General features: G+C 37.6%; 7 protein-coding genes across 9 annotated transcripts; 3 read left to right on the top strand and 4 right to left on the bottom strand.

Annotated features, from left to right (window-relative positions):
- Window positions 1-31077: 31077 nt before the first annotated feature.
- Window positions 31078-34596, top strand: LOC145771635 (transcription initiation factor TFIID subunit 2-like). Its single transcript, XM_082583356.1, has one exon. It carries the CDS (start codon window positions 31117-31119, stop codon window positions 34594-34596), a length of 3480 nt encoding a protein of 1159 aa, XP_082439482.1. The 5' UTR covers window positions 31078-31116.
- Window positions 34597-36244: 1648 nt separating this feature from the next.
- LOC145771638 (leucine-rich repeat-containing protein 61-like) lies at window positions 36245-42206 on the top strand. Of its 3 annotated transcripts, none has more exons than XM_082583359.1 (6): window positions 36245-36706; window positions 37110-37346; window positions 37917-38129; window positions 39558-39626; window positions 39920-39979; window positions 41092-42206. In XM_082583359.1, exons 1-6 carry the CDS (start codon window positions 36688-36690, stop codon window positions 41277-41279), a joined length of 786 nt encoding a protein of 261 aa, XP_082439485.1. In that variant the 5' UTR covers window positions 36245-36687; the 3' UTR covers window positions 41280-42206. The 3 variants fall into 3 exon arrangements, with proteins under 3 accessions (XP_082439485.1, XP_082439484.1, XP_082439486.1); XM_082583358.1 differs by having other exon boundaries at window positions 37107-37346; XM_082583360.1 differs by lacking the exon at window positions 39920-39979 and having other exon boundaries at window positions 37107-37346.
- A 51-nt stretch (window positions 42207-42257) lies between these two features.
- LOC145771636 (solute carrier family 22 member 21-like) lies at window positions 42258-57894 on the bottom strand. Its single transcript, XM_082583357.1, has 12 exons — window positions 57709-57894; window positions 56768-56891; window positions 55718-55821; window positions 52884-52984; window positions 50272-50426; window positions 49165-49333; window positions 48608-48743; window positions 47460-47593; window positions 45621-45835; window positions 44190-44372; window positions 42961-43102; window positions 42258-42395 (listed from the first exon to the last, which is right to left on the bottom strand). The coding sequence occupies exons 1-12, from the start codon at window positions 57889-57891 to the stop codon at window positions 42302-42304; spliced, it is 1740 nt and encodes a 579-aa protein (XP_082439483.1). The 5' UTR covers window positions 57892-57894; the 3' UTR covers window positions 42258-42301.
- An 8945-nt stretch (window positions 57895-66839) lies between these two features.
- LOC145772806 (uncharacterized) lies at window positions 66840-79423 on the bottom strand. Its single transcript, XM_082584687.1, has 10 exons — window positions 79342-79423; window positions 73974-74066; window positions 72538-72720; window positions 70635-70757; window positions 70075-70321; window positions 69562-69587; window positions 68663-68860; window positions 68100-68213; window positions 67329-67554; window positions 66840-67162 (listed from the first exon to the last, which is right to left on the bottom strand). Exons 2-10 carry the CDS (start codon window positions 74028-74030, stop codon window positions 67116-67118), a joined length of 1221 nt encoding a protein of 406 aa, XP_082440813.1. The 5' UTR covers window positions 74031-74066; window positions 79342-79423; the 3' UTR covers window positions 66840-67115.
- A 345-nt stretch (window positions 79424-79768) lies between these two features.
- On the bottom strand, window positions 79769-110366 carry LOC145772074 (uncharacterized). Its single transcript, XM_082583889.1, has 32 exons — window positions 110256-110366; window positions 109279-109407; window positions 107292-107450; window positions 105641-105787; window positions 101994-102117; window positions 100823-100974; window positions 100134-100286; window positions 99551-99697; window positions 98453-98605; window positions 98093-98245; window positions 96993-97133; window positions 96636-96785; window positions 95941-96084; window positions 95347-95493; window positions 94589-94735; window positions 93334-93480; window positions 92898-93044; window positions 92475-92621; window positions 91775-91921; window positions 90347-90493; window positions 89372-89531; window positions 88562-88710; window positions 87645-87791; window positions 87191-87349; window positions 86433-86576; window positions 85992-86108; window positions 84332-84486; window positions 83019-83104; window positions 82662-82806; window positions 81963-82071; window positions 81496-81674; window positions 79769-80747 (listed from the first exon to the last, which is right to left on the bottom strand). Exons 1-32 carry the CDS (start codon window positions 110314-110316, stop codon window positions 80496-80498), a joined length of 4644 nt encoding a protein of 1547 aa, XP_082440015.1. The 5' UTR covers window positions 110317-110366; the 3' UTR covers window positions 79769-80495.
- A 6551-nt stretch (window positions 110367-116917) lies between these two features.
- Window positions 116918-128770, top strand: LOC145772772 (brain-specific serine protease 4-like). Its single transcript, XM_082584649.1, has 10 exons — window positions 116918-117026; window positions 117873-118004; window positions 118871-118981; window positions 120173-120328; window positions 120638-120792; window positions 122542-122639; window positions 122932-123061; window positions 123455-123560; window positions 124313-124473; window positions 127930-128770. The coding sequence occupies exons 1-10, from the start codon at window positions 116957-116959 to the stop codon at window positions 128140-128142; spliced, it is 1332 nt and encodes a 443-aa protein (XP_082440775.1). The 5' UTR covers window positions 116918-116956; the 3' UTR covers window positions 128143-128770.
- A 2847-nt stretch (window positions 128771-131617) lies between these two features.
- Window positions 131618-136567, bottom strand: LOC145772492 (uncharacterized). The gene is made up of 2 exons (XM_082584367.1): window positions 133102-136567; window positions 131618-132840 (listed from the first exon to the last, which is right to left on the bottom strand). The coding sequence occupies exons 1-2, from the start codon at window positions 136565-136567 to the stop codon at window positions 131618-131620; spliced, it is 4689 nt and encodes a 1562-aa protein (XP_082440493.1).
- Between the last annotated feature and the right edge of the window lie 4727 nt (window positions 136568-141294).

Raw genomic sequence — 141294 nt, 5'->3', positions numbered from 1 at the left:
GTGGTACATACATGTCGATGAACAAAAATTGTGATATGGAAAATTTGCAGTCTATTAAGTAGAGTTAATTGAAAAGAGAAGGAGATATTTTTAGACATCACATCAACATAGATAATAAAATCTTTCTTGTAATGACAGAGTGTGATGATAAAAACTGATAAAACGTGAATACAATTGGGAAGTTTTTGAAAGTTCAGTTTATTTGTTTTTGTTGGTGAGAAAGAAAAAACTGTACAAACACAAGTCATAAATAGAAAATAGTTTGCACAATAAAAATGGCAGCAAAAACCCAAAAGTTCACCAAAGTCAGCTGCCACCCAAATTGGCTCCAGGAAAATTTAATTATAAGCATCCAGCAATATTGAAGTTTCAAGCAATGGTAAAGTTTAACGTACAGTTTGAAACAAAGGTTACAGTTTTGTTCTAGTTTATTCATGATTACGTTAGTCAAATTGAAGTTCTTTGAAACTGAGCAAAATTCTCTTGCAACATAAACATGTCCTCTTTGTTTTGTACCAACAGTTGGGTCATTTCATTATAATTTTAAGAGAGAAAATACAGGGTACCCAAAAATTGCTCTTTTTTATATATGTTAATCATTGTAAAAAATGATTAACAATAAAAAAAAATTTTTTGAAATTTGTTGAGCGGTTCTTGAGATACAGCCGTTGAAAAATTTCACCACTAGGTGGCGATTTTATGCCCGAGCGAGATGGTCCAGCAAGTCTTTTTGTTAATATAAGATCTGTTAGTGACATTTTGAACTGTAAATATATGTATCCTCCTATTTTTGGGGTCAAGGAATCCAATTCTGAGGTCTAAAATGTGTTTAAATCAACCCAAGTGGGTATAAATAGCATTTCAAAATCAATTTCCAGACTTTGCATAAGCTGAACTTCTGGAGCCCTTTTTGGCATGTTTAAAAAAGTTTGGATATTTTTTTTTTTTTTAATCATGATCTATTAATCCTATATTACTAGGAAATACATGATTTATAATTTAGTACAGTATTGACCATAGAGAAAGTTATAAGTCTTACAAGTAATCTTGTAAATTTTATGTAAAATATATAGAAGCAGGCCTCGAAATTCACGGCGGACACGGCGGACATGTCCGCCGTCACAGCATGTGATGTCCGCGGGAAGTACCCTCTAGATCGGTCATATTTGTCCGCCGAGAAATATCGCAGAAACTGGCGATACAAATCGTCATTGCATAGCACGAACAACTGTTGCAAGAATATAATTTGCGCTCGGAATGCGAAATTATCGCATTCCAAGCGCGCATCTAGAAAAAGTTAATACTGTATCTCTTAGCTTCCATTCAAGCAGAAAAACTTTTGAATTTTACGTTGCTTCAACGATTGATGACATTGAATCAGCGTAACAGAGGTGAATTTTTAGCTAAGAATTGATGGGAGTACCGGTACTTCTACACTAATCACGCGCAACTTAGTTCAAGTCTTATGTCACAATGTCTGGCTTTGATCTCCGAGTAATATTGATAAGGCAAGGTTGGTTACAAAGTTAGATTATAAGAGTATAGGCTACTACAGCAAGATGCCGCAAAACTTAAGTTTTGGTATTACAGTAAGAATGAAGAGGCCCAGGGAAATTTCTGAAAGTGAGAATGAGGGCGATGAACCTACTACTAGGAATTTTAGTGGTGATAGACGCATATATTAAAGGAACAACGAATCTAAGGATTAGCTCTGTCAAAGATCACAACACATCGTTTACCCCAAGCCATCAATTTCCGGTCATCAAGGCCATCGACAATATGAGTGACAAAAAAAACATCAAAATTAAGAGGTTGTTTGAAATCGCATATTTTATCGCTAAAGAAGAGCTCGCATTTACGCTTTTCCCTCAACTAGCCGGTCTGGAGAAAAGACACGGAATAGATCTCGGTATCACGTATCTTAACGACAAGCAGTGATCTCGTGGAGATTGGCGCACGTCTTTGAAGGTCGATGTTATTGAAGCTCTCATCATGCGCATATGTTTGAATGGCCTTGACTGCGCTGATTATAACTCCGAGCCTGCCGTGGTCTCGTGGAATACTGATACTATTTTGGAGCGGCGACCGCATCACGGAGAGGGGAAAATAATTGTGCTTTTTCTAATGTTTTGTTTATTCTTTTCGTCACTTTCGCTCACATGTCACGCAAAAATAAACCTAAGGAAAAAAGCCTAGTGAAACTTTGCACATTAGAAAATAGTAGCGTTACGCGTTAGTGTAGAAGTTTTCCGACTCGTGCCCAGAGCATTGTGACGCAAGAAGCCACACGACCTCGTTCGGTGGAAGTTAATCAGTTATGCGGCGGATTATTTTTTTATTATTTATTTGCATCAGACACAAAAAGTCCATAGAATTTAAGTTTTTAACAATCATCATATTATCATCATCATCATATTTAGTAGCTACACGGCGTCAAGCGCACGTCGTTGGTCTGATAAAAGTCTTTCAGAGTGACTTTGCTGAAATTTTAAAAAGCCTAAACTGTAGCTATGGTTCTCAAATGGCGAAGACTTATCAAGATAAAGAGATTAAGTATGACGATCGACGTTAAAACTGGTGTGTCCGCCGTAAGACTTAATTTGTCCGCCGAGATAGCTGCTCAGACCGGACACGTTTGTCCGCCGTCAACAAAAACGAATTTCGAGGCCTGTAGAAGTATAATCAACAGATGGATTACTTTTAAACATTGTCAAAAAATAAATTTTATTTTTATTAAATCATCAAATTTATATATATTGCATGAATGATGTACATGATGCCTTATTCACTATTTTGATCATTAATTACAATTATTGTGATAGTGCCAAGGTTTTGTGTAGATGTTCAATTGTTCATCAGCAATACAAACCAAAAATACAAACAATGTCTTATTTTCATTTCTGCTATCATAAAAAGCACACAGCTAAAATTGCTGGATAAGAAAACATGTTTAAAACATTTTACTATTGTCGAGATGAGTTTCATATGTGTACCTGAAGGCCACTGCAAATCAATGATCTTAAAACAAACAACTAATACAAGGTACCGGTTTAAGCAGAGAAATTAAGAAACGGTTATTATGACAAGTGAAAATTAATTAAAATTAGCAACAATGTTACTCCGGTCACTGTCACTGATTCGAAAGGTACGTCCTGTTGAAGTTGCAGCAAATGGCATTGAAATTATGCAGATAATTTTTGTAAATGGAACCTAACATTGGTCTTCATCAGTCGGCCATTTGAAATCTAAACTTGGTCCAGGTGTATGCATGATTGCATGAACATAACGTGTGTAATGTGCATCCATTTCTTTTTGATTGATTTCATCAACAAGACCTATCCACCATTGACCATCAAACTTACAAGCAACATAATCATTGACATTTGCATCCAACATATTAATAACATTCGGATCAGCATTGAATGTGTGCACTCCAGCAAAATGTTCATCCTCACTTGTTCTCTTGTATCCAATAGAATTACAAGAAAGTTGTTGAAAATGATGAAAGGAACGGGTACCAGGAATTGTTGATCCAAGCTCAAAACGCTTGGCCATTATGACAGGTCTCGAAATTCACAGCGGACATGTCCGCCGTCACAGCATGTGATGTCCGCGGGAAGTACCCTCTAGATCGGTCATATTTGTCCGCTGAGAAATATCGCAGAAACCGGCAATACAAATCGTCATTGCATAGCACGAACAACTGTTGCAAGAATATAATTTGCGCTGGGAATGCAAAATTATCGCATTCCAAGCGCGCATCTAGAAAAAGTTAACTGTATCTCTTACCTTCCATTCAAGCAGAAAAACTTTCGAATTTTACGTTGCTTCAACGATTGATGACATTGAATCAGCGTAACAGAGGTGAGTTCTTAGCTAAGAATTGATGGGAGTACCCGTACTTCTACACTAATCACGCGCAACTTAGTTCAAGTCTTATGTCACAATGTCTGGCTTTGATCTCCGAGTAATATTGATAATGCAAGGTTGGTTACAAAGTTAGATTATAAGAGTATAGGCTACTACAGCAAGATGCCGCAAAACTTAAGTTTTGGTATTACAGTAAGAAAGAAGAGGCCCAGGGAAATTTCTGAAAGTGAGAATGAGGGCGATGAACCTACTACTAGGAATTTTAGTGGTGATAGACGCATATATTAAAGGAACAACAAATGTAAGGATTAGCTCTGTCAAAGATCACAACACATCGTTTACCCCAAGCCATCAATTTCCGGTCATCAAGGCCATCGACAATATGAGTGACAAAAAAAAAATCAAAATTAAGAGGTTGTTTGAAATCGTATATTTTATCGCTAAAGAAGAGCTCGCATTTACGCTTTTCCCTCAACTAGCCGGTCTGGAGAAAAGACACGAAATAGATCTCGGTATCACGTATCTTAACGACAAGCAGTGATCTCGTGGAGATTGGCGCACGTCTTTGAAGATCGGTGTTATTGAAGCTCTAATCATGCGCATATGTTTGAATGGCCTTGACTGCGCTGATTATAACTCCGAGCCTGCCGTGGTCTCGTGGAATACTGATACTATTTTGGAGAGGCGACCGCATCACGGAGAGGGGAAAAAATAATTGTGCTTTTTCTAATGTTTTGTTTATTCTTTTCGTCACTTTCGCTCAAATGACACGCAAAAATAAACCTAAAGAAAAAAGCCTAGTGAAACTTTGCACATCAGAAAATAGTAGCGTTACGCGTTCGTGTAGAAGTTTTCCGACTCGTGCCCAGAGCATTGTGACGCAAGAAGCCATACGACCTCGTTCGGTGGAAGTTAATCAGTTATGCGGCGGATTATTTTTTTATTATATATTTGCATCAAACACAAAAAGTCCATAGAATTTAAATTTTTAACAATCATCATATTATCATCATCATCATATTTAGTAGCTACACGGCGTCAAGCGCATGTCGTTGGTCTGATGAAAGCCTTTCAGAGTGACTTTGCTGAAATTTTAAAAAGCCTAAACCGTAGCTATGGTTCTCAAATGGTGAAAACTTATCAAGATAAAGGGATTAAGTATGACGATCGACGTTAAAACTGGTGTGTCCGCCGTAAGACTTAATTTGTCCGCCGAGATAGCTGCTCAGACCGGACACGTTTGTCCGCCGTCAACAAAAACGAATTTCAAGGCCTGTTATGACATGTCGTTTTTTCAAAGTATAATGTTCAAAGAAAAAGAAAGTTATTTCTGCCATACGTGATTTGCAATATTTAAACAAAACAATGATTCTGCAGTTAAAATTTGGTTATGACATGGACGTTGTAAACTTGCTCTGGCGGCCATACGCTTAACAGTACCTAGTTCCATCACAAATAGAATTGCCGTGACTTGTGGCAAAAAAGCTTCAAGTTGCCTCAACTTTGAAGTCTGATTTGTGAAAACAGAAATTCATCATATTTTTACAGTTTTTGTACTGCCCACTACATCCACCAGAGAAATATTTCAAAACTTTGACCTTGTTATGAAATTACGTGGCAACATAAGTTAACAATTTCTCCATTAATTGATACACAGTTCAGTTTATTGTTTTGCTGGCGATAAACAAACCAAAGGTACACACAAATTGAGTGTCTATCAGCACAAAAGGATGGCAACGAAAGACCTGTAAGGTCATCTATGTCAGCTGCACAAATACGACATCATGATCCAAATCATCAGATATAATACACAGGGACTGTTGTTTAATCTCACCATTTTCCTAATAACACATAGCCACCGGATGTAGTGTACACTGACTCTGATTCTAGTGATACGATTGTATTTCATCTTGTATCACAAATTGGAAATTTTCAGGAAATTTAACAAAAGAATTATATACAGATTTGTCATCAAGTTCCTCCTTCTGTTGTTTTAGAAATCTTGCTTGGCATTTTGCCAGAAACGAATGGAAAGTTAAGTCATCTATTGCAGTCACCAATGAATCAAGGAAGTTAGAACGAGGCAGAATTAGTGTATCAAGGCTACATCTATCTGTTGATTGCCACCTTTGGAACTTAATCTCTTGTTCTTCATCAGAATCTTTGTCAAGTGGTGTGACCTGTTCCAAATATACTCGAAGACCTTCCTTTCCAGGGCAGTTGTCACACCGATGCACCATGCAAACTCTATTATCAACATTACACACTATCTTTGCCATTAAGGACTTGTAGTCATCGTTACCTGATGTGTGTGCAGCATTAGCTAATAGCAAAGCATTCTGATGATGTACACATACACATACTGAATGCGTTCCACAGGACGAAACATTAACAAACCACTTTGGTCTCAGAAAAAAAAATTGGTAATTCCTATTTGTTTGAAGGGATACTTTTCCAAAAATTTGGCATGCAGTTCCTTCACATTGCAAAGAAGCAAACGTTTTTGTTTATAGATATTTAAAAAAATGCTAGCACAATCATTTTTTTCAGGCATACAATACTGTCATACAGGCATACAATACTGTCACTGTCACAATAATTGCAATTATTGATCAAATAGTGAATAAGGCGTCATGTACATCATTCATGCAATTCAAATTTGATGATTTACCAAACAAAAAAAATTATTTCTTGACAAAGTAATCCATCTGTTAATTATACTTCTATATATTTTGCATGAAATTTACAAGTATATTTGTAAGACTTTTAACTTTCTCTATGGTCAATACTAAATTACAAATCATGTACCATTTCCTAGTAATATAGGATTAATAGATCATGATTAAAAAATAAATAAATTCCCAAAGTTTTCCAAACATGCCAAAAAGGGCTCCAGAAGTTCAGCATATGCAAAGTCTGGAAATTGATTTTGAAATGCTATTTAGACCCACTTGGGTTGATTTAAATGCATTTTAGACCTCAGAATTGGATTCCTTGACCCCAAAAATAGGGGGGTCATTTCATTATAATTTTAAGAGAGAAAATACAGGGTCCCCAAAAATTTCTCTTTTTTATATATGCTAATCAGTGTGAAAAATGATGAACAATAAAAAAAAAAATTTTGAAATTTGTTGAGTGGTTTTCACCACTAGGTGGCGATTTTATGACCGAGCGAGGTGGTCCAGCAAGTCTTTTTGTTAATATATGATATGTTAGTGACATTTTGAAGTGTAAATATATGTATCTCCCTATTTTTGGGGTCAAGGAATCCAATTCTGAGGTCTAAAATGCATTTAGATCAACCTAAGTGGGTCTAAATAGCATTTCAAAATCAATTTCCAGACTTTGCATATGCCAAACTTCTGGAGCCCTTTTTGGCATGTTTGGAAAAGTTTGGGAATTTATTATTTTTTTTAATCATGATCTATTAATCCTATTCTACTAGGAAATACATGATTTATAATTTAGTATTGACCATAGAGAAAGTTAAGAGTCTTACAAGTAATCTTGTAAATTTCATGCAAAATTTATACAAGTATCATATAATTAACAGATGGATTACTTTTTAACATTGTTAAGAAATAATTTTTTTTTTTATTAACTCATCAAATTTATAGGCTATTGCATGAATGATGTACGGTACCTGATGCCTTATTCACTATTTAATCATTAATTAAATTATTGTGACAGTATATATTCACTATTTAATGCCTTATATGCCTTATGTATGCACTATATGCCTTATTCACTATTTAATCATTAATTAAATTATTGTGATAATACCAAGGTTTTGTGTAAATAGCGGTCATCAAATACTAACCGAAAATACAAATAATGTCTTATTTTCATTTCTGCTATCTTAAAAAGCACACAGCTGAATATGAAATGTTAAAACATTTTACTATTGTCATAATGAGTTTCATACCTGTAGCTGTAAGCCACTGTAAATCAATGATCTTGAAACAAATAACTAATACAAGGTCCCGGTTCAAGCAGACAAATGAAGAAATTGTTATTATTTTGACAAGGTGCAAATTAATCAAAATTAGCAACAATGTTACTCCGGTCACTGTCACTGATTCGAAAGGTACGTCCTGTTGAAGTTGCTGCAAATGGTATTGAAATTATGCAGATAATTTCTGTAAATGGAACCCAACATTGGTCTTTATCAGTCGGCCATTTGAAATCTAAACTTGGTCCAGGTGGATGCATGAACATAACGTGTGCATCCATTTCTTCTTGATTAATTTCGTCAACAAGACCTATCCACCATTGACCATCAAACTTACAAGCAACATAATCATTGACATTTGTATCCAATATATTAATAACATTTGGTACAGCATTAAATGTGTGCACTCCAGCAAAATGTTCATCCTCACTTGTTCTCTTGTATCCAATAGAAGAACAAGAAAGGGGTTGAAAATGATGAAAGGAACGGGTACCAGGAATTGTTGATCCAAGTTCAAAACGCTTGGCCATTACAATACGTTGTTTTTTCAAAGTAAAATGCTCAAAGAAAAAGAAAGTTATTCCTGTCATGTGTGATTTGCAGTATTTAAACAATGATTCTGCAGTTAAAATTTGGTTATGACATGGACGTTGTAAACTTGTTCTGGCGGCCGTACGCTTAACAGTACCTCCTATCCCATCACAAGGAGATTTGCCGTGACTTGTGGCAAAAAAGCTTCAAGTTGCCTCAACTTTGAAATCTGATTTGTGAAAACAGAGATTCATCATATTTTTATAGTTTTTGTACTGCCCACCACATCCATCAGAGAAATATTTCAGAACTTTGACCTTGTTATGAAATTGCGTGGCAACATAAGTTGACAATTTCTCCATCAATTGATACACAAATACGACATCATGATCCAAATCATCAGATATAATACACAGGGATTGTTGTTTAATCTCACCATTTTCCAAATAATACATAGCCACCGGATGTAGTGTACACTGACTTTGATTCCAGTGATACGATTGTATTTCATCTTGTATCACAAATTGATAATTTTCAGCAAAATCTAACAAAAGAATTACAGATTTGTCATCAAGTTCCTCCTTCTGTTTTTTGAGAAATCTTGCTTGGCATTTTGCCAGAAACGAATGGGAAGTTAAGTCATCTATTGCAGTCACTAATGAATCAAGAAAGTTAGAACGAGGCAGAATTAGTGTATCAAGGCTACATCTGTCTGTTGATTGCCACCTTTGGAACTTAATCTCTTGTTCTTCATCAGAATCTTTGGCAAGTGGTGTGACCTGTTCCAAATATTCTCGAAGACATTCCTTTCCAGGGCAGTTGTCACACCGATGCATCATGCAAACTCTATTATCAACATTACACACTATCTTTGCCATTAAGGACTTGTAGTCATCGTTACCTGATGTGTGTGCAGCATTAGCTAATAGCAAAGCATTCTGATGATGTACACATACTGAATGCGTTCCACTGGACGAAACATTAACACACCACTTTGGTCTCAGGGAAAAAAATTTGGTAATTCCTATTTGTTTGAAGGGATGCTTTTCCAAAAATTTGGCATGCAGTTCCTTCACATTGCAAAGAAGCAAACGTTTTTGTTCATAAATATTTTTACCAATGCTAACACAGTCTTTTTTTCCAGGCATTATCCTGCTATTCTCATCATCTTGGTAAAACTTCAATACAGCTTTCACCGTTTCATCATCAATTCCAAACCTTGTTTTGCGTGTTGGATGTCCCAGTATGCCATGCTCTTTTCGTAATAAATTTGCTTCTCTGATTAGATATTCAGAAACTTTAAAATAAATTGCAGCTTCAGAAATTGTCCAGTTTTCCGGTATTAATGTGAGAATGTGTTTTTGCTCATTGTAAGATTTGGTGGCTTGTATTTTATCTCTTATCAGTTCATTTAATCTATCATGTGCAGCAGCCTTTTTCTTCAACAGGGCAAGTTCTTTCATGTTAATGACACTATCTTCCTCCATTGAAATCTTTTCTACCTCAAGCAATCCACTGTACAAATCCCCTAGCTTCTTCTTAACTGTGTTTATTTTTTCTATCCCTTGATCTGTTCTACGGCGTTTTGAGAGACCATGTGAGCTATGCATTGGTGATAAGTCAAGTGCATCCAACGTATTGTTAACCTTAGCCTTACTGACTATCTTTTTCAATTCACTGGAGTATTCAGCATCCACTGAATCGTCTGAGGTTATGCTCTTGTCATCATCTGATGAAGCTACACATGGTATTTCCAGTGCTGAAATGGTCTTGTAACAAGACGCACACATTCTCCATCCTGGTATGACAAATAAGTTTTTCTGTTCCATTTTTTCAGCAATTTTTATTGATATTTTATGGGTTCCTTTTGCTTTGTTTTTGTGTGCATTAAGTATATTACAACATTTAGAAAACTTTCTTTCGAAGACAATTCCAAGAAATAATTTTTCATGATGGAGACAAATTGTTGATAGGTCTGACTCTTTGTGAGTGTATCTGAGTTCAGATCTCCACAAAATTAATTTTTTGTCACTATCCCCATACTCGGCAAGTGCTTTTAATTTCATTTTCCTCACATAGCTCATTTTGTGACAATTTTCATCGTCCAATATAACTCCAAGACTGCAGGGTTCCATCTTCCTCAAACTGCCGTTTGCAACACAATTTAATACAGAATATATATTATATATAAATTAATTCATGTATCATGTAAGACTTAAATTCTAGAAAAATACAATATTATATATACTGTCACAATAATTTAATTAATGATTAAATAGTGAATAAGGCATCAGGTACATCATTCATGCAATAGCCTATAAATTTGATAAATTAATAAAAAAAAATTATTTCTTAATGTTAAAAAGTAATCCATCTGTTAATTATATGATACTTGTATAAATTTTGCATGAAATTTACAAGATTACTTGTAAGACTCTTAACTTTCTCTATGGTCAATACTAAATTATAAATCATGTATTTCCTAGTAGAATAGGATTAATAGATCATGATTAAAAAAAAAAAAAATTCCCAAACTTTTCCAAACATGCCAAAAAGGGCTCCAGAAGTTCGGCATATGCAAAGTCTGGAAATTGATTTTGAAATGCTATTTAGACCCACTTGGGTTGATCTAAATGCATTTTAGACCTCAGAATTGGATTCCTTGACCCCAAAAATAGGGGGATACATATATTTACAGTTCAAAATGTCACTAACAGATCATATATTAACAAAAAGACTTGCTGGACCACCTCGCTCGGTCATAAAATCGCCACCTAGTGGTGAAAACTTCCAACGACTATATCTCGAAAACCACTCAACAAATTTCAAAATTTTTTTTTTATTGTTTATCATTTTTTACAATGATTAACATATAAAAAAATGATGAATATTAAAGAACCCTGTGGAAAAAATCATGAATTCTCTTAAAATTATAATGAAATGGCCCAGGGGGATACCTATATTTACACTTCAAAATGTCACTAACACATCATATATTAACAAAAAGACTTGCTGGACCATCTCGCTCGGGCATAAAACCGCCACCTAGTAGTGAAAATTTCCAACGGCTGTATCTCGAGAACCGCTCAACAAATTTCAAAAATTTTTTTTTATTGTTCATCATTTTTCACAATAATTAACATATAAAAAATTGATGAATATTAAAGAACCCTGTGGAAAAAATCATGATTTCTCTTAAAATTATAATGAAATGACCCAGTTTTTAAAAATTTTAGTTTAAAAATTTTTATGTTGCCTCACAGCTGCAAACACTTTCTGAGGTGTAGACTTTAACAGGGAAACAACATGAAGTTATCAACACGATTCTCGATTGTATGCCTAATTACATTCGAGATTCTGGTTCTACTCTCGGGGTGTGCGCTTGAGCAACGCACGTTAAGGACTGCTCTCCATTCAGCGGCATCTAATGGATGGAATAGTTCCCCGGCAACAAGACTTCAACAATCGGAAACTTCACTCTGTCAATCTCGGTGACCGGGCCTGCGTCAGTGATGCGAAGCCTCTACAAGTATGCGAAACTGCCAGGATTAAGCTCTGCAAGAAGCTTTCCCAGTCCGAGGATAAAGATTCAATCAATCAATCAATCAATCAAAAAAGTGGAATAGACTGAACATGCAAAACCATGCACCTATTTGGCTATAGCATTGAATTGAGTGTTACATAGCCAATGACTACAGCATCGGCCTCGCAGATACAGTAGCAACAATCACACTGAAAACGATATTTTTTCTTAAAACTTACTGAAAAATAATGAATAAAACGATATAGCCTAACTATGAGCATAATGGTTAAGTTTTGTTTACGAAGTGCTATGTTAAGGGTAATATTCCATAATCGCTTATCGCTACGTTTATTTGGGTAACGGCTCGAAAATGCTTGGGAAACACTGGGTCAACCCGCAGGATTGTTTGGTGCTGCCAGACTTATCTATTGCTATGTTTTGATTTTTATGTAATATTGTGCTACTTTTCTAGACTCGTATTAGAAAGGCAAATAAAAAAAACATCTTTCCCAAAAACACCTCTTTGTTGCCTAATTTTTTTTTAATTTAAATTTTTCTTAAGGTGTTGCGAAAGGGAAAGAGAAAGAAATCTTTTATTTGGTCTGTTGCCGAGACCGTACCAATTTGTTTTTAATTTAGTTCGGTTTCCAGCACGATATAATGATCTCGTTTTGTCGCTTTTACGTTTTTCTAGATCTTTTCTAGTTTAACGTGTATTGTTATTTGTTTTCGCTGTGTCAGAAATGAAAACACAACTTAAAAAAAATAAATTGAATTGAAAACTGAACTAAACTAGTGTGCTGAAGCTCGTAAGACAACTTGGCAACGCTGGAGCAAGAAGTGATTTTTGTTTAAGGTTGCCAGATTGGGCGCTTTTACGCCCAATTGGGCTACCTTTGATTTCTCCAAGCGCCAAATATTCGCGTTGGGCGCGCTTTTTCGGATGGCGCCCGATTGGGCTACTTTTTTTATAAAGTATAATATAACTTTTTATGTAAAAATTGTATCATGTGTAAGACTTTTACCTAATTCGTAGTTATTTCATTGAGGAGGAGCATTTTTGGAGGCCTCGGTCAGGCAGGGTTACCAATTTGGTTACAACATTTCCAACATTTCTCTGATTGTAAAAATATTTTATGTATACGTTATCAGAACATTCTAGAATCCCTTATAACTTATTTTGATGCACATTGTTGCTTCCCTATTCGTATTTTCATATATATGCTCGTTTGTACGGTGTCCGAAGTTAGGTCATACAAGCCTAACTTCGGACACCCATTAATTAAGATGTATGTCTGAAGTTGGAAGAGTGTTGCCTAACTTCGGACATAGCTGACGTTGCTTGTGCGTGCGTAGAATACGTAACGTCGTATTGAACCTTGCGGAGCCTCCCTCTAGGACTCCCTACATAGGGTTAGGGGGCAGATATAGCTCATTATTCGTAGCGACAAAAATGCAATAAAAAAAAAGCATAAGGAGTGGGGGAATTGCTGAAGAAGCGCCAAAAAAACTTCCTAAATAGTAAATACATTAATATTGATGTCCGCCTCGATAGCTCAGTTGGTTAGCGCGTGACTTCGTGAACGAAGAAGATTCAAGATCAAACCGCGCTGGTTCGACTCTCCGGGTGTGCGCTTGAGCAACGCATTCTAAGGACTGCTGTCCATTCAGCGGCAACACATGGATGAAATAATTCCCCGGCAACAAGACTTCAACAATCGGAAAACTTCACTCTGCCAATCTCGGTAACCGGCCCTGCGTCAAGAACCTCTATAAGTAGGCTATGCGAAACTACCAGGAATATCCTATCAAGGCGTTGTCAGTCCGAGGATAAAGATTCAAAAACCAAACCAAAACCTATTGCTTACTGATAACATACTAATGAGTTAAATCTCTCTGTTCATCACGTTTATTTTAGATTTCAGTGAAGAACGAAAAACAAGTGAAGACGGTTTTATTTAGATACTATTACACAGTACAGGTCACAAATGGGAATTCCAGAGTCACAGCAAGTAACGTGATACCATTTATCGCACTGACACGCCACCCATTCATCATCTTCTTCGTCGTTTCCATTTGGTGCATTCCATTCTCTGCAAATCTCACAGACGTCTGTCGAAGACGAAGCGGATGAGGACGAATGAGACGATGCAACGCGGCGACTTCTCTGTGTTGAACAATAGACCTTTTGCACATTCAAAATCACCAGAGCGTGACGTTTGAGTTACGCGGTGTCCGAGAGTTAAGAATCGCTTGTTTTCTACGGTTTATGAAGGCGTTTCTTGTTATTGCAAGCAAGCGTGAGGTCGCTGGCAGGTGAAAGTAAATTTTTTGTGTTTATGAATTGTTGTAGGTTATCGGTACACTTCAGTTCTTGTTCGTTTTAATCATAGTGTTGGCTAACAGACTAGGAAAGGCAATTTAGGACGGCCGTGTGGAGCGTGTGTATTTTGACCGGGAATTATGGATCACGTTAGTGGTACCTACTACCTTGTCTTGCAACATTTTATTTTCATTCTGCATAACATATGCAACAAACCAACCACACTTCATTGGTGATGCCAAGCATAGTCACTGGTATTTTCCTGTCGAAGATGTGAAATTGACGAATTTTTTTATGGCCCACTCTCTACATCAGTGGTTCTCAAACTTTTTCAGCTTGTGGCACATTAGAAAAAATATAAAACACACGCGGCACACTTACAAAAGAAGAAAAGTTGCTTTAAAAAAAATTATTTTCACGTGTCAATGCGATGGATGTGCTTGTTTATACCAATATAAGCTTCGACTGAAACGAGGTTGCATAGTTGACAAACATATAGGCCTACCCGAATTTCATCGTCAATTTCAAGCAGTCTCTCTCGTTTACAGCTTTTAATTTCAGTCAAAACAGAAAAGCTATGTTCACATAGCCATGAAGATGCAAATGGCAATATAATTTTGATTGCTTTTGCCCGGATCATGAAACAGAATTTGGAAGCAGACAGCCAAAACGCATCCAAGTTTTTTTGTGGAAACAGCGTTTGAAAAAATGGGTTGTTTCGTAAATCAATGAGTTCTGCTTCTGCAGAAAGATTGCTTGATTCATTGCTTCCAAATGGTGGGAAGTAATGTTAGCAATAGCAATAGCTAACATAGCACTAGCAGCCCAATAGTGACGTGGCAATTACCCTGCTGTATCGGCAATGCCATAATTGGTTTCATTGTCACATGTGCTTATTTATCATCTATTGAAGGAGTTAAAGCGCTTTTATGTCGCATGCTTGTCTGAATGGCTTATTTTAAATATTTATACAGTTCTTTTCCAAAATTTCAAAACGATTCGCGCACACTTGAGAATCTGTGGCGGCACACAGTTTGAGAATCACTGCTCTACATGAATGCGATGGCGTGCAATACTTCGTGTATTCAACACTTCGCCTTCACTCATTTGAGGCCTACCTAGAAACGGGGAAATATTTCAATGTAGACCAATACCATGTAGCCTAAATCTTTTTCTATAAGAAACCCTTTTTCGGCCATAACAGCATCATTGGAGTGCAGTTCATTAGCAGCTATTTTATGTTTCAAAAGGTGAAAAATCCACTCCTCTGACATATTTCTTTGTCACTCACATTACCAATGTACAACTGAGATACAAACATACTGTAATACTCCCATTTCTTGGATCAACTCCCACTAATCTAATGCCTTTGCAGTGTTCGTACTTTTATAGTTTGAGTACGTTTGCGACTGACGGTGAAGTGAGGATGGTGCTTCGAGACGGACTTCAGTGCAGTCGATGATGATCATGGTGCTTGAGTAGTCCTTTTTGAAGTCTGGCTTCATGGCTGCTATGATAACATCACGATGACGGAATAAGTTCAAACTAATCAACCTTAAATACATGAGATGCATTCATGAATGAAAAACACGGTGTACAGTACGAATGCAGAACTAACACCAAACCTTGTGCATAAGTCTGTATAAAACAAACCCAGGCGAAGCTTCATCAACACCAAAAAAAATTCATCTTCCACCGCTAGTCTATGTAGCCAAGGTGCAGTGCTCCTGTATCATTATGAGGTATTTTGAAAGTAGCATCGTCATCAAGTTCTACATCAACATTTTGATTTGCATGCTTAGCTTTTGAAGCTGTATAGGCTAATACAGAAAATTCTTCCTATCTTTGCCGGGAAAGATCGCTTCCAATACAGTAAAGAACTGGTCGAAGGTTAACACTTCTGTACCCCAAGTTTACAACTTAAAAGAGTTTTATTTTCTGGAAAATTATACTGATACACTGATACACACCTGTAAAGACCACAAAACAACAGCTCAAGCAAACGTTAAACAATTTATTCGCCTGCAAACTACATCACTAACCCTATCGCACAGCATTACATACAACGGCTAGTCGTTCACGACTCCAACGTCACGCTCTGTTGGTTTGTTATGCAAAAGGTCTATTGTCTGGGGTCGGTTGGCTGGGGAACAGTACTTCACTTTGAACAGGGTGGGTTTCAACTTCGACCACCACAACTGCTGACCGGAAGGGACTCTTGCTCCACGACTTCTCCTCTCTGTCCGCGTAGAACGGTTTTGCGTTAGCAAATCAATAAGAGCCTCGTTCAAAATACGGACGGAACTAGTAGTGTCGGGCTGAGTGTCTGAAACAGGGCCGGATTAAGGGTTTATGGGGCCCTGGGCTGAGCTGAAAGTGGGGGCCCTTATCAAGTGACCTTTTTCGCTAAAAATTAATGGTGGAGTGGGGCTACGCCACGGGCCCAGTTGCATGTAGGCTATCTGTGGCACCGAGCCCCAAACAGCGGACCAGTGGCGTAGCCAGAAAAAAATTTTGGGCGGGCCAATATTTGATGAATTGAAGAGAACAACAAAGTGTTTGATTTAAAGCCATCGCCACTTGATGTGCAGTGGCGTATCCTGGTGAGTTGAAGCAATAAAAGTGGTAGGGGGGTTAAAGCGTGCCGAAGGTACGCGTATTGTAGGGGGGTCCGGGGGCATGCTCCCCCGGAAAATTTTTGAAAAATTACACTCAAATACTGGATTATAGCGCTTTCTGAAAACACTTTTAGGGTAATATTTGTATGAAATTTACTAGCAGATAAACAGCTATCAACTTATTAAAGATAGCTCTTAGCCTACACACGAACGGGCAAAAACTGCGGCTAAAATTAAAGAACACTAAAAACCCAGATACACAAAAACTCAATAGCTACACAAAAACCCAACAGAGTAAGTCATTTTGAAATTGCTTCCACAAATTAGTTCAAAGAAACGTAAATCGCGTAAATTTTGCGCGATTTACGATTTGCAAAATTTATTGGTGTCTTTCTGTGTGTTTAAAACAAGTCCTTGGCGGTGTTAATAGCCAGATGTCTTGGAAAACGATATAAATTTCTACAAACTTTATTATATTTTCAACAAAGGGCTCAACTTCGGAATCCAAACTTGGAAAATTGGAGGGGGGCATGGCCCCTTTCGCCCCCCCTGGCTACGCCTATGCAGCGGATCACCTTCTTGTTTGCCCTCGGCTTGCCACCCGGTGCAGTAGGTGGGACCTGTCAGTGTATAACTCCGTTGCGGAAGAATGTGTCAATCTGTGATGTATCAACGAACTTTAGAAGACTCGATAGAAGAAGACGAACTGCATCATATCTAACTGACCATCTTGTATCAGATAATGTCTTCAAAACAGGCAAACCATCTAGGAATTTTCGATGAACTTGCCAACGATGAGTAGACGAGACGAGCCATGAATAAAGGCTTTGCAACAATTCAAAAAGCTCAGCGGCAGAACGGCATGTTTCTACAGGACATTTAGGCTACCGATTAAATTAAGTGAATGTGCTGTGCAAGGGACATAATGAGCTACACTACATTTCTCGCGCAGAAGAGCTTGAAGACCGTTATACTTGCCACTCATATTGGCAGCATTATCATAACTTTGCCCCGTAATTCGTACCATTTTCGGATATGAAAGTATTAAATAAATATGCTTTTTGTTAAAAAAAAAAACGAAGAAAAATTGAATAACTGGGGCTGGGCAGTGGGCAAGGGTGCTGCAGCACCGTAGCACACATGGGTGAGCCGCCCTTGCTTGTTTGAGATACGAATTAAAGCAGTAATCTCCAGCTGTGAAACTAAAAAAATTAGTAGATTTTTTTCTTTGAGGTGGAGGCCCCCAAAAGTGGGGGCCCTGGGCTTCAGCCCAGTCCGCCCCCCCCCTTAATCCGGCACTGGTCTGAAAGATGCACAATTAATACCAGTTACTACATTTAATTATTCTCTCTCTACAGTAGGTAGGCTACCAGCCAGCTACTAGGCTTACTCGGGCTTACTCCGGAGCTTTCGCAGCACTTCATTTCTATCCACAGGAAAGAGACCGCACGTTCGGAAGCCAGCCTTCACATTCTTAGGCAGGGTTGGCTGCATTTGATTGGAAAGACGGAGGAGTAGCCCAGGAAAATATTCTTTGGGTAAGCACCCCTTCCTCCTTGACTCCGTCCTCCACGCCGCCAGAACCTTTTGCCAAGTCCTCTTCATTGGACCGAAGACTGCAACATCGAGCAGTTGCATAAAATGTGTGGCATTAGGCGGCAAGCAGGCGAAGTTTTGTTTATTTATGACCATCACAACGAAAAAATAACAATATATGACAAACATAGTAGAAGTCCAGAAAAAAGTAGAAGCGACAAAACGCGGACGTTATAGCGTGCTTGATACCAAAGCAGGACAATCAGTTTAAAATATCGCACGGTCGCAACACCAAATCAAAAACATTTATTTTGCATGAAGCAAAATACGGTACGGTATCGGGAGTGTTGAATAGGTCCCACATCTTCCGTAATCCTTTTTGCAGCACTTTGCACCGCATGCGAGCTGGCAACACTACTCTTCTACTGAGAACAAATATTTTTGGAAGTCTTCAAATTGATAGAACCGATATAAATTGGCTTTCATGTATAATAGTATAATATAGATAACATTGCTTAACTTCGGACAGCCAAGTCCGAAGTTTGGACATGGTGTCGGAAGTTTGGACTAAGTCCGAAGTTAGGACAGTTGACGGCAGTATAAAGATGCCAATTTTCAAAAATGTGCATGTTTAGGCTTTAATATCTGGCAATTTTGGCAACTTAAGTGATTCAGGTTTTCATGAAAATGCAGTGGACATCAGTTCAGATTTGTTTTTATTTCTGAGCATCGCAACGAAAAACAATGTATGTCAAACATAGCAGGGGTCTAGAAAAAAGGTAGAAACGACAAAACACGGACGCCATAACGTGCATGATGCCAAAGCAGCACAATCAGTTATGGCATGGTCGCAACACCTTAATAAAGTTTTGACAAATGTAGAAAGATGAGAAAAAAAAAGGCTAGTTAAAGCACTTTTTGTGTTAAGGTACCGGTACCTGTTTGTAGTTATTTTAACAAACAGTTGATTGAATCTTTATCCTTGGACTGGGAAAGCTTCTTGAATAGCTTAATTCTGGCAGTTTCGCATACTTGTAGAACAGTGGTTCTCAAACTGGGGTCCGCGGTCCTTTTAGGGTCCGCGAGACAATTTTCTGGGACCGCAAAGCACCTTCCAAAAAAATTACGGTAACACAATCCCGAAAAAAAAATTCGTGGAAAGTAAAAATTTTTAGGCAACTTATTTTCCAAAACAAAGTTAAAAGATATAGCTTACTGTATTTTAGTAGGCTGGATTGCCATTGTGACATCAAGAAGTGCATAGTGGTGACGTACTCCTACCAGATTGGAAAGTTTGAACATTGCGCGGGGGAGAAGAGTTTCAGCTGCTGCATTTGCGCGGCTGTCAACATCAAAGGCTGGAAATTGCGCGGTTGTCAATATCAAACGCTGGAAATTGTGCGTTTGAAAATTATTCACAAAAACGTAAGGAAAACGCTTACTGAAACCTTAACTTTGCAATTGCAATGCTGTCCTGCCTCGCTGAGCTTCTTTTGGAAATAGCATAACAGCTCAATAACTGCGCTAATCTTGACCACAGTATCTATGATTCCACGGTAGGCACTTTAACCCTGCTTTAACATAATCCACTGGTCGACGCAATCATGCGTGACATATGACATCACTGATGTTGGTAGCGCTATCATGCGTGACATCACTGATTTGTGCGGAGGTTACTGTGACAACTTGTTGTGTAGGTGCATTTTTTGGTTTTCTCATAGGTTACTACGACATTTTTTGATATCTGAATAAGGCTAAAAAAGCTAAAAGTTCGGAAAAGCATTCAATTCAAACCTTAAATCAATAAAAATAACCAGCCTTAATCAACTTCGCCTACCGTACTTCCTTTTAGTCAAGTATATTTCGTAATTCTGTTCTTGATCTGGTAAACACGAGTGTTGTAGGAGCACGTCACTACTTTGCACTCCTTGATGTCACAAAGGCGATGGATAGAAACGAAACAAAGGCTATCACAAGCAAACAAAAGGCCAGGCTTAAAAAACTGTGTGAGGGATGCCAAGCCAGCTTAGGCTACTAAAATATATCTTTTAAGTTTGGTTTGGAAAACAAGTTGCCTGAAAATTTTTACTTTCCACAAAATTTTTTTCTTTGGGATTGTGTTATTTTTTTGGAAGGTGCTTTGCGGTCCTAGAAAATTGTCTCGCGGACCCCAAAAGGATCGCGGACCCCAGTTTGAGAACCACTGGTATAACATAAGCTGTGACTTGATTTAACGTGCCATAGGAGCAAGGCATGGGATGGGAGGCATATTTTGGGATGGAAGATCCAAGGATGGAATGGAAGATTTGGATGATGGGATGGAAGAAGGTCTTCCATCATCATTCCATCATTTATTTTTAATCTAGGCTACTTATCATGGCACAAAACAATTTTTAACTTAAATGCGTAAAATTTTGATATGATGGTGGTCAGAAATAAAAACAACTGAACTGAACTTTCTATCCAAAACTAAATTTTGTTTCTTGAAAACAATGAAATTTTTCCTGTTTTTTTTAACAACGCGACCGACGACCGTTAGGCATTGCAGTAGAAAACATTATTTCGCACGTAATTTCATTGCGGTTCGGTAATTTAAATGTGCTGCAGCGCTCTTGCATGATTCGACCAGTGCGCAAGACATGGGGCTACATAAAAATATTAAGAATGGTGTGCACAGTAACTTACAGTTTTTTTAAATATTGAGCAGTGTGTAAGGGCATAGCTAGGGGGCCCGCCCCCAATCCAACAACTTTATGAGCGATATATTGCAACTTTTGTACATTTTGGACAATTTTTTCAATAAATTGCGGCTAATTGAATTCACTTTAACAATAATTCAGCTGATTACGAAGTAAAACCAATATTATTTAACATCATGCCCAGTGGCGTACGCAGGATTTTCTCAAGGGGGGGCGGGGGGGCCATTGAGAGTAGCGTAGCCAAGAATTTTGAAAGGGGGGGGTTTCGACGACCGGCGGGCGAAGCTCAACAGCATTTTCTCTTAAGACGACACCCAGCGGCAGGGGGTCTGGGGGGCCTCCCCCAGAAAATTTTGAAAAATTACTTTGAATTTTGTGCATTCTGATAGCATTTTCAACAAAAATGTGGGTATGAATATTTCTGTAAAATGGTGCTGTCAGGTGGCATAGCAAAAGGATAAGATCATGTTTTCTTCGGCATTTTTCGGAAATAAAGCTAAGTCTCTATGTTTTCTTGTTGTTAATTCCTGGCTGAGATGTTTGGTATTGGCAAAGCTTGCTCTTTTAATGCAGTTTTGTTTAAAATTAGGCAAGTCTTTTTTAGACTGAAACCATCATTCCCAAGCATAAAGAGACTGAAAGCATCATTCTCAATATCGTGACGTCACACGCGTGCCAAAGTGGGGTTGTAACCCCCAAGGCCCAACCCCCCCCCCCTTGGCTATGCCACTTGCCATTGATATCCCTAGTTTAGACTTTATCCATTTCTCTCTCACTAATCAAGTTATAGTAGGCTTACAGAACACTATGCTACATTGGCATACCTGGGGTGGGGTAGGTGGATTGGGCTATGTATTTCGTATTGGCTTAGTCTATAAAACAACATTGTTACAGTAATTGCTTTGACAGAGCAATGCAAAACATATTAAATGCCTTAATCTACGTCGTTAACTACTAAAACATTTTTAACGGGGGGGGGGGAGGGCATGGCCCCCACCCCTGCGTACGCCACTGATCATGCCAATTTTGAGGAAAAATTTTGACATTGTTGGTTCAAAAATGACTACCAAAAAGGGCTATTTTTGGTCAAAAATAGTCAAAATGTTCGGGGGAGACAAATTTTGCTTGGCATCTGTACTTCAAACTTTGGCATTATAACTTGCAAATTTATGTTTACATAAATGCACTGTTAAATATCATCTTCATCATATTATAACTTACTGCGTCTGGTTACACTGTAATTGTAGGCTAACTGGTAGAGTATAGTACGGTAATGAAATTAGTAGCCTACAGTCTGTACACAGGGAGACCACAATAATAGCAAAAAATTTATGTCTAATGTTATTTAAACACTCAAGAGCCAGATATGAAGGCGGCAGGGTAGGCTATTCATGTTTTGCATCGATAAATCCTGGTAGGCATCATCCACGTTGTTTGAATCAGGCGGTGGTAACTTCTTTAGTGGTTTCGTTGGTGATTTCGATAAATCAATGAATGCCGGATTGGATTTGGATGTTGCATGTTGTTGTTTTCGGGTTTGTTACTTTCCTAAAAAGTGGAAGTAGACACGAAATCATTAACCGAATCAGCCGCGACATGTAATCAATCTCCTAAAAAGTTGTTATCATTATAGCCTACTATTATACAAGATACATTCTATAAATCTATAAGTTACAGTTATACGTTAAGTTATTTTGGCAGCCGATTGTAGCATCGAATAGACAGCGATAGACACAGATAGCGATAGATACAGTTATACGTTGGTCGTCGAGTTATTATATTACTGTAAAATTTGTGAATGTTACATAAATTGTCTTGTTTCTCTGAGTTTGTCCTGTTCAAAAAAAACAGTTTGCGCTTCGGGGCAGAAAATGATTGTTCGGCACAGACTAAAAAATATTTGTTAGCAACAAGGCTAAGCTTAAACAAAGTTGAAATCAGAAACATAGTTTGACCACACTTCAGCAGAAAAACGTATGGCATTTTACCAGACTTAGGCTAGGCCTACTTGGAAGTGAGGGTACGTTGATAAGCCTTCAACGCCTCTTTTGCTAGCGGGCTGTGTTCTGAGACAATTTTGCCCGTTGAGACATTGCAATTCTTGTGAACAGAACCAATGTGTGCTTTTGATGTTGAAGTATTGAATCTTCCAAACCAAAATTTACTTTTGTTTTGCTCAAAGCAAACTAAGCAAAAGGACATCAACGTTTTTTCATGTCCGCTTTTCGTTCTTTTTTTACTTACTCCTCCACAAATATCCTGTTTTGATCGCCGTTTAAGAATAAGTATTAAGTACGTCTGAAAAATATGAAAATCATTAAATAACGACACCAGTTTGTCAATGGGTAGCCATCATAGGCGTAAATCCCGGAGAGAGGAGAATTATTCCCCCTAAAAGTTTGGCGGGGGTATGCAAATATTCCCCAAAATTTTCTCTTTGTCAGCAACGTCTTCACAATGATCTGAGACTGGTGAAAAACTTCAAGATACTAGGCCTATTCATGATACTGACTCAGTCTGTGTAGGCCTACAGTATCTATGCTGTACGGTAGGCCTAGGCTATAGGCCTACACATACACAGCCTAGCTAGCTCTATTATTATGACAGCATAATAGGTTAGCATAGGCTAGGCTATAACTAACTTTTCTAAACCGGAAGGATACCACTAGCCTAAGCTTATCATGCCTAACTGTAGCCTACGTCGAAGCTCAGTGAACTTTGTCATTGCTACTCAAGTTCAACTGTAAATCAACGGATTACCTGATTTTAACTAAAAGAATTGAGAACTAACTCACTCACTGCACTCACGTCCAATTCCCAAAATGGAGAGAATAGAAATCAAGCGACGGAAAGGCGAGAATGGGAAAGACAGTAAGAGGGGTTCCGGATGGCGAGTGGCGACGGAAACTAGCTGATCAGCGTTATTCCAATCATTTTTAGAACTTTTGAAAGGGAGTGTTTATAATATTTTCTTTAAAAGTGCTAAAAACAACAATTCCCTTTTTAAGACAAAATTTCCTTGTAAAATTGTTAAAAATCCTTCCGATCTTCATTTCCTTTTTTTATCCTTCGAAGCGTTGAAAAATCCCAATTTCGGGATAAAATCCTTCAAAGTGGAAGCACTGCGAGGGTGGGCAATTTTCGTTGTTACGTCACATAAGGTGAAACAATGGAACATAAATTGTTGATTTTCTCGATTCAACAAAAACTCACGAGTGGTTTTTGCATAAAACGATAAAATTGTTGCGATTATTTAGTTGCATTCTCGCGGCTGGCCGAAGCGATTTTGCGCGGCTGAGGTTGTGATTTTTAGTGAATTGCGCAGCTGCGCTTGTGATTTTTCGTGAATTGCGCGGCTGACACCGCGGCTGGAAATTGAAGTGCGCGGGGATTTATCCCCCGCGCAGGCCAAACTTTCCAATGTGGTACTCCTACAACACTCGTGTTTACCAGATCAACAACAGAATTACGAAATATACTTGACTAAAAAGGAGTTAGGCGAAGCTAAAAGTTCGGAATGGAATTTAATTCTAATTGAGTTATTAAGTTAAATTTGAGTACAAAAAGGGAAAATGGCTCAGCCTCGAAAAAAATTAAGATTCAATGTTTAACTTGGTTTCACTGTGATACATTCTGGAAGAGAAGAAAAGCCGCAGCGCGTGCTATGCTGTAAAGTGTTAGCAAGTTCTGCTCTAACACTTAGCAAGCTGAAAAGACATTTGGCAACATATCATCCAGATTATCAAAATAAAGAAGCAGATTTTTTTAAACAGCAAGCTAATAGTTTAGTTAGGTTAAGATTTGATAGCACTAGTGATCAATGGAAGGAAATGCTACAGGGTTAAGGGCCTCCTACGAAGTTGCAAGAAAAATAGCTATCACTAAGAAGCCTCACACCATCAGAGAACAACTAATCTTGCCTTGTTGCCAAGTTATTGTATCAAACGTTTTGGGAGAATCTGAAGCTCAAAAGCTGAAGCAAGTGTCTCTGTCAAACGACACTTTGAGTAGGAGAATATCTGAGCTATCGGAAAATATTTTGTTGCAGGTGGTGTCAAAGATACAGAAGTCAATATTACATTGATACCTAGCTCAAAACATGTTGGATGTAATGCATAATATCAAGATGATATTGAACCAAATGAAGCCTCACATACTGCAGAACTGATAACACCCAAGCAGGTGCACCCATTGACGTGTGCATTTTTAATTGCATGTAACAAATAAATTATTAATTACCGTTTTTGCGCTTATTTGCCTTAAGTTTTTGGTGGACCGTGAGTCGTTGAAAAATTGCAAGGGGACCGTTCAACAAATTCTTTGAAAAAGTTTGAGAATCATTGTTGTAGAGGCTTTAAATTACTGACGCAGGCCCAGTCACCGAGATTGACAGAGTGAAGTTGTCGATTGTTGAAGTGTTGTCGTCGGGGAATTATTCCATCCATTAGGTGCCACTAAATGGAGAGCAGTCCTGAAAATGAGTTGCTCAAGCGCACACCCCGAGAGTCGAACCAGTGCCGCTTGATCTTGAAGCTTCTTCATTCTTGAAGTCACGCGCTATGCGCTAACCAACTGAGCTATCGGGTGAATGCATGGTTGCCAATCTGTTTGAAAGATGTGAAGAACTGGAAAAACACTTAAAATTTGGGACTGATGATCAAGCGCTCCGGAATAATTTTGTATATTACAGGCCTCGAAACTGAAGGCGGCCATCGCGGCCATGGCCGCAATTAACCTACAAAAACCAACATTTTGTCCGCCGGGTCTCGCCCTTCCGTCGGCCGCATTTGTCCGCCATGAAGTTCCGATAAATTTTTACGCAAATGGCCTTGTGAATAAAGTACTTTGCCACTTATAATCACAAAGGATTAGAAAGCACCCGATAAATCACAATACACCCTGTCTATGCTTGAATTGTTATTATTGATTGACCCAGCAGGACGGTGATGTCTGACATAAGCAGGATGCAAGTGACATCACAATATACTTTATTCACTCTTCGAAATTAGCGTCGGCAATGCGTGAATGGATCATTCAACGTTGTTACATGTCAAATTAATGTAAAACATACATAAATTTCTTATTGGGCATTGTTGTTACGCAATATAACACGCCGAAAAATTAAATCGATTTGTGCTGACTCGAACGTTGAATCAACCTAAAATTAACTTACTTTTCTCCCCGTGATTTATTTAACTTGAATTACTGTAACAGTGTGTGATGTGCGTATCTTGTTGCTCGCTTCATCACTACTTTTGGTATTATTACATCACAACAAATCAAACAGTGCGGTCGTGATAGACTACTCTAGTATATTTTTTGCTTCTCGTTTTACATGTTTTAGTACAATTGTTTCGTAATAAACGTTTACAGCAATTGCCGAGGCAATTTCAACTTTTATCGTTTGGCCTCGGCAACGTTTCTGCCGAAGTAAAAATGTGCTAATTTTGAAGACTGTACGTTGATGCGTGTCGAAGTTCCGATGGCCGCCATGTGCTTGTGATTGGCCGCCGAACAGCTTGCTTCAGTCGGACATGTTTGGCCGCCGGAAAAAAAAAGTTGTTTCGAGGCCTGTATTAGCCTACTATCTCTTTGCTTGGGCTCCATTTTAGAACTCCCCAAAAATTGAGCTACTTTTGGGCTACTTTTTGCATAAGCTTGGGCTCTTTTTTATATTAACCTCTGGCAACCCTAATTTTGTTTTAATTTAATGGAAGGTAGAACTGGAGGTAGATATAGCCTAAATTCGATCTATTTGCCTATCATCGCGTGCAAAGACAAGACTACTTGTTAGGGTGGTTCAAAAAAAGTGAATTTTTTAAATTGTAAAGTCTCACCCTTTCAAAAGTTTCCATTTACTACAAAAACACCTTGTGTAAAATATTTTTGAAAAATATTAATGTTTAGGGGTAGCTCAAGGCTTTCGAAATTTGGGGGTATCATATTTGACAAAATGGGTCAAACTTTAAATACCTGTATTTCGTAAACCCTTGAAGCAAACATACATCTGTTTGGGTTCATTTTCATCAGGTTGGAGAGTACTATAACTTGGTAAAGTCAAACAATCGTAAATATGTACTTTTGGAAAATTGCGATTTTAAAATTTTTACAAAATGACTGCAAAAACACTTAATACATTTTTTTAAACATTTAGTGGTAGCTGAAACATGTTGAAACTTCAGTAAAATCTGAAAATTGTTGCAATTGATGTATGTGATGCACAGCACAATGCACATTTGCACATACAAAGTCAAGTGCCAGACAATTGATAGCCATGAACCATTTAGACTTTCTCAGGGAGTGTCTTTTTGTTGCTGTCAAGCTAAGCTTTTCTGTGTTCGTGCACACTGCACAACCTGTGACAGATACTGAAGTTGTTCCTCATCACATGTCAGTAGGCCACTCAACTCCTGAATTAGAGGTACTCCTTGTTCTGCGTGGTCGTTGACAACTTTTATGGCCTGCACAATGTCACACGCTGCTTGAAAATCTTCTCGCCCTTTTTATGTCTCTGGATCTGCTTTGAGAAAACCATCAGGAAGGTTCTTTCTCTCAAAAACCATTTGGGATCTTTGTGTGACAAAGTCGACCAAACAGCAAACAACTTCCTTGAATTTTTTTAGATTTGCATGAATTGGCTTCGGAGGATCTGCATGTCTATCGTTAGCCAATGCGAGAGCCATTTTTCATTTCAGTGCTGCAGGCACATTCTTGTCAAACAAGGCTAGTCCAATCAACTTTTCTGATAGATACTACAGGTGGCCAACAAGCTTCACTGCTGCTGCCTTAGAAATGGCTAGGTTAATGTGTTTGTACTGTACCAGTGACTGCAAGAGCAGGAATTCATTGTTGGGAACACAGGCTGAGAGAGGAGCTGTCATCCAGGCTTTGAGATAAACCTGAATGGTAAAGAAGGTTATATCTCATAACCCTTTCTGTTCTTTGGTAATGAGCTTAAACTGGCTTCTGAACAGCCACACCTTTAACTGGGCAAGCACAAGCAGATATCGTGATCAATGCCTTAAAGGAATGGGGTATTGATAAGAGTGTTCGAGCATTGTGTTTTGACACAAGTGCTAACACAGGTAGACTTGGGGGGACATGTTCTAATTGAACAAGAACTTGGTACCGATCTTCTGTTTCTTACGTGTCATCACCACATTATGGAAATTGTGACTGGAGCAGTGTTCATGACCTGCATGGGATCCTCTTCTGGACCAGATATGGGGACCCTCTTACTTTTCAAACAATACCAGGCTGATTGGGAATTTCTAGATCTAGAAAACTTTGAAGATCCATCCACGAATGAATATTGAATATGTCAGTGAATCCCTTTCTGACATCAAGGATGATATCCTGAGTTTAATTGAGAGTCAGCTAGCCGAAAACCACCCAAGAAATGATTACCTAGAAATGCTGAAATTGTCTATGATCTTTTTGGTGGAGTTACTGCCAACGAAGTTAAGTTTAGGGCTCCGGGACCGGTGTACTAAGCCCATTGGATGTCGAAAGGTATCTACAGCATAAAGGTGTGGCTGTTCAGAAGCCAGTTTAAGCCCATTACCAAAGAACAGAAAGGATTACGAGATATAACCTTCTTTACCATTCCGGTTTATCTCAAAGCCTGGATGACAGCTCCTCTCGCAGCCTGTGTTCCCAACAATGACCTCCTGATTTTGCAGTCCCTGGTACACTGTGGTACAGTACAAACACATTAACCCAACCATTTCTAAAGCAGCAGCAGTGAAGCTCGTTGGCCATGTGTAGTTTTTATCAGAAAAGTTGATTGAACTGCCCTTGTTTGACGAGATTGCGCCTGCAGCACTGAAACGAAAAATGGTTCTTCTCGCATTGCAAAAACAAGGAACATGCAGAATGCAGATCCCCGAAGCCAATTCACGTGAATCTAAAAAAATTCAAGGAAGTTGTTTACTGTTTGGTCGACTTTGTCACACAAAGATCCCAAATGGTTTTTGAGGGAAAAAACCTTTCTGATGGTTTTCTCAAAGCAGATCCAGAGACATGGAAAGGACGAGAAGTTTTTCAAGCAGCGTGTAAGAAGTACAAGTACATTGTGCAGGCCATAAAAGTTCTCAACGACCACGCAGAACAAGGTCTAATTCAGGAGTTGAGTGGCCTACTGGCATGTGATGAGGAACAACTTCAGTATCTGTCACAGAGTTGTGCACTGTGCACGAACACAGAAAAGCTTAGCTTGACAGCAACAAAAAGACACTCCCTGAGAAAGTCTAAATGGTTCATGGCTATCAATTGTCTGGCACTTGACTTTGTATGTGAAAATGTGCATACTGCTGTGCATCACATACATCAATTGCAACACTTTTCAGATTTTACTGAAATTTCAACATGTTTCAGCTACCACTAAATGTTTAAAAAAATGTATTAAATGTTTTTGCAGTCCTTTTGCAAAAATTTTAAAATTGCAATTTTCCAAAAGTACATATTTACCATTGTTTGACTTCACCAAGTTATCGTACTCTCCAACCTGATGAAAATGAACCCAAACAGATGTATGTTTGCTTTAAGGGTTTACGAAATACAGGTATTTAAAGTTTGACCCATTTCGTCAAATACCCCCAAATTTCGAAAGCCTTGAGCTACCCCTAAACATTAATATTTTTCAAAATTATTTTACACAAAATGTTTTTGTAGTAAATGGAAACTTTTGAAAGGGTGAGACTTCACAATTTAAAAATTTCACTTTTTTTGAACCACCCTACTAGGCTACTTATCGATAAAGTATGAAACCATAACTCATTTAAATTTCTAAGGTTCTTTAAAAAAATAGTTCTTAATGCTTATAGTCAGTTAGTTAGTTACCTTCATGAAGTAGGCTATAAATTTATTGCAATTTATAAATATTTTCAGATTCCTGATAAGGGCTGAAAGCCGAAAACGTTTAACTGTTAAATTATTTGTAAATATGTAAAATATATTGTTGTAATGCTCAACCCTGTGGTATTGTTGTGTCTTGCCTGTCTTTGAAAAAATATATTTGTAAAATTTTTTAATTTCTCCACATAGCATTTCCTTTTGTTGTTTTCTGTGACTGTACGGTACTTCTTCTCCACAATATCATTTCATCTGCATTCTGGCAAAGAAAAATAAATTAAATAGCCAATAATTTTATCAATTGTAGTTTTAGCCTCACTATATTTGTTATGTGCGACGTTCGAAAGGACGTGGGTTCGACACTGCTCTAGAGCATGCGGCTGTGTCTCGGCAAAAGACACTTAATGGCAAGCCAAATTAAGGGGAGCAGCTGACTCGAAGACTATATATCAATTCGCTGCTTCCTGTAGTCTGTTGTATCGCATCTGTGATCGCAGTGTACTGTATGTTATCGCAATGGGCGCAAATAAAAAAGCACGATTATTGTGCTTGCACGTTGGCATAGCCTGTGGCAAAACCAACCAACACACAAGATTTAAAACCAACCAACAATATTTTTTCTCAGAACTGGCAAAACCTTCTGGGTTATTTCTGTTAGTTTTGCACATGCTACTTGCAGGGCCGGTTACCGAGATTGGAAAAGTGAAGTTTCCGATTGTTGAAGTGTTGTTACTGGGGAAATACGGTATTGTATCTATTAGGTGCCGCTAAATGGAGAGCAGTCCTTGAGCGTTGCTCAAACGCAGACCCGAGAGCCGAACCACAGTTGGCAAACACTGAGTTAATGGGACAGATCACAAATACATCTGTTAAAACGTTTTTAAATATACGCCGTATCGGCGTATATCTTTAATTTTGAGGTCCTAAGCTTCAGCCTTTCCTGTCTGGTGATAAATCCAGAACTTGGTCTAGCTCAATCGCAACAAGTTTGGATCAAGTTTGTGACTATTTCACAGATAGAACAAGAAACTGTTAAAGCTAATATCAGAAATGCGTAAAATGAAAATTGACATTTGTTATGCACTTTTTTCATTCTCTTTAATCATTTGTTTTGTGGTGATGTTATTGCAGATTAAAATTAGGTTACTCTGCATCAGTACAGCAATAAAAATTCATGTTTGATTGAGAAAAAATAATATTGAATCGTAAATATGGACAAGAAAGGAAAAAAGTCTGACTATCAGCGTCCTTTCAAGCTTAGCCACCAGCTTTTATGCATAACAGCAGTTAACTTTGAACGTAAAAGTTTAGTTGGCTATGTGGAGATGATGATACAGCCAAGACGTTTTGATATTCAAGTAATAAAAGTAAACTGTAAACAAGCCCGGATACATAGGGTTGGTGTAAGTGGATTTGAAGCTCAGTTTCAATATGAAGACCCTTCATTAGACCTGACGCAACGAGACCCAAAATCGAGAAATCTTGATTTTTTAAGCAGCCGTCATCTTGCTGCTATGGATAGTGTGGATGCAGATCATGGTTATCTTGGAGAGTTGACTATTCGATTGCCACAAGACGCTTTGAAGCTGTTGAAAGATCATAAGCCTCTTTCTGTCAGTATTGATTTTACTCTTGAAAATCCTAAAGGAGGAGTTCATTTTGTTGTTCCTGACTCAGAAGAAAAAGGTGACCAAGCTGGTGTACATATGTTTACTCATGGTCATGAAAACAGTTCAAGATTGTGGTTTCCATGTATTGACACATATTCGGAACCATGTACTTGGAAGATGGAATACACAGTGGACCAATCCATGACTGCAGTATCATGCGGAGATCTTGTTGAAACTGTGTACACCCCTGATAAAAAACGAAAAACTTTTCACTACATATTAGGTATTCCCACCGCTGCACCAAATATTTGCTTAGCAGTTGGTGCTTTTGAGATATTAGTTGATCCTCATATGCATGAAGTTACTCATTTTTGCCTTCCACAACTCATGCCACTGTTGCAACATACAACAGAGACATGTCATGAAATTATTGAATTTTTTGAAGAAATACTCAGTTTCCGATTTCCTTATTCTTGTTACAAGCAAGTTTTTGTTGACGAAGCATATCAAGATTCCCAACCCTATGCTTCTGTTGGAATTTTTAGCACGAATTTGTTGTACAGCAAAATTGTGCTCGATCAAACTCCAATGAGTAGAAAGCACATGGGAAGAGCTTTAGCAGAGCAATTTTTTGGCTGCTTTATGTGTCGAGAATCGTGGAATGACAACTGGGTCCCTGCTGGTATATCTGGTTATTTGTATGGCTTATGGTTAAGAAGTACATTTGGAAACAGTGAGTATCGTCATTGGATTGCTACTGAGACAGAACAATTGTGCAGGTATGAAACCACTGAAAGTATTGTAGTTTTGCATTTTGACAGCAAAGACACCTCTTTCAATACACATTTTCCACATCAACATCCGCAAACTATGTCACTGCGTCATTACAAGATGATGCGATGTAAAGCACATCTAGTCATGAGGCAAATAGAAAACCGTATTGGACCCCAACTTTTGTTGCAAGCTTTCAATAAATTACTCTCTTTGGCAAGCACATCAGCACAGCAGAAAGTGCCAAGTTCTACATGGTCTACAATGCTGCTGTCTCAAGCAGGTTTTCTGAAGTCAACATACTCTGTTTCAGGCAAGGATATTTCCAACTTAATTGGTCAATGGGTTAATAAGGGTGGAATTGTGAATTTCACGAGCAGTTTTACGTTTAACCGAAAGAGAAACACTGTCGAACTAGATGTTAGACAAGATATTTCCAACAAAGGCACCCAGAAGTATGTTGGTCCATTGACAGTCAGAGTACAAGAGCTAGATGGATCGTTTAATCATACAATTCAGATTGAAGAAAACACCACAAGGCATGACCTACCTTGTCATTCCAAAAGCAGAAGAAACAAGCGAAAGAAAATTCCCTTGCTCAATGGAGAAGAGGTAGACATTGACTTGAATGTCATGGACCCTGATTCTCCTGTTCTTTGGATTCGTATTGATCCGGATGTCAACATACCTCGAATGGTTAAGTTTGAACAACCAGACTATATGTGGCAATACCAAGTTAGGTTTGAGAGAGATGTCATTGGACAGTCTGAGTCAATTCAAGCTTTGATAGCTTTTCCTACACCTGCAACAAGGACTGCTTTAAATGACATCATTGAAAACGAGCAGTATTATTACAAAATTCGCATTCAGGCGTGCATGCGTTTGTCTGGAATTGCTAACTTGATGCTGAGTAGTTGGACTGGACCACCTGCAATGCTGAGCATTTTCACAAGGTTTTTCTGTTGTGCTACTGCTCCTCCAATAGTGAGAATGAACAATTTTGCCAATTTACAGCAATATTTTTTGCAAAAACATCTTCCTGTTGCTATGTCATTTCTGCGCAATTCACACAACATCTGTCCAAAAGAGGTCTTGCATTTTTTGCTGGATTTGGTGAAGTTCAATGACAATTCAAAGAACAAGTATTCAGATAATTACTATCGAGCTTCACTTATTGACTGCCTGAGCAACACGGTTGCTCCTGCCATCACTGTTTCTTCTGAACAGAAAATTACAGCTGAATTAATGTCCATTGATGTAAGGGCAATTGTTGATGAAGTTACAAGATGCTTAAACCTTGAAAAGCGCATTCCTTCGTACCGTTATTGCGTCACAGTGAGCTGTTTAAGAGCAATCCGGAACCTTCAAAGAAACAGTCACCTTCCTGTTGATGCAGAGCTTTTTAAAAGCTATGCTGAATATGGCTTTTTTAGAGATGTCAGACTTGGTGCAATTGAATGCTTAGTTGATCTGGTAAAGGCCTCAGGAAACGTTGACGACCTCAACTGGCTACTTGATATGGCTTTATCTGATCCTATTGCTGAAATTAAGCATGGCGTGTTGAGTGCTCTTGTTCGAAACCCCCCCTTTATCAAGGGCGCCAAGTCACCTTTGAACAATGCTAATTTAGTGGAGTACTTGTGGAGTTATATCACACAAGAAACTTACTATGATTCCAAGTTGAGGTGTGAAGCCGTTGATCTTTACTATAAACTATTTGGTAATGGCCGGCCATCTTGTTTACCTGCTCCTCAGTATGGTGTTGTTGTCAAGTTGAAAGAAAAGAAAACACAAATCAATCCTACTGCGATGAAGCATGGCCGTTCTTATCCAGAAGGAGACTCTTTGCATTCATCAAAACTAAAACGACCTGTATCCGTGCCTGTCGTATCTTCTCACTCAGATGATCATGCAAACAAGTTGAAAATGAAAATCAAATTCGGTGCACCGTCAAGAAACAGCAGTGAGCTTAACACAGCTGATGTTTTAGCAGCAGAAAGTTTGCTCTCGCTCTCACACAGTGACATTCCTTCTCGTCCTTCTACTCCTGGTGAGACAGCAGATGCTTTGTCCTGGCAATCACCCATGAATACTACGCCTGATGATCCCAATGCTGTGCCTGCTTCTAAACAAGGGTACACACAAATGCCACAACCATTGGTGTCAACCAAAGATAAAAAGAAAAAACGAAAGCATAAGCATAAACACAAGCACAGACACCGTGCTGACAGCGACTGGTCGTCTCCTGCTACCCCAGCAAGCTCAGTGAACTCTCCATTTGTTTCCGCTGGTTCGCCAATGGACTTTTAATAAGTTTTTCTTGGTTTTGATTTACATACAATACATTATGTCTTGTAGTTTTACTTGTTTAATCGTTTAGCAGCTTTATGCCACCTACCTTAACTTTGTTGCCAACTCAAAAGATATCAAGTTTATAGAGTCCTTAAATCTATGTTTGTCGATTGCCATTACCCACAATAACGTGGTTTTGGTGAATTTTTCATCAGTTGTTTATTGCTAACTATGATATGAGCGATCATTATTTTTGATTTATGGCCATAACAATCAGTTTTAAGTAACACAATTAAAATGTGTACATTGTTCTCCAAATGCACACTTCGTTCCACTGAAACCTTTTGGAAATGTTTAATGCTGTATACACTGGCGTAGAGTAAGGGGGTGCAGGGGTGCGGCGCACCCCCTGCTCTTATCGCTATTGACATACGGTGAGGAAATTTTAAAGTAGAGCGTAGAGTAACTTACGCTGCTGGAATAATCACGTAACAATATTCACGGCAAAAATAAGTAAACCAGCTAAATTAGACTCGCTATTTTCAACAAGGTCTTCCCGCTGTGAGATCAATTATGATTAAACAGGACGCATTGTTTTGTTATCAGACGCACGAGAATCGAAATCCGTTCATTAACATATGAATATTCAACACTGGCAGACATTAAATTAATGTAAAAAATGGGCTAATGTCCTCCAGCGCCAGCAATTATTTATCTCGGCGAAAAAGCTTATTCAGTAGTGCAAAAGGAAAACTGCAACTTCTGACCTGAGTGGTTGAACTCAAACAAAAGTAGGCCAGCAAAATGTGCTATTATGACTCCCCACGATGTTCTTGAAGCAAAGATAGTTCGCAATGTGTGAGAATTAAATCGAAAACCGAAAAAAGAAAAGTGTTTAATGGTCTTGGTCGCAGATATTGCCTGCAGTAACGACGTCTCTTACCGCTATTATCACCTAACCAACCTGACATCATTGTTTTATGCGGCCGCTAAGGTTTGACATCGACTTTAACGATCATAGAATGTTACGTAATAAGAACGATTGTATCCTACACGCAAAAATTAAAAAAATGATCTGTTACTGTTAACAAGTGTATAAAGTTTAGAATTGACAAGAAATCATTAAGTTTGAATCACTGCAAATAAACGTATTCAAAACTTTTACTTCGGACGACGTCATTTCACAATCCGTAATCTACGTCGGCAACAATTGCAAAAATGCGTTAATTTTGAAGGCTGCAGAGCTGGAGACAACAGCTTGTCCCGTGTATAAGTCGAACCTGTTTTTTTAAGGTGAAAATCACTTGCGAAAATCTCGAGTATATACAATACATACACATACGGTATTTGTTGTTTATGCGTGTGATATTCTGGTATAACTGCACCCCCGGTAATTTCTAAAACTCTACGCCTATGGCTGTATAATGTATATGTGTTATCGTGATCCTCGACATTATGACGCGGTTCGAATAAGTTTAACTCAAATGTTGTAAAGCCGTAATGGCTTCTCACTCGAATATCGCGGTAATGTAACGACTGTATTATCTTATTATATGAGAGAACAACCGAGGTTGTAGATTGTAGAAGTGGCCCAAACTTAGCAACTTTTTTAAGGACCTACTCCAGAAAGGCAGAAACGCATCAAGATATGGTGAAGATGGCCACTGAAGTTTAATGTAATTATGCATAACTTTTGTTGTTTATTGGTTAAACTTTCTTTATGTGCGCCAGCTTTCTCACTACTCTTTTTTCATCAATTTGTTTCAATCAAGTTGGTTCAACCACTTTCATGAACATTTTTTATGGTCACAAATGCAGCAATTAGCTTATACTGCGATACACTGCAATTGTGCCATGTGTGAGTAATTGTCAAAATGTAACAGTACGGTATGTCGAATTGATAAGAATCATAAGAGACTTAAGCATGTTATATCCATTATCCAACGTCATTTTTATGTGAAATAATATTTACAACTTGCTTTTCTTTGGTATTTTCGTAGCATGATTATCACACGAAACCTAGCGTCACTTCTCGATAGACATATTTAATGTATATATAGGAAAAATCCATGTCTGTATTTTGAAGTCTAGATATCAGTACTGGATGAAATGGCCTCCGATGAAGCAGGTATAAAATTTTAGCTTGCTTTTACTGTATATTTCAAAATATATCTACCAAAAGCGTTGACCATTAAACCGTGCCTGGAATGGTTTCTGAAACAAACTGATAGATTTTACCATATTTAAAAGTAATTGATAGCATAGTAAGTGTTACTGATTTGGTACATGATGCGCTGTACAGTGAAGCACTGTGAGTAGCCTAGTGTATTTTATATTTCTTGGTCAAGTTTATTGACTTTCTTGCGGCTGTTTACAATATTATTGTATGAATCTTTCAGTACTTCCACAGTAGAGCATTAGTTATTGCAGTACCGTATCTATATGCCTTAGTACAGTAGGTTGCATTGTTTTTTCTTTACAATGACTCCACAAGTAACAAAGCATTAATCATAGCGTTTTTCAATCAGCAGATAATGGTGTTATCACCAGAAAGATGCTGCTTCACTTCACTGGAGAGTTTGATATTGAAAGCATTCACAATTTGAATCTTGACCATAGTAAAATCACCAGCATTGATGTTCTGGAGGAATGCACGAATCTTAATCGTTTGAATCTCTCTTTTAACAAGATTACATTTGTAAACTCATTGAAGGCGCTTAAGTCAATTACTTTCCTTAATTTGTCTTCCAACACCATTACTAACATAGGTAAGGTTGGCTTCACAATTCTAAAGTTTTATCTGGAATGCAATTTTGTGCGAAAGTTTAACATTGTATAATTATTTTTTGATAAAGCGATGTAGTTAGACATTTCTGTACTTTTTACCTTACACTATAATACGAATTTAGTGCGAAAATTCAGAGATACGCAAATCGATGTATATATATATAGTTCATGATCTTATTTTCCTGTACAATAACTACCGCATTGCACTTCAACGCTAACATAAAATGATTTCTGACGTTGGTGTTCAAACCACATCTTTCATCGTATCTGTTGTTTTTTTTTTTGGTGCTTTCCCATTTTAAAATTTTGTGGCCATTCTATGGACAGATATGACATGTTCTTTTTGACTCGAACAGCTATTCATGCACGTTTTAACTGTTCGAGGTTTTGCCATATTTTTCCATTTATTAACGTGCTGGCTTATCACTTGTTTTTAGAAGTTTTAATGACGTGAAATAAAATAGCATAATATTTCGTGCAGGACCCTAGAATATGTAGAGCGTTTGCAGTAAACAACTCTTAAATTTCATTGCACTCTTTTTATTTATTAGATCCTTTGACGAACCTTGAAGCTTTGGAAGCACTGAATCTTGCTGGAAATCGACTATCCAGTACTGATAGACTGAAGTGCCTTTGTGGTATTTCCACCTTACAGAAGCTTCGACTGGAAAATAAAACGGAAAATCTCACCAACCCAATGTGTCAAAAAGAAGGCTACAAAACCACTGTTTTGAACATGCTATCTGAATTATTGACTCTAAACGGTAATTCGCGATCTAATCTAACTTCTGTTGAGAGCTTATTGTGACAACTGATAGAAATAATTCGATAGATCAACTTAACTTTTTTGCGATGAATATGGGTAAGAATCGCGGAACACTTATTTGTCACGTCTTTCTTAAATCAGTAAAGTTTTATTGAGAAGTTATCAACGTAGTTTTAAGATCAGTGTTTGTCAATGCATGGATTTTAGAAAAAGTTTTTTTTTTGTCGTATCCAGGCTTACGCCCGATATTGAAGATTTAGATTAAGTAGACGGGATAGTAAGGAAGCCAATCTTGGTGACCACTTTCAGGCATGCCTTTAGGTGTCCTGCCAAAGACACAGCCATAATTCTCTTGAGCGGTGTCGAACCGGCGTCCTTTCGAACGTCGTTCCAGGGCTCTCACCGCTTGGCAATGCAGCCGACGAGAAAAAAGGGTTAAAGCATGAGCATTAACAATGATGCTTTTTGAGTAATTTTGCAACATTCCTTCTAAGGCTTGCTGTTGGAAAGTTTTGAATTTAGAAAACTTCAACTGCAGAACAGTAAACGATGGTTAGGGGCAGGGTTAAGTGCTATCTCTCTGAAGAAAGTGATACAATATTATGCATATTTTAATAGGCTACAGTCACAGTTGAGTTTAATAAGACATTTATTACACGACTAAACAACAATACAATTAGTTGTATGTGGTGTCAATAGCATTAAATTTTTGTTATTTTTTCTTTTTTGTTCCCAGTGACTTCATAGTTTGTACTCCTAAAGTCCTACCTGCCTATATACATATATACTGTGTATATATATTAAATTAAATATAGTTATTACTATCTGAATCCGTAACAGCCTGTTTCACCTTTAACGGATCATCAGAAGGGTCTTATTCAAATAGAATGCTACAAAAACTAGGGTACTGTATATTATATAAGCTTCCGCATGATGCCGAGTTTGGGTCAATTTTGGTCTAGCAACTCATCTGTAGTCAAATCAAGTATGATAGTTTTATGACCTTACTTGCCTGACAGATTCCGCGGTGCTTGCATGCCTCTACACGGCAACTGTCGACCCAGGTCGTAGAGGACATTACAGAACATAATCCAACAAAAACTTAACACCCGTCGACTAAAATCACGTCATCCCTTTAACAACCAAGAACTATGATCTATATCACAAATGAAAAGAATATTGGACAAAAAATTTAACATGGTGGAGAGACTGGAGACCTTACCAACGATTCAACGCTACCCCTACCAGGTTTCTCGGCATACAACAGAAAGGAATGGATCAGTTACAATAGAATTTTATACCAATGCAAAATTGTATTTAAAGACTGGATAAAAGACAACGGACTACAAGAGTCAAAACGCCAAACGAAACTACTACTACCTACCAAGAACTGAATTTGGTTTTTAACTTAATTTTTTATTTTCAGGTGACCGAGTGAGGGGCCGTGGCAATGAACTGTACAGAATGTGCTGTGAATTGGACAAGCAATTAGAAAGTAAATACCTGATAAATTAAATGATCTATTCTAGTTTATTACAGTAGATAACTATTTTTTGTATTTCAAGCATTTGAAATTTACAAGAGGCAGAATATAACGTTTTTGTTAATTTATATTCCTATGAAAGATGAAATTGTTAGGTTGAGTGCCTTCACAACTTTTAGTTTTTAATACTTTTCACGATATTAGTTTCTATCATTAGGTCTTATAAAATTTAAAATATTCTTCCGGTCTCAATCGTGTGGCCGGTCAACAAACCTATTGCTTAAATTCCTTTCTTCGTTTTAAAGTTTTTGAGCAAGAACACGGGCAATCTTGTCCCTGTGACTCTTGTTTGAATGAGGACAGCGGTGAGTCGTTTGCTGTGACCAGGATTGTGTTGCGGTGATGGTAGATGCTGTTGGAGTGAATTTATTTCTATGCCTTTGATTTGCATTCTCTATATTACCCAATACGTTTAACAAAACAGCCGCGCAAGCGTACAGTACCGAATTTAATAAGTACACATGCTGAGGATGAAGCCTTGCATCGGAGTTGAAGCTAGACAATATGGGTCACATACACGAAGGTTATGGCTTTTACTCCGCAGCATTGTTATATGAAGAAGAAAGTTTGCTTTAACACGAGTTGTTACTCGGTTTTACATGCTTCTGACTGCTTTATTCATTACCAACAAATTGTGTTCTCGTATATAGCAGCAGCTGGTGCTTCGGGATGAACACCAGGCTTCTTTTGAAGCAAAATGGAAAGAATAACCAGCAGAGTTGCCTCACGTGTGAAATAGCGTGTAAAGAATCGCCTTGTAGTTCATTGAATTTGTGTGCTCTGAGGTGGAACGAAATCATTGGATTAATATTGTGCCTTTCATTGAGAATTCACTGTCTTGTTTCATTTAATCTTGCAAACTAACGGCAACTTCTTCAGTTAAATTCGTTGCTCCAAAACAACTCAGTTTCCCCTTCATTATTTGATTAATTTGAAATATTACGGGAAGTCACCGAGACAGCCAATCAGTCGTTTTTCAGATTAATTCGACGTCTGCAGACGTTGAATCAATGTGAAACATGACCGATTTGCTGTCTGGATAGTTGCTGTTCTGAAGTGACGGACTTTTTGTCTGAGTGCCCGAATGTGACGCTCCAAAGAATTCCGTTTTGATATCTGTTGGAAGCACACCGCTGTGTTTTTGGCTAAACATGCCTGAATCTCTTCCTTGCTTTCGCTTAGTCTCAATCTTCAACCACTAGGCATTAGCCTAGTTACAACTTAAAACTTTTCAACTGCTCTTTGTTTAGGATCCGATGAGTTTAACCACACGAGTTTATTTAAAATACTGCCGAAAAATTTTGTTCAAAAATGACACCGACCAGCTGGGCATGGTGCCGTAGTTCGCTTGTATTATGTACTACGTCCAATGATTATATAAATTCCTTCTATGTAACTAATGTTTCTATTATTTCAGCTGGCCGATCCTTTGGCCCCGTCCCGGAGAGACCATTGCCTGGGCCCTGGTTGAAACCAGATTTTTTCACTCATCACGAGGAGTCTACTCAAAGCAGGGCTACTGCTGAATTTGAAAGGGTACTGCAAGAATGTAAAGACTTGGATCAAACAGTTGGCAGCAAAATTGAATCATACCGTCGAAAGTGACGCATTTTCCCCTTGTGCCAATCTGCTTTTTAACACAGCAAGGAATACGTAGCCTAAGCACAAGTGGGCTAGTTGCCTTTTGGAAAGCTAAATATTAAACCACCCTAATTCGCAGCTACTTACACCGAGTCTAGTACTATCTTGAGTTAAATATACGCCGTTTGGGTCATAAATGTGAGCAACATGCTACTTTTAGTTACATTTTCCCTTCTTCTCTTTGCTGACACAAACTTCTAGTTCTACTTAGCACTTTGAACTTTGCTTGATCTAACTCTCATTCTCCTCGTCATTTTTGCAACTCATTACATTGTAATGCTTTTTTATATACCTTTTTTGTACTTGTGTTTTTCTACGCATTGTGCCTTGTTGTTTTACGGAAGCCTATTTTATTTGCTTTTCTAGTTCTCAGATATATATCCTACTTTACTTTTTTGATCTGAATAGTTTTTAATCTGTAATAATTTCCTTGCAACACCCATGCTGAAGGCTTTAACTAGCATGTTACGTGTTTGGCCCATCGTCTTGAGAGTATATTTTTGTTACGTCTACTTTTCACTGAAGTCTTTTTCAATACCATAGCGAATTTGTTTGCTTAATGTTTGAATTAGCTTATTTCATATTTCAGAATTGCATTGACCCTATTCTTTTTTAGTTCTGTAGCCTAAGTGATTTTACCACTGTACATCTTAGGCCAACTAGAAAGTTTGTTGTACCACAATAAACCGAACTGGTGCACTTGCGTCTGCCATAGACGCTTGGTAGGAGCTATGGTACGACTCTTGAAAGGGCGCCGGTTCGATACCGTTCAAGAACACGCGGTTTTGTCTTTGGCGGGGCACTAAATCTTTATCCACCTGTTGAAAGCCTGGGTACGACAAAAAGGCAAACGAAAAATTCAATTTAATCGTATTATTTAATTTCCGCACATTCGAAGCGTTAGTGAAGTTACAATGTCGATGACAAATATCAGTGGTGGCTGATGTGTGTTCTGTTTGGGAAGTACATTTCCAGGAATGGTCAAATTATGTCAACACCTCGGTAACACCTTCCTTCTTGCAAATGACCTCAACGTATTTGTTTTCATCTTTTTTGCTGCGGCAGCAAGTTCTATACAAACTGCAACAAAAACATACGTATACGGTAACTGCAAAGTTACATAATTTGAAATATGAAATTGTTCGTTTACAGCTAAACTACATTTAGTGCTCTCGCTACTACTACATCGAAAATAAAGTCTATGAGTCAATATTATGGTAATTTTGTTCAAGGGCGTCATTCAAAGCGCCTAATATCAGTCGTAGAGGTATTTTTATCAAAAGAATATATGCTCGAGTCCGTCACAAAACCAAAAATAGAAATCTGATTGACTTGACCTGCGAAGACCTATCAATAGAAAATGAAGCGCTGACTACCGTACTTATTATGACTGCATAGCTGTCAATCAGCACTGGCAGCTATCAACTGCCAACGTGACTATTTGTTGGAGGGTCGTAGTAACGCTGAGGGAATAATTTGGAAAGCCTTGCACCAGGGCCGTAGCCAGACCGCAGAGCAAGGGGGGCCGAAAAAATTAAATCATTGTAATTGTAGCTGTTGCTCGAGAATGTTGGGATTTTGCCAGGGTGGGCGAGGCCCCCCCTGGCCCCCGGCTGGCTACGGGCCTGCCTTGCACAAATATTACCTTTTCAGCTTCAACGTATCTTTTACTGTTTCTGGCAATTCCTTGTTGTTAGTATCAGGTAAGACAAAGAGAGTTAGTAGACCTGAAGCTATGGTCAGTAGACTCATCATTATATAAGGAGAGTACATTCCGCGCAGTTCAACTGTAAGTTTAAAGAATGATAAACCGATTGTTTTATGCTTCTTTTCAAAACGTCACCAGCATAAAGACCACTTTTGTTTACACTACAGCATTGTTGAGCCCAAAACAAAATTTCGTGCCCATTAGCATGAAGTTTGTTTCGAATACAACCATATGTATTTATTGTCTGAGGCACTAAGTTGATTGGTATGTGCCGTAGCCTACTATGGCGACCAATATTTACAGGCCATGCTCAGAGATACCTTAAGGCTTAAGCAGTGCTTCTCAACCTTTTTCAGTTTGCGACCCACTTTTAATGCAAGTTTTATTGTGCAACCCACAATGAGATTTGACATCTTTATTATGGCATATTTACTATTGGCGTACGTACTGAAATAGTTAATGCGTCACAACACATCTAATTGTTACATATTTTTTATATTGTTGCATAATTGTTACGTAATCATAATGCAATAATTTCCCGATCTAATAGAAAACAGGGTGCACAATACATGAAAATGGAAAGTCAACAAATGAAGTGATTGTGAAGAAAGGGGCGTTCTTCCCGGCTATCAGCACAAGGCTGAGCACTCACTAGTACAGCGAGCAGCTGCGATTCGCCAACCATAACGGTGTAGCTTCCACGCTAAGCCAAACACGTGTCTATCGCTGTCAATTCTTGCTACAAATCGGCTGCCGAGAAACATAATGAAGTGAAGATAAGAGTAGCGAAGGCGCAGTACTGTTCAATATTCAAGACCAAACTGCGGCTTGTGAAATCCATAGTTATGTCGGTAATTTTTAGAAAATTTTAACATTCAGTAACATTTAGAAATGCTTTGCGATTCACCGGTTGGGAAGCACTGGCTTAAAGGGTATCTAGCATCTCGGGAATGGTTACCATAATTTGGATGTTGACCGAGAGTTGGGCTGTGATTGTTATCTAGAATCTAGATCATGCCTTTTTTTTTTTCATTGATAGGGACGCAGTGCGAAAAACGAGTTCTCTACTTTTACATAATTAAAAGGTCTCAATATTTTCCAGCCTTTTTTTCCATATAGCTTGGTTAAAACTCGTTTGATTTTGTTTTCACGTTTTACTAACTTACCCATATAGACAATGTAGGGAGACACTATTGCCCCCAACCGACCAGCCAATGATCCAACACTCATACTGCTGTTGCGTAATATAGTAGGAAAGATTTCAGCAGTGTGAATGTAGACCAAATAAAACGCACCAGCGTTCAGACCTCTTCCCATCAATCCGACCACAGTGGAAGCTTGAGGACTAACTGTAAAACGAACTATACATGAGACCAATCTACCACATAAAATTTTTTTATTTTGAACTAATGTACAGTGATAAATAAATTCAATCGTTTCTAGCACTAGTTGCTACGTTCATCTGATGAAATTGAAAGTGAAATTAACAACAAACAAGATGGTTTATTGCTTCACTGACGTTTCGGGCACCATGACAATGCGCATCCTCAGAGCGAATAACATACAAAATAAAATTTCACCAGGTTATATACTGCAGTGCGATTGAAGGCAAGAAAAAATAAAACACGCAATATTTTAAAAATTGGCCAATGATGTGTGAGCGGTTACTTTCCACGTTAAATTACGTAAAAACTTCCAACAATAAACATAAATTTGAAGCACTGAAGACCACTAGAAATTCTAGACAAAATTAGATTGCAATAACGTTTCCAACTGTGTTTAAGTAGGCTTGAAGCCTGCATGTCGAGACAGTAATGATTTATAAGGTTTTGGTAAAAGGTGCGTAATCGCACATCATTAGCCAATCTTTAAAACATTGTGTTCTATTTCTCTTGCCTTCAATCGCACTTTTTCTGTTGTAGTCACCGCTTCGAATTTTTATGTCTATTGTTGGAAGTTTTTACGTAATTTAACGTGGAAAGTAACCGCTCACACATCATTGGCCAATTTTTAAAATATTGCGTGTTTTATTTTTTCTTGCCTTCAATCGCTGCAGTATATAACCTGGTGAAATTTTATTTTGTATGTTATTCGCTCTGATGATGCGCATTGTCATGGTGCCCGAAACGTCAGTGAAGCAATAAACCATCTTGTTTGTTGTTAATTTCACTTTCAATTTCATCAGATGAACGTAGCAACTAGTGCTAGAAACGATAATTATCCTGATGAACACCCAAACTTTTCAGTTTTCAAAATAAATTCAATGTTAACGAATATATTAAATTAGCTTTCAGTTTTGAAAGTTGTCGCCTGCCGCTTTTGTGCGGCCCGCGATAACATTCAAAACTAGTCTACTCCATGTAGGCTATATGGCCGGTGACCACATTGAGAGTTAATGTTATTTCTTGGTCGGCTGGATGTAATTCACGCTGTAATCTATTCGCAAATTGCACACTCCTGATCTCAGTTACTCACAGATTTCTGTCAGCCTAACAAAAGTTTATACGTGATCAATATCATAGCTACTAGGATATAAATTTAATGCACTATGGCTGTAGCAACTTAAGGTAGTCAATGGTCGGTTATAATTTAGTTACCTGCGTTCAATAGGGCAGCTCCCATGCAACAAAGTCCACTCCCTATCATCAGTGTTCCGTGACTTAATGATCTACTGATGTATTTAACACCAAGATAGGCCACAAAATATCCTGGAAGTTCCATCAAACCCAACAAAGTGTTGTTAACGAAGATGTTTCCGCTAAGAGCTTGCACGTTGAGCGATATTCCATTGTATACCAAACTAACACAAAACCTACAAGACAGATTTCAAGTAGGTTGTTGTTGTGGTAGCTTAGCATAGTGTAGCAAAAGCAGGTTTGAGTAGGCCTAAAACCCGGGCAAAAAGCCCGGGTGCTTTTGGGTTTTTTGTGTTTTTTAAAAACTATTTGAAAAAGGTAGTTTTGCCGTTATTTCACTTCAAAATGAATTTCGGAGTTGGAGCCGGAGAACACTTTCGGAGCAGGAACGGAGCCGGAGTAAAAAGGGTGACTTCTATCCTTCACTTCTGCTGAGCATGTGGTGAATGCAAAAGTTAATGAAGAAAGGTTATTGGTCAGTTGATTAATTTGATTATGTTTCAACAAGATGTTATGTTTGAGCCTTGGTAGAGAGCTTGACTTGTACCAGATAGGCTACAGGTAACACGAGTGTTCAGTAACAACTGATTTAACATTTTTTATTAAATACACAAAAAAACAAGAAAAAAACTACTAAATCCAACGTTTTCGACACCACACAGTGTCCTCATCAGGAATAATTATAGACTACCGGTACATCTAAAAGAAATAAATAAATCAATTTGAGAATTTTACATTGAAGCTGTACAAGCGACACCTCTCAACAGCACCATCAACATCTGACACAAGAATTCAGTGCAGGATACACAAATCGGCGAGGGACAGATCACATGATATGCACAACACAAAATAATAGTTTTATTGCAGCCTGATACTATTATTGTGCACAGATGTCCAATTCTGCAGTAAAATGTTGTATGGTGTACAATATGTCTGAGAAGTTCTGAGAGAAGTTCTTTTTATTTGCATCAACAGCACATGTGGAAAAAACAATACAAGATTACAATGTGAACTAGGTTGTTTTAATGTTTGCTGACGATGATGGGAGTGGCAGAAGGACCGTCTAAGCAAACATTACGCGTTTTGCCCAAGACAAAGGTGGCCCGTAGTGAAAGGGGGCCCCGGAATGACTCTTCGTACCCCTAGTGAAAATTTCTCTCAGAGGCTCTGCACATGAGTGAATTACTTCGATTGGCAACAACGAAATAAGTTACAAGCTAGATTTGAAGAAGATTGTTCAAGACAAGTATTTTTAAAAGTTTTACTAAATATTGCAGCCTAACATGCATAACAATAGGTGACTATAGTTAATTTCTGTCATTTCTGTATTTGTGTGTAACATTTAGTCTACAATAAATCCAGCTAAGCTAATATGTTTGAGTAAAGAAGAGACAGAGTGGTAATGTGAGTGTGGCTTTTGCAGTTTACAAAGTTATAAAAGAGGCTCTTAATCTCTGACTGGTGGCCACATCTGTCATAGGCCTACAGCTATCTGTACGAATATGTGCTGGTATCTGGATTCTGGAGCTAGATTAGAAGATCATCGGGCGTAGATACACGGTAGTCAACGTGTTGACACGTTAGCAGCAGTCACTATAGGGTCTATGACGTGTTTCTGGATAATTACGGTAGTTGCCGTTTATTTTGTGCAGTGGGGGTTATTTTTTTATGTGAGAAAAGCGGTTGCAATGCAGCGTGACTTCAAAAAATATTGCAAATGGTAGACTGAAAAATTGTTGTCCGCATCATTTTTGCTATATAATAATAGGCTAAGCCTACGCCGTTGATAGGCCTACTTACCAAGAAAAGGTATCAGCAAACAAGATCAGTAATACTTTTGGAGTTGTTATCATTTCTCTGATGACCCCTCGCTTAGATGCTCTTGTTTCGTTTGCGGTTCGCTCTCGTTCCTCATCCATTAACTTTTTAGCTTCCTAAATGTGTCACGTTGGGAAAAAAACAAAACTGTGTTATGCTGAAAACATATCATATCAAGTCGGCAGCCGTGGCCGAGTGGTTAGCGCGTTGGGCTCGCAGTCGAGAGCCTGCATGTTCGACTCCAGCCACCCACACTTGCTGTTGTTTCTCTGGGCAAGAAACTTTACGATAATTGCCTCTACCTAGTGATCGATTTCGAGTAATGGGTAGTACCAAATTTACGTCATAAGTAGAGTAGACAACCGGAAACAGACATTGCCGTCGGCTGCAGCGTGGGTCAGGTGTATGTCGGAAGGCGTACACCGATGCATAGCGCTCAAGTCCGCTTTCCCGCAATGCAGGATAAAGATAAACAAACAAAACAAACAAGATAACAAAGGCAATAATGGGTTAATTATTTAAATCTTTTTATTCAAATTGGTTATTTAAATTTTAATCATCAACAAATCCATATACAGCATAAATCGAGCATGTTTGGCCTAAAACTATGCTTTTGGCCACGAAAAGGATTGTCCTTTGTTCAGTCAACCAAACCTACAGTAAATAAAACATTTCAGGTGTCTATTAATCTATAAACTATAAGACTAAGTGGTGGCCTGATTATTTTAATGTTGATCTTGCGACTATATTTATGTCACCTTTTGAAATTTTAAGGGCAAATTTTGTGGTAGGCAAAGCAGCTCTTATTCAATCGGATATGTGTGAATGGTGAGCTACAATAAATGTTATAAATTTATTAACCAATTAACTATGTAGGCCCACTAAGTCATAGACAGCTTTGAGTTTTGATGAAGACAGTCAGTCATTACAATCCACGTATTGATATAAGTTGTATATGGGTAAAAACTTTCCACGAGAAGGGATATGGATGGTAAACTGAGCTATACGCTGGTTGTGCTATTTTGAAAGTTAATCTTAAAAATACTAAATTTGTTATGTCTTCGATAATAATTGAACATCAGTTTTATTACGTGACTAAGAATATAATCAGCAATCATTATCTTAACAACCTTTCCAACGTCGCCAAGCATGTCTTCGATATCTCTCTCTGATTTGTTGTTGTATTTTGCAATCATCTTTAAGATCTTTTTTGCTTCTTCAACTCTTCCATTTGCCATTAACCAACGCGGAGATTCAGGAGTAAACCTTCAAAGTGTTTCAAATAATAGTCTTGCACTGGTAAAAAATGATAACTGTTAAAACTGGACCATGATAGAAACCATACAGTTCTTGTCAAAAAGAGTGTTTACATTTTGATTACCAAAAGACCCTTGAAGAATTTTGATCTGATAACCTAGTTAAACCTTTGAAGAACAAATAGCAACCTTCTTTGGCGTGCATACAGAAATATGCAAAGAAGACAAAGATGTGTTTTTATTTACAATGACAAAATACAGTTAAAATTCCTTTTTGGTAAGTTATGTTTTCCTGATTGTCTCACGACACAAACTAATGCAGTTTTAATTGAATACAAACACAATCTGCCAATTTCTGCGTGCAAACAAAACCTAAGATACGGATTCTGTACATACTGTAAGTCACGCACTTTCAGGTAAACAACTCTTACCAAATTACAGCTATATAAACGATACCCAACAGTCCATAGATTCTTAAACTCCACCGCCAATCGAGTGTTAAGTAAAATATTCCAGTTGCGATTCCGTATCCAAAAGAGAAGGCAACAAAGGAGCTAATAGAAAGGTAGTTTCTTTTTTCCGGAACTGTAATTTCAGTGCCTGGAGAAAAAATGAAATGACATAAAAAAAATAAATATAGCCTTTATGGTGTTGATGATTAAAAGCCTAATCTAATACAGACGGTGGCGATGATGGTCTTCTAAACTTCTCTGTCGTTTGACATTCGTATAAAATTGTTAGTTTTGATTATTGTGCTCGTGGCCCATCGATTCAGGCACTGTTTTTAAATAAATGAATCTTTGTCGACCAAGACCTACAAATTGCATCTAGCGCTTTCGAACTGTTGTAGTTGTTATAAATCTTCTTTCTGTTTTTGCTTATTCCAAAACTTTGTCATTACTTTTCTTTTCAGTCCAAGACGTTTATACCTTTTCATACAGTAATAATTAACCAAGAAGAGCTTTGGTGCATCAAATTGAACTACTACATAACCGGCCAAGCATGAGCGTTCCAGTCAGGGAGCAAGGAGGGCATTTGCCCCTTTTGTTGTCAAAAAAACGCCTCAAATTAGGACAAAAACTACCTACAATATTTGGGAAAAAGTGGCTTCATAAAAAAGCTGCCAAATTGCGTCAATTACAATTAGAAAAATTACAAGTTGTGCAAAATATGTACAGTAGAATATTCATTTGGCACGCTAGTAGGCTATGCTCACGTGCTAATTATTTTGCATAATGACATAAACATCTTGTTTTTGTTTTTTTTTAATCTACAACTATCAATTTGATTAGAGAGTCAAAAGTTAAAAAAAAATAGCTGATGAACTAAATAGTTTCTTGAATAACTGACCACAATATTTCCAAAGCTTGTTTCTCGTTTCAAGACAAAATTCGTTGTCTTGATTTCGTATCGACTTGTAACATGTAGGGTAGGCTAACGGTTATAATGACAATAATGAAACATTGTAACATGTAACGAGCAAAAAGCCTACAGACTCAACAAACAAAGAAGTTTCTCTTCCAACAGTTCCCACTTACCAAGTACAAATCCGCATATGTAGTTGACTAAGTTTGTCATTCCGCCAATGAACAAAGTAACTGCATAAGACCAAGTTGCATGTGCAAAGCTTTGCAAGATGAATGTGAGAAATAAAGCAAATGTGAATATTAAGAAAATAGGCCGTCTGCCAAATCTGTAAAAGTGAATTGGTATGAATTCTTCAGTGCAGTCTACGTTTCGACTTTTAAAATTAACAACATCAAATCGCCTGGACTTACAAAAACATTTTATGACTAGAATTTATGCCAACGACAAGTTTTTTAAATGTTTTTTCTGACGAGAATGTTTTTCTAAGCGTTTGCGGCCGCCGCTGCATGCGATATTTTTCACTTTGTGTGAGGCTCTTTCATTTCTATCTAGTTTTCCCTAAAATAAGGTTAAGACCTATGTTGTTGCAATACCATGTTGCAATTTTTCTTCTTTCAATTTCCTGCTTTAAACGCTATAACATACAATGCAGTTGCACTCCTCACTAACGTCTATTCTTGATATTTTTGTATCTGCTTGTGGTCTACTTGCAGCGACTTTATAGTAAAAGCTAGCAATATGAATCAGTGTTTATTCACATGTATGTAATTGTATGTAGGCTGCAGTGATGTACGCGCATACAAAAAATATTGACGCCGTCAGCGTAAACGCAAACGTTCGAAAAACCATACGCCGTATGCGTCAACGTAACTTGTAAAAAAATTTGGCGGCGTCAGTGTCAGCGCATACACTAGCGTAAACTCATTTTGTTTGCGAGGTGCCACACATTCACACGCTGTAAACCACTCAAAACAAACAAGTTTTATTTTGAATTTCCACGAAGAAACACAAGCATCTGAAAGTGTTCATCTGATATTTTGCTGTGTTTTGGTTTCAATATGTCTTTGTCCATTGAAAACATTCTTTCAACTTATTCAAAATTTGGAAAGTTTGATAAAAAAGAATGCAAACAACAGCTAATACATTAAAAAGTATGCGTTGACGCTATGCGCTAAAAAACGCGAAAACTTTACGGCGTAGTCTCAAGCGACAACTATCCAAAAAAATGTGGCCGCAAGCGTTAGTGTAAACAAAAAGTCTACGCCGCAAGTCTACGGTGTACAATTTGCGGCGTATACGTACATCTCTGGTACGCTGTGGCAGTCAACTATGGATTAAATTTCTGTGTTCTAGTATTCATCGTCTTCGAGTGGCGTATAACAATTCGTTTCATATTTTACATGGACTGCCTTGTCACATCAACATCAGTGAGCTTCAGATCTCTTGTCGCATAACTACCTTTGAGGCCTTGATAAGGAAGGCTTTTTTGCGATTATTTAACCCTGCAAAATTTTAGTTAGTTCTTTAATGTCGTCGCTCATGAAATCGAATTGTTTCTTAGTGTCATCGTTTCATCAACACTACAAACAAACAATGTATCTCGTATAACCTTATTCTGAACGTATACGCCTAATGCGTCTAATTGTTACGCCTAATGCGTATAATTAGTTTGTAATGCGTCTAACGTCTAATTTGTGGCATATGTCTTATAGACAGGGTTGCCATCGACTTAGACTCCAAAATAAGGACAACCAAAAAATATAACTTTTCTACGAAAAGAAACAAACGTCAAATCTTTGCATTTACACGAGCCATGATATATTACATGTCATATTTTTTGCCAGAAGCAATCTATTCCAGCAACTCCTTGTTCGTAGAAAATGCTCCGTGCATCTCAGGACAGCTCAGGTCTAGGTTAACTTATACTTGTAGCAGAGATTTGCCTGTCATTTCATCAAGTCCGTTCCTTTCTTCGGTCCATTGAGCCAAATCAAGAGAGAACACTCGCTGCACAAACGTATTACTGACCGAAGGGACAAGATGATACTAACCACCTTGTAGAGCAACGGAAAAGAGTCGCCTCCAGTAAAGATCTTTATCCACTTGTCCTCTGGTTCATCCTTGCGGAACACATCATCTGGAATCTTCTTAAGTTAAGAAGCATTAACAGCCTTAAGTAGAGCATTAACAGCCGAGACCTTATCGAACAACTTATCTTTCATTGCCATTGGTGGATCAATTTACTTCGCTAGCCCCTTAAATTCCTCGTACTCAATTGTTTGATCTCTTAGCAAGGTTCAGTTGATGTGCGTAGGATGCTGCTCAAATCGATACCACTTATTGAAATGTTCCAAAAAAAAAAACAGATTGGAGGTTTTAAATTGTTGAAAATAAAACAAAATAAGAACTCACGTCAAACACAAAGACATTTCTTAGCAATAAGGACAATCAATTTTTCTAAGACATTGTCCTTCAAAATAAGGACAAATCTTAGAAATTAAGACGGTATGGCTACCCTGTCTATAGTGCATGTTACATGAAAGTAAATTTCTCTTTGCCTCATATGGATCGCAAGGTCTGAAATAAACGTTTAGTCTGATAAACAATAAGTAGCCTAGCAGTTCGGCCCCTTAGTAGGCCTACATGTTGCATTTTCCTATCTTATTTTAAAAAGTTTTCGCACTTCTGTAATAGCGTGTTATTATTTCTCTCATGTAGGCCTATAAGCTACACCAATGTTTGCTAGAGCAATGCAGATTTCGATATGATAAGCCTTGCCTACTTGTCTGATAAGAATCCAGATGAGGTTCCAACACAAACTCCTGCGAAATAGATTGTGAAGATAATCGGCTTTATACCAATGTTCTCACAGGATAAATCAAACTGAAAAAAGGCAACAAAATTATTAGTAGCCTACTTAAAATGCAACTTACGACTCGGAAAACCGATTTGTTTCATTGTGGACTTACAGATTATATTGATAATGTCATTGATTTGCTGCCTTTTGGAAAAGGGATCAAAGAAACGCTTCTCCATTAGAAACTTCGTGCGCGGACATTTTGCCGAAACCCATTTTGCCAAAAGACATTTTGCCGAAAGGACATTATGCCGAAGGACATTTTGCCCAGTGCCGGTCTTAGGGTATTTCGGGCCCTGTGCGGAATATGCTTTGTGGGCCCCAATGACAATGATCCAATTCAGTAGCGTAGTTAGATATTTTGAAAGGGGAGGGAGGTGGTTTGACGGTTAGCGGGCGAAGACTGGCGACGTCTTTGCCGAAGGCGATACCCAGTGGCCGGGGCCTCCCCCAGAAATTTTTGAAAAATTACTTTGAGTTTGGGGCATTCTGAGAGCATGTTCAACAAAAATTTGGGTGTGAATATTACTGTAAAATGGTGCTGTCCGGTGACATAGCAAAAGGATAAAATCATGCTTTCTTTGGCTTTTTTCGGAAATACAGCTATGTCTCTATGTTGAGTCTGGATGTAACTTATTTTGTACCCTGAAATCGGAGTAACAAAATCAAATTTCGTCCCCTGAAAAGATCGAGAGAAATTTTGAAATGTTTGCGGCAACTCCGATCAGCGACTTCGGCTATGTTGTTTTTTTTTTTCTCGATCTTTTCAGGGTACGAAATGTTCAAGGGACGAAGTAGGTTGCACCCGTTGAGTCTCTATGTTTTCTTGTTGCTAATTCCTTTTTTGAATTCACTTGTTAAATTTTTCCATTGGAAATGACAAAATTACTGCATTTTCTGAGTAAATTGCGGGCCCCCTAATTTGCGGGCCCTGTGCGATTGCACGGTTTGCACACCCCAAAGACCGGCACTGATTTTGCCGAATGGACAAATTGCCGAAAGGACTAATTGCCGAACAGACTAATTGCCGAAAGGACTAATTGCCTAATGGACTAATTGCCGAAACAATTTGGAAAAAATTACTTTGAAGTGACACAAAGTCTCGTTACTATGCAAGCAGTGCTTTTGAAATAGAATTACTTTGCTACTGTTGTTTGCTTAAAAATTACTTTGAAGCAACACCAAGTCTCGTTGCTATGCAAGCAGTGCCTTTGAACTGGTAATTATTTTGAAGTGACACCAAGTCGCAAGTCTCATTGCTATGCAAGCAGTGCCTTCGAACTGGTAATTATTTTGAAGTGACACCAAGTCTCGTTACCATGCAAGCAGTGGCTTTGAAGTAGTAATTACTTTGCTACTGTTGTTTGCCTAAAAATTGCTTTATATACAGTCTCCACAGTTTTGAAAATCAGTATTAGTTTAAGTGACACCAAGTCTCATCTATAAGTATATATGCAGTCTCCACAGGTTTTGGAGATCAGTATTAGACGTTTGCTTATACAATACATATAACACTTCTGTCGGATACTTACGGGCTGTCGCACATAATTTGTGAGTGAAATCTGTTTGTGAATGACATTTATGTGTTATTAGGTTATGATAATACATTATAATGCATTTGTATAATTTCGGCAATTTGTCCATTCGGCATTTAGTCCTTTCGACAATTAGTCCTTTCGGCAAAATGAGTTTCGGCAAAATGTCCATTCGGCAAAATGTCTTTTGGCAAAATGTCCGGGTACCAGAAACTTAGTCGGACAATCTTTGCGGCTTTAGCGCAGTCAGAAACAAAATCTCTCAGGAGAGGCGTGGCTCACTGACAACATTAATCACACAGAAAAAGCAATTACTTCAGAAAACTGCATCCTGTCTTGCATTCTTGTGTTTACAATAAAATGTGACCGACAGTGTTTTCCTGTGATTTTAAATGAGACGTGTGTTTGCGGTTGACAAAATTGTTTCCGACTCACAGATAGCCTTATATGCATTGGCAACAAACTTTTTTCAAATTAATTGGTCGGCGAAGGAATAATGTTTGAAACTCTTCAAGACCTTTCACTTTTTAGAAATAGATTCTTTATTGATTTGAAAAAGGCACCACTATTTTAGTCTACAACTAGTTCGAGACTACATTTTCCAAGATTTAAACATAAACATGAATCTGTTTGCTTGTCACAAACTAAACCATCATGGAGAACCAACAAAAGAAGAGGAAGATTGGAGAAAGCCATTTCTCATAGGGGACTTAAGTATCAAAATGGCCCCTATGTTTGCAATCAAACTAATATTTCCAATAATACCGCAGTCAGTGAGCTTATTTTAGCTACTGTATATTTTCACGACCAGCACAAAACAACTAGTGATGTTGCAATGGATTTTCCATGGCCTTCTCAAGTCAAAAAACCTGGACTATTTTGGGAAGGATCTACTGTATTTAAATAGCCAGCTAGAAATACAGATAAAGATTTTCAGATTTTAACTATACAGTAGGCATACTTTTCAAATTTCTGATTTGCGAAATCTTTGTTAAATTTTGAATGTTACTATATGTTCCACATTATTATTAATGTAACCTATTACTTTTTTGCATGCGAGTGTGATGAGAATTTAGTTTTTATTTCAGATACTTGATAGTACGGTAGCCTATTGTATTAAAAAATCATCATCGATGTAAAATATTATTCCAGCCGAAAAGAGCGATAGGCTATGGCAACGAAATGGTAATGTTTAACAGTGAAACTGATTGTCAACTATCATACTTCTGTGGCTGCGGATTTGATTCCGTACTGGTTTGAAAAGTCATGGCCAGCATTGCATGGGATTGTTGTATCATTTTCATCGGGTCTCAAGGTTGTTAAAGAATCTAAATAAATGTTGTTTTTATTATAATTGTTCAGAATTATACTTTTAAAAATGCGAAACACCACAGCATCTTGATTGCTAAAACTAGTTTTGTTTTCCATACCGGTATTGAGTTCTAATAGTTCTTAAGCTAAAAAGCAACACAATAACAAAAACACTGGAGCAAAGGCTTTTGTCCGACCCAAATATTCTTTTTTATCTGTTTCGGTTTAGTATCGTTACAAAATAATTTCTTCTAAGACAAAAAAGCTTCGCTTTTTCCCTTTACAGTCGTTTTTAAACATGAAGAAGTTCATAAATAGGAAGACCATCGCCTTCTTCGTAATAAATCTAAAACAAAAAAAGTTAACTTTGTGAGTAGGCCTTCTCAAAGTACAAATAGGCCCATGTTGAAAATTTTCAAAACAAAACTTCAGTTGAGAATTTTTTGTCTCGATTGGTTTTCTTTTTTTGAGAATTGAAACCAGAGATTACTTTCTAAGAAGCCTTCTTATTGTGTCACTCTTTAGAAAATTCGGGAACTCATGCAGCAGAAGATGAAGACCCACTGCTTTTTTGTATTATTTAGAAATATGTTTTAATGGCTGCAGCAAAGCATACCAGCATAATCCTTGAATACAGCCAGCCGAGGAAAGTTTTTATGCGCAGAGGATACAGAGTATTACGCAGATTTTGACACAAGTAGCTTACAGAGTTTAATACAGAATATGAATAGGCTATGACAATGCAGCCTTTGAGTAAGATTTAAAGTAAACTGCGTCAATCAAATTTTCCAGCATTATCTTTCAATGGGAAAATATAACTTAATTTTGCATGGAACCACCTCCAAATGTTCACGTGACGACTCCTCTGTCTTCAAAACAAACTCAAAGGCGAAAAATAGTTTTGCATTGTTCTAAAACTGACTAAAATAGTTTCTTTCGAGCTTATTTAGGCAGTTTACTCACTATTTCCGATTTCAAGGTTATTCAAAAAAGTGGCAACTTCGTCGGTGGTTCGGTTATACAGCAAACATTTGCTTCTGGTGCCGTTTTCTGCTTCTCGAGGAATGAAATAGTCTAGGATGACCTCCTGGTGAAACATAATGCGAGAATTTCATAAGAGACTTCGAACTTAATAATTTGATAACTTTAAATTTTGCATAATAGTGATTACCATTATTCAATTATTTAATAAAGTAACATTGTGAACGCATTATACTAAACTTTTCCAGTATCTTGTTCTCTCTACTCGGCTTCATCCAGAAAAGAAACAATGCATAGCTCAGTCTTTGGTAGGCTATTAGCCGACCACCTTGAATAAAACTGAGTGTTCCAGATGCAGTTGCAGAAGCAAGTTCAGTTCAGTTTAGTTATTTTTATTTCTGACCATCACAGCGAAAACAATACACGCCAGCATAGCAAAAGCCTAGAAAAAGGTGGAAGCGACAAAACGCGAACGTTATATCGTGCTTGAGATCGAAGTAAATAATTAAGTTGAAAAATTTGGCACGGTCGCAACACCTTCCGAAAAATTTTCAGATAAAAAGGAATATAAAACGAAATTAAAAATGAAAACACAACAGCATGTTTTTGACAACAACTTGATGACTGGGTGTTAAATAAACGAGAAACTTTGTATCGAAACAAGGCAAAAAATTTAAAAATTTAAAATAATTTTGAAATGTTTTTGTTTCAAACAACCCTACAGATCACTATGTTATTTTTTTGGGAATAAAAAACTTACCTTGATATTTAAAGTAGCCTAACTTGCGTTCTTCTGGTGACTATTTACTAGATTACCTCATGATGTTAAAGATGATAACCTAGTAAATAGTCACCAGAAGAACGCGAGTTACTTTAATTATCAAATGCCTGGTGAACAGTTTCACTCTGTTTTTAAAACTTACCTTGTTTGAATATTCCAGTGCTTTATCAGGAAGGGCACAATGATAGTTCTTTGGTAAATACAAAATTAATGCGAGCGTTGCCGCCAGCAAAGCATTTGGTATTCCATTAAAAAAGAAGAGTAAAAACATTCTTCTTTCAAAGGGTTTTCCACTAATTTTTCTCAATAAATCATCATACGTCATATTGGTCGTTCCTAACTTACAACAAACCTATATTCAAATTGCACGCTGAAGGTGAGAGTTAGATTAACATTTTGCTTTTGTATGTGGTATGTCTATCAGCCTATAGTTCTTTCTGTTTATTGCACCAACCGAAATTAAAATGATATCACAAAAATTAGTCTCAAAGAATTTTTGTTATTCTTAAGCGCTTTCAAATGACGTGTTATGCAGATTTTGGCAAAGTAAAGCAGTCACAACATCATCAATATCCGCTTCATTAATTTCGTTTTCAATGCAAGTAACCAACACTATGCGACCTCTTCTAGTCCATACACGAAAACAAGTAGCTAGATATTCGGCTGATTTGCAGATTTGCGATGATTTGCTGATTTGTGCTCTTACAAACGGTTAGAAATCTTATGTGATTAAAACAGATAGGAAAAGGTAGCCTAATTAAAAGATACATACATGATTATTGGCCGTTGAAGGATGGAAAAAGATGCAGAGAAAGAAGCAGAAAAATTTAAAACCAGATTAAAATATCGTCAGACTAATAAAATAATGGCGTAACTCACTTTTTGACGAAATTGAGATATTAGTGTTTTGTAGGTCCCTAAAATGTAGCGCATCTGCCACATAATTTTCTAAGACCTACGTTAACGGGAAAGTGGTATTTTTGTAAAAATGTCAAATGGCCTAACTCAAACGCATGACTTAGGCCATTTTACAAATCTTTTTAATCGTTTGCTGGAAGTTAAGCTTTCCTCCAACAGAGCAGATGGTCAGAAGACGACGATCTCAATTGTACAGAAATAGAGCTTTCATTTTATCACAAGGCTAGACGATTAATTTAACACAAAATAATTATGTTTTTTCTATTCTAGGTATCGTAATCTTGGCCATTTTCAAGTAACCACCCTACTTAAATCAATCTGTTTTCTCTCTGTTCCTTTGAGAAGCTTCCTTTTCCTAGCACTCTGGTAGTGCGACTTATCACCTCACACTGTGATACAGGTCAGATCTTCTCAATGCGCCGTTTCTCGGAGTCTTCTCGTACCCATGGCAGGTTTTTGTAGCAAGCTATTGTTGGATACGGTACCTAATTAATTCTCATCTTAATATCACACTTAGCGACTTCATAAGCTCGTTGCTGAGTTCTTCGCCATCATTCTTGAGTTTCACAGATGGGAGAAGGAGAACATAGGAAAACATAGATTTCAAAACGTTTGAATTGACTTTTATGTGTAGGTAGCTTAAATGTGCCAAAGTGGGAAAAGAGGAAAATCACTTTTTGGCGAAATTTCTCAATGACTTGCCTACTGTAGATTCCCATTACTGTAGAAAGGTCACAATGTACAGAAAGAAGAAATTCTTGTACTCTGAAACTATACCATAACCCAACTTCATCGGCAATACAAAGAGCTTGCTTCTTCTTCTTCTCTCGTTTGACTTGTAGTAGCTTAGATTGGCAATGCCTCATCGTGCAGCCATGATACGGTAGTTGGGTCCAGTTGTCGAATACCAATGATTTCACTTGGGGGCCGTAAGATGGGACATTCGTGGAGTATGTGTTGCATTGTTTGTTCTACCGCTCAGCAGACACATATCGGGCGGCGTATTATGCAACCCCCACCTAAACAGATTAGCTCCAGTGCAACCAACGTCACATCTGATCCTGTTCAATGTGACCCATGCCTTTCTTGAGAGGTCTGCTCCAGGAGGGATGGAGAGCGCTGGTATAACTGAAAACTGAGGAGGGATATGTGGCAGCTCGTTCCATTCCTGGGCCCATGTCTCCATGCAGCTGAAGTTCTTATCCACAAGCTAAAGAGCTTGCTGAATCATCAGGAATACTACCATGGAGCACAGTCTATTTTAGGGAAGTATTTCATAATGAGAACTTCTCCGTTTTCATCGTCGGCTCCAGCTCGTGTCCGAGCATTGGTTGATCTTCAAATTGAGTTTGGATGGTGATGTCGTATGTGGCTTTGGAGGCCCAGTCTGTGATGGAAAATACGTGGGCAAAAGGCACTGGAAGACGATTATCATAGATCCGCCGCCAATATGTGAAACCGGGCTGGAGGCTTCCAACTCTACCACGCCTGTCCCCATTACCCGTGATATCATCGCCATTGGGCTTTGTTTGTTCCAGGTCCAAATTGAAACAATTTAGGCCATTTGCTTGTATGTTTATTTACGGTGGTCGTAACTACGCGAGGGCTACGCACACACTCTTGGCCAGCTTCATGTCCAATGCGGCCCAATAAAATCGAAACGTGCAGCTTCAGGGGAACTGGTTGCAACGGGCTGCCGGGTGCTCTGTTCATACCACGTAAAAGGGTCAGTGCGACGTGTGTGTTTCATTCAAATACAGTATTATTACCAAGGAACAATACGATGACCATATCAAGTTGAAGAATGAAGCTTTAAATGAGAAGACGAAGACAAAGAGTCCGCTAGCACAGTAAAATCCGTATGGACAATGGATTTACAGGCTGTACTTCTGTGTCCTAAAACTAAGGCAAGCAGTATGTAGCCTATTATAAAACCAAGCTGCAGGTACACAATTTTACACTATTCAATCTTGAATCAAAAGATGCTTATTGCTCTATTTGGAATGAAACAGAAAGTGGAGTGATGGGTGTGAATATCAAAATAGTAACTCTAATGTCTCTAGTGCCTACTATGCCCTTGCATGGAAGCATGACATCACTATTACTCAGAAGGACCTCGTGGCTGGTCACACTCAAATGGAGTGCGATAGCATGCACATTGCACAGTACTATCGAGTGAAAATTGGTAAACAACATTTTTACGACGAGAGATTACGAAATTATCATCCAGAATGCCAAGATCAGACCGCATCCCAACAATGTACAGAGGATGCAACACAGTGATTTTATGAAAATCGATGGATGGTGGTTGTTGAGTATTAGGCCTGGAAAGAAAGCTGAAGATCCCACGGTTCATGATCTTATAGGCCGAAATCATGAAAGCAGTGGAAAGGCATTGTACAAGGTCCCATTATGTGAGGCTGCACAGTGGGAGGATCTGCCACAGCGGTCACACACAAACTTAAACGACACTACATGGATTCCTATTTTTTCAAGCCATCTTCCAATCAAATTGAGGAAATACATGATCTCCAATCTATGAAACATGTAATGCCAACATTGTGCCACTCGTTTTTTGATAATTTGCCTCATTACTGATAATTTATTCAGCTTGTCTTGCCAACTGTGAACTGTTTTTGGGCGAAATATGCAGTCTAGCATGAAATATAACTCCTATCGTTAGATTGGAGTTGCTATTAGGGATTTTCCTGTTAATTCTAGTCGTATTATCACTGTTATTATGTCACCGTTAAAAAACTCATATTGATAAAGTCAAAATATCAAATGGCCTAAGTCATGTCAGTGCATTCAGAAAATGGCCTAAGTCATGCCAGCCCATTATGGGATGCAAAATGAAAAAAATCAAAGTATACATGCTCATTGTACTCCCATCGACATGCTATTTTCGTTTAACTGTACAATAAATATGATAAAAACAACCGCGTAGACAGTTTTTTTCGATTATCTCAAAACAAGAAAAAATGAGTTACGCCATTATTTTATTAGTCTGACGATATTCTTTTTTAAATAGATTTTTGAAACATGCTGAAAGTTCTTGCCCAAATGTTTATCAAATTTCCCCAAATTTTCGACTAATTGAAAGGCTCGTGGGTGCATTTGCATCCCTACATCTCTGGCTTTTACGTCTATGTTTCCAGATAAAAAGCTATTTTTAATCAAGTAGCTCAAAAATCAGCAAATGGTTTTCAGTTAAGCCTCGATCAAAATTTTTAAAAAGTGTACGGATTAATCTTACGTGATTTATTGTCAATTCATCAATCCGGTGTAAGCCTAGATGTGAATTTAATGTTGTTGATAACTTTACATTAATCATTATCCCAGAAGAAGTAGGAGAAGGTCAATTTAGTTGATTCAGCAGAATAGCTGACTCATCGCTAATATCTAACCAGTTATGCGTAAAGGCGCGAAAGTTAATCCATTTTTCATTGTTTGCATTATTTAATGCAAGCCATAAAATGTTCACAAAGTTATGTCTGAATGCAACGGTTGACAAGTTTTGACTAAAAAAAAGTAAAATTTGATATAGGTAGCACGTAAGGTACAGTATGTATATGAAACAATATATTTCACAAGTTATAACTAAAGTATGATGCACATTCTCTATAATTTTGGTTGCTCTCTTCTATGCTTAAAATTAATAGCAGACGTTTTTTTATAATTAAGGCACTGAAAGGTTAGTCGACTCCATAACGAATTAGCAATCGTCCTATAGTTGACTAAGTGAGTCAATTGACTCTACAGCGGGCAACATCCGAACAAGGGACATTTTTGTGAAAATTAAAGGCTAAGTAGCTTTTATTCATTTATAATAGCAGATCGAAATGTTGAACTTACAAAGAACTTCTTTTAGAGTAAACAAAATTTAAATTCTAATACCGTACTGTAAATCTATTGTATTGCTACTATACGCAAAGCTGAGGAGCAATTCCAATACCGTACGCGTGTTTCAACAAGCTGCAAACGTCATGTGTGCTGGACTGCTGGTACATCTGGACGGAGTGCTGTAAAGCAGTTTGAAAAACACCAAACAACGTTTCGAGGCTACGGTATGTAAAAAAAAGTTTCCAAAGGTTCATCAGGCAGCGTAAAAATGAGTTAGCAAAGCACAGAAAAATCTTTACGGATGAAATGGAGAAAAGTTTTGCAAGACACTGCATTAATTAGGTAAAGTAACATCATGGCCCATTTTGGCCTATAGATAAAGTAAAAAATCTAACTTTCGGATTTGCTGAACGAAACCTAGTCAACGTTCCCAAAAACTGGTCTGACAACAAAAAGGCAGGAAGAGAGTGGTTATGGTCATTTATCAAACGCCATAATTTGTCATTATAAGTAACCTCTGTCCATCTGGCCCCTGAACACTAGAAGTGTTATACGTACAGTTTCTTTATTGCTTACTCGAATTGTTCAACAATATGTCCATTCATGCTGTAGCTACCTGTTCAGCATGAGTCAACTATTCTACAAGATGAGTCAATTAACTCTCAGCATTGAGTTATTGGACTCAATTCAGTGCAAGTTTAGAAGCTTCTGAAAATTATACTTGAAAACTCATTATCGCACAGAAACAAGTCCTGGAGTTGGGGTAAAGCGTTCTTTATATTTGGTGAAAATTGCAGCTTGGTAGAGAAAAGCTATTTGAAGTTAGATGCATTTTAGTAGAAAATGAGCCAACTAACCTCACCTTCCCCTACGGTAACACCTTAGAAATCACAAATGTAATAAACATTACACTCATATTGACTCATTCAATAATATTCCTTCAGATAAACTGATCATGCTGCACAACAGTATTTTATTTAGAAAATTTATACTTTGTCAGGCGGTAGGCTGCAGCTCAATTTCATTGAATAGCTTAAAATTCTAAATATTATTCTACGTTATGTATAGAATCGTTGCTGGTAGAAAAAATTCTCAGTTTATGTCCATGAAAATCATAACAGCATAAGCTTCACCTTTGTAATGCCATTTCAACAACACATCCTTTCCTGAAACGACACATTCGAAGATTTTTTCCGGAAACATGGTCGCTCTGCATTCGGTATGATGGCCACAACTTTAATATAAATTAACAGGAAACGTATGTTCTCAGCAAAGATTGGCTGCAAACTTTTTGTATAAGTTTTATTTTGATCTCTTGCATTTTTAGGTGTTACAAAAACATTGCAGGCCGAAGCTGACGCCGATTCAAGACAACAAGTTGGCCTGATATTTTCGATTTTTTTATGATATTTCTACCAAAACTCAAGCAGACACTGCAGCTATGTTTACAATAACTGAATCTCTTCTGTTTTAAACGTAGGTATTTTTACAATTGCAACCTACGAATGCGGCTTGATAACACATTTTTATTAAATTCCATGCCCATACCACAATTGGCTTTCACGAAAGATGTGGTTTTCGCTACAAGCTGTAGAGTAATGATAATTTTTATTTTTTTCATTCGACGTAAATAATAGGTAGCCTATGGACATTGTGAAGAAATGGGTGTTCTTCCCGGCTATCAGCACAAGGCTGAGCACTCACTAGTACATCGGCTGCCGAGAAACAAAATAGGTATGGACTTGCATGCGTAGGCTGCTGGATAATTTCACTTGTGATTATTGCTGTAACAATTACTAAAGGCATTCCATACTTTGTTGTATTGTTTCTGCAGCTATAAAAATGATCATAGCTTATGGAGTGTGACTTTCTGACAATCGCTTGTGCAATATGGTCACGTTGTATAAACGTTTGCAGCGATGTTTGCTTGCAACCAAGAAAAAAGATTTTTCTTGGTGAGTTTTAAAATTGAATTGTCTTGGAATGCGCAGGCCTGCTTATAAGAGACTTGAGCACTAAGCAATGTATGGGTAGGGGTACTTTGTCAGATGAAACTATTAAGATATGCTTTTGCAAAAAACAGCCCAAAGCTAAAATATTTAATCGACTTCTCAACCAAAACGAGGATGACACGATCTAATTTATTTATGAATAAAACTAATCATTGTGATAAAATCCTTGATTAAACTTGATTCCATTCTATCCTTCCTTAGGAACTTTTGTGTTTGTGCCAATTTTTTTTCTGTTGAAGCACTATGGAATGTACTTTGTTAACAGCGAGGTGGAGGGTTATAAAAAGTAAAAAAAAATCGTTATACATTGTAACCTCGCTTGACTGATTGGAAGATAGGTTTTGCAGTAAGTTCAGACTTTCAGAAGTTAAGAAGTACTTTTGACAGCGTTTTCAGTGATTTGAAAAGATCTCTTCTCGGCGACTTATTTTGCCAAAAATTATTTATTTTTGCTTGGCACATAATTTAAATTATTTCATTTTTCCTGTCGTTCTTGTTTTCAGTTGAAAGACCGATTGTTTTAATCTTTCAAAGTAAATTCACTCTTCATAAACACACAAGAACATAATTCTTACTACATATTACTACGTAATAGATTAAAACGACTGTATGTGGCAATTAGGTAAGAATGCAAACGTATTTCCCAAGACTGTCCTATCAATCCTTCTGCGTATGACAGAAAGAAGATGTCAGCACCCAAATCCCATATGATCGGTCCTTGACCCAATAAGCTTCGGGAAACTCTGATTGGTTGACTGAATGTGCATGCAGTCATAGTTGAACCAGCGCTGTCGACACCCTTCCAACTTCGACTTGCAATTGTAATATTAATTGATGTCGAATTTGTGTTTTTAAAAAGTTAAAATCTGATTGCATTCTAAGTTAATAAATGACACCAAGATGAAACTAACAAAAACCAAATAGCAACTGAAGCAGCTTGGTGATTAACTGCGTGCTCAGGGTACCTGCAATTGCTGCTGGAAAGCCTAGGTTTGGTATCCGGTCATTTGTCTTGCCAAAAACTTGAAGTGGTGACAGTATTTTTTGCGTAAAGCAACTATGATAAATTGGGCTTAACAATGAGTGAATATCGTTGATATAGCCAAAGAGTGATGAAAAAAAACAAAACAACCGTGAGATCAACTTGGTTACTATAGATTAGAACAACAACAAACAAATGATAAGGATCATATACAGAAATTGATTGTATTTTTAGCTATAGCCTGTGTAGCGTATAGCCTACTGTATATTGTACAATGGTAAAAAAAATGTTTTGATTACAAGCTCTCTCACAAAGTTTCACTGCAGACAACTGTGACGTAATTTATTAAGACTTTAAATCACGCCAAACTGACAGGAATTAAAAACTTATCTAACTGCTTGGTTCGAAAAGTCCAAACTTAAATGTGTTTAGTTAAAGTACTTTCTGTGCTATTTGACCTTGAAACCTTGGGTACAGTACCTCGTACCTGAAGCCTATCCTTTACCTTAAAACCGACTTACTGGCTAAGTAGTCAGGGTGTAGGATTGAATGTCTAATTCAGTAGATGAAAGTTTGATATCAGGTCGGGTCATATAAAAAACTTCAACAAAGCAATGCATCTTGTTTCTTCTTGGAACGTCAAAACAAGAAAATCAATTGTAGTTTTAAATGTGCCCGGCTGCGCCACTACGCGGCTATCTGAACACTGCTTCGTAAAACTCTGAGAGCAACACATGTCATATCTGCCATTGATACACCGCTTTACAAAACCGACAAGCGACAACACTATTAAGCATAATAACCTACTATGAAACTACAATTGATCAGGTAATTCACTGTATAATGAAGGTCAATCGCAAAATTATCTACAATTCAAAACCAGTAGGCCTAGCCTACTATGTAGCCTACAGCGAAGATAACTCACCATTTCGTCAACAATGAACCGGTTATTTGGAGTCCGATATCCAGTGAGAACCGTATTATATTTATTTATTTATTGATGTAGTCTATACTTTCAATTTAGCGGTGGGATGGCGCAGCGAATAAGGCGCTGGCTTTCCAATAATGCGAACCTGGTTTGACACCCGATTTATGCTTCACCTCTACCTAGGGTGCAATGAATTAGATGGGTATAATTGCTGAAAGAAAGGTCATCGAGAGAAACGAACTGGCCAACCTACTCTCGTTGGTGCCGAAGGCCTAGTACGATGAGAACCTTATTTTCTCATTCCCCAAAGCTCAGTAACTGAGTATGGGACCTTTACTTTCCATGTAGAAGTATTCAGGACTGTGGAGTAGGGCGAAAAATATGCGATTCCAACTCTTCGGTTTATAACGGGCCGACTCGTCTCTGGGTCCGGCTTCCGTGCTGCCGAATTTTAGAGGGTTGCCAAATTGTTTCTGAAATTTTATCCTTTTTTATAAAAAAAAATTAACTTTATTAAATTTGTAATCAAATAGGAAACGGCGACTTTCACAAAACTGACAAGAACCAACACTTCTACTTTTGGTAAAGGTTTATAGTGCAATACCGAGAATAAGAAACAATATTTTGAAAAAGTGTATTGCAAACAAAAGTTTTATTGTTTATCGTTTTTTATCAAACCGGAGTCGGTCGTTTTCTTAACGATTCCGACTCCGGACAAACAAAATCCTCCTTGAAACGGTGGTCTTATTTTTTGTTTGACCACAGTCACAATAAAACGAAACAATAACTTTAGCTTGTTTTTTTCCTGTAGCTCGGCCAGCATTGTATCTCATTTGTTTGAGTTGTGCAGGCCTACTTTAGGCTTATCAAGGACTTGCATCGACATTGTATCCAAGTGAGTTTGCTGGTGCAACTGCAAGTAAGGCAGAATTAGATGCAGATAACAACATTTGGGATTAGACAAGCAATTTTAGCTTATACTCAAGCAAATTTTTTTGTTCATTAAGCTCTCTGGTAAGAAGTAATAATTAACTTTCCTTGTAACAGACAATGTTAAATTTTTGATAAATCCAAATCACCTGTTGTTCGTAGAGCTCCCATCGGTCTCAAAAAAACTTTAGAAACGGCAAGATACAAAGGAATACCAATACCACCAGTAGGTTTTAGTAGGCCTTCAGAATATAGAAAAGTGTGAAGTCCATTTTTTGGCTCATTTTTCTTATAAAACTCTCGGATTGGTCGCAAAAATGAACAGGTCGTTTTTCCATTGGTTGTTCCAGCTTCTATGACATGGGGCTTTCGCAGCTTCATAAAATAGTGCATCTTAGCGATGTAATACTCGCTTTAATGGTAACTTATATAAAATCTTACTCTATTGGTGAAGTTGCAGTAAAGCACATCCTTATCAAATTGTAGGCTACCGTTTAGACTTTAGAGTATTTTAAAAAAGCGTAGTATTGTACAGTAGCTTATCATGTTACAAACATTTTAGCGTAATAGCCTATCCGATAGGTGGTAAGAATATTTATCTTCAAATTAAAGAAAAAATTAAGAAAGTATTTTAAAGCTTGAAACCTTGCAATTTTTCAGCTTTCTATAGTAGGCCTAGAAGTTCTGAACCATTAACATAAGCCCGGTGATCAGGTTGGCAGTAAATTTTTTTTATGGGCCATGTAATTGGATGTCGCAAATTATAAAGCTCTGCACTCTTTAAGTACAGATTTATAGTTTGCAACATTTAATTACATGACCTTGAAATCGAAGTATCAAGCTATAGATTCTGTTAAAGACCTAAGCATAAAGCAATCGATATACCACCACACCGATTCATTCAGTCACAAAAAACTCACAAGAAGATGGAAGACCGGTGGTCCTGCCAGACTGCAAGTTGCAACTCCTACAGTTACTTGGGGTGGAAAAGTTGCATCTTCAGATTGATAACAAACGTAGCAACTTCCCCCGCCCTGGTAAATAAACCGACAAAAAAATTGAAATATTTGTTCGATCTCGGCAACAAGCGAACTAAATTTATGTCAGCGTAATCACTGCGTTAATGTTATGTAGTGCAGGTTTAAACCTGAGTCAATTTCTGCCATAAGCATAAAATCGTTGAACAATTATAACCAGCTTTCGTAAGTTACGTAAGTTTATAAAGAGCTGAATAACGTACATCGGAGATTAAAACAGCGCCATACATAAGAACTGACCACTATTAAGTGATTTTGTCGTGTCTTAAAGCAAAGTATTGCTACCGTACCGTATATTGATCGAGTTAAACAACATCTCTTCGTAAAGTAGCTTAAATGTAGTATGTACACTAAGTTTTCTATACACTACAGACAGCGTTTTTGAATGCAGATGGTTTACAATACACACTTGATGTTTCAAATTTATGCATTTAAGTTTTGTTCACTTGTTGAATTGATTTTCCTGTTATAAGAATTCCAATCCAGCCGACGTCATTCCCAATCAAAGTAATCTTCATCATTTCACTCCCATTAACAATCACTGGTTTCCACTGAAAATAGTTGCAGCTAGAATTGTTGCTATCACAGTTTAAGGTCCATGTTCCATCGTTGGTTGAAACTGTCATGTTGTTTTCAAAACGAATCTAAACCGATACAAGATTGTTAACGTGGTAGGAGAGTAGTTTTTCTACTTCCGTGTTTAGGAAATACAAGTTGCATCTTTTTGTATTGATAAAATCATAATGTCACATTCCCAGTAGTTGCGTCTCAAAGCGGATAGGCTATGGTAGGCTATAGATATCACAAACAAATTTTTTAAGTTGAAAAAATTGGTGGTTTCGAATGTAGGCGAAGAGAAAGTAGGAATTTGTGCCATTTAGAGCTAAGGCGCAAAAACGGGCGTATAGCCTATTAGCTAGAATTGTAGACTGCTCGAAGCGTATTTTGAAGCAACATAATATAATCAAAAAAGACAGCTAGGCTATTACATGTATAGTCTGCACTTAGCAAGCTTGAAGTAGGCTATGTTGACTAACTACGTTTAACACACATCAGAAGGGTATGTTGTTTTTTGCAAGATTTTTTGAAGGAAATTGTATCTCGGTTGCATTTAATCTCTAGTAAAATTGTTTCAAAGATTTTGTTAATTTAAAAAATAGCCCCGAAAAAAAAACAGGGTAAAAGTGTAAATGTGTAGCGTATAGTTAATGAAACTAGACTCTAGTTTCATTAACTATACGCTACACATTTACACTTTTACCCTGTTTATTTTCGGGGCTATTTTTTAAATTAACAAAATCTTTGAAACAATTTTTGATGAAGAAAATATGCAAAGAAAAATTACCTGGGGTAAGGAAAGTTGACTTTGCTCTGTGAAAACAGAATATTATTATTTGCAATAGACAACTTGTCCAAACAGCAGTTCTTACGTAATAAAAGTTTACATCATCTGTTTTAAAAAGGAACGACAAAAGTCACATTTATCCATCAATTTTTTACTACTGATGAGAGTGACATTTATAGATATGATACGTTTATATTCTTCTTTGTTTGTATTGTTTGTTATTAGAAAGTGGTACTCGACAAGTGCTTGCTCATGTTGTCTATGTGAAAAGAAGGATGCGATGCTCCGTTCGTGTGTGGTTGAGCGAAAAACCCGACATCGATGCATGGACAGTTAAGAATTATCTAATGGCAGGAAATAGACTAACCTTAGGCTACAATTCTATAACATGAGAGGAGAAGAAGCTACCCGGGTATCGAACTGGGCTTCCTTGATTTGAAGCTAAACGTTTTCTGTACTCATTTTGCCAGGTTCAAGCAAAGACGAGATACACTACGGTAAATTTAAATAAACCTTGTTCACTTGTGGCCTCTTCCCCGAAACGAAATGCTTCAACTGTGCTGGCGTTGTATTCATGAATCAGTGGGATTCCCTTTTCACTGATATCCCCTTGTGCGTACAGAATGTGATATGCCTCTGTCGAGTAATCCCAAGTCAGGCTTTTTCCTGATATCTTTTTAGTGACTCGAAGCGGCCGATGGAAGACGCATGTCAAAGTGTTGTTTCCATCTGATGTTTCAACAATATCTTGTTCCTCAACCTGCATAAATGCAAACTGTTACGTGCAGTCATTTATCATAGATCTCTGTCTGTACGCCTTGCGGTTTTGGAAAAAAGTTTGCTCTAATGTTCTCAACAATATCGGAATTAATAAGTATAAATGTATGCCTAGTTCAATTTGTCTACATTTATGTTCTATAAAATTTATGCAAGTAATACTTTTTTTGTATTTTAATCATTTTTCATGGTAAAGCTTAAACACTCACATTTACAAATATCAAAGAACTTTTTTGCACAATCAGTGAAACAGTAGGTTATGTAAGTATTGTATGATTTGATTGCTGTGTACTCACCACGCTATCAACTACTGGTGTTTGGAATTCAGTAAAATGAGCAGAAAAGATTTGGAATGAATTTCGTGCAGGTCGAGATCTCAAAGAAGATTGGAGACACATATAAGCATCGTCTGCAGAGTCCTTAAAACAAAATTAGTAGTGCACTAGTGCAATTAAAAAGATGAGCTTCTTTAACATTTTAGGACACAAACCCACGCATATTCAGCTGCTTTAATGTCTTGAGCTCCTGACAACAAAAGAGTTTCATTCCAGATCAAGCAATGCAAAATTGTTAAAAATGGTAATAGGCTTACATTACTGTCACGATTCTTTCTATCTCTTACCTTACCAGGAAAGAGACTCTGGAAAGATTACTGACGTAGTTTATTGAGATATCAACGTAAAATAGTCAAATGAATTGTCGAATAGTTCTGCTTGTGACATGATAAATAAAAATTCTTGAAGGACTCGAATGGTTCAACGCTTCCAACAAATATTTAAAAATAACAGTGAGCAGTAATAGATTGGTGCTATTAGGTTGTGATCGAGATTAAAGTTGCATGAGAAGCTATGAGTGAAGAACTTTGAAGTCACATGTAAGAGTTTCAGGTGTTGGAATCTGGTTGGTGTTGGAATCCGCCCCTTTAGCCCAGTGGTTACGTGCTCGGCTCAAGATCAAACGGCACTGGTTCAACTTTAGGGGTGTGCGCTTGAGCAACACGTTCAGAATTGCTCTCCATTCAGCGGCACCTAGTGAATGGAATAATTCCCTGGCAACAAGACTTCAACAATCGGAAAACTTCACTGTCAATCTCTGTAACCGGCCCTGCATCAAGAGCCTCTACAAGTATGCGAAACTACCAGGAATTACCTATCAAGGCTTTGTCAGTCCGAGGATAAAGATTCAAAACCAACCAACTTACCAGATTCCAACACCTGAAACGCTTACATGCGACTTCAAAGTTCTTCACTCACTTCAAAGTTTTTCACAATTCCAATCTCGATCACAACCTAACAGCACCAACTCTCATCTACTCGTATTCAATAATTTCAGCTTCAATTTCTATCAATTTCAATAATAATCTCAATGATCAATTACGCAAAATGCACCACTATTTATAGTTGTTTTGATCAGTAACTTCGAGAAGGTACGATAATGTTACATCATAAAAACTCATTGTTCTGGTCAAGTTTTACTACCCGTAAACATTTTTGTGGCATCATAACTACCTGACAAGCTGCTCGATTTTAAGTCGGAGAACCTTCTAGTCTTGCACGTATGCAAATTCTTCTAGAAGTACATTACGGTACATAAAGATTTCGCAATCAATGGTTACTATAGGACAGTTACCTTTAAGAACATTTTGTAAGAATTATACAATTACAGTACGGTACAGTACGCTTGGTCAAGACACGGAGCCTACCGTGGGAGCTATACCTATTGATTGCGGCAATTACAGTATATTCTATCTTGCAAAGAAGAATGCAAAACAGACAGTCGCTAATAGCCGTTTTAAATCAGTGGATCTCAAACTTTCCATTGCCACGCACCCTTTTAAAATGTTATCAAGATTGCAAACTTTCAAAACGTCTAAATGTAATTTTTTCTTTTAAACACCACTCTTGAATGCATGATTTTAGTACAAAAAGTAGCCTATAATACTTTTCTCTACAATTAGTGCATGCACCGACTCTCCTTAAAGATTTGACAGACTTGGTAATTGAACCTTAGTTTGAAATTGTGACATCTATTAACTACAAACCAATCATTACGCAACTTTTTTGTACCACCACAAAACCCTGTCTGATGATAATATAGGCAGAAATTGAAAAATAAAGCTACAAAACCATCTTAAAATTTACAGCAAAATCAATAAGCAAGTTTTATTAAATGCAATTTCAGTAAGAACCAAAGGAATACCATGCTCCTATCAGCCGATGTAGCCATTGCTATGTATCCTCCTGCTTTTCCTGTCAGTGTAAATTTTAGCATCACGTGACCTTCAACTTGAACACGTTTCCATTTCACAGAAGCAGTGTTTCCGAGCAGTCTCCATTCCATACCTCCGTCCAAAGTGTGGAAAATTTCGTCATTTGAACTTGGCTGAGACAACACACATAATGCAATTACCATCAATAAACTATCAAAAGTAGACCTACTTGTTTCTACATAACAAGTAGGCTATAGGTAGCCTACTCAACGTACGATAGAGTAAAGTTCCAAAGGGGAGTTTGTATCTTGCATTGCTCCAAAGTTGATGTTATATTACCTTGTTGAAAACTATGCTGTGCTTTTGTTGCTTTATAAAGGCGCTTAATTGTTGAATATAGTCGTTAACATTTTAAAAGAGCTTTACAGACTGCGCGTGTATATTTGGACTTAATCATGGTCAAAGTTTTTTGAAAATGTGTTTGTATATTTAGATTTTAGAGCATGTAAGGAAAATATGTGAATTCTGTGTAAAGGAGTGGAAATGAGTTGTCTGTTTTTGTCACTTCATATTTTTTTTCCTTTTAGGGTGTGTTGCCTCAAACGTGTGATGCTTGTGCATTAGAGGCCTCGTTTTTAATACCACCAGATTACTTAATCTTGCTAAGTAGGCTGTGTGTTGTACTATTTTTTAAATTGAACGTTTGTATGATAGAATCTTTAGATATATTACACTACTGACTGCTTGACACAACAAAATACAATTGGCATGACTTACGAAACCGTTAGTACGACTTGAAATCTAGATCGATCAGCAGCACCCTACCCTGAGGATGACCCGTTTCAACAAAAATGTGGCAAATCTACTTAATGTCAATCAAATTGAGCTCGATTTCAAAAAGATATTTTTCATGTGTTTACTGTAATTTTAACATTGTCTACGTCTAGTTTAGTGAATTCGGCAGCTGCCGCAAGTGTTGCGACTGTTTCCCTATTATTTAACCACGTCGACTATTTCACTTCGTTGCAATTGCAAGCTATTTTTGACTAGAACAACCGTGAACCACACCAACATAGGAAAAATAAAATTGATGATTGATTCCTAACCCGCATTTTTTAAATTTGAAAGCAGAGTGGCTGTCGACGTCGTCTTCTTTATCGTATATAAAATGCTATGATTAGGCGTGCCCAAATTTCTGTCATCTAATAGATCAACGGCAAGTGGACTGGGTCACATAAGCCCGGCAAATTTAATGTAGGTTGTAGTTTGGCGAGATACGTAGTGGCATAACCATAAGGGCTGGATTTCTTACAGGTAAAGTTATTTTAATTAATCTTCTTCACAAGACATAAACCCACTTCAAATAAGCAAATGTAGGCCAATTTGTCGCAGACACAAGTGCATATAAAAATGAAAAGTCACTTACCTTAGATCTTCCTAATCCTGCCATGAACAAAGCCACGAAACACATAATATAAAGCATTCTCGTGAAAGTATTTACCTGCCGTCTGCAACTAATCTGAAAAGCAAATATTGCCTTTGAGCGTTCGCTTTCACTTTTTATTTCCAATTTGAAAAAATAAACTTTGGTACAAAAAAATGTGAACTTTTTCAGCCAACAATTAGGCCTACCAGTCTTCGTCAAGCATTTGAAAGACTGATTTAGATGACACAAAAATACTAATTTCTTATTTTTTACTGTTTTACAATGCAAATCTGTCTATCAAATGGTGGATGAAAAGTTTGAAAACTGAATAATGCATAACCGAAAGTGTTTGCAGTTATTTTTGCAAAATGATAAATGTGTTGTTGCGTAGCTTCTCCTTCAAAAAAGTAATCTCTCAGTCAAATTTATCTTTCTAATTTGATTAGGCTACTTACTTTTTGTTAAAAAATGTTCAAAATGCAAAGCATGTTATTCAGTTCATCTTTTTCGTTATAACTTGCTAGTAGTAGCCTAAGCGTTCATTTTTATCTAAAAAAGTCATTCCTAGCCAAAATACTTTACTAAGTGATGCTGAAAAACGATTTATGAAAATAAAGCTGCATTGGTAGGATACTAAAAAGTAGATCGACTTTGCTTTCTTTAAAGATTTTATTTCTTCCTTTAACGATGTTGATGTCAATTTGATAGTTGCCACCAAGCTAAGTTTGGTTTTATGAAGCAGCTGTTTGCTAATTACTGCGAGAATCAAAAACTACTTGCAACTGTTTTTCGCAAAGCTTGTTGTTAACAGATGGTAATAAGTTAATAACCTATTTAATAAGCAAAATTATCCAAATTAACTACAAAACTGAAAAAATTCTCTAGCTTTGAAAGTCATATCATAGTTTATGCTAACTTTGGCGCATTTTTGCAGGCAACATGCGACAGTTTTTCGCACCTCTCTTCCCATACACTTTTCTGCGTGTTTATTTTTTTTTATTTTTTAAGTGCAGTAGGACACTTGGTATTTTGATCATCACCAAAAGAGAAAATTTTATTATTTTGTCTTTAATTAGTTCTTAAAATTGTTTTGTTTACGTCATTTTATTTTCTAATTAGTTTCAGGTTTTTTAATCACAGGTGTTTTAATTAAAGTAACCTCCCTAACAAAGTTGCACATCTGGCTTTGCAAGCCTTGAATTAATATCATTATGACTTGTAAACACCAAAAAAGACTGTGCACTTGTCAAGTAAACTTTACCGTTTAGTTGCTGTAGGGAGGCTAAGCCCTTGCAAATTTCAAACGAGATAGCTGACTTTATTTTGAATGTAGATTGCTTGCTGCAGTGTTGTTAGAGTTCTCTTGATACGTAAGTTCAACCACTTTCTGAAAACCACGAAATTTGCCAAAGAAAATCATAAACAGAATTCTTGTTTATTTGTCTGAAAATTGTTTCTTAATCTACTTAATAACATCTGGTAATGTCTTTGTTTACCGTCTCGAGGTCAGGATTGGACTTTCAACGACCTCTAAAATAAGAAACTACACTGAAGTTCATTGTTCTGAGGCCATTGCTCATCGCGTATTGCTCATGCTTTTGTAAATGTAAATAATATAATGGTATATTGCTCAAGCTTGGAATAACTAACTCATAAATTATGGTAATATTTTTGCCTCTGGCTGTAGCCTGTAGGCCTAATGTGAGCTACTGCTATGATTTGTAAAAGTTTATTGTAAACATTTTTTAATTAAAAGCAACACATTATCACATGCATAACATAACGTTTGTTGAATTAACGATAATATTTGACTGAGATTAAATTTAAAACACCATTTTGAAAAAAATAAGTGGATCAGAAAATTATGAACGTTTTGTAATTCATTTTATGATTTAATTCATATAAATCCAACTAACCTCCCATCACGTGACTTTTTATTATAAGTTTTAATTTCTCATAATTTTTTCATTTCTTGTGAGTAGCTTAACACTAACGAATTTAGTGGCCGAGTGGTTAGCGCGTTGGGCTCGCAGTCGAGAGCCTGCATGTTCGACTCCAGCCACCCGCACTTGCTGTTGTTTCTCTGGACAAGAAACTTTACGATAATTGCCTCTACCCATTGGGTAGTACCACATTAAAGTCATAAGTAGAGTAGACAACCGGAAACAGACATTCCAGTCGGCTGCAGCGTGGGTCAGGTGTACGAAAGGCGTACACCGATGCATAGCGCTCAAGTCCGCTTTCAAGCAATGCAGGATAAAGATAACAAAACAAAACATATACCGTAAGCCTAAAGTTCATCTTAGTAGTAAAAGTGAGCTGAAACAATCGAAACTTCGTTTTGGTAAAACCTTGTCAAGTATCCTATCTCGTAACGAAAGTAATGTCTATAGGCTTGTTCATAGTACGCGAATCTGCCATAAATGGGGGAGAGACTTGCTTTAGTTTTGTCTTATGTCGAATGCGTTGCGATTACAACGTGGACGTCGCCATAATAGCATCTGGACTGGAAGCCAAACGCTGTCATCCAAGATGAGGCCTAAACAATTTCCATATTGGAAGCTTTATCGTCACACTTGAGAAATTTGGCATTTGTTAATAGATTCTCAGGTTAAAATATGGCACATGGCAATTCTTTTCAGTCCTCATCTTGGACTACAGCGTTGGCTTCCAGTCCAAGTGTTAATAGCGATGTCCGCGGTTATAAGTAATCTCGCCAACATGTTGCTCACTAATAGGTCCTCCGTGCAAAAATGGAATCCATTGCCATAAACGTTCGGCTTGGCTTGGATAGTTCGCAGCCCACCAAAACTTGGAAATCCTATCCCCATAAACATTGGCTCGTAAAAACACGAGAAATATACGTGTATTTGGTCACAGCGGTAAACCATAATCTCTTCGTGGGAAAATTGTAACATAAGATTCCCGAATCCGTTCGTCTGCATGTAATGACCGAAAAAGAAACACTCCTTTGAAACGTCTATTCAAAATTGTATTTCTGTAAAATTAGCCACCTGGCTGTCGAAAATGGGATGCAACGCCGTACACCACTAAAACTTGTCACTACAGAACAGATTACTTGGATAAAAGACGGAAATTTTCGTCCAGCTGACAAGCACTAAGCAAAACAGTTAAACATGCGACCAACCTCTTCAAGCAACAATTTTAAAATGACTAGAATAATTTACGATATCTCAAACTCACGTAAACAGTAACTGTGACGCAAAAGTGAAAGACATTGTCACGCAATTCAAACAGGTGTTCAAAGGTGGTGATCCAATGTTTCATGTTTAAACAGGTTTGACACAAGTCTTACGAACGATGGTGCAATTTTGGCTCATTTTTTAGGAAAAATTCCATGACGTAATACGCTAAGATTCAGTAGACCTGAACGGTTTTTATATGACGTTTGATTAGGTGAACAATTGTCTGAAACAGTATTACACGAGTTTCCTCAGAATTTCACGTGTTTTTCACGTGTTTTTCTCGACCAATGTTTATGGGGATTCGCTTACACTGAACATTTTCGGAATATTTTTAAACATTTTTGGTTGTTTTCAAATTAAATAGTACAATAGCGTTGATCAGAAGTGTAATTATTCTTTAGTGGCATGTTGATTGATCGATGTTTCATCATTTGTTTTGCTTCGATCATTAGACGTCGCAAATTATGTTGCTTGTGAAGAGACAAAGACTCTGTTCATAAAAGAAATTCAAGACTCAGTTAGACGCTTAAAAGTAGAAAGTATTAAAGGCATACTAAATGAAAATTTCAAACGGGAATTAAGCATTAAAATGCGTAAACTGAACATTCAAGAATACATTTCAAAAAAAATTACCAAAAAAATTTGTTTTCAATGGCGCTGGTAAGGCCCAAAGTCCAATGTTTCATTTATTTTTATTTTTTTCAAAATGACCAAAAAGTGCAAACACTGCTCGAGAATACGTCACTAAAGACAGCAATAACAAAAGCCACGTTACCACATCTGATGTTTTGAGCAAACTGTCTGATGTTTTGATGTTGAAATGTGTTGTTTTGATGTACATACATACATAGCCTACAGTCAAATCCCCCGCAGTAACAATTGTTGCGCGTTTAGCTGATTGCTATGGTCTTTAGTGACGTAACTGTACGGTCGCACGCTTCACTGCTCAGGCCAAATCTTGTTTTGAAAGCTCTGGCAAAATCACGCGCGCAATAGTGGTCAGACCGCAATGGGGCAAAATTTTATTGAAAATCGTTTTATGGTAGCATGTTAAACACAAAGAACGTGGAAAATCGCCAAGTCAGGTTTTTCCTTTAGTATCCCTTTAATAACTCATTGAATGAGTTTCTGGTTCCGGAAGGAAACTGTCTGTGCTTTAGCAGTTGTAGCCTAAGATGTACAGACATTTAATAATATGTTTCATCAGTGGGTCCTCCGAAAGATTACAAACGAGTCAATAATAATCTGTTAAACTACAAAATTACTAAATTCAATCAAATTAAAACTGAACTTCTGTACAAAAGAAGTTTAAGGAGCAAAGCTTGTTTAAAATTGAAGTTAGCTTTCTGATGATTCTTTTTCAAGATCACAAAAGGACTTCAATGAATATACAGTATTTGTTGACGAAAGTTTGCGTAATGTTGTGAGTCTGTCAGTGAAATTTCGCAAATCCGTCAGGTGCCCTCGTTTAAAGGAATTCAAAACTTGCTTAAAAACATATTATTTCACTGAACATTATGACTGAATGTACTGTACCGTATTATTTTATCTCCATCGTTATGTACATCGTCCTGTAGCATAGTTTGCACTGTTGATGTCGCGCTTTAGAAATGTTGTTATTATTACTTTTTGCCCCTAAAATTATCCCGGACTCCGGTCAAAACATACCCCTTGTCAATGCTACTGGCCCAGTCTTATATACTGTAGGCTACAAGCCATGTTTCAACTCATCCCTCTACACACTGGAATAGGTCATTTTGACTGTTAATTGTGTGTACCAGAGATTATTACGCTATTTGCTTAGTTTTTAAAAAGTGAAAACTTTCCACACCTTGAACCCGCTTCTGAGAACACGTGCGCTCAATGCCATCGGTTAGGATGATGAGGCGGAATTGAGCGAGCGAAACAAATATTTGAAAAACGTAGGAAATTATTTTTTGCTTTCGACTTTGGAATGATGCACGTGACCACTGACCATCAAGTGCCTCCCTCGGCTACTGCATTCGTATATGAACCGTCCCAAAGGCGTGTTTTCTGCACCAGTGCTTCCCAACAGGTGGGTTGCGACCCATTGGTGGGTCGCGAAGCTACTTCAGGTGGGTCGCCAACGCCAAGCATTTCTAAATATTACTGAATGTTATTTTTCTTTTTTTAATACCGACCTTACTATGGATCTCACAAGCTGCAGTTTGGTCTTGAACAGTCCCTCGCCTTCGCCATCGCTACTCTTATCTTCACTTCATTTGTTGACTTTCCTTTTCATGAATTGTACACCCTGTTTTCGATTAGACTAGAAAATTATTGCATTATCATTACGTAACAATTATGCAACAATTGGAGTGTTGTGACGCAGTAACTATTTCAGTACGTACGCCAGCAGTAAAGACGTCATAATAAAGATGTCAAATCTCATTGTGGGTCGTACAATAAAACTTGCATTAAAAGTAGCTCGCAAACTGAAAAAGGTTGGGAAGCACTGTATCTACGCCATCAAAATACGCCTTTAAATAAAATCTAAGCTCACTTTTATTTATTTTTTTGTAATTTTACTTGAAATTTCTTGATATTTTGACAAAATTCACCCGTAAAAACACTGATTTTTCTTGTATTGCGCTAAGTCTAAAAAACACAATAACTATTGCTCCAAAACGTAGACTATAAACTTTTATAGTACGGTGCGGCAAAAATCAAAACAAATTCACATTTGTTTGTACAGTTAACATACTTGATGAGAAACAATACTATTATAAAATGAGACTGGTTACTTATGACATGAGGCTGCAACTATTTTATGAAATGACCATGGCAAAATATTATACGATCGTAAAAGCTGCATAAACAAAATTCCATACTAATCAGCTTTTACCAAAAATTGATGCAACTTTTCAATTTTGTTTTTTGCAAAACATTGAATGCCAAAAAAGCGAACAAAAAATGGACCTCAAACTTATGTTAGTCTAAACATAAGAAAATCCAACATTAATATTTTGCTTGATGAAGAGTTTGTGGAAAAACATACAGAAAAACCTGGGACGATGGGTACTTTGTAAGTTCGCTAGATATAGCTTTGCTAAGATAGTCTGTTGCAGGCCTATATGGCCCGGAAAGTAACGCATGTGTGCGATTGATGAAGTACAGTACAAAACCACTTCATAACTCCAAACTAACTCGCATTAATTGAAAGGTTATTATTTGAAGTTTGCTTTACAATTTCCATAAATATAATGCGTTCATTCCATTAAAACTGTGTTACGGAGCAAGTCGTAACTGGCTGAATATACAAATTAACATCTAAACTACATGAAACCTTAAAAGTTTAAGTGCAAGTTTCGTAATTTCCAGTTGCCAAGTTGCGATCTAATCTTGCTGAAGACTTTTGCGATGGGGGAACACTTTGAAAGGCTTTCTCGATGGCTTCATTGATGAAACCCTCAAAGCGGCTCACCCTGGTGTACACTCCTGGTCTACCGCTGGCACCACAATTTGTGTCTCCGAAAGAAGTTAACCCAGCAACAAACCACTGACAAGTTGAACATCGTTGGCACATCAAAGGTCCGCCGCTGTCACCCTGCGAGTTGAACAAGACTGTATTTAATTCTAGCACATATGGGGTAGCCAATATTCTGTTTGGCTTATAATCATACCGTACAGAGGTCTGAAACATGGCTTAAGCTAAATGTTGAGTTCGTCAGCATATTTGTCCTATTTTCAATGCACAAAAGTTTATTATTTTATCTTGACAGTTTTAAGCAAAAAAAGCGGTGACATTGACATAAGACAATAAACTAAATTAAGAAAGTCGAAAATTTTTTGTTGCTACTTAACCATCCAATAAACTTAACCTATGTGACTGTGCGGTATGTATACGTGCACTGGCGTACGCAAAGGAAGCCAGTAGGCCGTTGCCTTCTTCTTTCAACACTTTTCTTACACAAACAAATTTCAAACCAAAAATTTGGCTGGTTTTGTTCAGCAGCAATCCAGAAACTCCCAATTGTTTCCAAAAACATAATACACTATGTAAAAAAATTTAAAACTCTGATCTGCACTGACATGCAAAATGAATAAGCAAGAAAGAGAAACTTAACTTGTCACATAGTCAAAGCATCGTATTATTCTGTGCTGGCTATTACGAGCAAACATGTGGAATAAAAGAAAAGAGCTCCCAACAAAAACTCCTGAGTACAGAATGGCCACGACAATTCTGTGCTGACTAAAACTAGTAAATAGAGATTTTGACAAAAAGAAAAAAAGAAACACTCTGGTCAAGAAATTCCGCGTACTTCATTGTATACGTGATACAAGCATGTACTTACATTGCAAGTGTCAACACCACCGGAAATTCTACCCGCACAGATCATGATGCCTTCGTTCATCCTTTGACGAGTTTGGAACGAAGCATCGGCGTATCCTTTTGTACATACACCGAATGGAAGTGTTCGAAGTTCGACTTCTTGTAGCACGTTAGCAACCGAATTTAAGTTTGAAGATGATGCTGAAAGGGAATCAATTCAATTTAACTAAAGTTAAACAAAAAGATACTTTTAAAACGGACAATAAAACACTTCTTCATCCTTGCTACAATTTCACCACGTGGAGACAATAATTGTTAGTTTCAGTTTTCTTTCATACTACCTAGCGTTTCCAACAATTTTTAGTGTTATGGCATACCACACTTATATAAAGACAAAGACACAAATAAATAAAAAACTAAACTGCTAAAAAAATCGAAACTTTTACGCCTAAAATCAGCTTTTGTTTTGTGAAAACAGCAGTTACTTACTCAAACCCCATCCTGCGGCTATGCATGATAGGTCATCTGGCACTCTCTCCCCTTTTGGTAAGCAAATAGTTCTCACATAATCCCCTCCTACGATTGCAGGATTGTCCAGCTACAATGTCAAAGCAAAGATTAGCCCATATACTTTGGAGTAGATCATCGTGCGCCACAACTGTAGTGACAAAACAATGCATTTCATTCCTTTTAGTGAGTTCCAAGCTGATTGCTTCAGTGGCATGGCCATTTGTCACCAAAGTTCAGCACTAAAGTTATCTTGTTAGCTTGTTTGGTTGGTTTTGAATCTTTCTACTTGGACTGACAAAGCCTTTCAAACTACTGCAAATCTGTCACTACTTGTGCAATACAAATCGTGAGCAGAAGTAAGGCAAACAAAATTATTAACATTAATGTTTTTTACATCCTTCATTCACGCGGAAGAATATCCATCAACAAACAAGTGAAAATATTTTCAAACGAATGGATCTCTCGAATGTTAAAACCATTAATGTTACTGACTTTTGTATGTCTGTAGTAAAACAAGCTGAACTCTTAACATATGCTAAACAATATGAACAAATCAGTAAACAAAGTATACGCAAAATTACCATACCAATTTTCCTAAAAAAAGATTTTTAGAAGGATGATAAATGCCCTCAGAATAATGGACAATAAATTATTGCTTATATTACAAAAATATATTACCTGGATTATTGCGATGTCATTTGCTGGAAATTCATAATTCTCGTGAATGTAAGTTACATTTGCTCGTCGCTGTTGTACGTGTGGCGAATTGTCTCCATACGTCCGAGCTCCAAGAAGAACCTCTATTCCACTAGGTGTAAGGCCGCTAAACATCAAACATCATGAGAACAAATACATGTTTTTACCGGTATGGGTGTAACGGGTAGAAGTCAAACCACATTTCAGGCTCTTGGGAGCTTATTCCAAGTGTAAAAAATTGGTTGTTTTTTGCTTACATTTTGTTTCAAAACAAACCTAAACATTTCGATATACTCCGATTCTATGAATTAGTAGGTGTACAAAAACTATACCACTTACTGGACACAATGAGCCGCTGTAAGCACAAGGTATTTTGTGATCAGAATTCCACCACATAGCGCATCCTCGTTTGGTCTCAGGAAAACCTTGGGGCATTAAAAGAGCAATTGTTATCAAAACTTATGAAACTTGGTGACGATGGGTAAGATAAGTCGTAAAAAAGCAATTGCTCACATGAAATGAATCCAGAAGTTGGTTAGCACTCATGCAAAGGCTAATATCACAAACATCCATTCGATTTTTTCTTAAACAAAGCAGTATTCTTGTGCTAGCGATAAACAAAGGATTCGGTGGAATTTTTAAATGACTCTTATTCAAATAGAATTATGAAGCTTTGGTATAGAGTTTGCTTTGTTGAACCATAGACAGACAAAACAAAGTAACTTCAGCGAGTTTAACACGTTTTATCACTAAGAGATGTAACATAATTAAAAAATCAACTCAAACGTTTTCAACACGTAGCCTACGTGTGTCATTAGGAGTTACTTAAATCTGCAATAGGCCTACACATAAAATGAGAATTATAATATAAATCTGACTATGCACTATAACTGTAACGACACTCCAGACCGAAAAGCACAAACTGAACAAGTCATATAAAAATGATTACAAGTAAATTATATGGCGGGAAACAAATCACATGAGGTGTAATGTACAGGCATGCGACAAACAGTTAGAGCACACATAAAAGGAAAGATGAGCCACAAGCGAATAACTGCCGGTTGAGAGACAGATTATTACGTTTGATTCTTAAGGTTTCCATGATCTCAATCTGAAATAAAAATCTGCCTCGAGAGATGATTATAAATTGGTCGAGCAAGGCATTGTCAGTGCACGTTACACAAGAGGCGATCTGCTCTTTAATTGTACTCTTGGTTCTTTGTGCTGTTTATTGCAATCCGCCTCACAACAGGCAGTTATTCGCCTGTGGCTCACGGTAATTCCTGATGAGGACACACGTACGTGTCGAAAACGTTTGAGTTGATTTCTTAATTATGTTTGGCTATATCTCATTGTAATAACACATGTTAAACCTGCTAAAGTTACTTTGTTTTGTCTGCCTATGGTTCAAATAGAATTGTACTCAAATTATAACTACAATTTTTTTTTTTTATAAATTGTAGAAATATTAGCAAATATCACACAAAGTTCAATGGTATTCAGTTACTTGTTCCAATTCCAGAAATTCACAAAATAGAGAACAAACTGTTAGTCTTTTGTTTAGAAAGTACCTAACTATATTGGCTTTCTTACTAAATGTAATTAAATTATTTAGCATGAAATTAACTAGCATTCACTTTAAACTACCCTACCATCCAGGGCCAGCGTTTAACTTCTGCGTCTTCACCGTTGATGATTCGGCCTGGGTTGCTTGAGATACCGCACGAGTTCCCGGTAACACCAGACAAGTCACAACACTCAAAACCGCGGGATCCATACCTTTTTCGAAGCGGCGAGTTGCACGTTGCTGAAATTGAAAAAAAATAATGTTTTAAGTTTATTTTAAAATAATATAGTTTTATCTCAAATATAGTTGAGCCAATAGATGGCGCTGAACTACCTTGGTTTCAACGTTTTGCTGCTTTATGTTCAAGCCACACCCACATGCCTGGTTCAACTCAAACGGTCTTTTACATATAGCAAACACGTAGAACACTTACGTAGAAAAGTGTTAGCTCGCACCACCCTCTAGAAACGTTTTGCGGACACAAGGTGGGGTGCTAGCCTCTCAGTGGTGAGAACAAGTGGTTTAGCCTTACAGTCTACGCCACTGTTAAATACTTAGTGCAGAAGCGCCCATTTTGATCTTTTCCATGTGCCAATCAACAACTTCCGGCGAACTGTGACTAGTTGCCTCCGACCAACTCCAACTGACTGTTAGCCTGTCCTTGCAAACATTGAACAAGCCATATTACGGCGCCAGCGTGCTGTCTGTTTCTTAAGCCGTAAAGCCCTGAACTCCTGTTATCTGCTACATGCAACCACACTGGGAAAACCTCCAAAGCAGAAAATCTCCAGTTAAAATCAAGAAAGACATTTTTACGCGCTACACACGATATTTTGGCAGCCGCCAGCTGCTGGTGAACAGTAGTGCCATGAGGCGCGGTGTGAACAATAATGGTCAACATTTCCACTCCGTCAAGTATTCGGATCTCCGTCTGAAAACCAGTTGGGTCATGGCCTCTTTAGACTTGCCTCATCAATGCGTAACCGTTTGCCCACTGGTGTTGGACGATTTGGTGCAGACATGTTACGTTGGGGCTTGGCAGAGAGTGCTGCCTGTGAGTGTGGTGAAATGCAGATGGCACCCTACATAACTATAGGATGGCTCTTTGAACAGACCACCTCATGGTATAGAAGGCCTAGTCTTCATTTACTATGACACTAAGCAGTGGCTAATCGACGGGTGCCCTGATATATAGCGACAACATGAGAGAAGAAAAATCTTTAAGTATTCTATCATTTTGAGCAGAGAGTTCTATTTCCATTAGCTGTTTTAATTAGATTTAGAAATTTTTAAAAACTTGATGTTTTTTTAATACATTTTCCGATGAACATATGGCACGGTCGCAACACTTCAGGCTATGGTAGTAATCATGCTGTTAAAAAATCAGCCCATAATGCAATAGGCCTATTATGAATAGCATCATTATTTGTAAATAGGCTACGGCGCACTCATAAAACAGATTTTTTACAACTATTTACAATGCTAAAAAAATTTAAAAAAACGTCAAAAATATATTAAAATGCCAAAATCAAAGTAGCCTGCCAAACTCATTAAAAAACGCTCAAATTTTGAATATTTGACGTTAAAACCACTATATGGCAACCTGTTTGCCGTGCAAGATGTTTGAGTTTAAATCCAGATGCTATTATAGCGACGTCCACGGGTGCAGCCACAGAGTTGTCCTGGCACCCGCGTGATCATCGCCTTTTGCAATTGTCACGTCACAACAACGCAATGCATCTTACCTGCAGTGCACGATCGCCCTTCACAATCTCGATACGAAACGCTACAGTCTTGGCATGCTCGCATTGTCTGCGTACCTCTTCCACATGAACGAGAACATGCACTCCATTGATTTAACACTGAAATTGTATTAAGTTAAACCTATGAAAACGCAAAATATGCTATTGTGCATACATGCTTTAGCAACGATCACTCAGCTTCAGATTAAATGGCTGACAGCTAGATAGAGCATCTCATTTGTACATGATACATCAATATTTTGTTGTGTATCGAAAGTTTTCTCAGCGCCGTATTGAAAATGGTAATGATGAGCGCAACGCAATGACTCATATACTCTTCCTCTTTTTCAAGTATCGCATTACAGCTGTAGCCTGCTTTCAGGAAGACCACAAAAGCAGATACATGTTTTATGTTTTGCCATAAACTATGACAACACAACTGACCCACACAAGCTCCATTGTTGCAACCTCTTCTATCAGCGTTTTCTCCAGCGCAAGATCTTCCTCGGCAAGAACGGATTCTTTGCTGCTGCCCGGGCCCACAAGTGTTTGAACAATCAGACCAAGCCCCCCAAGGTCTCCACGTTCCTGTGAAAAAGTAGAAGTCAAGCCAAGCATTTCATACCACAGATCATGTTTCAAAAATTTTATTTGAATTTCTTGTTATGTTGTTACGTATGTTTTGTTTATTTGTTTGACAAAAAAAATTGACGCGGACCAACGATCTACAAATAGTAGCTCAAGTCAAAGCATGCGTACAGCCGTACAATCTTGACTTAAACATAATTGTAAGTACGAGAATCAAGATTGCACAGGCTTTTCGGAACAAAAACAAAGACCAAATTTATTAAAGAGTCCCTCGAGAAGTCACATCATTCCAGCATGTCCAATGGTTAATAAAACTAGCTTGAAGGCCTACCATTTTCTAAAGAAATATCAATCAATCAATCATTTTTATTTTCGTCATTAACGCGTCCGGGACGAAAAAGATACTAACTACAAAAATCGATATAAACCTACCAGCACGTTAACGAACGGGAAAAGATGGCAAAACCTTGAAAGGTTTAAAACGTGCCTGAATGAAAAATTATTTAGTAGGCTATATATCAGTAGTTAGCACAGTACTTACATTTTGTTAATTTGCTTACTAAAACAAATACAAAAATGTATAAAAGAAGTGAGGTATAACATTAAAAACTTACTGTCACAACTTAGAGTGTTGCAATCTTCACTCTGACTTCCCGCTTGAGGACTACCACAAGCCCCAACTCTGGATACTTCACATTGCCTTGTTCTGGATCGAGCTCCTCTTGCACAATCTTTTGAACAACTGGTCCATGAACTCCATTCGGACCATTGAGCTGAGAAGAACAAGGTGCTACTGTAGTTAAATTAAAGGATAGGGTTTTAAAGTTTTGCTCTGGTTTATCTTTGGTTAATTTTCTAAAAAGAGTTTTTTACAACAATGAATTTAATGTTTAGTCAAGCGTACACCATTTTGAAACGATGAATCTACTTCCGTGAAAAGTCTTAGCTTTTCGAAACGTGAAAAAAGAAACTGGGCAGAAGCAATCTGGATGTTAGGTATGAAATTTATGTGTAAAAAGTTTTATACTAACTTACTTTAAAATAAACTGAAATCTACATAAAACTTACGTCCACAATCGGCAACTATGCAAACTTTACTCGTTTGGGCTGGACCATTACATGTCTTGCCCTGAGGACATGTTCGTGTTCTAGAGCGGGAACCAGGCCCACAGGTGGCGCTGCAATCTGACCATGGCCTCCATTCATTCCAGGTTCCTAACAAGAAATTGGAAATGTCATGTTGAAATAGCATAAAAAGACATCAGCAGGTTTACTGGTTTCGCTGATTTAAAATAGTTAGCCTATTCTAAATGATGATCAACAATAGAATACCGATGGATGTAACCTAAGCTATAAAATGCCGAGTTTTTATAGCAGTATATAAAAACGTTTTTTTATATTAAAATGCCTAAAAACGCAGCACCAACTAAATATGAATATGGGTGAGCTCCTAGGCAGAGATGTGAGCCCACTAACCGGGGGTTTTGAAGCGGTAAATAGGACTTGCGTGATTTAAGCTATTGAATATTAAGCGTCTGCAGCAATATTTACAACATTTTTTTTATTTCAAATTGCCAAAAAAACATTTAAAAAAATGAAATGAGTAAACCCCTAAACAGTCGTGACTCCCCCCTACTGCTACTCAAGACTACTCTTGAACAATAACATGTTTGCACAACACAATCACAAGAACGCTAAAAAAAATAAACATTTTTGAAGGGGCGGAGGCCATGCCTCAATACCCCTTCTCTCTGCGTACGCCATTCATCATCATCATCGGCCATGCCTGAATAAGGCGTCAGCTACCGTGAGTCTCCACGACGATCGATTGTCTGTAGTTCTTATTCGGCTTTCAAAATTTTGGTTTGTCCATGTTGAAGTACGTGAAGTGTTGAGTACGCCATTAGACATAGAAATACAATAATTGTACTGTCGTATTATTGTTAAATTTTAACATCACAAGATGAAATCATGTATTAATTTACCGCAAGGATCGCACGAACCGCACTCTTTGCATTGCTTGGGGCAATTCTGACGGTACCATATGTTTTGAGGGCACCAAGCGACAGGCACAGATGTGCTGCAGTAGGGTTCGAATACGTTTTTGCAATTGGGGTCGTCTGGGCATGTACACCTAAAAATATAAATTGAAAATAACCTATGCTGCTACAATCGGTTGATGATATCTTGATTACAAGATAATACAGAAGTACGTCAATCTGTATTCTGTACAGGCGCGAATCTAAGAGTTTTTTCGGGGGGGGCCAGAAAATTTGAAACTCAATTAAAAAGAAAGAAAAAGCTAAACAGATATGAACAATGATACTACGACATATACGATATGCTAGAAAATAGACATTAAAACAACCATTTTCATCAATTGTGATGCCGAGGGACTAATATCAGCTGTTTAGAAGCATATCAAACCATTTGATGCGGAAACATACAATTTTTCACAAAATTTCGGGGGAAACCCGGGCCCCCTGGGCCCCCCCCATAAATCCGCGCCTGATTCTGTATCTTGGGTAACTTCCATAGAAACTAATGTAGCCTATATTATCAATACAGAACGGGTTTTAATAAATTTGGCAGTGAAAGTTTTTAATTTATCACGTCAAAATCGGATTTTAGGACTAGTCATAATCAACCACAGATCGCATTATCATAGCTGATCTAATGCACTTATCATCAACTACTTAATAGGAAAGTAGGCTGATCTTTTTTAAATTAAAACTCTATTTTGGCAACATGAAATAGCCCTTAAACATTTTCACATTGATTTCATCGCCACTCACTCGCAAACACCTCCGATGGGACAACCATCTTCTTCCGAGGCATCTCCAATGCAGATATTCTCGTCTGGGCATGTTCTGGTTCGAGTTCTTTCTGCTCTTCCGCAAGGATTACTGCAAGTTGACCAGTCTGTCCAGCTTGTCCACTCTCCAAGACCAGGATCTAACGCAGAGTATATATCATGTCAAAAAAACATACAAATTACCAAAAATTTAACAAACATTGAGTTGGTGAATTGAATTTACACGTAGAACAAGGTGGCCACTCTACGATAGTACTTTCTGTTCCATCGTAATTTTTCACACAATATAAAGTTTCTTTGATAAACGTTGAGTATTCACCATCACCATAAATCTCCACTCTGTTACATTTCAGGCTCTTCCAATGGCCTTGGCCACGTCTTACCATTATATGAAGTCTGAGATAAAACAACGCGGATGAAGTCCGGAACCGCCATCTTTTTTTAAATAAAATCTTACACAAATTGTACTCATAAAACCGGACTTCCTGTGGTCACAGAGCAACCTTGTACCAGATTGCGAGGATGTACTTATTCTGTTGTCATGAACCCCCACACAAGCGACTCAGGCAACATAGGATGGTTGTGTTTCTACCAAACCTTGCACACCAGTGGTGTCCGGCAAAGTTCTACTGCCTTAGACCTGTTCTGAGAGCCTGTTCTGAAAGTAGGCTACGTACTCTGTTATTCTGTTTGCCTTCAACCTTTGAAAACAGGCAAAGAAAAGATGACGTAATCTATCCTGTTCTATCATACAATACTGTGATTATTTGTCGCAGATAATGGAGATCTCCAAATGACTTGACAGCTATCTATGTCATCGTCGATTGTTGTACCGATGTTTCTGCACGATTATGTACTTTACAATGCTCAAGCTTTAGTACAGAAGTTAACAAACAGCTTAGGTTCTGACGTCTTATATATAGGCTACTACAGGCCAAAATAAATTTTAGCAAACCTGAGCAAGATGCTTGAGTGCATGGGACTTCTCTGGTATTTTCATTGCGAGGCAAACACTCTCCTCCATTCATACATTCCCTTCGATCAGTACGAGTTCCTTCACCACACGTAACAGAGCATTCACCCATTTGCCATGGACCCCACACTGAAAATACAAAGCAACACATGAATGGGTTAACTAAAGAAACGTAGGTTTGAAGATTGACAAAAGTAGTTCGTACGCTTAATGCAAGCATTACCGGACCAATCTCAGTTACCAAGTGTAGCAGAATAAATATGATTAAAAAACTGTCATTTCCTTCTTGGTGTATTCTATAAAATGTGCATTGGCCTGCACATTTGTTTAGAATTCAGAGGTGACGAACCTGCGGCCCGTCAAAGAATTTTGTGCGGCTCGCAAAACAATTTGACAATTGACAAATTTCGAAAATTAAACTGTAGTCATTATCACTATCAGTGCAAGTACTGTTGCTCTATCCTTATTGTTCAAGTTGATTTGTTTTTATTTTTTACTGTTGTATGTTTCGATTCTAAGTAAGATAATTTCAACTATGTAGGTTTTATTACTTTCATCTGCCGTTTGTTACTTTTCATGAATAATATCTTGAGTCGCTTCTAAAAGATTTCATGGTAGGTTACGATTAAAAAATTGTGTGGCCCGATAACTGAGGTGTAATTGACAAAGTGGCCCGCGACTGAAAAAAGGTTCGTCTCCCCTGGTTTAGATAGTAGGGTAAGGATAGATTAGTACATAATTATGTTTGTTAATATACCTATATAGGCTACTATATAACTATAATACCATAAATACCAAAGTGGCGCGACTAAACTACTTTGGCATGTTGGTTTGTCACCTCAAAAGTTGGCAAGAAAGCGATGGCTTATACCATTTTTTCACGTCTTCAAGGTAAGTTAAATGTCCATAGTTTACAAAAACTTATTTGGACAAATTTCTGTGTTGCACGGAATGTTTCTAGTGCCATCCCCTTGACAGTTATTGCCGTTCCTACATTTCCTAGTGTCTGTTCTAGTGCTGCCACCACAAGTCATAGAGCAGTCATCAGTTTGCCAAGGACCCCATTCTAAGTAAGACCAAAGCAAAAGTATTACAACCTTATATTTTAACAATTAAATGCGGATAAAAAAATTGCTTCCGTGTTTTCCTGTTTACTTTAATCCAAGCTTTTCAACTACCGGGCAAAAGTCGAATATGATAAATGGAATTCTCATGGACATGGGCTAGTTTGTTAACCAACTCAATGTGCTACTTTTAGAACATGTCAAAAAAATAAAAACTTTTGTAATTAATATTTTTCCATGTTGGAAATATGGTGCAGTTCTAATAGAGTGGGGAAAAACATTACATAGGCATACAAATATTAAACGTTTACATAGAAAACACGTTTTAAGCACTTATGTTAAGTACCAGGGCACAGATCAGTGTTGCATTCCACACTTCTGCTTCCTCCATTGGCTGGTAAACAGTTTGGACCGTTCATGCATTCTCTTGTGTCTGTCTTCATTCCACCACCACAAGTTACCGAACAACTACCCTCCACCCAGATTCCCCAGACTGCAGGTTAATAATAAAACAAATCCTTTGTCAGAAAAGCTACAAATTTATCTCAAAACAATATAGTTCTTATGACCTTATATAGTTCTTTGAAAAACAGAATATGAAAATCACACACTCTGCACAACAATACTGACAATGTCAGTGCACTGGCTACAATGCTGTATGTACTGATTATATTATACAAAAGATTTTTATCTGTTGGTGAAGCCAAATAAAACCATTTTTGAAGAGAAGCTTTATAAAAAAAAGGTGATTGAAAAGAATTTGTTGCTCTCTTCATAGTGCCACCATACCCTATAATAAAACATCACAAAAACTTCGTTAGAATAGCCTATGTATGCTTTGAAAAGTAGATTTTACTGTTTAGGCCTACATAAATTATATATTTCATCTCGTACCATCAATACATATGCATGACATTTCTAAAATATAAAATAGAAATTAAGAAACAACATTTATGGAAAACTTTCATTAGAGCACTAGAATGTTGACGTTTAAACTCAATAAAAATTCAACACTTTTCAAGACTTGATGCAAAGTTTCATCAAACCTGGGCACTTTCGGGGATTGCAGTCTCTCGTCCGCGAGCCCCCGTTAGCTGGGAGACAGTTGGGCCCGTTGAGACAGGGCCTTGTATCCATTCTAGTTCCTTCACCACAAGTAACAGAGCAATCTCCAATCTCCCATTCTCCCCATTCTTTTGAAAAAGAGCATTAATTGATGTGATGAATTAAAAAGCGAAAATAAAGTGGTCAAATTTAATTTTGGAACCTCTCAACAATGAGAAAGATAAACATAGATTTTTGAATGACAACGAGAAAGGTCATGCCATTTTCAGACTAAACATGCCATACCCCAGATAAGTGACATCATAACATCTCGAAAACAGTAGCCTGCTCTTACAATTCGGTAAAAAAGATCTCGATTAAAAACTGGCAACATTGTCAGTGATTTTAAAGTTTATTTTATAGACCTGGGCAAGCTCCTGGATTACAGTTTCTCTCTCTAGTTCCCCCGTTAGCCGGGAGGCAGTTGGGTCCGTTGAGACAGGGCCTTGTATCGATTCTTGTTCCTTCTCCACAAGTAACAGAGCAATCTCCAATCTCCCATTCTCCCCATTCTTTTGAAAAAGAGCATTATTATGCAATAAACATACGGTTGATGTGATGGAATAAAAAACAGAAATAAAGTGGCAAAATTTTATTTTCGAAAACCTCTACGAAAGTAAAACGTAGACTTTTGAATGGCAACGAGAAAGGTCATGCCATTTTTAGATTGAACATGCCTTACCTCAGATAAGTGACATCATACCATCTCGAAAACAGTAGCCTGCTCTTACAATTCGGTAAAAAAGATCTCGATTAAAAACTGGCAACATTGTCAGTGATTTTAAAGTTTATTTTATAGACCTGGGCAAGCTCCTGGATTACAGTTTCTCTCTCTGGTTCCCCCGTTAGCTGGGAGACAGTTGGGTCCGTTGAAACACTGCCTTGTATCCATTCTTGTTCCCTCTCCGCAAGTAACAGAGCAATCTCCGATCTCCCATTCTCCCCATTCTTAAGAACACCATAAACAAAAACTTTTATTACCGAATAATAGCAGTAATTTGCAAAGCTATTTATTTCATATCAAAAAATGCACTTTAATAAAAACGTTGTCATTTCATAATCTACTTTTTGGTACATAATTAACACGTATATATATTTTGTTATGGTGTAGCAAGGAAAGCCAAGAAATTGTTTGTGATGGAGCACAAAATTAAAACAGTGAGTAGCTAGTACCAAAGTTTTTAAATTTTTCACCCGCTCTTATAGTATGGTTTTGTTGATTAAAAGTCGAGTAGGGCTGGTTAAAGCAGAATTAAGCTGTTACTAATCCCGGCGAATCACAGGCTTGAACAACAGGTTTGTTTTAACTAAAGATGGTAAAATTACAATTACTTAAAAATTATTCTTTTGATATTCACAAGGATTGTAGACACTTTCATGTTTAATCTACTTTTTCCTGCAGTAGAGTAAAAGTAGGCTATACCCCTACAAAAAGTATTTAAAACATCCATTTGCTACGAACATGAGATAGGCTGCAGTCTTAACGTAACTTCCATTAAAAAAATGTTCATACTCCACAGGAAAGACAGATGAAATATCGCGGAAATTGTTTGTGATCAGTGAATTGCATTTACAGTCTTCAATGCATTACCCACTAAACCGACAAATTTACAAATTTTTCAACAAAAAAACGAGGTGTTGGGAAAGCTTACTCGACGGTCTTGTGGTTCTGATGAGGAGCACAATTACAGGTCTACATTTTGTGACCTATCTAGGACTAAATCTTGTTTTTGTCGTGTAAAAGTAGCTTACTATAGTTCCATGTAGCCTCGTGAAATAAAATTTTTCAACACCCTTCCCCCAGTATAAAATTCTATTAACTTAAACCCTTGTCTGAAGCCATTTTATCACACTTTTGTTTTCATCACTTTTGTTTGACAAAAGCTTGTCTGTTCCATTATTTTGTTTTTCCATTGAATCTCTTGAACAAAAATATTTTTTTCTGACAGCAGTAGGCTATATAAGGTTAATGTATATTTACAACGACAATCTACAATTTATTATCAGTTGTATTAGCAACTTTAAACAGTTTTATTTCAGAGATCAAGTTACTAACCTGGACACTTTCGAGGGTTACAGTTTCTTGTCCTTGAGCCCCCGTTAGCTGGGAGACAGTTACTACCGTATTGGCACGTTCTTGTATCCATTCTTGTTCCTTCTCCACAAGTAACGGAGCAATCTCCGATCTCCCATTCTCCCCATTCTTAAGAACAAAGCAATATTGCGTAACGTGTTGTATTTGAATAAGTTTTAAACTAAAAATGTTCTAAAAACTTAAAATCAATTTCTTGTTAACTATGATTGAACTGACTCTAGTAGGCTAATGTTAGTTTATTGGATATAATTATATAGCAAGATTTGTTTATGTCATACACCGGCTGTCCGGCTTACTGTTAGAAGTTGGTAAATTACAGTGGGTATTAAGTTTTTTTCATACTGTTTCTACAACTTCTACTACCTTACTACAGCTTTTGTTTCTTAATCAACATTTTTTTATGATTTTGGGAATGTTTGCGAGAACGTTTTTTGGTGAAAATGTCAGACTGATTGCTGGTTTCCGGTAAAAAAACCTGCGCGCAAGTCAGTTGTTTTGGCAGCGCAATTAATCACTTTAATATCTATACTTTACTGATGTGCATGAATAAAAACAAAAAGCTATTTTTAGTTTTTTTTTTGGAATTTCATTCAGGCATTTAAAAACCGCAAGCAACGATCCAAGCACCTCCAAGAGATTGGTAAATTCCAGAAAGGAAAACTCTGGGCAGCTGCTTTTATTTATGGTTTAATTGTATCAAAAAACATCATATGACTTACCCGGGCAACGCTGGGTATTGCACTGTCGCTGTCGTGAGTTCTCTCCTGTTGGTAAACATCCTGGACCGTTTTGACACTCTCTCGTGTCTGTTGCCATCCCACTACCACAAGTGACCGGACAGTCGCCGATTTCCCAAGGTCCCCACACTACAGTATTAATGACATAAAAATCTTTAGTTTGTGAAAATGTTTTACAAAAACGGTGTGTTAATAATTTCAAGAATGTATGCCGTTTTAGTACTTTCGATTACTGCATGTAGTAGTCTACTGGTTTGAAATGATAGGTAAAGACTATATAATGTTACATTTGACCAAAGAACGCCTCAAAAAAAATTTTTTTTTCAGTAAAGTCTAAACCTTATATTATTTAGTCCAGAGTAAATGCTTTTTGTAATCTATTATTTAAACGCAAGTTTCTTGAAATACAAGGGGATGTGCCACCACCGTTTTAATATCAAATTAAGAAGGTAAATTGGCCATTGAAAGAACGTCAGAACATTTTAAATACTATCCGAAAGTAATTTCTAAGAGTATAGTCTACAAATTTCTAAAAAGAAAGTTTTACAATTGTTAAAAACAATAATAAAAACCTACCAGGACATGGATCTTCTCCACATGGAACCATTCTTGTGGAAACTCCGTCGCATCCAGGTCCGTCAATACATTCCCTGGTCTCCCTTCTGGTTCCTCCTCCACAAGTCACGTCACAATTACCGTTCCTGTTCCATGGACCCCACACTAACATAAAAGATCGATATTGTAAGAAGCATACAGCTAAGTTTGTCTAAACATTAAGATTTTTATTTTATGAGGATAATTTGTTATACGTACTTTGACCATCTCAAAATTGAAAGGCCATACTTGTAAAACAATATTTTTACGCATGCTTGTTTCAAGGATTTTTTTCATTACTTTTTCTAAAACAAGTTGACATCGAATTGCGTTTTAGCGTATGAACTGACAACTATGGATTGCGCTAGACTTATTGTGTTCTATTCTTTTATGTTACATTGACCAAGGGTTATTTTAGACTACCAATTGAGTTTATATCTAAATTTTTAAAAAAGTATAAAAATAATAAGTGGTAGGCTGACAGCACCAAACCATGCTTGGTGGCTGATGATTTAAAATATAGATAAGAAAAAGAAGCGAAAAATGTTAGATTGATGTTCGAATTTGAGACTGAGCACAGGCGCGTTTTTCTGACGTATTTAAAGTTGGACACTATAATAATGTTTACAGCTTTTCTGTCTTAGCCTTAAAGATGATTTACTTTTATTAAAAAATACCTGGATTGTTACACTCTCCTTGATTGCAATCAATATTCTGTGTATTTTCTCCTTCACAGCCCGGACCATTGATACAATATCGGGTTTGTGAGATCATTCCTGGGCCACAAGTTTTGCTGCAACTACTGGAATCGCTCCAAACACTCCATTCTGAACAAGAAGAAAATTTTGATTGTTTTTGTTGAAGCAATAAAATAAACTGATATCACGTAACCTGTAGAGCACGATCAAGATATAGAAAAGCAAAAGAAAAACAGGTTTATTAAAAATGTGTATAAGATCTATTAATGGACCTGAGTATTAGGCTAAACTTTAAAGCACAAGTTCATCAAAATCAAATCATACGCTGCTAGATACCTGGACAAGCTTGCACATTACAATCCACAGTTCTTGATGAGTCACCCTGGCAACTGTTTCCATCTCTGCATTGTCTTGTGTCGGTTCGACGACCTCCTCCACACTCGCGAGAACATGAGCCTTCACTCCATTCGCTCCAAGCTAGAACCAAACATGGACAATTGCATTTTCTTAAAATTTTCTTTCAAAATCGAAGATAAAACCCTTTTTAGAAGCAAAATGGTTGGTATGCCTGGTTAATCTTATTTAAGCACTGAAGATGAAGACATTATAATTTTCGAAACGCTTACTGAACATGGGTTTAATATCTACATCTTGGGCTCTTTCTTTTTGATAAAATCCTTTCTTGTTCTGTCTCTTCGCAACGTCACTGAAGACCCGAAAGGTTCAAAGTGAGTAAAATAAGTCGACGAAGCAGTGACGTAGTAGTGACTCAGCAACATCTCAACGTAGAAAAATAACAACTCGTCACAAACAAAAACTCGAACCCTTGATAGCATGGCCACCTGGAGATGTGGCCTGATTTGTCACATTTTGCAAATTTTGATCACAGCTACTGCTAGTGCTTGACTGACATTTTTTGAGATGTTTTTACTTTTTGTGGTTTCCTAATGACATAAAAATTTTTTGTTGCCTTGGGGAAGCAGTAGCAAATGAGAAAAAGTAAGTTGAAAAACGCAAAATCAGACTGTTATTGAAAATTAACAGTCTGACTAAAATTTTCGAAATCAAATTTTCTTTGTTTTTCAACATGTGGGGATGTTAAAACCTATTGTGTCATCTGGGGAAAAAAGTAAAGAAAGCGTAAAAATCTAATTTTTAGAAGAATTTATTTAAACGTTCGCCCAAAGTTAGAAAAACCTGGAAATTTCTGCAAAATGTGACAAATCAGGCATTTAGGTGGCCATGTTGATAGGATCACAAGCGCACTTTAGAAACCAAACTGCTGTAGCTCACAATTTTCTCGAACTATTGTGTCCCTCCCAAAAATATATAATGGATACGCTACAACTTTACTGGACTACTTTCTACAAATTGAAAAATATGTAACTTTTATGCGTGTAAAATGCTCAAGAAAAGTTTATATAAATAAACAATACCTGGACAAATGTTCTCATTGCATGATTCTGTTCTTGTATTTCCTATTCCGTTTTCTCGTTGACATGCTGGACCGTTTTCACATATTCTGGTATCCGTTCTTTCACCCCCTCCGCAGGAAACCGAGCATTCTCCGAAATCCCACTCTCCCCAATCTGTTGAAGAAAGTCAGTTGTAATGTCTTTACAACAAAGCATCAAGACAATTTGGATATTGATTCTTGGATTCAACCTTTTCTTATATGAAAGGCATTTTGCCAAAATTCTTGCTTTGTCAATAGCTACAGTAGTTTTAATAGCACGCAATATCTTAGGCATATCTACAAAATATTTGAGTTTGAAAGGAAAGTAAAATTGTCTCACATGGACATTGTTTCCCTGTGCATTCGACGGTTCTTCTGTTTCCAACACCGTTTTCTAATTGACATCCGGGTCCGTTCAAACATTCTCTTCTATCCATTCTATCACCCTTTCCACAAGTAACAGAGCACTCGCCTAAGTCCCAATCTCCCCAAACTGAAAAAATAATTATTGAGTTTATTGTAATCTTACAAGAAATCTAAAAAGGAACAAAGAAGAAAAATATCTTTTGCTGATAAGTTGGTCGTAGTTGAGTAGCAGAGAAACATAAAAACAAATATGTAGATCTAATCAGATTATTGGTCAAGTTGCTACCGCCTATAGCTTGGTTTTGGCACACATAAGTTTAAAAACCTATGTCATACTTAATCCGATATATTTAAAAGCTTGGCAAATTGAAACTAACCTTGGTTCGCGCTTAAAACTAAACTGTGCACGAATGAAAATACTGAAATAAAGTAACCATCTAAACAGCAAAGTCTGTCATTTTACGTTGATTCAACGGCTGCAGAAGTGAGTAAAGTTACAAACCATTTACGTAGACGTTGAATCAATGAAAAAATGAAGGATTTTGCTGCTTGGGCAGTCGAGTTCCTGGAATACTTTTTAGGTTATCGTTAAGATCTCAAAGCTCGAGTAGAAACATCATAAACTAAGCGATTAGTTCAATTATGTTATGCAAAATTTGTCTTGTTTGCATTGAGCAAATGCCTGCATTTGCTGAATGCAAAATAGCAATATGTCTTGTTTACATTGATTCAACATCTGTAGACCTTAAACGAATGTAAAATAACTTTGCAAGCCAGGATCCTTATGACAGTTTTGGATTGAAATAACTTTTTTTAATACAGAGATTTCTATAATACATATAATAATATTTCTATTTCATTCATGGAATATATCAGTGCTTTAATAGTGCAAAGTTGTAAGTAAAAACAATTCTTTGAATGAATTCATTTTAGTCATTACTCTAATAATTGTGCTTGAACAATCACAACCTCAATAAAATGGTCAAAAACAAAATATGTCCAACAAAAATCCCAAAATGAAATTTGCTGTTGAATTGAGCCATTTAATAAGTTATTCTTTTTTAAATATTACCTGGACATGCGTTTTCAGTGCAAGGTCGTTCTCTTGTGAAGGGTCCTTCACATGATCCGCTTTGACATTCTCTCGTGTCAGTCCTAGTTCCGCTGCCGCAGGTAACCCCACAAGGACCGTTTTGCCACGGTCCCCAAACGTATGAACCTGTTTCAAAAACACATTAGCTAAACTTGGTAGGTTTGGGTTATAACAGAGTTAAGTAGATTTTTCAGTGCATAGGTTACGTTAAAAAAATTACGCTTCAAAAAAGCCATATTATGTATTTTGCATAATTCTTATTGCTTACAAAGACACTCGCAAAATCATCCAGACTTTAATAAAGAAATTCTTTCTTTATCAAAGCAACTTTAAAAAAATCTTGCCAGGATTTTATTTTAGAATGAAACAGACGTTAGCTTTGGTTTGGTGGGAGTCAAGCTTTTCATTTACTTGAATTTGATCTGTTTCACAATGTACACTATTTGATATCGACTACTCTACCTCTGATGGCCTTTACTGCATATATTATAGTATGTTAAGTACACTGTACTTTTCGCAGAAAACAAACAAACTATTTTTAACGTTTACTCCATGTGATCACCTGCACAGGGATCGCGCCGGCATTCTTCCATCATGTAATACTGTCCACCAGGACAACCGGAAAGGATGTTACAATTACGAAATCGAAGCCTGGTCCCAGTTCCACAAGTTACGGAGCAGAAGGACCAATCTCCCCATTCATCCCAATTAACATCTATAATAACGTCGATAACATAATGCAAATCCTAAAAGTTATACTTAAAGCATAGTGAACTTGAAGATAATTTTTTCTTTTTACTCAGAAACATTTATCAAATGCTGTTTAATAGAAAATAATCCATATTGACTCAGACAATCATCCAACAGCTTTTGTTGTAAATGAAAGTAGCGCACTTTGAAAGTGAATGGGTATTTCCAGTGAAACGTTTACATTCAAATGGAAACAATCATACGCCATGCGGTAGGCTATAATAGGCTACATTTTGTCTGAGAGAGTAACATATTTTAGAAGATGCTACGCTTCCAATGTACAAAACTCTAAGTATTTTGTGCAGTTTTTCTTGATTTGACAAATCATATCTTTCTTGCCTTGTATTGAGCTATGATTCACTATAGTTTATGCTCACTTTGGACGTGCTCTGATATCCGATGTTGCTTTAAGAATACATAATATGAGGACAGTTTCGGTTGGAATCGCAAGAACAATTGGATTATGTTCTGTTCTTATTTTATGCTTTATTTTCTACTTACTGCAGTTGCAGTTGTTGTCGCAAAGACGACAGCTTTTCCGACAGGCTTCCTGCACGGCAGACCCTGTGCACCACGTTTGTGGGCTTGGGGCAACACGGAATGAGCAAAAAGCTGCATATAGTTGGTTGTCCTCACATTGTTGGCACTGGCATCTAAACAGCACTTATCAGTACAAAAATATTGCCAAAAATAAGGTTGAAACTTTGATCAGAGTTTCCTTGTAGCCTACTATCTCAATTCACAAGTAACTTATATGAAAACAAATACCACCGCGGTGTGTTATGTCTTGGTAGGAAATTGGTGATAGTGTGGTACTTTGCGTACCACTTTGTGGTAGTGGTAATGACTTAGTGGTAATAACTTAGTGTAATAAGTTAGTGGTAATAACTTAGTGTCATAACTTAGTGGTAATAACTTAGTGTAGTGGTAATGACTTAGTGGTAATAACGTAGTGACTTAGTGGTAATAACTGTGGTAATATTTTTCTTTATGCTTTCGAAACAATTATATGTTTTATATTATATGAGAAGTAACATCAAATTCTAACCTAAAAGCCAAAGTGCTTAAAAACCGTTAGACGTCACCAGTAAAGGAACAATACTCCCAGAAGGAACACAGAACTACAATAAAGCGTATGTCGTTTTTCATTGTATTCAAGTTTATAAATTGTGGTTCAAGATGGAAGTAAAGTGGACAAAAAAGGCAGTTTTGTGAACCTATACTTTCACGCATAACATTCAGGGTGTTCTTAAGACTCAGCCACGTTATTTGATGGCGTCGAGAGATCTTTTTGAGCACATGTTTAACGCCTTCAAAGGTCACAATGCAGTTGTATTTAAAAAACCATTTGCTGTGAAAAGTGTCTCTGTAGCGATGGGATAGTGCAGCAGATGCGCTTGCTTTCCAAACACCCAATTCTGATAGAAAATTGGTTGGGCGTAACTTATAGTGGTTGAAGGAAAAGCGGCCGGGAGAAAAGAACTGGCCACCCTTATTAGTACTGAAGGTTTACAGTAGCACCTTTTCATCTACCGAGGATTGGATCGAGTATGGGAATCAGCTTAACCTTTTAGTGTTTAAATTGGGCGGAACCTAATTTTGAAGCTTCCTCGGTGCAAGTGCATGACTCCCACTTTCAAGGTGATAAATTGTTAAAAAAATAACTTCTTACTGGCAATCACTTGAAGTGGGGCACGATCGATGTTCAATGCTGCTGCACTGATTGCCGCAGCTTGTAGTTCGTGTTAGATATCCAATACCACAGCTTGTGCTGCAATCACTAAACTTTCCAACAACTGCAAAACACGTGATAAAAGTCATAATCTGAATGGCCAAACATAGTTGCTCAACATGTAATATAACGTATTTGCCAAATTCGTGAAATCATATGAAAGTTAAACCAAAGTCATAGAAAAGGAGTATATCAGTATACGGATGCTTTTTATTTTGCATAAATTGCAAAAGGCTAAAAAAATGATAGCCTTTCCCATTTCCAATTCTTGTTAAAAAAGTTCTAAAGCAAGGGCTGGAGATCATTACCATAAAATACTTTACATTGCATGCTCTCGTAATGACTTTAGTTTTACATTGTTCTATTCGATTCCTATCTTAGTTTAATTCAAATACTCTATCGCAGGGGTCACCAACCTTTTTTGCATGCGGGTCACTTTGGCACTAAGGAGAGCTGTGGCGGGCCGCACTAATAAAATTTTAGGTAGGTTGACTCTTATGCTAGAAATGAACGCATTTCGTACCCAGTATCCAGCGTTACATGTTGTTATTATTTATCTTAGAATACCGCAGCAACAAAATTAGTCGAACAACGCTACTGCCAGGCCAAGCTCCTTTAACAACACTTTTGACTTCTTTTGACAATGTCTAATAAGCAAGGCCACTTGTTTTGCGCACTTGTAGCGAGGCGAACGGTTTGCTTCGCAAAAGATATCTTGCAATTAACAGTTTCAGTAACCAAAGAAATGTTTGACACATCGCAATACAGGCAACAACAGTGACCTGCTATGCTGCTAACATATCAGCGAAAAATAGGCTCCAATAACAGCGAGAAACAAACTAGGCACCATGAAACAAACGCTTGTAGAAATCACCGAAAAAAACGTTTCTATCGTAACTCATGAACGGTGTTCCTTCTAAAAAAGCAATGAGTTGGTTTTTCATCTTTTAGTGAAAGTCTATAAAACCATATTTCTTGATTATTAGACAACTGTCACTTGCGGTGCTTATCAGCATGGCAAGAATTGTTGATTAACAACATTTTGCAGTACCAAACTAAAATATTTTCATAATACAACCAGAAGTTGTCTCATGAAAATACAACCATAATACAACCAGAAGTAATTCAACCAACACCTGTCAGAAGATATTTCATTTTCTTGATAGGCTACAACCAGAAAATGTCTTTAAATTTATATATAATATTTTGCCAACTTATTATAAATTGAGTTGGCACACCGGCCTATTTTGCTAACAAAAACTTGCTTGAAGGGAACTCTGCTCGTGAAACACAATAACGGTGAAACGCACACTAGTGTTTACATGACACTTACAAACTTAAAATAAGCAACCCTATGCTCACAGACAATTTCGAAATTCGAAAACGGACGTTTTAGTCAACCACTGGGACAGTGTGGCTGGACATCGCATTGGAATAACGTTAAGCGACCCCACTTAGAACTATACAATCTGAATGGTCGGTCGGTGGAATTGTATGCAAAGCAAAAATATGCTTCCCGGAAAGTATTTTTGGTTATACTTGTACGCTGATACCTTCCGCGGGCCGCAGCGATACAGCGTGACGGGCCGCATGCGGCCCGCGGGCCGCCATTTGGTGACCCCTGCTCTATCGGAATCGATGGTAAAAACATTGAATCACGTGACAAACATAACTCTGTCAAGATCATAAAACTAGACGGAGTTATGATGGTCACGTGATTCAATGTTTTTAGCACCTTTACTTTGTATTTAGGAAGAGCATACAACTACTTGAATACAAACTAAACGTGCTCTAATTTACAGTAAAAGTATATTATTTGATCAATAATTATCCACACTTGCAACTTGACTTCTTCTTCATCGTGTGTCACACGGTCGTAGCCCAGAGCATCAAGCAACTATTAGGCTAGAGGTTAAATTTATTTTTGTTTGGACATTCGAAAAATTTCAAACCTGAAATAGTGGGATAGCCTACTATCTAAGCCAGTGGTTCTTAACCTTTTTTCCCTTATTACCCATTTCTGTCCAGATCAAAGTCTCATTACCCAAAATCTAATTTTATCTATCTTGGTATTTTGCCATATTAAAAATATAGAAGAGCGTTATTCAACAAAAACAGCATTTAATGCAAAGAATGACATCAATAGTGTCAGTGAGACATTTGCTCTTGTTTTTTATGTACAATCGATGCAATATCGGGTGTGATTTTGGATACTGCACAACGCAAATCTGACTCCAGATCTAAAAGCTTGTTTCCAGATTTTTATTTCAAAGCAACAACACTTGAAAATGCTGATTCACAGAGATAAGTGGAAGGGAACATAGTCAACAATGTTAGTGGTTTTTTGCGCAACTTTTAGATATACTTTCCCCATCATTCCCCAGGATTTTCCCAAGCTTTTATCTTCAGAAGAAGCCTTGACAGATGACTCATAAATCATGTCTAAAAACCCTTCTTGGATATCTTCATCTTCTTCACTGGGAAAATTTTCATATTAAAATAAAATATCACTGGTTGTTTTGAACGGACTCAAAACATCAAAAAAAGTGTAAGTAATAAAACAACTTTACCACTTACAGCTGTGACATTGTTTGTTACATCTATAATTCTAAATATTTTGGTTCAGCTGATTACCCACCTGCTATCCTGAAATTACCCACATGTGGGTAATTACCCATAGGTTAAGAACCACTGATCTAAGCGAAATAACAATACTGTTCTTCGCCTATGTTTACCCCCAGCTAAGGTATGGTACTATGATTTCAGAGAATGTGAGATAAATAAACAACAATGTTGACGTTTGTGTTCATAAAGTGGTAGCCTGCTGCTTTTTTTACTCATTGCCAAAGTACGCCTAATAAGAATTTGCTTCCCAATACGACGGTGTAGTTCAAAAAACAACTCCAGTTAATTGAATAATTGCGTCTTTCACTAGTTCTTGGGATTAAATAGCAATTAGGATGCGTCATCAATTAAAAGAACTAATCTCTGCTTTCTAAAATATTTGTTAAATAAAGCCCTAAAAAAAATTTAACTTTATTGTAAAATGAGGTAGCCTATGAATTTCAATATTGCACAATGAACACATGATATTGACACATCAATATTGCACAGATACATGGACGCCAAGGACGTTTAACGTGTTGATGAACTTTACAGTGTTGAAGAAGAAATAAAGCAGAAAAAATTAAAAATTATAAGAAACTATACGTTTTCTTCATGTCACAAATTCGATACTGCGAGAACTGTTGTTACTGCTCCAGCATGTATAGCCACCAATTGCAAAGCGAGATAAGGTGAAAAACTAGTCCTTGTGCAATGTGCATTGTATTCTTTGCAGAAAACACTGCCGAGAGATTTCAATGGTTTGGATTGGAAAGCATTTTTTTTAAAACAAGGATAACCTACTTCATGCTATTTGAGTAGAAAATTTTGATTGGAAGACGAGAAGCAAGAAAATCGTGTAAAAATGCATATTATCTATGCAGTGCTGTTTAGTTGAAATTTTCGTAAATTAACTTTGAGTGAGAAGAGATGTTTCTTTGCAGGTTTTCCCAAGTTACTGTACAACGTCGTTATTTACATACCTGCTGGACAGTCTTGTTCATTGCACGCTAATATGCTTCTTTGATCTTCTCCAACGCAATTACCCTGCGTGCAGTCTCTTCTTTCCTGTTGTAAGCCTCCACCGCATGTCCTACTACACTGACCTGTTGTATACCAGTCTCCCCAAACTGCAATAATGGAACAATTGAATAAAGTTAAAGTAAAGATAATAATAGGCTGCTGCTCTTCTAAAGACCTCGTAGTTTTAATGGCTTCCATGAAAAATGTGGGGTAAAAATAATTCTTTAATTTAAGTTGTAGCCTACAATAAATTAAATGGTACCACATTCTAAACATCAACACAAGGTAGGCTACAGTTCTGCATGCCGTGGTAAGCAACGTATTTCAAGAACTGCTCTCGGTTCAGGGGCACCTGGTGATGAAATACTCACAGACAACAACACTTCAACAATCTGAAACTTTACTCTGTTAATCTCAGTGACCGGCCTACGTCAGTGGTTCAAAGCGTCTACAAATAGGCAAAACTGTTAGGATTAAAAGCTCTTGAAGAAGCTTTCTCAGTTCGAGGATAAAGATTCAAGCAAACAATAAAATCTTATCGTTGAATTCCTTTAGCTAAAAATTAGTTTAATGCAAATATTTTAATAAATGTAGGCCTATAGGATAGGCTGCTTTGTAACAGAGGCGTCTGTCGCAGTCAATACAACTTCACCGAAAAAAATTGTTTTTTGCAACATGCTACTTGAACTAAAAAACAGTAATAAACTACATTTTAAGATTGTCGCTGACCTTACGGAAACCTTAAGATGTAATTGTTAATGCTACCGTAGACTGAGTCTTCTGCAAATTATCAGTTGAGAGCTAAGCAAGCCACAACTGAGCTAGCAACATTTGAGCAAGTGGCTGAAGCTGATAAATGATGAAACTGAGCAAGCCAAAACTTGGAATGTCACAAGTCAGCAAAATTTGTTTGTTTATCTTTATCCTGCATTGCGGGAAAGCGGACTTGAGCGCTATGCATCGGTGTACGCCTTCCGACGTACACCTGACCCACGCTGCAGCCGACGGCAATGTCTGTTTCCGGTTGTCTACTCTACTTATGACTTAAATTTGGTACTACCCATTACTCGAAATAGATCACTGGGTTGAGGCAATTATCGTAAAGCTTCTTGCCCAGAGAAACAACAGCAAGTGCGGGTGGCTGGAGTCGAACATGGTTTGACAAAATTGGAGTCGAAAATTGGTTTGACAAACGCTGACTAAACAAGTCCAACATGAGCGCGTAAATCTCATTTGCTGGCTTGGCAGTAGCTGAAGTGCAGCTTAGGCTACTTGCTAAGGTGGAGCACCTGCTGAGTTGTCGCATGCCGAGTGGTCTGACGACCCGTAGGCTACATCAAAGTTTTTTTTGAAAAATCTAGACCTATATAGTAGCCTACGACACGACAAGTAGCCTTGGCAAGATGCAAACTAGTTTGTGTTGATTGGAACATAGGCTAATGCAAAAATACAAGGTACGTTATAGGCTACGGGCTACTCTAGATTTCATGTGCAGTACTAAAAAGGAACAATGAGCAATGACTATGCAGAATGAAACATTTTCTGAAGTCTTCATCAATTGCTGCAGACAATCTTAACTAATGACAATTTTTAATTAAACTCAGCAATTACTTGGGCAAAGTTGGCTTTCGCAAGACCGTGTTTCAGTACTTGAACCTTCACATTGATTAGCCACAGTCCCATCTTGACAGACTCTGGTGCGCATTTGTGTTCCTCCGCCACATGTGACGTCGCATTGAGAATATGTTGTCCACAAGCCCCAAGACGGACCTGCAATATTCAACATGCGATGTAGGCACAACTAAAAATCGCGAGAAAAAACACAGAACACCCAAATGGTTTGAGGTTTAATTGGTTTATTGGTACAGGCCCAGGAACACTTTTAGGCGTTTTTTTATTTATAGTGTCTGAAACAATTGCAGGCTCCTGATGTACAAACGTAGAAAAGATATGGAAAAGTGCTGTTTTGGAACTGCAGTCATTTTAGTACCATAGCTCTATATGTTCACTTATAATGTTTTAGTAGTCTGTTGCAATGTAGGCTATAATACACTTACAGTACTTTTACATCAGTATAGATTGGTTTTATAGCAGTTTTAATTGTTCAAACTTCGAAACAAAGTGATGCAAGCAAGTTTTGATTAACTTTGTCATGATTTGTTTTAGGTCGTGTTACGCTGTTTCAGTTGTTAGTTCTTAAACTTTTCTTCAATTTCCGTTTCTGGTAGCAAGATAATTTCACGACCCTGGAAAGAATCAATCTGGAATTTTTAATTGTATCTGACTCCGTGTTGAACGCGCATTAAGGCAAATTTCACTGCTTACATTAAGATGATGTTATTTTTTTGTTGCATAGACAACAATTTTGGTTTGGATCTTTATCCTCGGACTGTCAAAGCCTTGTTAGGATATGCCTAGAAATTTCGCATACTTGTAGATGCTATGAACCGCTGACACAGGGCCGGTTAGTGAGATTGGCAGAGTGAAGTTTCTATAGCTATTGTTGAAGCATTTATCTACTAGGTGATGCTGAATGGAGAGCAGTCCTGAAATGCATTGCATAAACACACTTCCTGAGAGCTGAACCATAGCAGCTTGATTTTTAGCCGGGCGATTTGCCATTGAGCTAACGGACTGATAAACCAAACTTGCAGCATTATGTTGAAAAAGTCTAACAAGCCTCTGTAATGCGTTCTTGCAGACTATAAGCGAGATATACGTTATGAGGAGACAGCCAGAAGCTGAAAATATCATTTCTCTTAGAGTTAGGACGATGACTTATAATTACATGACACCAGAATGCCTGAGGTAGTCATTTTGACAAGGAGTTAAAGTTTGCACTTGCATTTTGCTGTTATTCAAATGCCACTAGTGAGAGTTTATAGCCCACTCGTGGCCTGCTGGAAAATATCTCCTTTCTATTTAGGGTTACTCAGGAGTCACGGCTGAGGAGCGCTGGACTCTTCAGACCAGAGGTTCCCAACCTTTTTTGATGTACTTCTCCCTTTGCCTATGTTGGAGCTTTCATTCTAAATAACCTTGCAAGACCAATCTTTGATTTTTCGTTTTTTGAACACAAAATTTACCTGGTTTGCAATAAAAGTGTATCAAAAATAAGCCAGCAGAGAACTTTAAACGGAAAACCGAACATGTAAGTTGACGGTTTAGCCGCACAGCTGAAAGTAAATATCGTCTGTAGGCCATAATGACGCCAGGACGTGAATCTAATCCCCATTGTGGAAATACTGTATAACTCAAGACATTACCCTTCTTTAAGTTGGATGCAAAGATTCCCTTCCCATCTATGCAAATCAAAAATCTTTAATAGTCATACATAAATCATGATCTCACAAAATAAGTTCAATATTATTCCCAATTGTAGCCTACAATATAAAGTGGTGTAACTAATCATTAAAGCCAATGTTAGTGAAAACAAAAATGCTTCTGTCAAAATTCCTTCCATAAAATTGGGAAGGAATTTCTCCCCCGCTCGAAACCACTCTTTATACGATATGATTATCGGGTGTGGTGGTGCAATGGCTGAAAGGAAAAATTATTCATAAAGGGTAAACGTTTAGTCAATCAGAACCATATTTACCTGAGTTTTCACAAAATCCACAAGTTTTTCTGCAATTTACTTTTAGATAATTTTGAAAGAATGTGAAAGGGGAATTGCACCGTGTAACGTAGAATCGACAGACTTCAATAGCTGCATTGTCTTGGCACCCTGTTGCAAAACAAAATCACAGTAAAGAAGTGTAGAAAATCGATGTGCAATTAACACAGCAATCGTTGCGATACAAAGATTAAATTTCACAACAAACAAGAAACAAAATCTACAACAGTTACTCAACATGGTAATAATAATAATATCATGGCTTTATTTATTACAACAAACTACATCTACGTAAACTAAGTCTACATCTAACTATCTATATAACTAATATATATCTATATAATATAATAATAATAATATATCAATAATAATAATAATAATAATAATAATAATAATAATAATAATAATAATAATAATAATAATAATAATAATAATAATAATAATATAATAATAATAAATATAATAATATATCTATATATCTATATAACTAACTATCTATGTAAACTAAGTCTACATCAGCTAAGGTATTTTAGCGACAGGACTTATTTTTCATTCTATATCAGGTTTACGATGTCATCACATTATTTCCCGACTTATTCTCATTGCGTGATGCAAGACAGAACACAATCGGTTCCGTTTTTAAAGTCTCCGGTTTAGCCGGACCTGGAATCGATCTCAGATCTACTCAACCAGCTATTTTGTGTCGTAAAATAAAAATACACCGCAAGTTTATTATTGGAAAGAATAGTGTTCGTAACATGAGTTCAAATCCTTAGGTTAGGCGACTTGACTTACATTAACGAGATGCTCCCAAAATGCTTTTCTAGTAGTAAAATTAATATTCTGAAAATTTACAGCTAAAAAAGGTTAAATAGTTTAAAAATCTTTAAATCTTGTCCCTCCAATGAAAGCCCCTGGTGAAGTAACTAGCCACTGTAGCTTTAAAATAGCAGTGTTACCTTGAGCAGAAATAAGTGACGCACAAGATCCAAGCCATAATAGAACTCGCAACGTCAACATTTTAAAAGCAACCAGATTTTTTTATTATGCGAAACCTATTAGGGTCTTCTGAAACAAAACTTATTAACAAAATATTTCTGCTTTAATACAAAAACGCTTTTTAATTGAAAACAAGTCACCTTCCAGGTTAAATAAAAAATTGTTGTATCGTAATAGTAACTTTGTTGAGAGAAAAAAATACATATAAATGAAAATCACAGTTTTGTAAACTCGGCAAAAGCGGAGAAAAATGAAAAGTAATTCTGCATGATATAGTAGCTATCAAATTTTCAAACAAGAAACTGCTGAAATGATGTTTGAGAAAACAAAAGTCACATGACACTAAACCAACCTTCTACTACTCTTCATACTCTCAGTTTATTTGCAGCTGTTCTAATCAATGCATAAAAGGTGTGATTGTCAATTGCCGATCAACCCATGGGTTGTGTTCTCGCGGAAGTTAAACGTTTATAAAACTACGTTGTAGACAGAAATCGAACCAGCAACATCATTACTGTCTGCTTATCCATTTAGTTTTTGCTGGTTTGGTGTCCCAGCCTGCGTTTATCAAAGCATTGACACCATTACCTCTGACGGACAACTGCTCTTAACTTTGCACAGTCAGCAAATAAAGTAAAGACAATACATTAAAATATCAAAACTAATGCTAAGCGGAAATCAGACACGTTGCAGCAAAAAGATATTTTAAAACGCCTAAGGCTGTCTTTACATCATAGGTCGAATGCATAGATCTTCAACAATTCACACTCTGCCAACACGTTACGCCGTCAGCCCATCATGTATGATCTCCATCGTATAAAATTGTAACGTTTCAAGACGTTACATAAGTAGTCAATTTGACAAATTTTAATCCAGCTGCAGACACGTTATATTTAAGTCAAATCGTGAGCTGTGGGGATAGCTTTTTTATCACGGAATTGCGATCCCTTCTCAGAAATGTTTTCGTTTGATGTTTTGCTTTAGCCGTTCGAACAAGAGTTGCTCATATCATTGCATCTATCCCTAAAAGTAACCAGCACTTAATACTTGTTTTCACACCAATTAGTCATTTTATTTGATTTTAAGCAATCACAAAATTGAGGGAACATTTTTAAATAGTTTACTGTCGCCAAGTTTCGCCACAGTCTAGCCTTTATTGAAATTAGTTTTAAGGACAGTGTGGAATAACTCATTGTCTGATTCCATCGTGCTTTGGCGGCAACTTTTGCAATTAAGCGATAGCTAGGGCCGTTAAAAGTCACATTTTATTGTACAACAGAAAGTTATGAAACCCGAAAACAATGAAAAAAAATTTCTTCAGTTGCTTTTTTACAACATTGTAAAGTTACAGGCTACTAGTTATCGATTTTTTAGTCTCCAAACAACATTGTTTGTTTTTGTTTTGCGATGCAGATATTGTAATTTTTTACAGTACATGCCGTTAAAGTAGCTATTGTCAACATCAAATTTTGATAATTTATGAGTGAAACGATAAAAAAACAAGCAAGCTATATTAGTCTTAAGACTGCACCAAAAATACTGTAAAACCGTGCATTGTTATATACAGTAGCCCATTTTAAACAATTTGATTACATTTCTTGTTTTTCTACAAGGACATTAAAATGATTTTAGCAATATTGTCAAAGCCTTGCATTTTTATGGCACCCTTTTTTCAAACTGGTTGTACGCTACTTCATTCCATAAAAACGTACTTGTTTCAAAACAGACAATCGGTGAATAAAAAATCTTTTGTTTTCTTCAAACACGTGTTTTTGTTGTTTTGATTGAGATTGGTCTGACGTCACGTGATCTCTGCTTTCTAAAACATTCATCTTTCCTTATATTTGAAAACTTTTAAATCAGTATTTGCACATCCTGTTGATTTTTCTGTTCATTTGGTAAAACCTTTCTCTGGCAACTTACGACCTTGTAGAAATAAAAAGTCAAATCTCTAAAGTGGGAGCTTTTTAATAACAAGAAAGCTCCTCCAAAACTGGCTGCCCTACTCAAATCAAGAAAGTTACTGAGGTGCCGGACTAACAAACATTTCCATTTCTTGAAATTCTAATCTTTCTTAAGTAACACACTAGCTTGCTTGTACGAACAACCGTGTTGTTATTAGGTGCACACTGCACAGTCGCTTTGGCCTGGTTTAGGATCTGTAGGTTTTACGATTTTGATATTGTACTGTAGCTATTCAGGACACCAGCACAGCATTCCATAGGCAAGAAAAACTACAATCGTTTAAAAGCCTTTGGTATAGTCTGAAATTAAATCCAGGCCTGGACAAACTGGCAACTATCCGATCACTAAGTTGGGATTACCGAAACAAGAGCTTCCATTTCGTCTTGTGCATTACCCTTCTGATTCAGCATTTTTACGTCATCACTTTTGGCATAAAAGCTTTCGTGTCGCCTATCAACCTTTGGAAATATCAGCTTAATTGTGGTCACGATCTTCCTTTTCCTCACAATTTAACAAACATCAACCACGAAAGCTAAAATTAACTCGTAGAACACGACCGGTGCAACCTTGCACAGTAATTTCTCCCTCTGGGTGTTGTTCAGGACGGACGGCTTATGCCTCCCGGGTTTACTTGTCGTTTTTGACGTAATAAAGAAACGTTCTTTTTGTCATGACTAGGGTATTTCCTTTGAAAGTACATGGTTTGTAAAACTTTTTCATTTGTATATATTGAAGATACGCTCTGTAGTAAAATATTTGAATGAAGGATGTTTAAAATGATCACATTTACTTATTGAATTTTATAGCCTACCTGCGAAGCATGGTTTGGCAGAAAAAGTTTTATACTATATCTCAATACGAAATACAATGAAGATTTGTAGGAATTAGGCTTACAATTCTCTACGACTCTGAATCACGTAAATGGCCTATTATCTCTTTAAAACGATAGTGCAACCAAAAAACAGCCTCCTGTAAATAGGATCGCTAAAAAAACTATTAAAGATTTTAACTATGACAAAACGCTACTTTGTTATACAAAAGAGTTTTCTTCGATAGATCTTATCCTAAACCAAGATGATGTAGGCCTAGCTTACATTAAACTAGTCATATCCGTTCATATGGGTGCACGTGCAGAACTTTATCCATGCAAACAAAATATAAATGCGTATAGCCTATTACAAAAATGTACTGACTATTAGTGTTTGTCAAATATAAATTGCTTTAATTTGCAAAACAATATACATAGCATATATTGATAAACATATCATCTGCTAATTTATCCTTATCGGAAAACGACTTCTCGATTGATCGCTATTATTTATTACTAACTAGACACATCTAGAATTTGAACGTTATGTTCGAAATCAAACATGCGCAGTAATAATAGCCTACACTAAAATTTAAACTACATGGTATTTTAAATCAAAGTAATCTGGTACAGTTATCTTAAGTTAATTACTCTTTCCGCGTACGCATCATTGACAAATGATCATCTAATTAATGTAGCAACCCAAATGGATTTTCCTTGGCACAGTAAACCAAAAGCAGTAGGCTACCGGTTGCTAAAACTTTTAAACCAATGATGGCCTTTCGATCAGAAAATGTCATGAATAGGGGATACAAATTTTGCTAAAATGCAATGAGTATGTGTAAGGCCGTTGAGAGGATTTTTTGGGGTTTTTACAAATGAGATCCTCAGGCCCTAAATTAAGACACTTCTAAGAAAAAGGCTCTACCCACATCCAAAGAATACGTGGTGTTTTTTCAAGTTTCCAGGCGTCTTTTAAAGGTCACGGCACGGGCCTCTTAAGTTATCCCGGTCCCGGTTTAAAAGTACCCCTTGGACCAACCTGTCAAGACTACTGAATAGGTGACTGTAAGCTCAGAAGGTAGAACTTACACAAATTAAGCATTGTTATATTAGGCTGTGAAGTGTTACTTGTAAAATCTTGACGAACAGTTAAAACATTTCTAACCAGACAAAGTCATTTCACTCGTATTTGTCAGAACTTGAGTGTATTTTAACCATTGTAAAGTTAACTTCAAATATTCAAACGACGTCAGACCATATTAGTGCGGTTGCAAATGCAACGACATTTCACAATTAAATTGTGAAACATTTTCCCAACGCGTTGCCGCACAGATGAGATGCTAAGATTCAATTTTAGCCCAAAGAACATTGTTTGACAAGTTTATTTACATTTAAAATTCTGGGGCTGTGACACTCAGAAGACACCAACTAGACATGAGAAGTAAAGACTTTCATAAGAAAACTTTGTGCATGCTGCTGTTGCCATCAAAATTACCAAGTTTTAAAAACCTGATTCAAATGCAACATTGAATCACGTCACGCTAAGGCAAATTACATCGCTAGCTTTATTTCGACAGCAATCGACTGTTTTCTTACGTCGAAAATAACCCCCAGTAGATTTTTACCAAATTATTCTTATTTGCCCGCTGGTCACATTCAAGAAAAGGCCTTTGCAGTGACGGCGACTTTTCCTAGAATAAATTCACAATCTATCTTAAAAGACTCAACATGACGGCATGGTATGACATTGTATACCTAATAAAAAATGAAAATGTTTTGGTGAGATAAAAAAAAAAGTTAATTCACTCATTTTAGGCTATTTGGATACGGCTGAAACCTTGGAAGTTGATCAAATAAAACATCAATCTTCAATGATTCACTATTTTCAATTGGATTGAGGTTCCAAGAAACTGTCTTAGTTCGACTAAAATCAGTCTTTCAGTGCAGTTATTGACTAAACAAAGTCTGCCAACCTTGTACTTTCAAACAGTAAAACGATCCGATGGAACTTCGGTCTTCTACAGTTTATCTTGAAACATCGATCATCAAGTTTGGCAAGACAATAAAACTTTGCACCGGCTGTTAACCCAACATCTGATGTTTCAGTTGCACTGTAGTGTAGCTTGCCGAACTTGTTATTTCAGCATGTTGTTAATACAAGAAAATTATATCCACTTTCAGTGTCGTGAGAGTACCACTTGGAGTCCTCTAATACCGATAGGTGGATTCGTATTCCTGCAAAGTTGATTTATGTATACTTTTGATTGGTTGGAGCACTAAACTATTCTTCCAACCTTGTTTTTCAAACCATTAGCCAATGTCAAGAAATTTACCGTTGATGCATTAATCTTGGGCAAAAGTTTTTTAATAAAGGAATAAAAATGTCTCTGCTATCAATTTAGTAAAAAATGCACACTTCAAGAATGTTTATTCTTCGCCTTTATTGTTGCAGTAGACCTGCTGTACCTATCCAGTATACCCACAATTGAAATTATTTTTCAAGAAAGCTAGAATGATATTATTTATTTTTCTACAAGCTCTAACAAAATATTGGAGGAGTGCTGTATTTTCTGGCATTTTTGATTTAAAATAGGAAGTCCTACAAAATAATGACCAGCAAAACAAAATTCTATGATGTGATTTAAGCTATTATAATTATGTCCATTTTTTCTTGTTTTCTAATGGCCAAAAAACACTTGACCGACCAAAAAGAAATAGACCCTTACACGGAGAACCTACCGGCCAGGGAGAACGGGGGTGGTTAACACGCCTCTGTACTTTCATTTCGATCGTGCGATAGAAAAAACAGGTGTTCATGTTCCGATTGTACAGCATATCAGCATAAAAAGGTATTTTACCAATCAGTTTGAAGACAAGTGCATTTGCTTTCCCAATGCAATAGAATTACAGGTATAAGGCGTTAGACAAGTCAATGGGTCTAAATTGCTTCATTATGTCTTCAAACATCAAAATCCAACAAAAGGCTGCCACGCTCAACATTGAAAACCACTGGTTTACTTAGACAAATCACCGGTTACAATTAAGCGATTAAATGGTGTTATTTGAATAGCTACGTCATACGCAAGAAGAAGAAGAGAAGGTGTTCATTGTTCAACTTTCAAATATTGCTAATGCCACAGCTAATTGAATCTTGCAGTTCCTTCATGTGTTTGTTGCGTTTACTACAAAAAATCCGCAGTACTTATGGTAAAAATTTCAATCACGTTTTTGTTAAGTGTGTCAAAGCTCTTTGTAACCAATTGGATAAAGTGAATCAGTGAAGGGAAATTGATAACCGGAAGTATAAACATAAAGCATACGAGAAGTGGGCGCCGCTGAAGCTGTGAATATACAAAAATCCTGCTTCTTGTGCTGCGTTTTTATTGTTATTATATTTTATTCTTCGAGATTCAACCTGGCTACCAATATCATGTCACGAATGCATAAAAAGGTATGCGGAGTGAAAACAGGAAGAACTAAAGCTACATCCTCCAATAACAAAATATACGAAAACTTTATTATTGCTTCAGTTATCCAAGACCTACAGTATTTAGAAAGACGTGAATTAGAAATCGACTTTGAAAGATTAGTTGTGTACTCGTAAAATGATAGTAAACTCAACAAAGTGAAAAAGTGTTAAAGTTATACTGCTTTTGGGTGGTGATAATTTAACTTACTTATTCAAACGTCAAGGAATATTCAAACGTGCTAACAACTCATTTGAAAAAACAAGATTCATTTTTAGATCCACTATTTTTGTGATCTATATCCAATATTTCGGAAGTTAAAAAATTTTTGTGTCTAAAGACATAATTACGTTTGATAAACCAACAGGCTAGCAAAAAAAGTAGAAAAAAACAAACAAATAAACTTAAAAATACCAGTATGAATGCAAGAATATTTCTGTATTCATTAACGCTACTTCTATGTTTGGTCAGTGTTTCGTTTTCACAAGGTAAGCAGTTCATTGCAGATTACAACATGACATCACAAAATATTTATTCGCCAATGAAACGTGTTTTTTTTTAAATAATTTTTTGATATTTCACACATTTTTAAGGTCATATTTTCTGAATTGAAGTATAGATGGGTAAATTATGTATACTTAGTAGCATAACTAATAACTATAGACCTACAAACAGTCATCAGGGGTGTTTTCCTAACGACTATTTGCTGGTCGACTGTCAACACCGAGTTATGCCATAGTTGGGTAACTACGCACAAGTAGTAAAAATACAAAGACACCATTTTTTTTAATGTCTTGGTGAAAGAAACTACACCAAGTGGACTGTCATTATTGCGATGCTGTGACAGAGAGACTGAAATCCGATTTTATTATGTAACAAATTGGTAACAACTACAGCAGAGACCGAATCTTTGCCATCAAGTTTACCTCACAAAGATGCAAAGGGTTTTTTGGTTTATCACTATTGCTGAGATGGTATCACCTAAGTATGCTGCACAATCAAGAACAATTTTCTGAAAGTGACTTTGATTCGTCGATTATGAAACGTTAATTATGATCTACAATTGGCATTTGTGACAGATTTACAGTATAATTCACAGAGTGATACTCTCTACTTACAGCATTGCATTGACCAGTAAGCAAAGTTTCCCTGAAGCCCTTCCAAAATCAGAATCTTTTGTATTTTGCGGGCTGGGCCCCTCTGAGTCGTTGCAGGAACGCAAACCTACAAATAACTTTAAAAGTAGAAGTGAAAATGGTATCATGCCTGCCAGTAGTAGCCTACGCCAATCATAGATAGATTTAAAGCACAAAAGATTGAAACTTGTTTTTCAGAATGCAAAGATGAAAGTGATGGATGCGAAGTTTTCAAGACATCGTCTTTGTGCGAAGTATTTAAATCAAGTCTTCTTAAATTATGTACATATACTTGCGGATGGTGTGAAGAATTGAAGCCTAAAGTGAAAGGTAATTGATTAAGTTTTATTTTGTTTTTGATTATTACGTCGATGACAATAATTCAGCATCGTGGCAAAAAAGAATGCATCCAGGTTTATGGTTAGGCTGAAGATTAAATGAACATTTATAGGCTACATAAAAGCCAATTTGCCTGCGCATTTTCAAGCATGACATAAAGTGTCTTGTAAATGCACGGCCGTGCACTATGATTAAGTTATGAACCGGCATCTTTTCTAGCGTCGTTTAAAAATTCTCAGTAGCCTATTCGGCAAAACAAAAGACAGAAAAGGATAGAAGTGGCATATATCACAAACTCTCATGCAACAAAAAAGGAGCACGGTTACGAAGCCTGCCGAACACAATATCATGCAAAAGAATGCTTAAATGTATGTTACCACTCAGACTCAGATGCCTACACACACGCACACACTGCACAGTATAAACACATATACACACGTGCTTACTCGCTTTCATTCCATTTTTAAGCGCCAATTCACAGCAAACCGTAGGTAGGCTAGGCCACACGACTTTGTGATGAAAAAGACAAAATTAGCGAAATAAAGCTCTGTTGAAAATCACATCACTTTCGTAGCCTAGGCTACAACTAAAAGTGCCTTTAAAAATATTTTTCTATTTCAAAAAGATTTAAATTGACGACGAAATTAGATGCAAGGGTTAGGAGTTTACATTTGTCGTTAAGTTGGAAAATTTCAAAGTTCTGAATTCAGGAACGTTTATATGCGGTAACTCGAAAAGCATGCTTTTGCATCCAGAATATTAACTAACTTTTTATCTGACTCTCCATAGAACAGTTAACGAATAGCTATAAAACAAAACACTGTTTTGCATGATACATGAAAAGTATTTTTTTTCAGAAACATGTGTTGATGAATTTCCTTCCTGTGAAAATGTTGTTCAGTTCTGCACTCCTAAATACCGAGATTTTTTAGAGAATCAGTGCAAAAAAACCTGCAAATGGTGTGAAGGTGAGTTTTGGCATTCATTCTTTTTCAAAGTAGTCTACAGTTTGTTGTTTTCTCTATAGCACCCACAAACGGGTTTAAGTTAAAAAGGATAGGTGAGTCACTGTTATGTGAATACCTGATCTTGTGCAGCAATATCTTAATTCAAGTTTCTTGCATAGTTTTGGAAATGGTTATGATTAAAGCGACATGAAGGTAAACTATGCTTCAATGGAGCATTTCCTCGTCAATATAGCATTTCCTCTTTACAGAAAAAATCTAAAAATGCTATAGCCTACGTTAGCTCAGTAATTCTCAAAGTAAGCGATATATAAATGATATCGCCCCATTTATGGACGAAAGAAATACAATAAGTGGGCAGTGGGCTCTAAATATTAAATAACTCATTAAAGATCACCAAGTTCATCCATTTCATTGAGGATATTGCCATTAGCTATGATTAGTCTACTTGTTTAATTTATTTGTACTAAATTTGCGTGTACACTAACATTAGCTCTTTTTACATTGCTGGGCGGCGATGATAAGGTATATAGCCTATGCCCTATAGCAGGGGTCACCAAACGTTTTTCTCTGAGGGCCGGATTGCTGCGAGATTAACGGCTGCGGGCCGGATGCAAATTGCGAAAAGATATAGGCCTACAACTATATCTAAGAATTTCCATTGACTTGAATTGAGCACAATAAATAACAAAGTCAGCGGTGGAATAGCAAAGTTGTGATGAAAATCGAAAGGTTGCTGGAAAAGTTATGACCTGCTGTGATACACTACAGGGCATCGTGCTCTTGAAAAAACATTACATCTTTCCAAATTTGGTCTAGGCTGTCCCCATTTGTGGTGGCCTAATGATAAAGGTGCAATGTGATGGTAGCTTAACAGCAACGTCACTCCTTTACAAAAAGTTTGGTAACTTTTTTCCTTACAGCTGCACTACATTTAACAGTTGTAGTGCAGCTGTTATTTCCGCAGCACATGGCGTGCCGGATGAAATCAGTTCGCGGGCCGGTTCCGGTCCGCGGTCCGTAGTTTGGTGACCTCTGCCCTATAGTATAGATTTCTGAGAACATTACATAAAGTTTGAGAACCACTAACCTCTCTAACTGAAGCTGTCGTTTTACTTTTCATCTGCAAACGTCTGCAAACGTTAGTTAAAAAATTGCAAAACAAAATTGTCATTAATTATCTTCTACACACAGGTCAAGTCTCATCAAGTCCTAAGTGGAATGTGTTGTCGGATTGTTCAAAGTCATGCGGAAATGGAACACGGTACAGAGTGCCACGATGCCGGACCAATAATATTGACACATGTCCAAAAATATACGAAGAATGTAACATGGGCAGGTGTCCTGCCGGTAGGTTTGTTTGAAAGTAGGATCAGGTAATGGATCTGACTTGAAGCAAAGTTATATCTGACAATAATGCAAAAACATATTTTGCACCCAATGACAGCCTTTGATAAATATTTGCTACTTCAAATTTCAAGTAGACTACTTTTGTTTTTATTGCAGAAGCGTATTCTTTGTTAAGTATGGTTGCATATATTTTTTCACTAACAAAACGTTAAAATCAAAGATAGGCTATCGTACTTTGAATAATATGAAAATAAATACCGTCATTTCACTGACAATGATATTCAATAACCTGCACTATGCACTTTTCAGCGACTTGCAAGGCTGATGAAGAGCACAGGTATCGTGATAGAACGTCATGCTGTAAGACACCAACCCACAACAGGTGTGGTGTACCACAACCACTAAACTCAGCAGGGAGAATAATTGGTGGAAGATTAGCTAACGTACAGCTGTGGTCCTGGATGGTGAGTTTATGCATCTAGACCAGCGGTCTCCAACCTTTTTCTCTCACGGACCGGTTTTAAAATAGCCTACTGTAAAAACAGCTTTGCTGACAGGTGATTGGAAATACGAAGTTTGAAATTTAGACTACTTAGGCTACTTTCTAATGCTTTATAACTGTTTAAACACACTGTAAGCAAGATTTGTAAAACAAATCAGACCATGTAAACTTTTAGGTCCACTAATGATTTTTTGAAGAAGACGCACACTTTGTATTTGACCAATACCACCAAATTAAAACTGAATTTCTTCAAAAGTTTAAGTGACAAGTTTTGATCTTAAGTTTGAGTGTCAAGGTCACAAGACATATTTCAATTCATTGCCTACCGGAAATAGCTTTACTTAGTTGTTGAGAAGCCTAGTTAGTCATCAAGATGTTTGGTTTGGAATATTTCATCAATATCTTTTAATTTTAAGAGGGCCATTCTTTCGTTTGAGACTAGATCAAATTTCAGGGCAGGTGGTGGAGAGCCAGGTGAGTGTAGCTTCGTCCAGCGTTGCTATACCATGCGTTCCATTTGGTGCCTTGTAGATGGGACATTCGAGAATGACATGGTCAGCAGTTTGTTCCTCCGCGCCGCATTCGCAGGCCGATGAGGGAGCTAGACCCCACTTGTACATGTTGGAATGGAAGCGACCGACTCCGTTTCGGATTCCGTTGAGCTTGACCCAAGTCGGCCGAGGCAGGTCCATACCAGGGGGCGCGCCACCGGGTGGGGTATAAAACCATGTAGTTTGGTGTCGGTGGCGCACCACGCTGCTTTCCAAATATCTTCCAAGAAGTGTGCTGCGTTGATGGCATGATCGCTGAATGGATGTAGTAATTCAACAGCAGCTGGCACAAAGGGGTGTCTTGACTTTAGTTGCCGGAGAGATTCCTGAGGTGGGATGTTGAATTTTGCATGAAGCAAGTGGTTAATTACAGAATAGTATCGGCAAAGTTTTAAATTCACTGCTGACACCATTTGTTCCCAATGGCACACGTCATGGGACTGAGCGAGCGAAACAAGCGAGAAAATTGTGTAAACTTGTAGAAAATTTACATGTTTTTTTCTACTTTGGGGGGAAGTAGGCCTACGTCACCAAGCGCCCCCTCTTTGGATCCGTTACTGGATTGGTAGATATTTAGCAGGTTACAAAGTAATATTCATTTGTACGCAGGCCTACTATTTGGTCACTAAATAGTGCATGGCTGCATCAATTGTATTCACAGTAATCAATTTATTCTACGTCTAAGGACATACTTTCAACCAACTCTCACACTAGACGGCCATTTTGGGCGTGTGTTCTCGCTACCTGGTAGCAACCTTTCACGACTCGGTGGTTGGGGAATGGGGATTCCTGGTCTTGAAACCCATTGACATATGAACATGGTCAGCGAATATTAGATAGAAAAACACATCAAAAATAATTAAAAGATTTTACACAGTCAACAGTTTAGCAAATATAAATTCGCTCATAGCCTACATTGGTGGCCGGTTTATAACCGAGCTTGAAATCCTGTTAACCTGAAGTTGTAGGTCTTCTGCTTTTCAATAATACCTTAACACGTAGGCGTATTTGTTAACAAGTAAGCAAGTGTAATTTTTGCTTTCACAAAGCGTCAACAGAATGTTATCCAGGTGATATTTTTATCAGGCCTATACAGGTCTACTTTCACTTTATGAGGTGTAAAAAAGTTTTTATTTCAAAATAGTTTTCCTGTTTTCAAGGTGAGGATAGAAATTAATGCTAAAAATGGAGAAAGAGGCTTATGCGGAGGTTCTCTCATTGACAGAAAGTGGGTTGTCACAGCAGGACATTGCGTAAAGTAAGTACATTTTGCTTGGGATTTGAGATCAACAAATTAATTTGAAATTACTCAAATGAAATTAATTAATAAAATTTATTATAAATTAATTTGATAGTTGCTTACACTTGTCATATTATACTTTATCATATGTCATATTATATGTATATTTTCTGCTAACTTTAGAAACGCATAAAACAGTTTTGTTCAAAGCACCAATGCACCATAGGTAGGCTATTGCACATACTACAAAAATGAATGCTTTTGCAAGCCTCGGAGATTTAATCAAAGTATAAAATTTGTTCATTTGCAGGAGTTTCCAGTTCCACCAAATTACAGTTTATATTGGATATGGAACTCGTGCTCAACGTAAAATGGGAATCGCATCCAAGCACATTCAAGTCAATTATGATTTTCCAATGGCGGATGTTGCACTCCTAGAGGTCTGAATGTAGCATTTTATTTTCAATTTTCTTTTGACTATTATCTTTAAAAAAGATTCATATTTTATTATATGTTGATATTTTTGTTCTTATCTTTGCACAACCAAGTATGATGTAGCCATTGTAAATTTCAAATTAGTGAAAGCAATTGAAGAGCTATTAATTATTTTGATGTTTTTGATCAACGAGTTATTAAAGAAACGGTAACTGCTTTCATTACTGTCTGTGGAATGGCCTTCCAATTTTTTTTTCATAGAAGTCGCATTGTTGCTTTGGTTTTAGTTCTTACTTAGAGCTCTTACATCTGCACTCAACATCAATAGCATTTAAGATTATTTTGTTTTTAACTTAATACCAATGGTGACAAGGAATATGACACAAACCCATTTTCAGCTCTCATCTTCAGTGCAATACAGCCGATATATTCAACCACTTTGCCTTCCCCGTGGAGAAGTCTCATCACCAGAAATCACCTGCTTCGCCGCTGGATGGGGAATAAGTAAGTTAGTTTTGAAAGGGGGAGTTGAATTTGCGACTTGGTGATTTTTATCAAGAACTTGTAAAAGTCTTGAACTAGTGTATTTAAAAACAAATTTAGTTTTGATTTATTACTAATTAAATTCAAACAGGGCAATTTAGGATAGGCCTACTGCTTCTATTTTACGATCATTGTGTTTTTTCATTAATGAAGTAATGGTGTAGGCTACTTTTTTATCATTCTATTTCGTGCCTTTTTTGCGTTTGCTCGGTCTATCAAAAGTAAATGGTGAGTCGCACTTTTCTTAACAGAGACTTAACGTTTTTTTGGGCAATCTAAGCTTGAGACTTATTGAAGAAAAAAACGTTGTGTTTGTCTTGAAGAAATAAAATCATTCTGACTTGTGTGAAAGATTCTGCAAGTTAAATGTCCCAACTGCACCAACAGAAAGACAATCATCACGTCACTGCATGAAAAGAAAGTGAAATTATCGCACGAACAATAGGAATGAGAATTTTTTAGATGGAAAAGGCATTTCATAGGCAGTAACTATAGCAACTACCAAATTTCCCATGCTTGTTTACATAAGTATGAAACTGAACAAAAGAAAGATCTATCCACCGTACCAAAGAAAATTTTGAAAAAACAAATGGTCATAATTTTACAGTTTATAATATGAGTTTCGTAGGCTACAGGGATTCATGGTAGGGTATGAATCCCTGGTTTCGTATAGTCCGAAGCAGTGCATTGTTTTCATAAAGTGTATTTTCTAGCTGAGACGGGACGTCCTTCTGATCAACTTTTAGAAGTGGATTTAAACAAGTTGCCATTAGGAGTATGCCAAGAAGCATACAAAAATGAGCCGTTTGCATCGCTGATAGACAACAGAATGATTTGTGCCGGTCGGATCGGTGGAGGAGTAGATACGTGTTTGGTAAGAAAATTTAAACTTTTTTTTATGTTGGTGACAGTAGTTGATGTTCATTAAGAATCACGGTCTACGGCTAATAACGTGATATGAGGCCAACTGGCCATTCTTTGGTGCAGTGGTTCTACTTTTTTCCTAGCGACGTAGCATACGCACAAATTCTTCTTGGTCTTGTGACTCATCCGCAATCAATAAAACAATTTAGCAAAGAACGCACTGTCAGGATTGGTGTGTAAGCTTCTCCGCCTTTCTTTGATGTGGTAAAGTTTATTCAAGTTTATTTGAAGTTTTGAGACTGCTAATCACATTTTCTTTTAAGATACAGTTTTTATCGATACCGTATTTTATTTCAATCAGAAGCCATAACAAAAAATCTTACTTGGCCTAAATTAGATAAAAACAAAAGTATGTTTATGGCTGTCTAGCGCACGCTATAATTGGGTGTAACCAGGGACATCTAAAGAAAGGGATGCGAAGGAGTTTATTACGTCTGACAATAGAGACTTCTGATTGTTGTGAATATTCTCTGTTTATCGTAAAATGACAGTTGGCACCGATAGTAATTTATTAAATTTTGTTATGATAGCCTGCTTGCGCTATTAGCATCAGGCCTGGATTGATTGATTGAATCTTTATCCTCGGACTGGAAAAGCTTCTTGGAGAGCTTAATCCTGGCAGTTTTGCATACTTGTAGAGCAGGAGTCGGCAAACTGCGGCCCGCGGACAAACTTTTTGCGGCCCTCGAACGATCTTACTTTTAGTGCATAAACTAAAGTTTCATCATTATCTACGCATAAATTTATTTTATATCATAACAAAAAGCTCTTTAACATGTGTCCCGATCCCGACATTACTCGGTAACTCCCATGTACGCTACAAAATCTCTTAAAATTATGATCTGACGTTACTCAAAACTATGTACCCCACTGTCGAGGAATAATGACAAGAAAGCACTCATTGATTATTATGTGTAATTATGACGTAACAGAATCGAAATTGATTTATGCAGTAATTTTCCACGATTCAGTTCCAATTGCCAACTTTTATAAAGAATATGTCCATAAATCTACCTATCCTCATCTGTATGACAATGCAAAACGTGTAATGTGCTTGTTTGGAAGCACATATTGCTGTGAGCAGCTTTTTTCAAAAATAAATTACGCAAGAATAAACTTCGCACTCGCCTGTCAGATCGTCATTTGAATGACGTATTGCAAATATCATCAACAAAGTTGCAAGTTGATTTAAACACCTTGACCATGACACAAAAACAACATCATTCTTCACATTGATAAATGATAAGTAAATAAAAACAATGCATTGTGTTTTAATACGTGTTTGATAATAAATATGAAACGGCAACAAACACGTCTCATTGTGCAATAGACACAAGAATAGGATCGAGTTGCAGGTGCGCCATGATTTTAAGGATAATGTGGCGATTGTTCATAGGTTGCAATTTATGCGGCCCGCACGTTACCGGAAGTTTGTAGATTTGGCCCAGTAGTACAGAAAGTTTGCCGACTCCTGTTGTAGAGGCTTTGAATCACTGACGCAGGCCCGGTCGCGAAATTTTTTTTCCCACGAGATTTTTGTCTCATTGATTCTAGTCACTCTAAAAGTAAGATTTTCCGAAAGTGTTTTGAGAGATTAGTTGATTCAGATTGCGATATAACTATTTGCCAATGAAATTGTGCAATGATAATAAAATATAAGCTTTCCCTAACCCTACTTTTTTGAAAAGCTCTTGTGCACCGCAAAAATTAATTTAAAGAAAAAAAAAGTTTGACTACGACGGGCGTCGAACCCCCGTTCTCCCGATCAGTAGGCAGAGGATGAAACCACTGAACCAACCGTGCCAACGAGAAAATGTTGCATTCACACGGTTTTAATCCAAACTTTTACCAAAATATGTAAATGAGACAGAAATCTGGTGGGAAAAAAATTTTCGCGGCCCGGTCACCGAGATTGACAGAGTGAAGTTTCCAATTGTTGAAGTCTTGTTGCCGGAGAACTATTCCCATCCATTAGATGCCGCTGAATGGAGAGCAGTCCTCAACATGCGTTGCTCAAGCGCACACCCAGAGAGTCGAACCAGCGCCGCTTGATCTTGAAGCTTCTTCGTTCTAGAAGTGACGCGCTAACCAATTGAGCTATATTCATTGCATGCTCATAGTCATTTGTCTATTCAACTAAGTTTACACGTAGCCTATACTTGCTTTACTCCTAGCCTATTGCCAAGGCTTTGTTAAGAAAATAGTTTACTGGTAACCATTTAACAGTAGCCACTTTAACAAGTCGAAATTCTGCCACTAAACTTGACTAGAATGAAACCGCCAACCAATCATAAGCTACGGTTTAAGTGACGTAAAAAATGGTGAAAAGAAGATGATAGAAGGCAAATTAAGTGATTGATTTTTTGTCAGCTGGTTGGGTTAGGGGTTAGGGCTAGAAAGTAGTCATTTCATTGACGCGGGTTCGATTCCCACTACTGCTATTGCTCTTTTTCTTCTGTAATTACCGAATAAAGTTCAAAACAAGCATTAACTCTCTGGATGAGTGCTAGAAGGTTCACAATTGGACGGTAGCCTCTTATAACATGTTCTGATTGGTTGGCGGTTGCATTGTAGTCATTCGCAGTGGCAGAATTTCGACTTGATAAAGTGGCTACCCCATTTAACTGTGTTTCCAAACAAGTATTCTTCAAACATGATCTAAATAGGCCTAACATTTGCGAACTATCTTTTGTAGCTGATTGTACCAGCAGCACCACACAACTTTCTGCAATTTTAAAAAGAGCGCTTAACTCGGTATCAACTGCCGCCCTTCTAGTGTCGTGGGAATAAGGCAATCGCTACGAGCATTTCCCTCTTTAAATATCTCTGGGTGTAACCTCCTATTCTATTGGATGTTCGAGTGTTCGTCATTTGTAGTGATCCCAAAACAACAGCTTATAACATATAAATTATTTTCTCATTTTTTTAAAATTGTTATTCTGCTCTTCCGCCATTTAGCAAGTAGCCTACATATTCTGTAGTGTAAAAGATGATTAAAGAAAAGCCACACTTAATGTCCTCCAAAAGCAATAACGTAACTTCGATGCTCTGCAAACTGCAGCACACATTTTATAGCAGCTGTGCTCTTTGTTTGTCTGGCGCCTTAACAATGACAATCAACTCGGCAATTTTTCTTTTGCATCAGTTAGAAAGGCGCAAAGCCATTAAGTAGGCTATTTTGACTCATCTACTTCGTGAAAATAGGCTACAATTAACAAAATTAATATTTCTCAGCAAAATTTCTGGTGGTGAAAAATAATTTCCTTATTTTGCTGATGCTCCTAGTAGCCTACTTGCAGGCATTTGGCAACTGTAAGAACTTGTAAGTAAGTTAGCTATAGATAAGATTATTATATGTTTGCTGAGTTTCAAACACGTTGCTAAATCTTGTGAAATACTTGTGCAGGGCGATAGCGGTGGCCCTTTAATGTGTCAACGCTGTTCTTCATGTGAATGGTATTTGACTGGAATCACATCTTTTGGACCGGAACAGTGTGGAAAAGCAGGCCAGCCAGGAATGTATGTCAATATAGCAAGTTATGAAGGATGGATTTTACGTCAGACCGGGACGCGAGGAACTCAAAGAGAAACATTTTCTTGTCGAGGATACTCATCTTAACAATATCTTAACTTGCATATGGCCTGTTAAAAAAATTTTGAAGTAGCCTATCAGTTGTTATCATAGCCTAACCATTGAAATGTCCTTTAAGATCCTAAGTTCCATCAAAGATAGCAAAAAAGTTATTCTTATTTCATTCAGGCTACTGATTCACTTTGAATTGTGAAATAAAATACACTTTGCATATAGGCTATTCATTCTCAATCATTTAACCCTAGAATTACCATACCGGTCAATTTATATTTTTGGTATGATTCTATATTTTTATTCAAATGAGCATAATAATATTCGACTGATATTACGGCTAATCCTCGAATTAAGGTATGAACTACGTGCTCTATGAAGACAATCGCTTTACATTCCAAATCCTCCAAAAAATCATAAATATATGTAGAACTACTACACCGGTCAATTGACCAGTAAGTAGGCTGCAGATTTTGGCTAGTGGTCTATTTTGTAGGCAGCCTATTGAATAATCTTGTAGGAATTGAACAATCAAACTTATTTAACAACAGCTCTGGCATAGACTTAGTTTTCCATTCCAACCAAATATTTTGTTTCGGAAACATTCACAAGCAATGTTATCCTCATCTGCTTATAGGCTGTACCGGTCAATTGACCGGTGTGGTCGTTCTTGGTAGCCTATAGGCCAGGGTTCTTAACCGGGGGTAAATTTATCCCCTGGGGGTAAATTTCACCTACCGAGGGGGTAAATTTATTGAATCATATATTAAAGTAAACTTAATCTTTTCAGTTATTAAGAAACTGGTAGTGTTGCACTGGAAAATTTAGAGACGACTACCAAATCGGTTAATGTTATGGAAAAAATGGATAATTTCTTTCATCAAAATAATATATCCTGGAATCCTGTGGATTCACTTTGCACAGACGGTGCCCCTTCTATGCTCGGTGCTAAGTCTGGCTTTACAACTTTGGTGAAAAAACGCGCACCGGATATCATTTCTACTCACTGTGCCCTTCGACATGCACTGGCAAGTAAAACCCTTCCAGAATATTTGAAAGCAGTATTGAAGCATGTGGTTGAAAGTGTGAATTTTATCAGGGCGCGTGCTCTTAATCATCGTCTTTTCAAAGTGGTTTATAATCAGATGGGATCAGGACATTCTGTTCTCCTTTATCACACCGAAGTTCGGTGGCTCTCTAGGGGTCTTATTTTGTCTCGAGTTTTCGAACTACATGGTGAAATCGAGAATTTTCTTCGAGAACGCAAATCCCCGTTGAGTAAGCTCTTTGGCGACAACAAATTTATTGGTGCATTGGCTTACTTACTTGACAGACATTTTTTCAAGTTTGAACCAGCTCAATATGCAAATGCAAGGAAAAAGTGTTACCATTATAGATGTAAATAATAAAATTCAGGGCTTTCAGACAAAATTAGATCTGTGGAGTAGAAGAGTTAAAAAAGGAGTTTACGCAAATTTTCCAACATTTGATGATTGGAAAGTCAATAAAAGTCGCAACGAGATTTCTGACCTCGAAGTCGAAACATGCCAGCACCTTGCCGTCTTAAAAAAGAACTTTGACTGTTACTTCGAAAGTGAAAGTTTTAACAGTAGCCTAGTGCTCTTTGGATAACTCATCCCTTCGAAGCCAAGTTAGAAAGTATTGTCGACGATGATCTTTGCAAAGATGAATATTGATTGATCTTCAATGTTCAACAACGCTTTGTTCCAAATTCTTATCGTGCAATGGTGACTTTTCCAAGTTTTGGTGTGGATTAGTCGAAGACTTTCCTACGCTGACTAAGCGTGCATTTGAAGTTATTAGGTACCTTTTCCAACTACTCATCTGTGTGAAGCATGGTTGACTGGACACGATGGCATCACAAGGGGCCACCAAAACGGTGGGGGTAAATTTTACTTTTTTTATTCGGGAAGGGGTAAACGAGACAAAAAAGGTTAAGAACCCCTGCTATAGGCTATCGGGTTTCCAGTAGTTTTGGAGTTTATTTTTTTTGTTAACTTTTTTTCTGATCCTACTAAGTCCAATAACCAAACTCATTTGATGTCAGCTTCATCATTAGCTATGTTCAGAGATGGGCGTGATCTTGATCTTCAAGATCACTTTTATTTTGGTGATCTTGATCTAAGATCACTTTTTTTGTGTGATCTTGATCTTGAAAGTCAATAAGATCAAGATCGCTTTGGAATTTCAGTTGACCTACTATACAGTATATTATAGAGACATTTTTTGAACTGGTACTGTACAAAGTAGCCTAATTAGTAGTAATTACTGTCTAAAACGTTTTTTGCCTAGACTGGATAAAGTGCAGGCCTTACTTATTAGAAGAAATGGTGTATTGAAAACGACAATAATAAAACGAAACAAACAGTTGCTTACCGAATTCTTACATATTCCCTAGTCACTCCAAATCTCCAGTTCTCCAGATTTATAAAACAATGACCACTCCAGTCCATGCCAAAACGTAAAAAGAAAGATCAACTAGCAAAAATTGTTAATGCATGGCCGGGTCACTCAAGCATGAAAATAGAATGGAGCAGAGATACAACAATAATATTAAATGGGCGGGGAATCGTTTCTAACATACCCACCCCCAAAACCAGAGTTTAACAAATGAGGGTTTTACCACTGTAAAACGATTACAACGAAGCAAAACACAAACCAATTAATTGCCACAAGGTGGCCACATAAACGACAATTGACATGAATTATGCAAATATCGACCAGAATCAAAAATATTCGCGGTTAGCAAGGATCACAATTGCAACACAAAGGCTGGCTTGCATTACACACAAACTTAATAGAACATGCATAACAGTAGCCTACAGAAGGACATCGAAGACACGCCCAAGAGGAGTTAAAAAACCCTTTTGACCAACATGCTTAGCGATTGCTAAAATTAAGCACAAAAACATAAGTCTACCGACAACTGGAAGTCAGCATAAACGGATACACGAAAAACAAATGATAGCATACATGGTACCAGTGGCAGAAGTGGGGATATGGCATAAACAAAAGCACACATACAACCTAATACTGCGCAATGCTATGACCAGCGCAAGTGACATTAACGTCAGAGCAAAAGTAGGCTACCAGAAAAAACACGCGACTGTTAAGTCGAGTCGTGATAGTTAAGCAATGAATTGACAAAACACAAAAAATAATATCGCACATAGCAAAAGCTTTAGTAGTGAGACAGGTGTGTGAAATAGTCAGACCAAAAACAGAGCTAGACTGCTACAGTGTAAATAACTGCAGGATGCAAATAGAAACAACACTATTGATGGGAGTCAATAACACAGTTATGGCAGAACTGCTGGATGCAAATGCATCGACGACACCGCGCTAGCTGCGGTAGTGAGGAGCACAAGAATAATAATAGTAAAATAAACACAAACACGCAATACAATTCAAATATGAAACCTAAGCAGCATGAGCAATGTCAGTTGTGCAATCGTGCCAACCAGCCAGCCTAGAAAACAAAATTGTCATTTCAAAAGTCCATACTGCCCTCTAGCAGGCAGATCTTTCTGATGTCGCGAACAAACTCTGTACCGTCAGCAACCTTTACTCGCACGCGTCTGACAAGTTTGTTAGTGTCCGGCATAACTTCCTTTACAATAGCCTTGGGCCAGTGCCCACGTTTAGTTGCCTCGTCCGCTACCAGTACCAAATCGCCTGGTTTCAAGCTTGGAGATGTGCCAAACCACTTTTGTCGGGGCTGCAGCAGAGGGAGATATTGCAACAGCCATTGTTCCCAAAACTTGTCTGTGAGGTATTGGGTCTTTCTCCAAGAGCGTCGATAACCGTCAGCCTTCATAAAAACATCTGGCGGTAGGGTGTCACAAGCTGATCCGGTGAGTATCATACTTGGAGTCAGGGCTTGCAGATCATCTGGTGACGATGGGAGCGAAGTGATGGGACGATCGTTTAAAATTCTTTCAATCTCTGCTACCAGCGTTAGAAGGTCGAACTCATCCAACGTAGCGTTTCCTACCAGCGACCGCATCAATTTTCTTAATAAACGAAAAAATATTTCGTAGAAGCCGCCTTGATGTGAAGCACGCGGAGGGTTGAAGTGCCAGTTCGTTTCATGCCGAAGTAAGGCATCGGTGACTTTCTTTTGATGGAGGTTCTTGAGTCCTTGCCGAAGTTCGCGGTCTGCAGCAACAAAGTTTCCTCCGTTGTCACTGTACAGATCAGTAGGACAAACGTTTCTACGGCTGCAGAATCTTCGGTAGGCTTGAATGAATGCACTTGCCTCCAGGGATTGCACGACCTCAAAGTGCACAGCACGGGTCGCCAAACAATTAAAAATACAAACATCCGTTCTTTGTAGATCGTGGAAGTTCGAGTAGCGGGTAAACAACCGACAGAGAGAGTCCGAGTCCGTAATCGCGTGTTGTTGGGCTGAGCAATGTTCAATGTTTTTAACCTCTGGATCGTCTGACGAAATTCCGCCAACAAAGTCGGACTGGTTTGGCCAATTGCTCGTGACATCATGCAAAAACTTAGGACCATTGAACCAAAGCTTAGCGGTATTAACTTTATCAGGCCAAACTCCCCGAGACGCGAGATCAGCGGGGTTTAAGGTAGTCGGTACATAATGCCATTGATTGACACTGGTAAGCATGTGAATAGTGCTCAGCCTATTAGCCACAAAGGTGTGAAAACGAGTCGAAGTATTATTAATGTAACGCAGCACAACAGTTGAGTCTGTCCATAAGACAACACAATTGAATTTAAAATCACACTCCGTCAGGATAAAATTGCAGACTTTGGCAGCGAGCACAGCAGCAGTGAGCTCCAGGCGAGGTACGCTAACAGGCTTTAATGGAGCCACTCGAGACTTGCAAAATAGAAAATTACAAATTACTACAGAATCATCATAAAACACTTTAACATAAAACACGACCCCATAGCCACTGGTACTGGCATCACAAAAACCATGCAATTCAAAGCGGATAGCACATTTACCAAAAAGAGTCAGGCTTCTAGCGATGGAAACACATTCAAGCTCTGGAAGGGCCTTTAACCAAGCTTCCCAATTAATGTTTACTGGCCCAAGGCCATTAAGGGGTTCATCCCAATCAAGTTGAGCGTCACATGCTTGCTGCAGGAGTTGCCTAGCAGGTAAAATGAAGGGTTGTATTAGACCTAGTGGGTCGTATGTTTGCGAAATCATGGAGAGAACGCCTCTCCGGGTGTTAGGCTTTTGTTGGATACTCACCCTCACCTCCATGCAATCGCTCGCAGCATTCCACACAACACCAAGGGTTTTCTGCGTTGGAAGCTGGCACTGAGGCAAATCGACCTTCGACGCCAAGTCTTCCTGCAACACAGAACTCAAGACCTCTGCACTGTTAGACAGGAATTTAGTTAAATGGAAGCCGCCACTTTGTAATAGTTCACGCAGTTGTTGTATTAGTTCGATAGCCTGATCCGGCGATTCACATGAATGACAAATATCGTCAACATAAACATTTTTTAAAACTGTGTTAACAGTGTTTTGATCAGCACCTGCTTCATTGTCTTTGGCAGTCATCCGAAGTGCGAAGGCAGCACAGCATGGCGACGACTTTGCTCCAAACACATGAGTTTGCATACGGTAGTCGACAGGTTCCCGCTTGAGATCATCGTCCGGATACCATAAGAATCGAAAGGCATCCCTGTCTCCTTCGTCTACACGTACTTGGGAAAACATGGCCTTAATATCGCCCACAACAGCGATCGGATGTTGCCTGAAGCGAAACAATGTTCCTACAAGGTTATTGGTGAGATCTGGGCCATGAAGCAGCTTGTCATTTAATGACACGCCTTTAAACTTCGCGCTGCAGTCGAAAACGACTCTAAACTTGGCCGCATTGGTCGTGCAGTGATGGGGCACATAGCACGTCTTCCCTGGTGTGTCTACCACACCAGTTTCAAGTGGCACAGCATAGCCACATTTAACATATTCCTGCATTTTATCACGATACTTATTGAATAACACCGGGTCAGTAATAAATCGGCGCTTCATTCCCTCTAGGCGCTTGAGTGCCATAGAGCGATTATTGCACAAGTCCGGGTCTTCATGCTTCCACAACAGCCCTACAGAATAGTGTCCATCCACCTTCTTCACCGTGTCCTGCATGATCTGCAGCGCACGTTTATCCTCAATTGAAGGACAGGGGGCCTGTGGCTCATCGATGTCATTAAAATCCTGCAACAATACATTTAACATTCTATCGCAAGACTCCTTTACGCTAAGAAAGTTTACCATTACTGGTGAGTTGAGTTGCCTATCGCCACCATCTTTCCCATAAATGGTCCAACCCAGAAGAGTGTGCAGTCCACATGGTTCTCCTGGTGCGCCAGTACGAACTTCCTGCAAAAGATAAGCCTGGTGAAGATCGCTACCCAATAACAACTCAACCTTCCTATCTTTTAGTTCAGGGAACTTTAAGTCCTCCAAATGACTATATGCACTACTAAGTGCTTCGGTGGGAATACTGTGGCTGACATCCACAATCTGGTCCATCACCAGAGCATCTGCAACGGAAAACACAGCCTGCTCTTCCATTCCCTGCACAGCCAAAAAATCAATTTTCTTGTCATGAAAGGAGACAGCATTGGTGGTCAGCAACTCCACATTGCTTTTTGTCGCAGCAACCCCTAAGCGAGATACGAGGCTTGAGGAGCATAGACTGACGCTAGAACCTTCATCGATAAAAGCATAAGTATAGGTATAGTTGGAGGGGTCCCCAGCCCATACCTTAACTGGCAAAACCTTAAAAATTGTTGTCCCAGATGTTGCTGGCACAGTTGCGGACGTTGTTGCTGAGATGCCCTTCTTCAGAGCAGAGGGGCTTTCCTCTTCCACACGGTTTACATGCAGAAGTGAATTATGCCTCGATCCACACGTTGCACAAGATTTCTTAAATCTGCAATCAACCACTCTGTGGCCTGCTCTCAAGCAACAAAAACACAGTCTATGCTTTTGCACCAGGGTTCTTCTTTCTGCAACAGGCTTTTGTTTAAACATCTCACACTTCCATAGGGCATGCGACTCTGCACACAAACAACAGGACTCTTGCTTATGGTTAGCAGATTGGGAAATCTGCTCTTGGGTTGTGCAAACCGAAGCACGCTTGTAGCCACCTTGCGGATTAGATCGAGCCATCGTTGGTTGTAGAGCTCTCTTAACATCTTTGCCTGGTTGCATAAGATGGCCATATTGGCTGTCGGCTCGAGAGGCTGCATCCTCGACCAAGACTCTTAAATCACCAAACGTGGCACAGTCCGATCCTAAGTGATTAACATGAACAAACTGCTCCTTTAACTTATAAGGAAGTCGCAGGAACAGCCGTTGAAGCACCTCGTCACTGTTTAAAAGGTGAGACTTACCCCAGCCATCGAAACTGACTTCACACTTATACATCTTGTCGCAAAGCTTTGTGAGGCCCGGCGCATCCCACTCTGAAATAGGGGGTCCTTGCAGCAAATCTTCCTTCACTTTGGCCATGAGTTTTCCAGGGTTGCCAAACCTTTTTCTCAATCTATCCCATGCCATTCCATATGCTCTTTCACTATTTTGCAAGCAACTCAGGCCAGAAATTACTTCCAAGGCCTGGCCTACACAATTGTCCTCCAAAAAGGCGATGCGATCTTCAAAGCTTAGATAGTTTGACTCAATGTATCGTTCAAAACGCCTTTTAAAGTTAAAGAACTTTAACACATTGCCGTCAAACTTCTCCAGCGACAACCGAGGACCATGAACATTTTGAAACCCTGCACTGAGCTGGGGTTGAGGCACGACGATGGGAAATTCACTACTATTATTAGCTTCAGTGCGAAAGGGAGATGTGTAAGGATTAAGAATATTACTAGCACTACTGCTGCCCTGAAGGATACCCTGTTCTGCTTTTACAGGTGGTATCTTTACACCACTCTCACGGGGTGTCACGTGACTGCTAGACTCAGCAGCTTTGCCTGTGTCACTGCCTGCATCCATAACTACCGATGATGTTTGATGTGACACTTGCTTGGATTGCTCTCGACAGCTTCGAATGAGGGTAGAGCATGCTTCAAGCAAACCATAAATGCTTTCCCCCATACGGTTCATCCTAGATTCTATTGAGCCTGATTGCTGTGGTTTGCATTTGAGTAAATCTAAACGTTTAAGGGAGAGCTTCCTTTGAAGTTCAAGGCATCTTTTCTTTACCTCCAAAACTTCAGAAGAGCTCAGGAAATCATCACTTGAGCATAGCTCCATGTCGATGGAAGTTATGCCAAGCTCGATTTCAACCAGCTCTTGTTCTAACACAACAAGACCTGGCAGCTCTTCGCTACTGTCATGTTGACCACTAATATTAGAGGCGGCCTCATGCTGCTCTGTTGAGCCACTAGCATAACCATTTGGCTTACTCCGTCTTGGAGTTTGCTTGGGCTTTTTACGAGCCATAATTAACACACAGCAATATACAAGCTACAAAAAACAAAATCTGTACGGTACTTACCTTAGGTGAGGTGACAATTGACCTTCACGATATTACGGAGAATGTCAGTAAGCAACCTACTAAAATTACAGGGTTTAACGGTAACCAGTTCTACCTGACTAGAACAGTGGCCTGACAGAGTACAGGCTTAGAAGCTTCAATCTTTGGCAGACCTGACAAGACTGCCCAAAGTGAAGATCTATTTACAAAATTTAAACAAAGTTTACAACGTGGCAGGCTCAAAGGCACAAACCAAAAAATGAATCCTTGGCAGACCTGAAAAGACTACCCTAGGATAACAAACAACTAGTTACAAAGTTCAAAGAAACTTTACAGCATGGCAGGCTCAAAGGCACAAACCAACAAAAATGAATCCTAGGCAGACCTGAAAAGACTACCCTAGGATAACAAACAAATTACAAAATTCAAACAAACTTTACAGCATGGCAGGCTCAAAGGCACAAACCAAAAATGAATCCTTGGCAGACCTGAAAAGACTACCCTAGGATAACAAACAACTAGTTACAAAGTTCAAAGAAACTTTACAGCATGGCAGGCTCAAAGGCACAAACCAAAAAATGAATCCTTGGCAGACCTGAAAAGACTACCCTAGGATAACAAACAACTAGTTACAAAGTTCAAAGAAACTTTACAGCATGGCAGGCTCAAAGGCACAAACCAAAAAGTTAATCCTTGGCAGACCTGAAAAGACTACCCTAGGATAACAAAACAAATTACACAACTAGCTAAAGTGAGCTAGACAAAGGCACATACCATAAATGAATCCTTGGCAGACCTGAAAAGACTACCCTAGGATAACAAACAAATTACACAACTAGCTAGAGTTAACTAGACAGGCATAACCTTGCACCAAGCAAAGGTATGTTTTATAAATGATGTCTAAAACGTTTTTTGCCTAGACTGGATAAAGTGCAGGCCTTACTTATTAGAAGAAATGGTGTATTGAAAACGACAATAATAAAACGAAACAAACAGTTGCTTACCGAATTCTTACATATTCCCTAGTCACTCCAAATCTCCAGTTCTCCAGATTTATAAAACAATGACCACTCCAGTCCATGCCAAAACGTAAAAAGAAAGATCAACTAGCAAAAATTGTTAATGCATGGCCGGGTCACTCAAGCATGAAAATAGAATGGAGCAGAGATACAACAATAATATTAAATGGGCGGGGAATCGTTTCTAACAATTACTACCATTTAACCACTATTAATATGACTCATGCGTCTAATAAAAGTTGATTTGAAATCTCAATGAGTTTGGTTAGTGTTGCCATTTCAAAATTGAAAAAGCTTTGTGTGATAACCAGCTTACGACTGTATATCAACACATGAGAAGAAATGACTAAAATTTGTTTACATTTCTGCTTTGCGCATTCTAAAAATTTGTTCGCTTTCGTTGATGCAATCTTAAATGTTTGAAAAGTTTATGTTGGGGATGCTAAAAAATGGACTTTAGTCGACTTTGGTCATGTGAAGTGGCTTATTGCAGACTGCAGTGAACCAACCAGACTGAACATTGTTTCAGATATAGGCTAAAAATAAAAAAAATAATACATAAAATGTGTAAATAGATGCTATCCCTTTATGTATAGTTTTTAATTTTGTTTTCTACAGTACCCCAAAAAGTGATCTTGAAAGTGATTTTAATCTTCAAGCAGTGGCGTAGCTATCGGGGGGGGGGGGGGACCGCCCCGGGCGGCACGTCTGGGGGGCGGGACTTTCAGACAGGACGTTTTTTTGTTGTTGTTGATAATGCAAAAGTACACGGAAAATAAAAGCAAACAGAATGACAACGTTCAAAACAGTGGCGTAGCCAAGGGGGAAGAGGGGTTTGGGGATTACAACCCCCCCTTTGGCACGCATGTGACGTCACAATATTAAGAATGATGCTTTCAGTCTCTATGTCTCTAAAACAAAGTTTGCCTAATTTTAAACGAAACTCCATTAAAAGAGCGAGTTTTGCCAATACCAAACATTCAAATATCTCAGCCAGGAATTAGCAACAAGAAAACATAGAGACTTAGCTTTATTAAGTTACCGAAATATTCCCAAGAAAACATGATCTTATCCTTTTGCTATGCCATCGGACAGCACCATTTTACAGGAATATTTATACTAGGGGATTTATACCCACATTTTTGTTGAAAATGCTCTCAGAATGCACCAAATCCAAAGTAATTTTTCAAAAATTTCTGGGGGAGGCCCCCCAGACCCCCCGCCGCTGGGTGTCGTTTTTGGCGAGGACTCTGTCGGGCTTCGCCCGCCGGCCCTTTCAAAATTACTGGCGACGCTACTGGTTCAAAACATACAATAATTCCACTTTAAGTCAATTAAAAAAATTTCATTTTCACATGCTTTTTCTTGAAGGGGCGGCAAAATCTGAATCCGCCCCCGGCGGCACATTCCCTAGCTACGCCACTGTCTTCAAGATCACGATCTTGATCTTAAAGATCACGTATTCTTGGTGATCTTGATCTTAAAGATCACCTAAACAGGTGATCTTGCCCATCTCTGGCTGTTACCTGCTGCAAACGGAGTTACTGTATTTGTCTTGGGAACATTTGCAAATAACGCTTTTCTTATCTACCAATGAATTGACCGGTGCGTCGTTTTAGGTATAACGGTTTTCCGGTAGTTCTAGGGTTAATAAAATAAGGATATGTTAATTGGAGTAGGCCTACCATACCACAATGCGTAGGCTATTTTAATGCAGCATAGGATTGTGGTCATGTGCCATCAATTACAGAAATAAAATGCAATATTCCGCAGTGAAAACATTGCTCATTCAAGAAGCCTATATTGAGTCAACAATTAAAGTTAAAGTGCTCCATTTGAGTAAACGGATCAAATATCCTGGACCTATCGCGTATTTTGAATAAACATGTACCGGTAACGTAACAACAACGAGTATAAAACTTAATGTGTTTTTCATTTTTGCTTATTTACAAAAAATGGTAGGCTATTTATTGTAGGTGTAGGCTACATTTTGCCCTGGCCATGGGAAAAAACAGATGGTATGACTGTTTTGTCTCAATCGTATTTCATTTTCTTACTATTGCCTACAAGCAATTACTTGTCACGTTGCAAAAAAAAAATTGAATTGAATTGTAGTAACTTATGTAGCCTAGTCGTCAACACCAAGCAATTTTTGTGAACTTTTTAGAATGAGTATCCATATAGACTCAATAAAAACAGCAAGGTTTGAAAACCAATGAACTTATTATTAATTGGCTAAAGCTTTTGCCCTTGCCCTAAAGGCAGCTTTTTTAGTATTCTTATTCAAATAAAATCAGTGTAACTGTTTGTCAAACGGTACCGTAGCCTATATGTCAAATGCATTTTAGCTGTTTACATGTCTCCAAAACAAACCAGCTATATCTATTTGACTTTTTAAAAAAATGCAGAATGTCATGCAAAATACAGTAAGCTTATGTGTCATAAAATTTCGAAATAATCCTAGACTACATCACGCCCGTTCTACGTCCGCCTCGTTAGTTCAGTGGTTACGCGTCTCGGGGTGCGCGCTTGAGCATTTGAAGACTGCATTTGATGACTGCTCTTTATTCAATGGCGCCCAGTGGATGCAATAATTTCCGCCAACAACACTTCAGAAACCATCGGAAACTTCACTCTGTCAATTTCGGTGACCGGGCCGCGGTCGGACGACCGGTCGGTCGGTCGACCGGGCCTGCGTCAGTAATTGAAAGCCTCTACAAGTAGGCTATGCGAAACTGCCAGGATTAAGCTCTCAAAGAAGCTTTTCCAATCCAAGGATTAACATCAAATCAAGCATGAAAAAAAACAATATTCAGAAATTTAAGATCCGCTTGTAGAACAGCTTTTCAAGAACTTTAAAGAACATGGGCAAAAGTGATAATTGTCAAAAATTTGTCAAAGCGGTGGGGTCCGATGCTTTTTGGTATCAAAACCAGATTATAATTGTTTAAAATTCCTGACAGGTATGCTGTTCCAGTCCCTTACAGAAGTGTCTACGCCTGAAGCTCATGTTTTGTATCAGCTAAACCTTGTTAAAAATTTTGCTTTGCAAAACAATGGTATCCGGCAAATTTGTTTCTAGATCCGCTGCTTGCAGTGGTAAAATGTTAAAAAGTTTTTCTCTTTATTTTTGGATCTTTTGCGCCACTTTGTGGGAAAAATCAGTTTGAGATTTGCAGACGCCAAAAGTGGTTGCCCTTGCCAGCAGTTGTAAAAGCAACAGCAAGCATGAAAAACAAACCCGACAGTGGCTTCCATTGCGCTTTTAATTTCATCACTACGGTGCTGGAAAGTATTTAGTTGAAAGAGGAGTGAGAAAGCATTAATAGGCCTATAAAAAATGCACATTCAATGCGTTAGGCTTGGTTGAAATTGATAACAATGAACTAGCAATTATTTTGCACTACAGTACATAAAAGTCCAGATGGCCTTGATTTCTTTACAGATTTAGCTTAGGCTAGTTGAGTTTGTATTGGCTATACGGTATTCATACTAGACCTGCCATATTAGGATATAATAGGCATATGCAGCAACACTTTACACAGCTAAAAAAGAAAACATATTTATTTGTCAGTTTCACTTTCAGTCATAAATATTTTTGTGGTTTTCTTAACTTTTTCCAACATGGAAAGATCACCTTTAACAAGATCATAGAATTTCTTACTTGAAATAGA

This window comes from Aplidium turbinatum, chromosome 6 (genome assembly GCF_918807975.1).
Source record: "Aplidium turbinatum chromosome 6, kaAplTurb1.1, whole genome shotgun sequence".
Lineage (NCBI taxonomy): Eukaryota > Metazoa > Chordata > Ascidiacea > Aplousobranchia > Polyclinidae > Aplidium > Aplidium turbinatum.
Note: the sequence above shows the minus strand (reverse complement) of the source record. Positions and strands in the feature narration are given on the sequence as shown.

Bases quoted from the DNA above. Each gene is read 5' to 3' on its own strand.
- LOC145771635 (XM_082583356.1), top strand. From the start codon at position 31,117: ATGGACAAGAAAGGAAAAAAGTCTGACTATCAGCGTCCTTTCAAGCTT.
- LOC145771638 (XM_082583358.1), top strand. The intron at 39,627-39,919 runs GTAAATACCTGA...TTCGTTTTAAAG, and splicing joins ATTGGACAAGCAATTAGAAA to TTTTTGAGCAAGAACACGGG. The intron at 39,980-41,091 runs GTGAGTCGTTTG...CTATTATTTCAG, and splicing joins TTGTTTGAATGAGGACAGCG to CTGGCCGATCCTTTGGCCCC.
- LOC145771636 (XM_082583357.1), bottom strand. From the start codon at position 57,891: ATGACGTATGATGATTTATTGAGAAAAATTAGTGGAAAACCCTTTGAA. The intron at 52,985-55,717 runs GTATGATAGTTG...GCCTTTTTTCAG, and splicing joins TCAAATCCGCAGCCACAGAA to TTTGATTTATCCTGTGAGAA. The intron at 42,396-42,960 runs GTAATATTTGTG...TTTTTGTTGCAG, and splicing joins GATACGTTGAAGCTGAAAAG to TTTGTATAGAACTTGCTGCC.
- LOC145772806 (XM_082584687.1), bottom strand. From the start codon at position 74,030: ATGCTTTATATTATGTGTTTCGTGGCTTTGTTCATGGCAGGATTAGGA. The intron at 72,721-73,973 runs GTAAGTGACTTT...GTGTTGTCTCAG, and splicing joins CAGGATTAGGAAGATCTAAG to CCAAGTTCAAATGACGAAAT. The intron at 68,861-69,561 runs GTAATTTTTCTT...GTATCGGTTTAG, and splicing joins GTCAACTTTCCTTACCCCAG to ATTCGTTTTGAAAACAACAT.
- LOC145772074 (XM_082583889.1), bottom strand. From the start codon at position 110,316: ATGTTGACGTTGCGAGTTCTATTATGGCTTGGATCTTGTGCGTCACTT. The intron at 94,736-95,346 runs GTAAGTCATATG...TTTGTTCTTAAG, and splicing joins CAATACCCAGCGTTGCCCGG to AATGGGGAGAATGGGAGATC. The intron at 92,622-92,897 runs GTCTATAAAATA...CTTTTTCAAAAG, and splicing joins TAATCCAGGAGCTTGCCCAG to AATGGGGAGAATGGGAGATT.
- LOC145772772 (XM_082584649.1), top strand. From the start codon at position 116,957: ATGAATGCAAGAATATTTCTGTATTCATTAACGCTACTTCTATGTTTG. The intron at 120,793-122,541 runs GTGAGTTTATGC...CCTGTTTTCAAG, and splicing joins TACAGCTGTGGTCCTGGATG to GTGAGGATAGAAATTAATGC. The intron at 124,474-127,929 runs GTAAGAAAATTT...ATACTTGTGCAG, and splicing joins GAGGAGTAGATACGTGTTTG to GGCGATAGCGGTGGCCCTTT.
- LOC145772492 (XM_082584367.1), bottom strand. From the start codon at position 136,567: ATGGCTCGTAAAAAGCCCAAGCAAACTCCAAGACGGAGTAAGCCAAAT. The intron at 132,841-133,101 runs GTAAATGTGCTA...TCTTATGGACAG, and splicing joins TAGAAGCCTGACTCTTTTTG to ACTCAACTGTTGTGCTGCGT.